Below are 105,909 nucleotides of genomic sequence, written 5' to 3' on the forward strand. Positions count from 1 at the left end.
CGATAATGTGCTACTGGAAAGCAGATACTTGAAGCTGAAATCACTGAAAGATTAGGAAATGACGGAATTAAGATGGTCTATCTGTATAGATGGCCATCCACTTTGCATTCCTTATATCCCCACTTGCTAGAGACTCTAAAAGGTGTGATTCCTGAAATCTTGAACTAAGCACTGAAAGCGAGTGGGCCATTTTAAATTTAATATTCCTGCTCCAGTTCCTTTCCTTCAAAATAGGGATAATCACACCATCACAGTCCAATTGAGTACTGAGAAGTTAATTAATATTTGCGAAGCATTCCAGTAGCATACTGATGAACAGCATGGCAACACCTACATGGAAGTTAATAACTCTGTTCAATGTGGTGTTTAAATGCATGTGGTGAATAATGCCCAGGGCAACACAGTAAAGGACGATTGAAAGCTGTGACATGATGCACATACTTTTGGGCAGAAATGAGAGACAACAGATTCATGACCCTTAGACAACCTTAATCTAGATTATTTTCCAAATTCTGAGGAACCCCCACCATGGCACCTTAATATTAAACTACGTTTTATAATACATATATTAACCTATCATACAGGTACATGAATAGATGGTAGGAAGCACCACTTGGGAGTGCAGCTCATGGGATGTGAGGGTATGCACTAGCTGTTCTGCATGTGCGTATTCGCTACACGCTGACAATACCACGCGTGCGGCAGGTCTTTCTGCAGTGCTTGTCCCTCAGCCACCAAACACCTAGACCCCCTCCTCCGCTGTCTCCTGCTGTAGGGTCTCTTCTGGTTGTCTGTGCAACTTTCAGCTGCAGGCAATCAGGTGCTACCGGCAGGATGAGCTCTGTGAGGCCGAGGGAGGCAGGGCCGCCGTGGCCCGGCAGGCAGCAGCGTGGCCCCCGCTGCGCCCATGACATGGCGCCCGCGCCGGCCCGCCCCGCGCTGCAGTGCCCGGGCCCGCCAGAACCGGGCTGCCCGGGCCTGAGTCACCGCCGCCGCCCTCGCAGCCGCCATCGGTCGGGCACCGCCCGGCACACCAGCAGCGCCCCGGCTGCCAGGCTGAATAAGATAGAACATGAAAGGCAAAGTAACAGGCGTTGCCGCGCCCGGGGCTGCGGGGAATCTCGCTTAACCCTTCTCTGCCTGTGCCAGCAGCCGGCCCCGGCCCCCTTGGGCTCAGGGCGAGGCCTGCTCCCTCCCCATGCCAGCAGGCCGCCGTGCCAGCCCGGCTGCTCCTCTGTCAGTGAGGCCAGGGTGTGAGCGACGGGCCATGGTGGGGAGCAGGGAGACGGAGGGACTGGGGTGCTACACCCTGAGATGCCCTTCGGCCACCTCGCCCCCCGGCAGAGGGAGGCCGTGGGCCCTGCGCCCCCAGGCGCTCCTGCTGCCATGCTGCCACTGCCCAGTTAGCCAGGCCAAACCGCAGGCAGAGCAGACCCTAGAGTCCCTGCCGAGCCCACTCCTCCTTCCCAAGGTGGCTGCTGGGCTGCGCGGCGCCTGGGCCAAGGAGGCGACAGGGTCTGCGCCCCGTCGCCAGTGCTGGGCCGCGCTCCCCGGCCTGCTCCGCGAGCCAGGCCCGAGCTGGTCTGACAGGCTCAGCGCAGACGGAAGGGGAGAGGCAGCCTGCGGCTCAGGAATGTGCAGCCCTTATCTCTCGCTCCCCTGCAATCCTGGGGAGGGAACAACTCTCCAGAGTTTGCCTTTCTCTCGCTCTTACTCACCCTCTGCCCTGGGTGGAGCTTGAGTCTCGCTGGCTAGGAGGTGCCTGTGAATCAGGCAGCACGTCCAGGGGAGCGGAGAGCCGAGAGCACGACCCACCACCTGCCCTGGCTCACCTGGGAAGGTAGGAGAAGTGCAGGCACCCCCTGGGGTACGTGAGTGGCCACATGGGGCAGCAGGCAGGGGCTGGGGAGGCCTTGTCCTGACCCCTCTGCACAGGTCTGGGCGCTCGGGATCTGGGGCTGGGACTCTGCAAGCGGTCTGGGACAGGAGATGGCGAGATGGCTGCTGCTGCAAGGGGGAAAAGCTCTGGCAGCAGGAGCTGCCAGCCATGCCTTGACTGCCCTGGTGTGACAGGGTGAGTCCCAGGAGGAGATGGCAGAGGCAAGGGCGGAGGGAGCATGTCATAGCAGAGATGGCAGGCATCGTGGCTGGCGAGGGAAGAGACCTGTCAGCCTTCAGGTAGCCTGAGCAGAACCGCTCAGTGAGCACTTCACCAAACCTGTGTCCATGTCCTTTGAAAAAGCCCCGAGGAGTGGCTATTTCCTAACTTATCCCTGTCCTTGGGAGGAGATCAGACAGCCTGACTCTGCATCCCAAGTTAGAGTCGGAGCTGGCCTTCTCCTTGAGTAGGAAACACTGTAGGGACATCTGCTCAGGAGGTTGGGACAAAGAGGACTTCACTGGTGGTAGGGCTGGAAAGGCCAAGGCATGAGGTAGGCAAGGAGACAGGAAACAGCTACTGAGGCCCACTGCTCGTTTACTTGCATTGACCTCGCTCCACATGCATGGGTGTGTAGTTGCCTGCTGACATGGCCTGCAAGCAGCGACACAGACATTCGTGTGCGTACATGCAAAAGCACAGACAGATGCGCATGGACACATGCATGCACAGGCACACACGCATATACTCACTACCTTTTTTCCACAGATATGAGCCTGTCTGATAGAGCTTAGGTTTTCTATGTGCACAGAGAGGAAGGGGAAGGTCTTGTGTTCCTGGCACTCTAAATTGATTAAGGTCAATGGAGTTCAACTGTGGCTTTTGCCTGGCCCGAGGACCAAGCTTCTCAATTTTCTGAAACAGTTAGAGGGAGAGGAGGTGCTTGGAGAGGAACAGCAGTATTTACAGTGACATTCTTCTGCTGAAAACATTTAATTCATGAAAGCTGCAATAAGCTCAGCTGTGATAGAGGCCAAAGATAAATGAGTAACTGCTTTAAGCAACAAACTAGCTCCAAAGCAGAGTAGTGACAAATACAGTGCAGAACACTGGTGGCCCCAGATTTCTTGGCATAGCCTACAATAATATGTGTATTCATTGGACAAGGAGTAAAATAGCAAGCAGACAGAAAAACCATAGCATGCCTTCACCATGTTACAGGTCTACAGGACTTCAGGGTGGGGGAAGAAAGATTTTTTTCCCGTGTGCTCCCCTTTATCTGAGGGGCTTTAGAAAATTGTATTTGAGAGACCAAGAGCTGTATTTGCTGTCACCTGGCAGGGGAAATGGTGATATTCGGTGGGGAACAAAAGTTACAATAACTGTGTGGTTGTAGAGAAAATCGCATATCAAAGTAAAAAATGAAAATGCCACGCACCGCAGTCTGGTCTGATTGTGCCAGGGCATTGTCATGGCTCAGGACAGAGGCATCTATGTTCTCTACCTCATTTTTCACGTAGTCACAACTTTCTAAGCAACTAAAATCCACGTCAAAATCTTGCAGGATTGGACTTCTTTGTATTTTATGGGTAAATGGAACACTTTTCAACTGCTTATCAGACCCCATTTGGCAGGATTATCATAGCCCTAATGAAGGAGTTCCATGAGTGGCTTTCTACAATGTAATTGGGGATGGGGGCGGAGGGTAAAAGGCCAAGGGCAGCACGCAGTGGGGAATTTCCTTCTGCAAACTATACCTTACATTGGTGGACCTTTTCTTGCAGTTCTCTTATGGACTTCCTTATACCTCCTCTTTAGTAGATATAAATCCAATGAAGGGGATTGATTGAAATAGGGTAAGCTTTGCATGAGTGTTGTTATCTCTTTAGGTAATCTGCTTTCTGTAGAGGCCCCTTTTGCATGCAGAATCTAATTTCCCCAGTTTTCAGTGTGCAGAAAGTAACTAGCTGTAAACATCAGGTTTTGCCCTAGTGGCTGTCTGCCTCCTGGATTTGCGCATGCCACTGCATACTCTTTATTGCATAAGACAGTTAGGATTGACATGCTGTCTCAACAACCACTTCAAAAGGAAAATTACGACATGTAATTTTTCTGCTACTTTTCTCTTCCTCTGGCCTGTAGGTAGATCCCTGGACATTCTAAATATCTGGGTAATTTCCTGATTCTCCAGCAAATAACATTTTGCGGGATCCTTTGCACTGACTAAAAAGCAGACGTAAGTGGGAGTCCAGCAGGGGTTCTGATGTGCTGACTAGGCTCCCAGTTCTGCTCTGCTGCATGCCTATAGTATTCAGTACATTCACTGCTCCCCTTGGACCCTGAAAGAGTTTATTATACCAGTCCATAGGGTTAGCTGGCAAATGCACGTAATATGGAAGATAAAATGGTAATCTGTTGGATGCTCAGTGATTGACGTGATTACATGAATTCAAGTAATTTCTCATCTGATGACCATGACTTCAGATAGAATGAAACTCCTAGACTACAGCAGGCAGATATATCCTTTTTTTAAATGATGGCTGTGATTCGTGCAAAACCATCTAGAGTGAAGAATGGGACAGCCTTCACTCAGATGCTCTAACTTAGGGTGATCAGTAGAGGCTGATCAGATGACCAGAAGAGAAGGCTTTGGGTTGTTTATGTGACATTTTAACAGGAAAAACCAATTGCAATATTTTCATCTTTCAAACAGAAATTTTAATGGTAATCCAGGAAGGTTTTGAGCCTAGATCCAGTTCAAGAACAGAGAGCACAGACTGGAGCAGAAAGTACAGAAAGGAAGATTGAAAGGGGAAAAGTAATTGCCATGAGGACTTAGCAGACACAGTTGTGGCTGAGAAAGAGTCTAATTCAGAATAGCGCCCACATCTCACCAGACTGTTCTGGGGAACATGTCTGAGCCTTACTTAGAACAGCATCTAATAGGAAGGTATTTGAGTCTCCAGTGTGGTCCAGCATCCTTTGCCGTAGCTCTTGTAGAATCTCCATGGCAATGTATTATGGCTGATCAGGAAATTCTGGGGTATGCTTGAGAGCTAAAAGTGCTACATACATAACTGTGAGACTGGCAAGTAAGAGGCCTTAAATTGAGAGATCTTCTGTCAGTAGCAGTTAAATCCTTAATAGAGAAAACTAGCACCTGTAGGATAGGTTCTGGAAAAGACGAGCACAGCTGTCATAATTAATATAGGTTATTCAGCCTGCTGCAGCAAGCAGGATTAGAAAGCAGTTGCAGGCCCTCTATCACACAAAGCAGAGTTTAAAAGCCCACCTTAAACCCTCATACAGCATTTTCTTGAGAGCAACCCACATTTCCCATCCCACATTTTCCATGTCTTATCCTCATAATGTCTATCCAAGTAGTTTTACCTTAGGCATTACTGTTGTCTCCTAAAGTCGACACTTCCAGAATATTAGCAAGCTGTTCTCATACCAACTTTTCTACTTGATCAAATGTAATTTTTTTAAATCGTTAGTTTCCAACCTTTGGTCATTCCAGAAATTTTGGAAACCTGAAAATTTTTCACAGCCCACCATAAAGAAATGTAAGGGATATTGAAACTGAACCACAGGAAGTTCCATCTGAACCTGAGAAAAAACTTCTGTCACTGTGAGGGTGACAGAGCTTTGGAACAGGTTGCCCAGAGAGGTAGTGGAGTCTCCTTCGCTGGAGATATTCAAAACCCGTCTGGATGTGATCCTGGGCAATATGCTCTAGGTGACCCTGCTTGAGCAGGGAGGTTGGACTAGATGATCTCCAGAGGTCCCTTCCAACCTAAACGATTCTGTGATTCTGTGATTCTGTGATATTGACCTGTGGCTCATTCCCTCCTTCCTGCTGGACCACAGATTGGAAATCGCTGCTTTACGTTTTTCTCCAGGGCTTACCTTTTTCTGCTTCTCTTTCTGACTGTCAAACCACTTTGATTCATTTCTTCACTAGGAGTTTGGCAGACCCACACACGTTCACAGCACGGAGGGCTTTTGGGGCTGTGTGTGGAGTACAGCAGGCTAAGTTAATTCTTCTGTCTGCTGCCTTTCTCTTCTTGCTGGTATCCAGGGCAACGAAAAGACAAAATGCTTAAGCCCAGCAAATTGTGCGTATACTAGCATATGAGCATGGGGTCTCAGGCAGAGATCATATCTGACTATCCCTTTCCGGGGAGGGGGGGTTTTTACAACCATTGCTGCCTCTCAGGCAGTTCCCTCTGCTGATGCATATAGCACTGTGAAGGCCTCAGTTTTTGGGAGTGTCTTGAAGCAGAGAAGCAGGTCCAGCCAGGGAAGTGATCAGTTGAGAGAGGCAGGCTGGGAACTCGCTGTGCCAGCAAAACACGTAACAACAAGCACCGCAGTCAGCATTGGGCAGGAAGATAGAGCCAGCCTGAGGTGCTGAGACATCAGCAGGGGCTGACATCAAGCAGCAGCAGATGAGAGAGGAAGGAAGCATTGATCTCGTTTACCTTTTGCTTAGTCTGGAGAAATATAGTCCATCAACTTGAAGAAAGATCACACTTGATTCACACCTGGGACAGAGGAGACTTAAGAGAAACGCAGGCCCTATTTTTTTAAATCTATAGGGCTTTGTGGGAACATGAAAATCATCCAGTCAGCATGGCTTAGACTAGAATTTCATGTAACTCTTTCTAAAAAAAAACAAAACAGTTAAGCTCCACTGAAATGGAGCATAATATGAAAAGGCAGCAAATGATGCACAATCGAACAGGTCCCTAATTTATTCTGAAATCTGCTCTTATTGTTAGTCTAGAGATAGAGGGAGAATTTTTACATCTAGAGTCATCTGTCAGTTACTTTGCTTTGCTCCACCTAGATAAAAAAATTCCTAACAATTGAACATTTTTATGCGCACAGATATTTGTAGATGGTGATCACATCGCCTCTTACTCTTTTTAGCATTAAGAGAGCAACGGTCTCTGGTCTGATAGCTTTTGTCGACCACAAAACTGAATGCTTGAGATAAGTATCCAACCTAATAAAGTCACTCTCAATTACACCAATGTGAACAGAACCAGGCCTCAAGCCAAGCCAAAGGGAAATTTCCTTGGGAGACTCCCTGCTCAAAAAAAGCTCTTGGTAATTGCACAGTGATAGCTTCATGCTCTTTTCTCTCCTGTTTCTCCCCTGCCAACCTTTTTTTGCCTGAGTAGAGGAGTGATTGCGTTAGTAGTCCTTGTACAGAGGCACACTGGCACAGTAGCAGCCAACCCAGTTTCTTTGGGAAAGCCCAAGCAGATGGGTGAGGGAGGCCTTCACTGCTGAGAGGTTGAATCCCGCTTTTCATCAGCCCAGTATATCAGCCTTCGTCTCCTACTTGTTAAGTTTTCAACAAGCTCCTTCGTGCTCTCCTTTATCCACTGCCCCTAAGCATGGGAGGAGTTACTCATAAACAGCTACAAAGCCTGCCTTCTTATTGTTCTTCTTCAGCTTCCCCCTGAACAAAAACAGCTGTCTCATATTAGCATGCTAACAAATAACTTCTAAGAAGCAAATGTACTGAATGCTTGTTTCTTTATACAGCCCTCCCTATACCTGTGTTCACTGTTGTCCCTTATATTATACTTAGAGGACAGATTTCTTGGGGAGGAACTAAATTTTGTAGTTTTGGCTTGTTCATTTCCTAATACGATAAGATTCTGATTTATGTCTGGTGCTTTTGGTACTTACAAATTTATGAGCCTGATTTCATGAAATGATTGTTTAGGATAGCAGAGAACTGCATGAAATGACACATAATTCTAACCGCCTTCTAGGAGAAGTGGAGAGAGGGCACGGTGAATCAATATTTTTTTTTGCCCTCTAGGAAATGCCAATTCTGAATGACTGCAAAATCAGAGGGATAGTAAATGCGAAATACTGTAGCACTTGTATGGCAGAGATGTGAGCCAGTGTGGTAACTGATCTGAAATGGTAAATGAAGGGTGGTCTGGAATCCCTGAAAAAATAGGCTCACAAATGTTTGTCTTGTTCTATGTGCTGCTCTTCATGGTAGAGCATGATATGCCTTATCAGACCTACTCTCTCTCTGCCTAATGCCAGTTACTTCAGCTGTATTTCAGGTGATATTTCTCTTATGCTTCTCATTATGTTGGGAAACTCTATCAAAAATTTGTTCTTCACATCTCCCTTTAGAAGGTAGTTGTAGTACAGTGCCTATAGTCCGCTTAATTGCACAACTGATCATATGCACAATGCTAAATTTGCACATCTCCCAGTTGTTCCTTTTCACCCCTCAGCTCATTTTTCTCTTTCATTCATTCAGCATTTCTAATGCAGCCTTCATTATGAGACCTCAATTTAATAATTGCTGGTACCTCATCTGACACAATGGTATCATGACTCTTGATTAGAGTCTCTTACTGTAACTGTAACCAAACCAGCAAGGCTGCTTGCCTGTAGCCTAACTCTCAGGTTTCAGCAAAATTAATTGGTTGTCACTGGGGACAGTTCAGTGACAGCAGGGCTAAAAGCAAAAAACAAAGCATAGTAACGCTATCTTGTAAATCAGCAAGATGCTCATTGTTCCATAGTAATCAAAAAGCAAATCTAATATTAGGAAAGGAATCGAGTATAAAACATTATACTACTGTATATTAATCCGTGTTTCACCTTCATCTTGCAGTTCCAGCCCCACCATCTCGAAATAGGATATAGTAGGAGTGAAACAAATTCAGAGGCGAGAATAAGAGTAGAGGATCATCAAAGACATAGAACAGTTTCCATATAAGAAACAACAGAGGCGGATAGGGTCCTCCGTCTAGAAAAGAGATAATTGAACGGAGATTTGACAGGGATGTATAAAATCAGTGGCATGATGAGGATCAATAGATATTGATTCTTCTATCCAAAGCAAAAAATAGGGAACAAGTGGTAGATTCAAAAGAAAAGGAGAATGCGCTTCCTCTACTGTATAGCTGAGCTGTGGAGCTCCTTGCCTCTAGATGCTGTGAATGCTGTACTGAAATTTTATGTGGGTTTAGGGAAACTCTGGATGAGTTCATGAAACCAAAATCCACTGAAGCTATCTACACTTCTAAAACCATACCTGGCTCAGGAAGTTCTTGAGCCTCAAGTACCTAAAAATTGGGTTAGAGAACCTGGTGAAGCATCATAACTACTTAGCCTGTTGCTGTATGTTTTCCACATCATCTCCTCTCAGTCCCTGGTGGAGACAGGATTCTGGGCTCGATGGAACTTTGATCTGACCCGGTACAGCTGATTTCATATTCTGATCTCTTTTGGTCATACCATTTCAGAAACATACAGCAAAGAGAGGTTTCAGACACAGTTAATGAGAATGAAGCCTGGAGAAACAGAGAATTTTGGGACCCTTTAAAGACACCAGAAAGCAAACACTTAAATTGATAGGTGTAAATGGCAGGTGGAGCACAAAGATCTTGAGAGGGGCTTTTCCATTATAGTTATTTAGTACAGAAGATAATACACAGGAGTACAAAGGCTCCTGTAGTATACAGTAGGGAATGGAATTGGGAAAAACTATAATCTTTCTGGAGGATTTTGATCTAAATCAGCAGGGTTTATGTGAGGAAAAGCTGTATCAGTAATTTACACAGAGAAAACTGCTTGAAATTTGCTATTTTAAATGCAGTTTCAGATGAAGGCCATAGGTGCACACAAAAATGTTGTATGCTAAGGTGTGCTTAGAGTAACTATTTCTTAGCAACTGTATGTGTTTGCCCTTACTGCGTGGTTTCCCATGGTAAATGCAAGGTATTATCGTTCTCTGTTGTTGAAGAGGAAATTGCCTTTCATTTATGACAAGGGACGTGCAGGGCAGTTACTGTGGATCACTGTGTTTGTGTCCCTTAGCGTACTTTGCTAATTTGATCATGAATCCATCTCCTAATAGCCAGTTGTTAGCCGGATGAATATGTTAAAATCATGTTAGTGGCTAAAAGTGCATTACTTTCAAAAGGCCTTTGACAAGATCTCTCACAGAGTGTATTGAAAATAAGTAGTAATAATCATTTAAGTTATTAAATCCAGAGAGAACTGTAGGGAATTTTGGAAAAAAACTAACCAAGCGACCTGAAAGACAAGCATAATGCAAATGAAACTGTGTGCTGCCAGCGCAAAGTAATTTACGCAAAGGAAAATACTGGCCTACTTGTATGCCTTCTGAGATTCGAGTAAATACTATACAAATCAGGGGAAAAAGGGATCTGGGTGAAGTTGCAGACTATATTGGCGTTGCTGCAGGGGGTCAAAAAGGAGACAAGATGCTCTAACCTTAAGAATAATGTAGTTAAGAGTTTGGAAAAATAATGCTTATTGTGTAATTCAGAAGTGTGCACTCGTCTCTCGCATCATGTGCAATAATGTGCAACATCATCTTGATGTTGATATTGCAGAATTACAAATGTAACAGGGAAGCTGACTTAAAAACAAAGGCACAATAGTATTTATTAGCCACAGTCGGAAAATGCTCAGGAAGAGAAACTGAAAAGATTGGTATTGTCACAGTAAGATTGAAAAGATGATTGATATTGTCACAGTAGGGACAAGATGAACAAGGGACATGATAAAACAAGGAATACAGTAAATTGAGATGTTCTGATTTTCTCAATAGAAGAACAAGACATACAATTCATAGACAACATGAAAAATGATAAAATAGCTGCTTCTACTCAGTAGCTACTTAGACCACTTAATTCTTTTACAGAAGTTATGTGATGCCAAAATAAATCCTCACTAGCCTGCGAGAAAGTAGATATGCGTGTGGTTAAAAAGCCTATTCAGCATCCTTATAATAAGAATTAGATAATTTGGGGAGTTAAGCCAGAAGAGATCGTTAGATAATCTAAGCTGACTATTATTTAAAAGAGACTATAGCATTTAACTCTGCTTTTTTCCTGTGCTAAAAAGACACTCAGTCTTGATAGGAAAGCATCACATTTCCCTCAGAAAATTGTTCTAGTATTTAATTTCCCCAACTGTAAAATAGTTAGCCATATTATCCATCTGAGTTTTAAATGGAAGCCACACTTCTTATTCTTGTGCCAGTCATCTTGTTTCTGCAAAAATACGGTGAAAGTATTGAACGCTTTTTATCAATTAAAAAAAAAGCAGCAGGTGGTATCTTACTTATATTGATTACTCTTAAGTATAAAAAATTGTTATGGTATGCAAAAGACTGCAGGGAAGAATGGCTGGCTGGCATGGTTGAGGGCAGTATTGAGATCAGATTTGTTTGAAGAGTATCAGGAAGAAAATAAATCCTAGCAAAATCTAGAATGGGGGGGGGGGGGGGGCGTTTCTAGATAGAGAAAGACCACTCCTAACAACACAGAAAAGGTAGAATTTGCCATAATAGTACACATCATGTTAGGCAACAATATACAGGATGAAATCATGGTTTTACAGCCTAAAAATGTCAGGAAGATAGATCTTGTCAAACCACACCAGCCTTCTTTGGCCCGATCATAGTTTTGGCTAGTGAAGGTGTAGGTATGTTTACTATAGTAAGCCTTGGCTTCTCCAAATCATCTAAATTACTGCTTTCTGCAATGTGGTTAAAAACCATACATTATGCCAAACTAACAGTCTTACATTAGTAGTTAATGACCTAGCATCAATTATTGAAGAGAAGCTATTAATAATGTTCATTTTAATCAGACTTACCAGCAGTTGAATCTTTGTCCAGTGCTGCTTAGTATTTTGATAAAATATTTAGGCAACTGTTAATTAGTCGGATAAAGTTCACAGATAACATAAAGTTTGATGCAGGAGTAAATAATGCAACGTTACAATCTGATGAATTGTATTTTAATACAGTCAGATAGAAAACTGTACAGAAATCATGAATGAAGGTTGCAATTACAGATCGGACGAGTCAGTCGTTTTACCATGATATGCAGCGTGAGATAAGGCCACTAGTAGTATACTGTTTCTCCTTTTGGTATCGTGATGTGAAGATGAATTAAATTACCAGAGAAAGTTCAGAGAATTCCTAAGTGAATGCCACAAACATTGTCCAGGGACAAGAAACAAGCCGTACAAACAGAAAAATCCATTCAGTTTATCATAGAGGAAGCTAAGAAGAGATTTACACTGTGCTTGAACACACAAAATATCTGATTGTTTTTTGTTCCTGTTTGGCTAATAGAGCTGGCTAATTATAACACAGCTAATACCTGAAGTTAAAGTAAATTGGCTTTGCAATAAGATGCATTTTCACTGCAGTAAGATAAATGAACATTGAAATAGCTTACTAGGAAAATAGTTGACTCACAGCTGTCTGGTGTTTTAAAACAAAATGCAACTTTCTAAAATATATGCTTAAATATAGTTACTGGGAGAAATGCTATCGTCTGTGTGTACAAGGTGCTGGAGTGTTCAGGCTGAAAGATTTACTGGCTCTTTTTTGCCCTTTGTATCTGCTCTTCCCTTCCTTGCTATACTCTATCAGTCAGATCTTGTGTTGAGTAGGATTGCCTGCTGCATGCTAATCATGCCTATTGCTCTTCCATCTATGTAGTAAAATAACAATGATAATCAAATCTCATATTGTAGGACATGTCTGAAGGAGTCAGGAAGTGGCTTTCCTCGTTGCACAACTGGATAAATGTAGTTAGGACTTTTAATCTTCCTTTGACCCAGATGACCAAAGCTGCAAGTAGAATGGGATAGTGAACTGCTGAGAAGCAACAGTTAAGGCAGATATTCAATGGCTTAGCATATTCTATTCAATGCTAAGTTAATGTTTTGTAGTATTAAAGCAGATGATTTAATAGCCTCCCGAGGTACACTCACTCTTTTAAAAAGCAGTTGTGATATAGACTGGATAACAGTTCAGAATTAAAATAGGCACTTTAAATAATTTAAAAACTTTTGTTTCAAAAATAGTTTTGTTTTTAGCAGATTTCCACAAAGTACAGTGTTATCTTTTACCTCACTATTTTAATCAAAGAAGTAAGAACACGTATGATAAAGCTTTTAAATACTTGATTATTGGGAAGGTCAATTAAGATAAAAGATAGGGCAGGCATAAAAAAGTACCTTGGGTCACTTGATAAACTGGGTGCATCACAATTAGTTATTACACTTAGTAACAAAATCCATTTCATACCTACAAAAGGAGATGGTATCCCAGCGTTGTTTCAGAAAGTAATGGGTGTTAGAGCAGTCAATGAGTTGAAGTGCAATGCCATAGTAATATCCATAGATGTGCAAACAGGATTAGGGAGGCAGTTTTGTCTCAAATACAGCATTGGTAAGAAAACCATCAGAATCTTCTGTTCAGCTGTGCTGGCTGTGTTTTAAGATGGGCCTTGAACAGAGTACAAAAAAAGTTATCAAAGCAATTTGATGGCTTGCAAAACATTGTACAGAGATGGTGGGATTCACCATCCCTAATGTAAGTGTCTACTTTAGTGTAGGACAAATTACTCACTTGACTGTGCTGACTAGATTTTGGTGGTTGTAATAGGAACCAGACGTTCATGAGAGTGTCTGTACTGGAGATGTCTAAAGTTATGTGCAACTGATCTGCCCTACTATGGAAGCCATGTTTCAAAGTACAATGAAAATTTAAAAAAAAAAAAAAAACTCCTCCAATTTCTTTACTTTATGTACCGTCAAAGGAGTGAAATTCTGGAACCACCTCCCGGGCAGGTTCTGGTATAAGATCTTTAAAGTTTCAAGGCAGATCTTGATAGAAGGGAATGTATGACAGGATAAAGGTAATCTTGGAGTTAAAAGTTGAAGATTGAGCACTGAAGCTTTGGACGTGTTAGTGTCGCCAGGATGAAGGACTGAGGGAAAACTTGGCCAAATATAAGTGTCTGTGTTAGAAGATGACTCTCATCCCATCCTCATCTCTATTGATTTTATTTACTTGTTCTCAATCAACTAATGAGGGGAACACAGGGCAATTATTTTGCATGTAGATGTTTTAGACACCTGCATTTAGTCAGTGAATCTTACTCTTGAGGAGCAATCCAGTTCCTAAACTTAGGTCGCTAGTGTCATTTTAGGTGCCTTAGGGTAATGCAAACATGGCAGATGTGGCACAAGCCCTATGAAAGACTCACATTGTTCTGGACCAGCAGCTGGAGGCCAGGCAAGATACCTTAGGGTATCCCAAATGACACTAAACACCTGCATGTAGACACCTGAATTGCTCCCCTATGGTTTATTTGCACTTCACTTACATTTAATTTATCCAAGGCTTCAGGGCTAGGTGCTGGAAGAGGTTAGAAGAAACTTTCCCCTTGCTATCTAATTTGGCTGCTGGGGTTTTTCTTTCATCTTCCTCTGAAACAACACAATTGGACAGCTCTAGTGATAGGATGATTAGTGGCATATGCTAGCATGCTTAGTGGTCTTAGAGAATGTCTCGGGTCCCTTATTGGTGTGTTCTGTTCATAAATTCAGGCTTAAAACAATTGCTGGATTTGAGGACAGGAAAGAAGTTTTTCCCAGGTCATACTGGCAGGGTCTAATGGGATTCCTCTGCTTTCTTGTACAATATAGGGGTAGTGCTCTTCTTGGGATGCTTTTCCTGAAGTTGCAGCTGTCAAAGGTGTGAAGGACTTTGGTGATGAGCTTGATCTTTCCTGTTTCCTTCTGGTAGTACAGTGTAGGTTTTATGGCTTTGGGGCTTTTGTACAAAAGGTCTTGACTTTTTTTTTTTTTTCCAGTACTTGTCATGTGAATGGAAGGAGAGGTGTTTGGTGGATACTTTTGAACTGAACATATGTCACATGGTTGCTCACAATTGCAGAAGCTGGAATAGATGATTTATATGGGCTCTTCTCCTCCTGTAGTCCTATGAGATTCAGTTCCTGAATCATAACTGGAGTACAGAATATCTCATTACCCTTTATAAAGAACTTCAAGATGTGTGGTGGTGCCACACATTATTCTTTTCTAGCGTCTTCATTTTTCACCAGATTCCCCATAGCTTGTATCATTAAAATTTGTAAACTGTGACTAGCAAATAAAATAAATTATTCATTAAATTAAATTTTAAAACCTGTAAATAAATAAACTTCTCTGTCAAAAGCAGTTGCAGGCTTCCATAGCCATGTGGTATATTCTTAGTCTGTGACTCAGTTTCTTTGACTGGTGTAGTAGTTCACATATCCACAAACCATGGTCTGTCTTTTTCTGGGGTGAATGAAAGCTGCAAAAAAGCAGACTTGTAAGTAAATTTCAAGAAAGGAGGCAACCCCCTCTTGCAGTTGTTCTTCTGTCGTAGATGCCACCGTAATCTTGCAGGAAAATCCAGACATCATGCAAAATACCAATAAATAATAAATCTTCTGTCACTGGATTCAGGAGATCTGACAAGGTGTTCAGTGAACTCCCAATAAAGGAGCCAAGGCATAGAAACAAAGAATTACCATCTAATTTAGGGAGAGCCTTTGCCGCTGAGCTCTCGAAGGAAGTAAGGGTCCACATAGGTTATCCATTTCACAGAGCTCTCTCCCAAACTTTGCTTCTTCTGCCAACTATTTCCTTCATTTTGCTCTTACCAGGCCTCCTACATGACAACTACCACAGGTTTAAGAGAGAATAACAAACTATTTATACTTAGCTACCCTTACCTGGCACTCCAGATTCTGAATGCCCTACAGAAGCAAATAGCAGAATACCCAATTCTGGAGTCAAACAGTAACAAGGCAGTGCTGCATATTTGGTAATAAATTGAGTCTTCGAATCTAAGGCATGCGAATGTACTCCGCAACATCTAGCTTTGCAGTGATAACTGACACATATTGAATGGATCAAAACTGGTTAGCATAGATGTAAAGAGATAGTAGTGTTAAAAAATTACATTGTAGAAACTTCCATGTGACAAACAAATTATTAGCCATAAATGGTATGTTAGATTTTTCAGCTAATTTGTAGCGGAATTAGTCATCAAATGGTGGGTTATTTGACCTAGAACTAGAGACACAGCCTTGTACTCTGCAGCTTAACATCAAATTTGAACTAGTATCTCTGAGTTTTGCCAGTTTCAAATAACTATTCCCAGGAGTTGTGACTTAGCGGAAAAAACAACTAATACATTAACTAAATGCAGAAATAATCTAGATGATAAACTCCGCAAGATGAACAGTAGTAGAGGTGTACTTGCAAAGATTGCAAGTGAATGGAATCCAAAAGCTTAGGTGACTCCCTTACATCACAGTGAATTGGTATTCCTAGCAGCGTTTCTGCCCAGCAGCTACCTTGATTGCTTTTGCAAAGTTTTACTTATTCATTGACCTGAGATGTGCTCACACTCTTACCACAGTGACAGAAGATAATATTTGAGGTTGCAGCTAGCTTCTCCCCTTCTGCTTAAATTGACAGTCAGGGAAGTAGTCTGAAAGACTACTGAAAGAGCCTCAATCATTTTGCGCATCTCTTGTTGTGCAAGCATGGAATATGTTCATTGTATGTAGCAGCACATGAGGAGCTAGAGGGAGATTACTGGGATCGTGCCAATGCTAAGTATACTTGGGATTTTTCTTCACAGGAATTTCCCCAACTTTTTCGGGTTAAAAGTGGCATAATGCAAATAGACCTAAGACCAGTAGGACCAGATCATACAAGCAGCCATATCAGTGATGCAGATCGAGAAAAAGCAGCATTCTTCAATGCAAGCTGAGAATTAATCAACCTATTATGTCCTTGCTGCAGATCAGGGAATTAAAGAATGCCAACCAATTCTGCAGCATGAAGAAAACACACAGAACACATCACCTTACTCATTATTTAAACATTTTACTAGCTGTATAAATACTAACAGCTACTGCCTTTGTAGAAAGCACTCTAGATCAGTACCTTTAAGGAAAACTGCACTATAGAATAAAGCTGACCATTGTAGGACACCTCCCTGTTTCCATAAACAAAACCCTGACCTTATAGTGTCCTTTTGGGATAGGAAATCAGCTACCCATGCGTTTGCCTGAAGCATCAGATAACAGATCTTGGTTTTCTGGAGCTTTTTCTCCTAAGATCCAGGAACTTCAGCCTCTTCAGCTCTTTAGCTGGAGTCAAGGGCTAAAGTACTCTTTCATTACAGGTACACACACAACCATGTGCTCTTGAGACCTTTTTATAGTCCTCAGACTTTAAATCCGTATCAGTAGACCATCAGTTTTCCATCTTGTGCAAACATGAAGCACAGACACTTGTTCTGTTTCTGACTTACCGAGCAGATCTATCACAAGTGCAACATGACCATATCTTTCTGAATGCATTCCAAATAATTCTGAAGAATTGCCCCAGTGCTTTCACTCCCCAGAATCCTATTCAGTAAGTTATTTTTCTCCAAAGTGGTGCAGAATATTTAAGAGATTTTTTAAAATGAAGGTCCTACTTAGTTATATGTAAGCCGTTTCTATCCAGGATTCTATGAGGAGAAGTATGTGCATACCCTTAAAGCCCAGTGCGTGCACAGTGAGCCCAGTGTGTATAGGTAGTGTTGAAATCGCTGCTCGTGCTTACACATACTACCCATGCAGCCACAACATGTCCTGACATATCAGCCTCATTGCATAGGCACAGACTTTCTGTGTAGCACTACTGCTGTTAATCTGGCACTACCGGGGGCACCAAACTTCTGTGCACACACCGTAAGGTTCATCTATGTGTGCAGAGCAAGCTGCCAACCCAGGCTTACAACTGCTGCTCCAAACAAGTTGTCAGACAATCCAGAAAAAAGTCAGAAATCTTCGGATCCTTCCTGAACTTCATCAGGGGATCTATTCAGGGAAATCAAACTAAATGAAAGCTATACATTAAACGTGAGCAAACTCCAGAATTTCCTCACACATAGTCTCAGGGTAATGTAGGGACTTCTTGGGGGAAAAAAGGATGCATTTTTGCAGCTTTCCTGCATGGCCTTGGGAACAGCATAAAGGTCAAACACACTAGTGGTAGGTGTTCTTAAATGTGTTGTGCCCACTTGTTTTTATGGCCGTGCAATTCGTCAGTTAATTATGCTTACGGTTGCTGGAACATTTCTAATTCTCATTTCACAGTTCTCAAATTCGTGTATCTATTGTGGAAGAATTTAAAACCACCTGAGGGAGAATTCTGCTCCTTAAAATTGAGGAGGCTCAGTCACTAGAGCCTTGCCTGAGCAAATAGAGGAACGGCACATTCGGCAGGCTTCAGGTTCTTGCTAGGTGGTGCTAGGCGTCTTGCATTTGATGATGCTTTCTCAGCATGAACTAAGAAAAATGAGCTGGCTGAAATAAGACACAGCATCTCCTTTCTTAGTTCTCTCCTTGTGAGCCAAAGAGGGTGACGGTGCAGATTTTTTAACCTTATTCATCAGCCACAGGACTGTTCATGCTCCCATGTTTAGTGCAATCCAGTTCAGGTGTTTGCTGTAGCCCTTGCGATCTGTTTTCACAGGTAAAGGTGACGTCTGGAGACCAGTTTTCCCCGCCCTGGCCCTGGCCTCTCTTGCTGCTCCCAGGGTTGCCAGGTTTGGCCTCACAGGCTGAGCCTTGGCTCCCTGCGGTCGGTAACGATCTCTATGCTGATTCTTCAGAGGCTGGATTCCTCACAGCACAGTGTTAGGTGGGGGATAGTCAGGGCTGAGCAGCGAGAAGGCCGATGGCCCACTAAAAGTCCCACGCTAGGTGCTGACAAACCTGCTTCCTGCCTGCCCTGTGGCCATGTCACACCCTGGTTCAGCCTGCGCAAAGCCCAGAGGAGCAGTCACCCCGTGTGTTTCACAGCTCAGGCTGACACTCCTTAATGCGCACACAGCAAAATGATACCCTCCAACACAGACACATGGAGGCAACGCCCTCCAGAGAGACTGTTTTTATTCAGGCAGCACAGTCAAGTGCAAATGCCTCAGTGTTACATGAGAAGCACAAGTCCCCTTTCCAGACATCCCTCACAGACCAGTGTCCCTCCGGGGACTGTTCCTCTTCACCTATGATCACTATACTCAGGCAAAGAGTCTTCCAGCTCTGTATTTGTTTCCTGCTTGTGGCCAGTGGCTTAGGAAAAAGGATGAGGAATATTTTACCTTTTCATCGTATTTGTTTCTTCACTGATAATAGTTTTCCTGCTTATTCATTAATATATTGACTACCACAAATCCTTAGGGAACATCAGTGACTCCCCCTATTGTAAAAACTACCCACTTACCCCTCCCTTGTTTCCTGGTCTACCTTTCCAGCCACGCATTTTTGGACAATGGAAAAGTGTTCTGGGTAAGTATTGCTGCATGCCAGTCCTGTTCATACAGGCTTTCTTGAGCGCTTGCTGTTGGCCACTCTCACAGATATGATAGAGGCCTAGGCAAACTTTGGAGCTGACCAGTATGGCCATTCTCAAGTTCTTTCCTCATATGCTTACCTTGTCTTATGATCAGCTAGTTTGTGCAAAAAGCTTTGGGGAAGAGCTTGTTGAAATCTTTTTGTTGTTGCTTATAAGTAACATCAAATATACACTATAAATGAGATCACTCTTAATTAGGTACTCTCTGATTCCTTCAGTGCACAGTGAGAGCTTCACAGGACATGGCTTCCCTCTACAAAAGCCATACTGACTGTTCTACAGTGATCTGTTCTGCTCCCTTTCAGCCTAAAAGGCCGCCTTGCATCCAGTCTGCAGGACAGAGAGTGCTGTGTATTCAAGTTTGAATACATGCATACTATGAATCCATGCACTCCTTTCACATAAAACCTTCAGAGGAATAACACTTGAGACCAGCAGTATACAGCCATTTTGTACCTGAGCCTCACTTGAGAAAACCGGCAATATTTCTTCTCTCCTTGGAGCCATCTTTCTGAACTCTTTCTCCTCCTCCCTGACCGCAGCCATGGCACTGCTGACGTCCTCTTTGCCCCAGGCACCACTACTACTTGCCTCCATTACCTCCTCCTCAGCCCTGTGGAGCTATCTAGCTATTTTTTGACTCCTTGTAAAATTTTAATATCTAAAACATCCTGTAGCAAGCAGTGTTAAGTACAACTGAGAAAAGGCATTTCCCGGTGTTCGATTTGAACCTACTACCTGCTAGGTTCATTTGATGGCCTTTTAGTTCTTGTATTGGAGGAGAAAATGGACAACTGTTCCCTGGCCGTGTTTTATAGACTTCTTCAGGCTAAAGAGTCATAGTTCAGATTTATAGTAGTCCTTTTGAGATGTAAGGAACCAGACTTTCATATTCGCAACATGTTCAGGTTGTGAGTTCTGCCTGAATTTATGCAGTGGTATAATTTTCTCTATTCCTTCCCTAATAATGCTTACCATTAGCTGACATTTTTTTCTTTAAAGCTCCATCTTCTCAGTCTTGATTTATAATAGTTTCAATATAATTATATTAATGTAATATAAAATTAAGGTTGTTTGCTCACTTTATTTTTATCTGCATTAAATTCCATCTGCCATTTTTAACTGTCCAGTTGGTATTATAAAGTTATTCTGCTTCTTCTCCTCTCCCCGCTTTTTCTTGTAGTTGGTTCTCACCTTTACTGTTCTGAGCAAGCCAGCCTTATCAGTAGTTTGCCACTTGCATGACCATTCATCCCATTTACAGGACGTATCTGAATATGTTGAACAACACAGGCTCGAGCGCAGCCTGTGGGACTCCTGTGAAGCTGTGGGACTCTATGGGGCATGGTAAAGATTACATCAAGCATGAAATTCCAGTGGGATTTTGTGGCTAAGAACTTTGTTCTAGTAAAGTAGAGAATGTGAGATAAGAGAAAAAAATTGGGGATGCTAGTATATAAAGTATTAATGAGCTCATTACTTCAATGTTGTGTCCTGTTTCTGTAATATCACTTCAGGAAGACTGTTAAACCAGGAAAGGTCTCAGAAAATATCCAAGAATGACTTGAACTCTGGCAGCATTTCCTGAAAATGAAAGGCTAGAGACACTTACAGAATAGTTAACAGGTACAAAGGTGACTTAAGCACACCAAAAATGAAGGTATATACTGGACTGCTCTTTTTTCTAAGATGAAAAAAAAAAACAGAATGAGAATTAGCAGTGGGAAGACAAAGCTAGACAATTCAGACTACAAATAAGAAACATATGTAAACTGCAAAGACAATCATGCATTGCAACACTTCACACAGGGACCTGTTGGATTCAGCTGCTATCTTTATATTAAGGCCATATTTTTTTCTGTTGTCTGATGCAGCTCTACCAGGAGTTATAGTTTGAAAGTGGAGTAACTTGTAATATTCTGTGAGCTGTGTTATACAGATATTCAGAAGGGGAAGTCCACTAAGGCTTCATCTCCAAACTATTTTGGCTTTATTCTTAAAGTGATAAATGAGAGCCTGCAGTATGGGCCTGCAGTCTCTTTTCTTCCTCTCACATCCCTCACAATCGCTTTTATTTTGGGAGCAGAAGTCTCCTATGCGTTGGATGGCAATGACAGTAGCAGCCACTTCCACCCTCTACTCAGACTCTCTATTGAGGAAATTTTGTGTGAGTGGTCATGAGAGCATGCCATCCTCTTGTTTTGACTATAAGGAAGCCTGTGTTGGCATGTCAGTGACAGAGCCTCAGGAAAAGTGTGTCTGAGCATTGACATTAATTGAGGGCCAGGAGCCAAAAAGCTTTGAAGCTCTTCACAGGTCAGGTATATATTAGTACTTGAGTTGTATCTGTGTCATGATAAGCTTTTCTTCCAAAAACTGTGGTTAAAATCACTTTTGTCTTTAGACTTAAACAATAGGTTCACTACAGGTAAGTAATCTTAAAATAGTGAATATAAGCCCCTTCACTACAGAATTTTTCTAACTTTAATCATCAGGAAACTGAAGAAGCAGTCACAGAATCACAGAATCGTTTAGGTTGGAAGGGACCTCTGGAGATCATCTAGTCCAACCTCCCTGCTCAAGCAGGGTCACCTAGAGCATATTGCCCAGGATCACATCCAGACGGGTTTTGAATATCTCCAGGGAAGGAGACTCCACTACCTCTCTGGGCAACCTGTTCCAATGCTCTGTCACCCTCACAGTGAAGAAGGTTTTTCTCAGGTTTAGGTGGAACTTCCTGTGGTTCAGTTTCTGCCTGTTGCCCCGTTTCTGCCAGTCACGGCCCTTGTCTTTAGACCTTCACGGATCTCAGCAGTTTTTCACTTGTGTGTCTTCTGACCATACTACGGCAGCAAGATACTTTATACTTGCTTGTATTCTAGTCTTACCCTTGCTTCTAGTCATATGCTGAGGTGATTATAACACTCAGCTCTTTAAGGATTCAGTAGATGCATTTGTACACATGCATGTGCTTTCTGGTTTACTACCATATTACACACAGTAAATAACTTATATAGCATGTAGAAATGAGTTCTAATGCAGTCCAGCTAACAGCCAGCAGCATTATACTTCATTTTAAAAAAAACTGTAGCTTTAAAACAAAAAATAAATTTAAGCTTGGCAATCTGTAGCCTAAAAGAGAAAGTTGAGCATTCTGTTAAATGCATAATCCTCATTCATCACTATATTGCCCAATTTGATTCATTCCTTATTTTGCCTGAAAACACTTAACTATGTTAGAGTAATGTTCTGAGTGTTTGCCATCTTTGCCTAATCAAGACTCCCCGTCCATTAGGAATGAATTCTCTCCACCATTACTCTGCACCCTTTGAATCTCTTCCCTTTTGATGTTGCCATCGTGATCCCAACCCTCACAATTTATGAGGATGGATGTGTCGCTGGAGTGAGACTGCTGGCCTGACTGTTGCTGTTGTCGTTACTTTTTATTGGTTTTTTTGCAGCTCTCCACTGCCTCATGGCTCGTCGGTCTCAAAGCTCCTCTCAGGGGGACAACCCCCTCGACCCCAACTATCTGCCACCACATTACAAGGAGTATTACCGCTTGGCTCTGGATGTGCTTACTGAGGAAGGCAAAGAAAGTTACCAACGCTTCCTGGCAGAGGAAGCAGCCCCTGATTTTCTTTGCAACTCAGAGGTGGATCACATCATACAGAATCTGCAGAAACCCCAGTATGCCAATCAGGAAAGTAACACAGACACCACAGGTGACAATGACATGGATGGATCCTCTGGGACATACTGGCCCATGAACTCAGACCTTGCTGTTCCTGAGCTTGACCTGGGCTGGCCAATGGTCTTTGGGTTCAGGGGAACTGAAGTGACAACTCTTGTGCAACCACCGCCGCCGGACAATCCAAGCATTAAGGAGGAGGCTCGCAGAATGATTCGAGCAGCTCAACAGGTGAGATAGTAAAGAGCCAGACTGGATCAGAGATAAACATGTGCATGTGTGTGAGAGATGAATCAGGATGCATCAGGCCCTCTGCTCATTCCCATAACTTCTGCTCCCAGGATCTGATGGCGAGGAAGGATGTTTTTTAAGTTACCTTTTATGGCATCAAAGCTAGCCTCTGCTGTCTGAACCTGTGCAGAATCGTGTAAGGCAATGCTAAAATATACGAAATGTTCACAGACTGGTTGAGGCTGGAAAGGAGATCATCTGGTCCTGCTCAAAGTAGGGTCAACTACAGCAGGCTACTCAGGGCCTGTCCTTGAATATCTCCAAGGATGGAGGCTCCACAACCTTTCTGGCAACCTGTGCCAGTGTTCAATTACCCTTAAAGTAAAAAAGTTTCTTCTTATGTTTAAGCAGAATTTCCTGTATGACAATTTATGTGCATTGCCTCTTGTCTTTTCACTGAGCACCACTGAGAAGAGTCTTGTTCTGTTTTCTTTACTCCCTGCCATCAGATATTTATACGCATTGATAAGAGAAGAGTGGGGAAGGACATGGAAATCCTGTAGAGGTTTGAAGTTACTTCCCATTTAACAGCATATAGAAATAGCTATATACTGGCTGACTGAATGCTAGCCAGGAAGTTATCTAAAAATGGCGCGTGTGTGTCAGAGGGTGAGGGCCTGTGATGGCCAAGCAGCTCAATACAACCTCCCTGTGTGGTTCTGCAACCAAAAAATGCCTGCTATGATTATTGGATTAATTAGCAAGGGGACGTTCAACAGCAGCGAGGGGTTTCCCCTCACTTGTCACCCTCCTCTATGGAATATACACATAAGATAGGAATTCTTTTTCCAGTTCTGGGGCCCACAATGTTAAAAAAAAAAAAAAAAAAGACATTGAACTGGAGACAGTGCAGCACTTCGGCTTCGGAATGTCAAGTGCTGGGGAACATGCACAGTCAGGATATAAGCCAGCACAGACTAGTGATGACCTTGTTCTTTTCCTAGGTGGTAGCCATAGTGATGGACATCTTCACTGATGTGGATTTGCTGTTTGAGGTGTTGGATGCTGCTGCTCGCAGAGTCCCTGTGTACATCTTGCTGGATGAAATGAACTCTCAGCTTTTCCTCGATACAGCTGCTAAATGCAGAGTCAATCTTAACTATGTGGAGGTGAGCAAACAGAAGAACTCCCCTATCCTGGCTTCCTATCCTTAGAGGGGTATTACTTGGGACACAGAGGTCTGCCATTATATAGTAAAAAACTGAGAAAATGGGAAGCTGGGCTAGAGCCTAGAAATATAGGAGTATGAGGGAAGCCAGGAGAGCTGGCACAACAATACAGTGGTGAAGGCTGAGGACATGCTAATTAGGGGTTTGTCTACCCATTGGGAAGGCAGGCAGAATAGCTAGTGCTGAAGTATAAAAATGGTGGGTAGGGAAGGAAATTAAAGGAGCAAGGGAAAGAACTAGGGGCAGGAGAAGGGAAATAACAGCATCCAGTTGAGTCAGTGCCTTATCTGGTTTGCAGTTCCTAAGGGTGAGGACAGTTTCTGGCCCAACCTACTACTGCCGCACAGGGATGTCCTTCAAAGGCCATGTGAAAGAGAAATTCCTCTTGGTGGACTGCATGGTGGTGCTGAGTGGCAACTACAGGTGAGAAGCTCTGCAGCTTTACATTTCCCTATTTCAGTGAGAGGCTGGTTGTTGGGTAAAGCAGTGTTTCAGCTTTCCAAATGAACATCAGTGACAAAGATTTTCTCACTGAAGGATAGTGAACAGCAATTATAAAGAAAATATGCCATTTTGCAACTGAGGTAGATATACCAATTGAACCTGAAGCCCAAATACCCAAAGCTGAGCTTGTTTAACATCAAAGGTATAAATGATCTGTACAAAAGATAAAATTATTATAATGTATTTTAAAAATCCAATGCAATGCTAGGCAATAGCATTGTCAAGGTTAACAAGTCCAAAAAACTTACATGCAGTCTGGCACAAGTTATGTAACTGAATATATTTTGGGGAAATTTTAAACCTGATTCAAAAAAACATGTCACCAGTCCTCCCCAACAACAAATGAACCCTAACCCAACCACCTCCTCCAAAGTAAAATAGTTAAAGAGACTAAGGAGTAGACACTTAAATTTCAAGAGCTAGTCACTAACATGGAATTACCGATGCCTTCTTTGTTAATGAATATACTATACCCATGTTATGCCTGAGTATATATGCTATTGTATCCCCTTCCCTATTGCTAGAGGGAAGCATATCTTACACCCTTCTTCATAACCAAAATCTACTCCAAATATACTCTGCCAACATTCCCCCCACTGCAGCCTCCATAAAAAACACCCCGCCCCCCCAAGCAAACAAACAGACTCAAATAATATCACATAGGAAGGCAAACTTAGACCTTTACTACGCTATTAGGAACCTTTTGTAGACCAGTCTGAAGGTACTCACATACAGTTTAGCCATAGCTGTGTTTGTGCTGACATCACTCTTTGGCCTAAAGGTCTCATTCCTCTTCCCTATGCCTCAATCAGCCCTTTTAGTTTTGATGTAGAAGCTGGACCTTCCATTTCCATTTGAATTAATTTTCTTGAACATGTGAACAGTTAGAAACAGTATTCTGAGGCTTTTACAATAACATTTAACATTTCCCTAGTTTGAGAATATCTGTCCTGATAAATCATAGGCACACAGTTCAATGCTGTACTATACTGCTGGTGTTCTGTAATCATTTTATGCTTGCCTCATCTTTCTAGAGTTTCTGTTTGTTTGTTTTTTGCCACTTCAGGCTGTTTTTTTTTTTTCCCTGTCTTCAAAATTTCATTCTTGCTACATAGTGTATCATCAGTATGAAAGATTATCAGAATCCTGTGCTTCTGCAGCAACAGCACATGCTCACTTTTTGTGCCAGTGTCACTACTGAAAAGATGAGTTCAGCCCTGTATCTAATCCTTCAAGAACTTCACTAGTTGCCTTCCTTCAGCTAGCTACTTTCTGCACAGTTACTCTCCTGTTTAGCCGTGCCTTTGCCAGTCTTACAAGACTTCTAGTACTACCCATGGGGGAACCCATTTTTAGCAACTAATTTCTACTGTGTTTGGAACTTATATCTCCTCACCTTCAGAGCGAGGAAAAAAAAAAAACAGACAACCCACATAAGTGGGTTGGTCTTATGTGAGCTATTTTTGTAAATAAGTTTTGCTTTATCCTATATTTCCACTTAAACACTGCATCTTTCAGTAGTCTTTTTTATGGGTCCCAAAGTGTTAGCAGAAGCAGACTGAATCTCTCATGGAACTGACCTACAATTTACCACACATGGATAATTGAGATTTAACAGCAAAGGAATGTTAAAATCATCTCATTGAGGAAGTTAGCTGTGGTGTACAGGACTGTCTCAACAAAAACATATTAAAGAAAATTAGGTCAAATTAACCAGAAATACAAGTTTAAAGTGAAGATGCTAAATCGTATTAAGTGCTTCTGCGAACAGTTATATCCAAAGTTAAAATGGCTTCACTTTACTCATAAAGTAAATTAAATTATATGTAAATAAAGATGTAATTTGATTTAACTAGCCCACTTCAAGTGATTAAATAGATTAATTTTTCTGAATATCATCATGTAGATCTGGAAGAATGGGGCCAGGCATATGGTCCCTTAGATTCATGTTGTTCTGCATAGCTCTGGATGGGTATACTATTTCAAAATAAACTGTATTATAAATTTGAAATGTTACAATCATTGAACCATAAAATAATTCAGCTTGGAAGGTACCTCTGGAGGTCATCTAGTCCAAACCCTCCCTTGCTCCAAGTGGCGCCATCTTCCAAATTACTTCAGGTTGCTCAGGTCCATGGGTTGTGACATGCTCAGGTCCAGTTGGGTTGTGACTGCCTCCAAGGACATGGACTCCACAACCTCTCTGGGCAGCTGCTCCAATGTTTGATTGCCCTCATTGTAAAGATTGTTTTTTTTTTTTTTTTTTAATAATTCATCCATATTTCTCTTGCCATAATTGTGTCTGTTGTCTTGCATCATTCTGCTGTGTACCTCCAAGAACAGGGTGGCTCCATTTTTACTTATAACAACCCTTTCAGTTGCTGAGGACAACAATTAGCTTGTTGCCCTCCCGCCTGCACCCATCACACCTCCCTTAGTATGCTTTTCTTCAGGCTGAACAAACCCAGCTCTTTCAGCTTCTCCTTCTACCTAACATACTTCATCCTGTTAACCATTACAGTGGCCCTCTGCTGAACTTGCTCGTTTGTCAACAGATTTCTTGTATTGGGAAGCCTAAAACTGGACTCAGTACTCCAGCTGCAGTGTCAGAAGGGCAGACTAGAGGGGAATAATCACTTTCATTCATCTGTTGGCTACATCTTTCACTAATGTATCTCTGTACATGGTTTAGCCTTCACTGTTGCTGTCTTTCCTCAACTTGTTACAAGTCATTTTCTGCCAAGCTGTTTTCTCATTGTCCTCAGCCTATACTGGTGTATGGGTTATTCAATCCCAGGTGCGGGATTCTGCATTTGCTTTTGCTGAACTTCATACAGTTCTTGTTACCCATTTCTCCAGCCTGTTGAGACACCTATGAATGACAGCCCTGCCTTCCAGCATACCAACTGTGCTATCCTCTCCCCGCCCCCAAACTCTCATGCTGGTGTCATCTGCGAGCTTGCTGAGGATGGATGCCCCCCCCCCCCAACCTTGTCCAGGACCGTAATGAGGATCTTAAACAGTAGTGCCCACAGCCCTGACCCCTGAAAAACACCACTTATAATCAAACTACTGACCACTATCATTTGATCCTGACAGCCAAGGCAGTTTTCTGTTTATGGTGTGGCCCACCCATGCTATCTATAGTGCTCCAATTTAGCTACACAGAGATACTATGTAGAGGCCCTGTGGAAACGCCTGCTAAAGTCAAGGAAAACAACATCCACTGCTCTCCCCTTGTCCACACAGCCAGCCATCTCATCATAGGAGGCAATCACAGTGGGTCAGGCACAATTTACCTTGGGTAAAATCTCTGCTGGCTGTTCCCAATCGTCTTTGTGTCCTTCTTGTGCCTGGAAATGGCTTCCAGGAGGATTTGCTCCATAATCTTCCCTAAGACTGAGGTAAGGATGACTGGCTGTACTTCTCTACTTGCTTCTTTTTGCCCTTCTTGAAGATGGACATGACATTTTAATTATAAAAACAATTACAACACAAAGTTATTGCAGGAAGATTTACTTCACATGAATGATAAGGATTATCATCCTTGGCCTCAGTTCTCTCTCTTTGTCTACTGTTACTAGTGACTGGCTTATTTAGAACATGGGTCATTTATTGCTCTGTAAAATCCTCTGCAAAGCAATGATGCCCAATAAATCCTTAACTATTAGGCTTGTGATCACCAGTGTGTAATGAATGGCTGCCTGAGTAGTACATAATATCAGGACAATTTTCTTCAGGCAAGCAAATGGTTTAACATGAACTGGTACTGCTGAGTTACTTGATGCTAACACTATCATTGCTTCTGTTTCTCTTTATAGTTTTATGTGGTCTTTTGAGAAGATTCACAGAAGCATTGCACACATCTTCCAGGGGGAGCTGGTGTCCAGCTTCGATGAAGAATTCCGAATTTTGTTTGCACAGTCAGAACCTCTTGTTCCTCCAGCCAATGTATTGGCAAAGGCAGAGAACCCATTTGCCATGGCTTCTTTTGGCAATAACATGCCTTTCTTTCCAAAAAAAGCACCCCTGCTGTTCCAGAGAGAGGACAATCTTTTTCCCTCCTTTATGGACAGAGTTGATCCAGACAGGTACTTCCTGTCAAATTTCAGGCGGGATGACATGCTGCGCCATACTGTGGAGGGGTCAGCCATGCGAATGTATAAAAAGGTAGAAATGGAGAATTCTCAGATGGACCCTGTCAGGGGTTTTCTCCGCTCCAAGCAGTTAGAGTTGGATGCTTTTAAGAGACACAGTTTTGCAGAAGGAACATTTGAAAATTTTGCTTCTTCCAAACAGTATGCCAGGCAGATGTTCATGAACAATCTGGATGAATTTAAAATCCAGTCTAGTCATTTTCAAAAGGATCAGTTCTACCAGTACCAGTTTGAACATCCCCATGGCAGGCCTCAGGGACTGTTTGAGAGAATACGAGGTGGTAGGCCAGGATTCAATGAACTGGAAGATTATGGAGAGGGACCAAGATACCCTGAACTTGAATCCAATTTTCCACAGGAGGGTTTCCCCTTAAGGCTAGATTACGTACCTTCAAATTCTTCCAGGGAAGTGAGACATGGATCTGATCAGCTGAACCCTGCAGGCAATGGCCCAATGGGAATGATGTTAAGAAGGCAAAACATAGGACAGAAATTCATTTGCCAGACATCTCCTACACAGAAGCAAAGCCTGGAACAACGCCTGTTTTTACAAGACAAAGAAGAGGACCCAGATCAAGACAAGAATACCCAGGAAAACAGAACAGGGTTACGTGACTGGAGGATTTCCTCATACCTTAGTGCATACCAGTCTGAACCAGAAGAAGGTCTCCCAATGCCCATGGAATCGGAGGCATACAATGATGTTCTTGGGGATACCCTCACAAAGCACTCCAGTGACCTCATCCCAGTGTTCAAACCCCCTATGTCATTCAATAACAAGTCACTAGGAATTGAAAGTGCCAAGGAGTTTGCAGATCCTGAGAGAGCAGGTGAAGAAACCTCTATAATGAAACAGGATGCCTTTAGGTCCAGAATAAATCCCTTGATCCAGAGGAGCTCAAGACTCAGGTCCTCTCTGATTTTTAGTGCTGCCAAGTTGGATCAGCCAAACACAACAATAGAAAAGGTTCATATGATCCAAAAGGAACAAATGTCCAGTGAGTTGACAAAAGACAATGAAACTATAAAGACAGCTGCCTCATCCAAAGTGGCAGAACTCTTAGAGAAGTACAAAGCTGTGGGCAAAGACACAGAGCGAGCGACAGTCAGTCACACCAAAGCTATTTCCAGTTTTCTCCAGGAAGAATCACAGAACACAGAGAAGAAATGTACCAAATCTGTGCAATATAAGATTCTAGAGAGTAGGGTACTAGACTCCAAAGACTCCTGCAGTACTTACAAAGTACATGGAGAGCCTGACAGACCATTTGGAATGGCTTCATCAACCCTCCAGCTTACTGACCCATTGAGTAAAGACCCCCTAGCCCATATTAGCACTAAAGTAGACAAATTATCATCTCGGTTTTACCCTATAGAGAATAAACCTACTCTTCCAGAGAAGGAGAGTCTCATATTTGTAGGGGACACTCAGAAACTGAATCTTCCAGAGAAGAAGGAAAGAGTGACATTCAAAGAAGACACTCAAAAATCAGCTAATACAGAACTCAAGAAACCACAGATTAGGACAAGTACCACATCAGTTCTTGAAAACTTATCTAAAAGACAAGGATCAGACAGCTCTCTCAATAAGTCTGAGGAAGAATGTTCAAAACAGGAACAGAATCCAATGGAATTTTTCAGAAAAGGGTCATTACGGCTGAAGCAGCTTTTGAACCCAAAAGGTGAAAAGAAATTGGAGGAGGAACCCATTTCTGAGAGTGGAAAGTCTGACAAACAGCCTGTGGTTCTCAAACGATCTTCCATAGGGGACTGTCAGGAAACGATGGAGGAAGAAAAAACCCATAAATTTGCAACACCACTTCCTCCCAAAAGCAGCCAGCCAACTCAGGGGAGATTTCCTTCATCCACAGCTAACATCCTGTACAGCAGCAACCTCCGTGATGATACCAAGGTGATCCTGGAACAAATTTCTGCAAACAGTCAGAAGAACAGAGCTGAACTGGCCAAGCAACTACCATCCACTAGCAATCCTGATCTTTCTAAGTCAACTACAAGCTTGGAAAGGAAAGGTGAGAAGGAGAAAAGCTGTAACATCCACAGATCTGAGAGTTTTGGGAGCCAGAAACGAACTCTTCAGCGGCAACCATCAGAGGATCGAGACACCCTTCTGAAAAAAATGGAGAATATGCGGAAGGAAAAGCGAGTCTACAGTAGATTTGAGGTCTTCTGCAAAAAGGATGATCATACAAGTCAGAGTGAAGAGGAATACGACACGGATGCCAAAGACAAGAAGATGGGAAAATTCATGCCCAAAATCCTGGGGACCTTCAAGGTCAAAAAATGATCATAGAAATACTATTTAATTCCATATAATCACTGACTGTCAAAAGAGAATGAGGAGGTAAAACGTTTATGATGTATATAAGCACCATAGGCGATACTCTCCGAGTTACTGAGTGGAAATACGTTCATCATTAGCTTCCTGTGGAACAATTTGCCAAAGTCATGTGGTATCTGGCAATCTCATTGCAGTATGTTTCAAATAAAAATATTAAATTGCCAAAATGCTTAAAAGAAGTAGAGTAGAGTCTCTTTATCTTCTGCTCAGGGAACTTTTTCAGCTGACAACACAGTTCCACTATCAGTAGGGACAGAAGTGAAAACAGAAAATTCAGTACTTGGGTTTGAGCCAGGAAAAAAATAAAAAATAGTTGTAGATACAGATATATTAATTGCAAAAGTGTTTTGTTTTGTTTTGTTTTTAAAAACAACAACTGTTTCTCAGGTGCAAACAATTTTTCTTCATATCTAGTACCAGAAGGCACATCTTTGAAAGCATGCAGGAGAAAAAAACATTGCTCAGAAAGAAGTGCTTTTTCCTTATCTATGGTTATGGCCTTGTCCATTAATAATGCCCAGCTTTCATATTTATAATTTTATAAATCTATTGGGTATGCTTTGTTACTGTTTTGTTTCCTTATTTATGATCAGAAGTACTATTACTTTAGAGGGTGAGCTGAGAGAAGCAGCGGGAAGGCCATAAAAGAGGAAATTTACATGCTATGCAGGGAGAAAGATGTATATCTAGGTCTGCACTTCAGCTAAGCTGAGTTAGTATGGAGTTTATTTAAGCCTATATACTGCTGTCTTGGACAGGCAGCAACTTACTTGATGATGAAAGTCCGCTATGAGTTTTTTTTGGTTGGTTGGTTGGTTGTTTTTTTTTGCTGGTGTTCTAGGACAGTAACCAAGTAGTTATGAATATTGTGATGTATTAAACAAACACAGTAATTTACTATAGTGCTGAAAAAGACTCAGTTTTCACACACACACCCCTCATGACATGAAGAGCTCAAAAGTGATCTGAATTCTCCTTATGAAATTGAGCCCATGTTCATGAAAAAGAAGTTGATACCACAAAGGACAGACCAGTAAATACGCAGCTTAAGGAGGCAGGACCAGAAGTGAGTGGGCACAGATTTACTAGCATATGTGTACTTTCTTTGTCTCTGATTCCAATCAATTTTAACACTTGAAAAGAGAAACTCATCTCACTGAAATGTAGCAATATCTTCCATTAAAAAAAAACAGAGGAGAATTAGAGTTTGTATATCCAGTTCTACACCATTAAAATTATTTTCTGCATTCATAAACAAATTAGATTTACTAACAGCACTGCAGACATCTCAGTAAGGATCGTGTCCACACTGTATCTCCAGAAAGCTTATACGCAAGCAAAATTCAAACAGTGAAAGCACAAAAATGATATCAGATATATACAGGCCAGATCTTCAGATGATGTACGCTGATATCCTTTCAGGCATTTCAGCAGTACCACTCGAAGCTGAGTAACACCATTTCAGGATACCACTCATGGTCTGTTAAACACACAAATTTATATATGAATGCTGTATGCATCCTTATTTCCTTTGCTCTTAGCAAAGTACTGAATCAGATAGCATTATAAGTCCCAAAATGAAGTGTAATAATCAAAACAGTGTTCACTGTTAGATGATACAGATAAAGCTGATCCTATGCTAGAGAGGAAGATGGGCTCGCTCTCTCTCTCTATAGGTATATATACATACACATACATATAAGGTCCTGAGAACCCTTCTTGCCTTATTTTCCTGTAATTTATATTCACATCATTCATTATGCCCCCAGCCTTCCAGAATCATTCTGTAGCAGACGTGCTGGAAATTTAATTGTTTCTATAGTCACGGATTACATTAGCATTTTAGAATTTTGCTCTATTTGTTTAGACTTTTATCTTGCTCAGCATAGTGTGTTCAGTGTAAAAGTGTGTTCCTGACTAGAACTAGAATGACTCATCTATTTAGTGGGATTTTGCTTACCAGATGTTGTCGGTGCATACAGATATTGTAGAATAACTAATTCACTTATAGTAATAACAAAAGCCATTTTAAGAATAAAAAATTAGTGTTACAGCCCATCACTTCTCAGTCTGAGATTAGGTTCAAAGAAGATCTTAGACCTTGCATTGCATCATCAAACTGCTAGACACTACGCATTTAGTGGAAGTCGCAGCCCTAAATTAAGCAGTTAGGCTCCCTTTTCAGCGAATAAGAACTGACACCTTAGACTCACAAGAGCCGACAGACTGCAGAGGGAGTTGCCTACGCAGCATGTTCACTCAAGTCATTGGTATTTCCTACATCTATCTAGACTTATACCTGACATGGACAGGAAATGCCTGCTTTATGAATAGGCCAGAGTAAACCAGGACCTTCATGTGAAGTACATTCCTAGGTCCCTAGTATTACCAGACCTAGGTGACTACACCTGGTGCCAGAAGCGAATGCACTACTTACTTCACTAGTCTTTAGGTACTAAAAAATAGAATGGAAATTACATCAATGGCAGTGGTACTCACATGTTCAAGTTCAGTGCCTGAATCTCCTGTGTAAATATAGTTCCAAAGTTCAGCAACAGCAATCATTATGATAGGTGAAGTAAAATTTCAGGGACAGAGACTCCTTATAAGAGTTTTGGAGTTAAAAAGGAGAATCTATCAAAAATTAGCATTAAAGCAGGAAAATAGTTTTGAATTTTACTGTAGTCCCACTGTTACCTGAAAACAACTTCACAATGTTTCAGCAACAGAATCGCTTGGAACATTGTTTCTGAAAGGAAAAAAAATTATCGTATTATTAATTGAACAAGATATCCCTTGAATTTTTCTCCCATTCACACACAGCAAACATTTAATAAAAGACAAGGATTTTCCACAGTGCAATATAGAGTTTATTATTACAATACTTAAAAAATACATTCATACATGGTAGGTAAAGTGTTAAATAGTGTAGTAGAACCCACCCATTACTTACAATGCTTTTTTTACTTGATTTTAATGAAGATAAGCCCCCATCAATTCTATTAATTTACCCCAAAAGAGTCATACAGAAGTTAGTGGAAAATAAAGTGAAGAGCTTTAAGATTATCTGTGAAGAGTTTAGCCTTTCTGGTCTTCAGAGAACAGTTTATCAGTTACCTGTTCTGCTCAAAAAAAAAAAAAAAAAAAAAAGATTCAGGCAGTGTACCTTAAGCTTGTAAAGAAGTCTGAATATGTCTAAAGACAGTCAAACATCAGAATATTGCAGCTATAATTTTTTGCAATAATACAAATGAGGAATACGAACTGAGAGTATTCACTGTTCCCATGGGGTGTTAGCAAACAGTGCTGTGCCCATGTCTGGGAAGACTGGGAGGCGAAGGGATCAGACTGTCTTCTCTGTTGCTTCGCTCAGAGGAAAGTGATACACTGTTCCATGCGATGAATAAAGTGAAGTAAATAAAAATCTCTTCAGCTGGGGTAACTGTCAAATGCCTCTTATATTTTACTTTTATTTGCTGTTACCAGCAGAGCTAGGGGACTGATGAGACGAGCTGTACTTCACTTGGTTAGAGCTTTTACAGATTCACTATTCAGGCTGCTGCGAGGAATTTGATATAGGAAGACTTTGCAATGCAGATTTACATATGGTTCCATAGGCCTGAGAGTAACTGCCCATTGATGCTTTCGGGTCACCAGCAGCTCCCATATTTGCAGTAATCTGGAACATCTTTTTACTGGACTTCAGAAGGGGACGAATATCTTTGCTGTGAAACTGAGCATTTCTTGGATTCTGTACGAGAAAAAAGCCAAGACAGTTCAGGAACTCTTAACAGCTTTCTAAAATACTGATAAGGAACACAGAATTTGCTTGAGCTGAGGGGTAGGACAGATCATGAATATTAAATAAATTAAAAAAAAACTAGACTGTTCTGTAGGATCAAGAGTAGGGTGGTGAGAATGAGGTGAGGGAAAAGGGCTTTAGAATGAGTATATTGAAAATGAGATTAGGGGCACTGGGGCAAGATATGAGAAATTAATCCTACACTGAAGCAAAGATCCAATGGCCTATTTGGCTAGTATCTTGTTTTCAACAGTTGTGAATGTGTTAAATGTACAAAAGAGAGGTCGTCATCATCATTGCCCAGTATACTCCCCTGGCTTCTGCCAATCTAATGGGATGATGACTTTCCAAATTGGAACCTGCATACAGATACTGTGTTTAACAGCCCCACTGGGGACAAGTTAATAATATATTAAGTAGATGAGAGCAGACTGGAACCTGCAGTTCAAAAGGAAAGGTGCTTCACTGCAGCTTCTACTTTGTGAGCCTCTATTAGTTAACTGAAAGGCAAGAGATTCTACTCATTACTGTGGCACTGGCTGCTGTCACCCTAACGATTATAGGAAAGTCTTTCCTGGCCAAATGGCTGTGAATAACAGCTTCATGAGCCTGAATGGATAGTCAAAACGCAGACTAAATGCTGAGCAAGCTGCAATCGAAGGACCTTTCAGCTCCTGCTGAGGCAGAATGAGAAAGATAGACAAGTCAAGGTTCACTTAACATAAGATCAGCTACACTGCTGATAACCATTTACCACAATATCCTGTCTCTGACATTGGTCAGTATTAGCCTCTCAGGAAACAAATCTAAAGCACAGGCCACGTGTAAAGCTATCCTCTCCCTATTATGCTCTTTTAGTAAAGGAAAGTTGATTATAAGTACCTGGAGAGTCTTGAAGATGCATTGTTCATATATGCAGCTGCACATGCAGCTGCTAGTCCAAGGAAAGAGTATCTCACAGCCCCTTCAGCATTCCATGCTACAGTTGTGGAATAAATGGTTCCTCTCATTTTCAAAACATTTCTAACGGGATTCCAAGGCAGAAGGGAAAACAGATGGATTGCAGATGTGCATGGGGACATACTTTGAAGAATTTTCAGTTACTGGTAATCATCTCTCCTTTTACGAACTATTCGTATGTATATTCACATCAATTACAACAGAAAGAAGAGATTTAGTAGGAACAGGCTTGACCCTTAAGAAAAAGCATCTGCAACTAGACTGAAATGGTTCAGATCATCCAGAGCCGTGTTCAGGGAAATAATCTGCTTTAAGATAGATGTGCTATTGCACACTGACCTAAAGCATGAGATTCCACCCGACTCTTGTTTGGTAGTGATATCTGTTAGAATTTTTATGGGAGGTCCCTTGATACAATGATGCTCAGCATACATTTTGAATGGTTTGGAGCCTGAGCACACAAACATTCAAGGATTCTTTTGTGGGGATCTCAAAGTCCCATGACAAATGGCAAGCAATTTTTACTGTGACAAAGAAGGGAATTCTTGGTGTCTCCTTCATCTTCTTCCTCTACCAAAAGCTCCCCCTGATTACCCTGCGTTGGGTAGACTCGCTTTGAGCGAGTTAGCAGACAACTAGCCCAGAGGGGAAAAAAAGGGGGGGGGGAGGCAAGGAAGTCACTGAAGACCCCAATGAGTGCAAGAACTTGCACAAGGAAGGGTGGCCAGGAAGAGCGAAGAGGGAGGAGCAGAGAGGACACAAATTAAAACTCCACTGTTCAGCATCAGCAATCCATTAGGTTGGTTCCAGAGGTAGCATGAATTCTGCAGCTAAGCCTAGAATGAGCCAACAGTCTGAAACTGGTTAAAAAATAATTTGCTACCTACAAACTTTGGACAAGACATGTCATCATTGGAGAGAAATTAAAAGCAACTGATTTGTAATTCTGAAAGTCAAAGGGAGTCTTTGGAGCTGCCAATAATCTGAACAGTGCAATCATTTGAAATGGTGTTTGAGTTCTCACTTGTCCAAAGTGATAAAATTGAAGGTGGAATGAAGCTGAAAATTGACCTGTCCTCTAGAAAAACAGCAGAGAGTCCTATATCTCAGCACATTTCAAAAGAAGCTGTATTAAAAACTCGACATAGGAAAAAAGCTTAGGCAGAATAACTGCAGAGACGTTTTTATTTTTCTTTCTGATTGCACTCAGCTAATATATATGATCCATTGCAGCTAACCTTTGTGAAAAAATAATACTAATGAGGTAGAGGCCTAGATTTACAAAAGGCCTGTGTTACTACCTGTTCTTTAAAGCACCTCACTCCAGTATCTAAGTTCCAAAGTCATTCGTGGAACTCCTGCATAAACCTATAGGCACCAAAATACCCTTGCTGCTCAAATCACGAGTGGTAGAGTTTTTTGAAATACTAGGGTTAGAATCAAAAATCCAGGAGAAAGTTCATGTTTATGAACCCAGACTAGCTGAAGATGAGCATTAGGTATGTCAGAGACATGAGGTGTAAGCCACATCTGTGTCCTTGGCATTTTCTGGAGATTAGTTTAGACGGTCCTCCTCTCAACACTCTGCCTCATGCACAGAACTTAATTCAGAGTTGTGAATTGCATTAGCTGACAAAACATCTGAAATGTAGGAAATGTATCAAACACTGAAATATGCAAGTTCCTACATGAATCTACCCCATACTAGGGGCAAGTTATGGCCAGTTCTTTCCCTTGCTAGCAGAAACTCTACAGTTTGCACACTCTTCAGCTCTCTCAGAAAGGGAATACATTCTGTGCAAGCCCAACTGCCTTATCAAAGTACTATCTGACTGACACTACCTATAGGCAATGCAATCACAGTATGGTATCTTTGGCATTAGTAACTTTAACTGATAGAGATTTAGCAGTTTAGTCACTCTCAGAACAATATGAGCTGCCTTTCACGTAAGTATCTTTACCAAGTAGCAAGTTAAAGTATTTTTTATCTCATCTTGATCCCTGAAAAGGTAAGGCTTTTTTTTTTTTTTTTTGTAGGACTGCTACTCACATTATAAAGATTCTGTATAATAGGAGGTGGTCGAGCATTTGCATGTGTCCATGTGATTTGTCTACCCAGTTTCTGATTGTTGGAGGTTCTCTCCTGCTGAGAAGGTGAATGCTTCCTGACCACAGCACCAGAATTTCCATTACCTGTAGGAGAAATAACACGTAAAGAAGAGATAGGAGGAAAATCATGAGGACACAAAACACAGATTATACTGACTGAGGCAACGACAGAACATAAAAACTGAGCCAGCCCCTGCCACCTTGCTTCCTCTCACAGACTTGGACCACCTATAATAGGAAAAAATACTTAAGAATCAAATTAGAAAGCAGAAACAAACAAAACTAGTTAAAAGGGATATGGGAAAAGATAACAGCAACAGAAGAACAAACAAAGAGAAAAGAGAAAGGAACAGAGTCAAAACTGAAGCAGCAAAGAAATAACAGCAAAGAAATAAAGAGGATGTCATATACACAAAACTCATTCAATAGTGTCTTATTCTTCAAGTCATTTTCCTTCCACTCTTTCACTGTCTCATCCTGCCATGTAAACTCCCCTTATTTCTCTTTCCCTGTTCCATCTCCTTCCTCCTTTCTTCTCCTGCAATAATGCCTCATGGTGGATTACATCCCAGTATAGGAGGGTTGTACCTACTTTGAACAGCAGTGTGTGTTATGGGATTGTATATCACATTGATCTTTGATCTCTGACAAAAAGTTCTTGCTAAATCTTCACTCTGGTTGGATACTTCTGGCTGGATGCTAGTTGTAGTTCCAGCATGCATATGTGAATTTTTTAGAAGAGGAGATCTTGGTTCTCTCTGATCTTTCCTGGTAGGTAAAGTCACAGAACTGGAACGGGGAAGAAGTGGCCTCGATAGAGATTGACTTTGCTGAACGTTTTCTTTTGGTACTAGCTCCTTTAGATGGCTATTTACCTTCTTTTCAAGGATCATCTGCAGGAAGGAAAAGTTGATTAGACTTCAAACAGCTACAAGCAGAGCAGAGGAATAAAACAAAAACAAAGAGAAATATTTGCAAATAACTAATTTCACAGGATAGGTAACAATTACAAATTTAGAATTAATGTAGAGTCAGAAAGAAGACAGAAATAAAATTCTCAGTGGAAAGAAAGAACAGGCTAAAGAATTAAGAAAAAGGAGTACTTGGGTGTATAGGCAATGCCAATACATCCTGAGGGAGAACACCACTACATAAAATAGGCAATAGCCTTGGAAAAGACAAAAATCTGTATGCTAAAAGGTTAGCACAATGTTGTTTCTTACCATCCCTTTCTAGAATTCTGCCAAGTCTATTTCTAGATAACATTCAAGATAACATTCATTTCAATCACTCCATAATCTTTTCTCACCTACCTATACATGGCAATTATCTAGCATCAGAATCCTTGGCAAGCTTTTCAGGTTTTGGTGCAACCTGCTCTCACTTTCCTCTAATCACAGTCCTCTCCAGTTTGACACACTTATTCGACACATCACTTATTCAAAACTATTATTCAAAACGATTCGTTTCTTAGCCTTGTATCTAGGTTATCTGTGAGCAATCTATTGTCCTTTATATCTTTTCTACCTGTGCTCATTATCTGTCTACTTTACTCAGTTATCTGCTCAGGACTCCCAAAACCCTTTCACATTAAGTTTATTATAGTCCTGCTGAAGACTTAAAAGAAATTTTATAAATAGCTCCAACTTTTTTTAATTTAACTTTTTCTTTTTTTTTTTTATTTTAACTGCTATTAACAGAAGCAATAACATTGTTCCTCTCTCTCGGGGAAAGTGCACACATTTATCACTTCTCACTCTCGTATTTTCTGACTTCCAAGCATCCTTTTTGGTCTTCTCTTCCCACAACCAATCTTCTCAACTTCTTTTTAACTAGTTTCACTTTCCAGCCCCTGCTGATCTCACCATCTCCCAGCTCCTTTCCCTCATATTACAGCATTTATGTAATCTCATTCACCCAACACCCCCCCCTCGCAACAAAACCCCCCAGAAACAATTGCTCCCCCTGAAGGCTTGACTTACTTCCCTCTTTGCTGCTCTTCATGCTTCATTGTTAGAGCATTCAACTGAAGCTATTTTCTTACTACCGCATCAACACCATCATCCAAATCAGCCCAGTCTCCTGGGCAATTAGCTCTGACTTGTGTTTATCTTTGTTCTTTTCTCACCTCTGTAATCATTACTGAAATGTTAGCTTTAGTTGGTTCTGCTCTCTGCAGAAGTTCCTCTACTCTCTCTCACCTTTTCTTTCTCTGTTTTTTCAAGCAGATCTAATCTACTCATACTATTTCACTGATGACCTACCTCTCCAGTTCCACGTTTTTCTGTGTCAGTTTAAAATTAACATCAACATTTACTTTCTCACTCCATGATCCTTCTGCCTTGCCACCTGAAGTTTTCATTTTCCTTATTTTTTTTAAATTGGCTCTTTTCCCTATTACTTAAACTTACTAGGAAAGTTCAGCTTTTATTTTCCTTTTGATTTTATCCTATATATCAAACGGCATTTAAAATACTATCTTTCCTTTTTTCCTTTGCACAACTAAAGGTCTTACTTCAGCTTTTATTTCCTTGCTTGATTATTGTACCATTTCCAGTTTTTTCAAGTGCTACTATTTCCCTACATTAATGCATTCAAAATGTGGCTCCTAAAGAATCACTGTCCTTTATTATTATATTTGCACATCAGCTACACTTTAAATTTTTCACTTGCTCTTCCTCCTCTGTTAATTTTAATTGTTCTAGAATCTGATAACTCTGTGTACATGGTATTGCATGAATTGGCACTTGACTACTCTTTAGCACCAAACTCCAGTCTTTTACAGATATCACGCTTTACAGACTCTTCACAGTAGGAATGTAGATTTAAAGCTCTCTTTAAAAAGTTACGACAATATGGAACTGAATGATAAGAAATGCCAAAATGTAACTGTAAACATACATGGAAAGCCTAGGGAAAGACAAATAGAAGAAAGGGGCACAATTCAGTAAGTGTGTGCAAGAACAGAACATTTATCTAGAGGAGCAGGGTTTGGGGAAATAGGACAAGAGAAACTACCTCATATAATTTATTTCGATACTCTGCTACAGAGAGCTGGATATCATCATCTAAAGGAAGAATCACATCATAACCCAGAGAGGGCTCCCTGGCAGGACAGTGAAACCTAGGAAGAAGATAATACATAATATAACACACTAAGACTAGAAATAGCACCACAGATGAATACCATGTTAGAAAAGACTGTTCAATCACCTAACGTGACCTCTAGTCTAAACAGAGTTAGAGAGAATTAGGAATTAGCTTTGCCTTTTTTTCTACCATGTGCATAATGGAAGCGTGTGCCAAGAGCAGCTCTATCACGGCTCAAAAGGCAGCAGGGGAAACTGCATGTTGATACTACTCTCACCTTTTCACATAAGGATGCTGCAGTGCCTCCTCTGCTGTCAGCCTTTTATCGGGGTTAAATACCAAGAGTTTTTTCAGAAGATCCAAGGCATGTAGTGGAGTAGAGGATGGCAAAATCTCCTCAAATGTTACTCGCTGCCTAAAAGTCCAGAAACAATGGCATAAGTTCCCTATGTTTAATTCACAGTGAAGTCATGAATTACAATTCTGGGAATCGCATCAAGAGGACAACTAGCCCCAGAATTCACTCAAAGATAGCTTGCCATAATCCAGGAGCACTCCACCATACTCACAGAACTAACTCTCCCACGTTGTTGATTAGGTTTGGATGCTTGCCTCCTAGCCTTGGGAACCTACACAAAGTTTCTAATTTGGAAGTCTAGTCCTTCTCTTGTTTCAGACATAATCAAGACCTACCAGACAGAGCATGCCAGAACCTACTAGAGGAATAACCAATCTCTGGAATATTTCTTTTGACAACAAAAGAAGTCCAAACGCCTAACTTAGATGTTTCAATTAGACTGCTGAAGATCCCATGATCCATCCCTTAGAATACAGAAATATATATATATATATATATATATATATATATATATATATATATATATATATATGATACAGAAATATATATATTTCTGTATCATTTGCAATGAGAAGATGAAATTTAAAAATCCTTTTTTGCATTTTAAAATCCTAAAGATAATTTATTAACATAATGAACATGAGAAAACCTAATACATTTGAAAAACAGTTTTAAAACACTACCTTTAATCTTGATTTTAAATCATTTTCATGCCATGACAGCATTCTTTTAGTTTAGAAAAATGATCCAACATGCCATTTGAACTGAGTGGCTCAGAAAAAATTCTTTTCAGTTTTGAGCACAAAGATTTCACTTGTTCTTTTACCTAGCTAGAGCCATCTATCAGAATTTAACCATTCAAGTCTCATATTATCAGAGGAAAAAAAAAGGAAGATAACATCCAAAATGTAGGGCTGTCCAAAAAAAAAAAAAAAAAAAAGTTCATTTCAGGTAGGAATGAATGGAAAGTTCCAATTGCTGTCTTCCACTACTTAGAGGAGGGTTATAGAGAAGACAGAGCCAGACTCTTCTCAGAGGTGCATGGCAAAAAGACAAGAAGCATCATCTAAAAATTACAACAATGGAAATTCCTATTGGATACAAGAAAAAAAAAATCATAGTGAGAATCATTAAGCAGCTGGAATGAGGCTGTCAGCCTGTATAGCTTCAAGCATTAGACTCAAAACAACTCACAATAGGAAAATATTGTAATTTTGAGAAAATACACATAACAATAGCTTGGAACATAGGCAAACCTTATTGTTGTTCCCAGATTACAATCAGTCAGTGGTCTTCTCATCAGTGTTTCATTTTTTTATTTTTTAAAAAAAAACCTTACATCCCTTCCTTAGAGGTAGGTGAATACGCAGAGAGGAGGCATCATTTCCAGTGGTGAACACTGGAAGGTGAACGTCAGATGAACAGGTGACATTTCTCTCCATGTGACATAGTGGATTGCTGACTTCTGAGACATAGCTATGCAAGGCTTACCGGGAGCTCATGCGGTTGATAACTGAGGCCCTGTAATCTGACTGCATAGCCAAAATATCTGCAATAGAGAAAAGATACAGTTAACACCAACATTACGATTACTGGAACCATACAGCTTACGAAGGAAAGCGAATATTTGATTTTAACATAGGAAATTAGGATAACAAAACTCAGTGGGAGATCTTACGGAAGGAGGATGCAATATTGATTTACAAATGTTCTAAGCTGATTTTCTCAATTCCTATTCATCCTCATAGATTGCATATACTTACCCTCTTACACCCACATACTCAGAAGCACCAGGACATCTGAAGTCAAATGGTCTGGCCAGGATCACTTGTGTCTGATACAGTGATTAAGGGATATCAGCTTTCGAGTTCCTCATCCCATTCCTGGGGTTCTTCTTGCCTGGCGATGGTTAACTATTTTCTGCAAATATCTTTCACACTCTTTAAGAGTAACCAGTTGTTCTGGAATGGTCTTTTGCTTCAGAATCTTGCTTCTTTGGTGTCCATAAATCTTAGGCAAGATGCCTAAGATTGCTCATCGTTTGTTTTTCCTTGTTTGAAATAATGCTTTGACTATATGTCTGGTTTTACTTATTTGGCTAATAGAACAAGAAATTGTGTCTGTGTTATGCTGCAACTTTGCTGCCATGGTCCTGTGTTTAGGATGCAGGACCTTCTGCTAGAGTCATTTGTCCTGCTGTCTTATCAGAGTGCAAAATCAGGTCTGATTTTGACATAATCAACACATTCCTCAATTTTATTGCTGAGAACAGTAGCATTTTTTGTTACCAGTGCAGGGTGTTCTTCAACCCGTTTTGTTCTTTTTCCTGGTGTTTTCACACACACATTTCCATTCACATTTTATAAACACCAACCTGTTACAAATCTCTAATAAAGCATATAAATAAATGTAAACTAGAATAGAATTTTTCAAGACTGTGATGTCGTTAAATCAAAGGTGGTTATTTTTCCAAAAACTATTCATCAGCTCAGTTAGAACACATCAACATGTTACAAAAATTAATAAACTCTATGGATTGGAAGTCAGAAAAGATTATAATAATAATAATCCCTTGTGTATATTAAATATACGTACTCCAGTTTTCACTTCTGTGTTTAGATTACCAGACTAGAAAGTCCAATTTACTGTTACTATACAAGTCTCACTGAAGTATGATATTCTGTTTTAAGTTGTTATCCTCTTATAAAACTCAAAACATGTTTTGAAGGGCCTAGTTCTTATTTCCTCATCTAACCAAGCACAGTTCTATTTTCCTCTAATGCTAACATTTCACAGTTAAGTCTTTAATTTCCTTGGGAAGATGCAAGAATGATTCACAACCGATATCGATATCCTCTTCCCTGATGCAGCTGCACTGCTTCCCTTTCACTCTTTCACCACTTCTCTGAATACCTTCCTCCACAGAAGAGTCCTACCTTCTGCAGATGGGGCAGGAATGACTCTCAAGATCTGCTCTATTTGATTCACAGTTGATGTTCCAGGAAAAAGAGGCTTCCCAAGTAGCAGCTCCCCCAGAATACAGCCAATGCTCCACATGTCCACCCCTTTAGTATAGCTACAAATAAGAACAGAACAGTGTTAGAACCAGATCAAGCAAGTATCTTTCTGTACCTGATATTTTCATCCTCTATGTTAGTTCCTTTTCATAGGAAAGCAAGCTTGATCTACTGCTTGAACAAGAATCTTGCCAGGTTTTGACTACAAGGTGAACGAGATTAGGGAAATCATGAATCAGAACACTGCGTCCAGTCCTGGGCTCCCCAGTGCAAGAAAGAGATGGATTTACTGGAGCAAGACCAGCAAAGGGCCACAAAGATGATTAAGGGACCGGAGCATCTCTCATATGCGAAGAGGCTGAGAGCTGGGACTGTTTAGCCTGGAGAAGAGAAGGCTCCAGGTGAATCTTATCAATGTTTATAAATATCTGATGGGAGGCTATAAAGAGGACAAGGCCAGACTCTTCTCAGGGGTGCCCAGTGAGAGGACATGGGCACAAGAGGCAATGGGCACAAACTGAAACACAGAAAATTCCACTTGATCATAATAAAATACTTCTTTACTATAAGGGTGGTTGAACACTGCAACAGGTTGCCCAGAGAAGTTGTAGAGCTTCCATCCTTGGAGATATTAAAAACTCAACTGGACATGGTCCTGGGCAATCTGCTCTAGCTGACCCTTCTTGAGCAGGGGGGGTTGGATCAGATGATCTCCGGAGGTCCCTTCCAACCCCAACTACACTCTGAGTCTGTGAATGTGGCAAGAATAAAACAAAAAGGAGATTTGTCCTATTAGAAACCTGATCTAGGAAACCAGAAAAGCAAATATATTAAAGGTGAATATCCGGACAAGGTAATATATACTTTAGATATGACCAATAATGAAGATACAAGCTGCTGTGTGGAAGCAACTGCTGTGACTTTTCAGGGCATAATGTATCAGAAAGTAATTACAAATACTTAAGCAGAGTAAGTGGCAAACAGTGGGTATATGACAGTTTGCAAAATATCCACATTTCAGAATTGGGATTTTCACATATATTTATCTTCTTTTCTGATTTTGTGTACTGAAGTCAAAAGCAAGACTAAACCTAACCAACATGCAATTAGCTTAACATTTCATTATAGATTATTTCCTGAAGGTCTATCAAAAACAAATCTTAACTCAAATAACAGATTCTTCTAGTTACATTTAAAAAATTAACAGATTCAAGAAATGCAGTGAATATAACTTTTTTATTTTACTGTAGGCTCAAATATGCAGTCTACTTGAAATCATCACTGTAAAGCAGACTGTTATGAAACTTCTATTTTGAAAGTCACAGAGACTGTCAGTGGGATTTCAAAGTTGATCAGAAAGGGGTATATATACAATCTGAGAGGCAGGCAGGAGTGAAGTACAGCTCTCTTTTTAGCGCTGGCCAGTGTTAGGATGACATGACTACTGACTAGGGCCTTGCCTGAGGTTAAACTAACTGAAGATGACATGGGACCCTGCTGAACACGATGTGAGAAATTGCTGGATGTAAAAGTAGCAGTATAAGAAGCTAACCAAAGTTACATATAGCATTGTGAAGACTGGCTGGATTTCAGAGGTGGTTAAGGGAAAGTTATACAAGTAACAGTGGAACATTGCAGATAACTGAGGAGGATTTGGGGTATCTTTTTTGGGGGTCAGTGGGGAAGAACTAATTATGGATGAGTTGCTTATTTGGGAGGGGATGGGAGTGGTAAAGGGGAAAAAACAGGGAAGGGGAAAAAAAGAGAAGATGATGATGATATAAGGGGTAGCAAATAATGTGATCTGGTTTGTTTGGGGGTCCCTGTCAAGCAGCCCTGCATCCGATCACCATAGTTTGGAGCAGGACAAAAACCCTGCTGTTTCCACCATACACGTGTCTGACTTGCTTCCCCAGTCAGGAGAGACCTGGTGCATCTTGCCTGCCGTTGGTAAGGGAACACTGGAGGGTAACACCTAGCAACATCATCATCCCTCCCCAATCTCCTTTAAAAACTAATGAAATGCAGACTCCTGTATAACTGATGAAGTCATTTCAAAAGACATAGTTAAACAGGAAGAATCAATAATTATTCTACATTAGCCAGGACATAAAAGTGAGGCAGAGGAAATTCAGAAGAAGAAAGATTTTTCAGTGAAGTGAAATTTGTGACCTGGATGGAGATAATACATAAATACAGTCCAAAACATAGATTTGCAAGAAAAGGAGGAAATTTCTGGAACAGAAATCACTAAGAAAATGAAAGGTGAAAGCTGATTTGCCTAAGGCAGTGATCCTATCCTTTTTCCCACTAGCTAGATTTATGTCCCAACAGTACTTGCTTCAAGCTGTTTACGGACCCAAGATTGCATCTCCACATGGTCTACCTTTCTTCCTCTAACCCCGTCTCTCAGCGTACTCCTTTCTGGCCTCGTACACCCAATCTCTCCAAATAAGGACTCAAAACTGATGACTATTTTCTCCATGCTCTCCTGCATACTTCAGATTCCCTGTTCTGTGCTCCCACTCCCATCTATTCTGTTTTTCTACTACATACTGACCTACCTACCCTCATCTGGAAACACAAGATCTGATATTGCCTTAGGTGGACCAGGCATGCAAGCTACAAGCTAACACACCACATGGCAACAAGGTACCACATATTAATTGCTCTCCAGTAACTGCCCATGTACAGATTCTTACCTACCTGTAAGGTAAGTAGCTCACCACTTTCCTAAAGTAAGAAGCTTCAAATGTCCCGAAATATGACCAGATAAGAGCTCTTTCAAATAGAGAGCTGCTGAAGAGCAGCCGGCTTACATCAGCCAGACTCAAGAAGACATTTGGACGGAGGCTGACTGTGCACTCAAAATCGAGACATCCATGAAAAGTTCTGGAAGGCTAAATAACACCTCTAGCTACGGGATATGAACCTCTCTTCTAAGTTCTAATATTGGATCTAATATTACAGCGAGAGAACAATATGCTTCAATGAGTTTGTGCTGAGTGCACATGCATCATGTAACAGAACAGGAACATCAAATCACTTAACAATTATTCCACTTTCTGTTACCACTGCAGCAAGCAGAGAGAGAGCTGTATTATTCCAATTTAAACATTTAGAATGAAAGTGAAAAATTAGTAATTCCAGTTTCCCTCAGCTAGTTTTGTATCCCCCACATTTGAAATGGACAAAAATTATCTGCAGTGTCTTTCTTGCTATGTTAGCTGCTATGGCTGAGCCAAGCTTCCTTTCACTCTAGGTTTCTTCCCCTTGGCTTAGAAAGAAGAGCAGAAGATAAGAGTTCCTTAAGCAAGCAAGCAAACAAACATATAAGACAAAAAAAAACCCCACACAAACCAGAAACACACAAAAAATAATACAAAAGAGAAATATCAGCTACTACTGAGGATCCTCTTCGGGCAAAAGTATGACAGGTCCAAACTTTCAGCTCTGTCCCTAGAGAAAAGGGAAGAAGTGCTTGAAAAGGAGTAGGAGAATGAAGAGAAAACCTGCCTCCAGAGGTCCTTAAAGCAAAATTTGGAAAAGAGGACTGAGATACTCAAGAAAATGTTTTAAAGATGCAGATTTAATGGGAGAAAGAATAAGTTTGGTGGGAGAATGGATGACAAACATATAAGCTGGATGGACGTAAATGGACAATCTAAGAAGACAGGAAGGAATATAAGTGTAATGAGAGACTCTTCTGTTGCAGAACAGAATTTTAGATGCACGTTGAGAAGATAGCCTAGTGACATGACATTGCATCCGTTGACATCTAAACTAAAATGCTATAAGACTTCTCAGTCAGTAATTTTTCCAAATAGTGAAGAAACTATACAATCCCATCCTTTCTCTCATATCAAGCAGACTGTAGCCCAGTCTTACAGTTACCTCTGAGAGGAAAGTAAGATCTCAGGGGCTCGGTACCAGCGTGTTGCCACATATTCTGTCAGTGCTGGGTTGCCTTGGTCCTCGTTCATCTGGCACAGAGAACGGGCCAGCCCAAAATCACAAAGTTTAACGAAGCAGTCTGCATCCAGCAGGATATTTGAAGGCTGTATTGAACAAAGAAAAATTAATAAGCTCTTTACTCTCTGAATAGCAGAAGGTTACTATTAAGGTTCTTATACCAGCCTCATTCCTTCCACACTGTCTCATTACTGTTTAACAGAAAACTTGAGTGAAGGAGTGACCATCCGTTTCAAGGAAGATTAGTGACTGAACTGTACCTTCTGATCCCTGTGAATAACATTTCCTGAGTGGATGAATTTAGTGGCCTTCAAGAGTTGGTAGAGAATGTAACATTTGTGGATATCTTTCAACAAATTCCCCTTCTTAATCACTGCGTGTAAATCTGTCTCTGTAATACAGATCAGTAAAGGATTACAAGTTGTGAATATTAAGTCCCTCAAAGAAAGGCCACAAAGACTATTCCCAAAACTGTAATCTTTCAAGTGCATCCTAAACAGAAGTTAATACTTCAGTTACTGATAGTACTACGATCTCTCTGTATTATCAGTTCCACTTCTGAATTATAAACATACCTTTCAACCCTTGAGTCCTAGGTTAGCTGTTTCACATGGGCAGAGAAAAACATTTATGCTCCTTAACTCTGATCAAGAATGCACTAACTGCAAAACTGGAATAACACCCACTGTCTTATTCACATTCTGCATTATATATACCCATGTATACTTTGACCTATAGAACAATTACTGTAGTATGAGTTCTATTATTGCATAATTTGGTTATAATAAAAGTGCATATAGTCATCCCATGCAATTCTTATGTTTCTACGAGCCTTCTAATTTGTTTCTCCCTGCCCTCCTTCCACCTCCTCGGACAAACCAGTTCTCATAATTATTTTATTTCCCCTTAAGTTTCACACTGCTATTCCTATCTAATCACAACTGGCATAAATATAAAGACCTGTACTGCTCCTACCTATCTGTCTACCTCCATCGTTATTCAAGTTAGTCGTCAACACACTACTGTCAAGGTAGGGAACAAAGATAACCCGTAAGAGAGGATGAATTTAAATGGCTGATACAATGCTGAGTCTCACCCATGGACTCAAAGATGAGGTAGATATCCTTGTCATTCTGAGCTCGGATAACATCAAGCAGCTTGATGATATTTGGATGTTCTCCAAACTCCTGCGGAGGAGAGACCCAGATGTTGAAATCAAGAGCCTTGCTTGCGAACCAAATAAAGAACAATAGCTTATTTTATTTTGTATTGTGCTCTAAAGCAAACATTAAAACGTTATTTCCTTCATTATGCTTCTACAGAAATACAAAATAGGTTTTTTTTAAACTTGCTCTATAGTATGAAACTGCCCAGTTAATCTAAACAAATCTCTATTGTCTGAGACTTTAGTACTAAAAATCCCTCTATACCATGTACAAATAGAATCCAATCAACATTATGCACCTATACTTCGTAATGAGGACAAATAGTTATTGTGGCAGTGAAAATATGACAATAAAGGTGCCATCAACATTCATAATTGAAAAACTCACCAACACAATTCAGCTGGCCAACCAGAAAATGCCTATTTGAGGGTAAGCTGAAACACTCTATAGGTTGCATTGAACTGACTTTAATGGGAGATCTAACATCAGACAGCCAACATACACAGAGATACCTAAATACAGATATTCTAATCCGAAGGTGAATCCCACCCTCACATTAGGTGAATCCCACCCTCACATTTGCAGACTGATAATGCTGCCAAGAACATTTACTTCATATTCAGTCATAATGACTTTTATTTCCTATAGCTAACACTGTAAGCTAGAGACACTGTGAACACTTCACAGTACGCCATTTTCATGAACCATCCCGAGTAGAAAATTATGAATAGCTGCACCATGAAACCTATGCTGTTCCTAAAATATATAAATTAAATCAACATTATTTGTGCTAGTAACCCAGACTCCTTATCTATTTCCATCACAAATTCAGTTACAGTTTAATATGATTTTTAGTACTATCTCCAGAACAATCTTAGAATAGCATCATCCCCTTAGACTCTGAAGTCAACACAAAAATTGGTTATAATGTACATCTAGAAAAATGCACAAACTAACACACCCATCTGCAGCAGTGAAAATACACTACAAAGCTATATTGCAGAGCCAGGCCATCAAATATCCTTGTGCTTATTCTGAGGACAATGTTCACGATAACTATTTTAATAATCTAAAGAAATTTTCATCCAAAAGATAAACTTGAAGAACTTAATACTGAAGGAAAACCTCCACTGTCTCACACTGTCTTGCCCTGGAATTGATAACGGAAAGTTATGAAAAAGTTTCAATCAAAACTATAAAAACATCCTACCTTGAAAAAAATCTTGCCAGAGCCACTCCTATTTATCTTTGCTTAAAGATCCATACTCTCATTAAACTCGTTACCAAAATCACATCCTAAACTGTGGCCCAGAAGGCACCAAACAGATCTAGATTTACGCTGAGCAATAAACTTGCCAGCAGCAATATGACAAACATACTATATATCACCCAGAAGAAAACCATCAAAACGCCTGGATTCTACATACACGCTTCTCAAGTATAACGAACTTCATCCAGTGCATTTAATATCCTTATGGTAAATATACAGATGAAACTAAGCAATCACTACACACAGGAAGGAACTCTCACGGACATGCAATGTAAGACAAAATATCCGGTTATGTAAGAAAGAATATTTCTTATATAATCTTTCCATTTCTTATCTCTCAGTCCTGATCCTTGAGGAAGAGCTACAAAACACATTCGAAAAGAAGAGGTGGAAACCAAAATTCTTAAGTCTATTGAGCACCCAAAGCCATGAAAGTAATGTCTTAATGGCACATTACAACCTTCCCCCTCCCCCATGTCTTGTTCTTTCCTTTAGGAGGAACGTCTCTTTCTTCCCCCAAATCCACCTCCACCCACCTACTCCAAAAGTTCTACACTTTCAGAGATTATCTAACTTATAACTTAAATTAACTCGCCTCTAAGCAACTGTTCTCATAAGTTATTAGCTCTTAAGTCTGTTGCTTCTATTTCAGGCTTGAAGAATGATTTGAGAGACCAAAACCTCACATCTTTCTCACCTAAACTAATGGTCTTAGGAAATACCTCTTCCTATGAGCATCGTCTTGCTTGTGTCCTTAGATGATCATGGTTAGAACAGCATTACCACTATTCCAAAACATTAATGTTTCTACATGATAGCTCTATAGAGGAATGGATGGATGATTTTAATGCTGCTGCCACTGATACCGTAATTAGGCCTAGTCTGTGGTTAATAATATTAAAATAAGAGAAATCTTAAGTAATTCCATATAGAATTTCCCCCTTTAGTTATTCTTTAATTACTTAAAGTGGTCAAGTTTCTTCCTACATGAGAGAGGAAGAAAATTTTAGCATGTAAATCTCTTCCATCCCCTGTCCCCACCTCTGAATCACAGCATTCAAACTTCAAGGAAAAAATCTTTCCATCCATAAAGAAGGAAGAAGTGAAAGAGAATGCACATCCATATGCTGGTTATAGAGTAGGCACATTACTAAAAATGGCGAAAGAACAAGGCATGTCTGAAAGAAAATGTAAGTCCAACTCTCTGTTTAATTCAGGAGCTTTTGTGCAGTCAAGGAAAGATTGTTTGCCATGACAGACAGTGAAGAAAGGAAATGAAAAGAGATGGCAACACTGACTACTGCATTTTGAAAAAGAACAAGAAGGAAATATGTGAGTGACACCAGGGGTAATTAAAAATCAGAGAGGAGGGAGAAAAACGGACCTTACCTGCAGGAACATAATCTCTCGAAAAGTTCTCTAGAAATAAAGAGAAACATTTATTATCACAACAATAGAAGGACAGAAAATAATACGGACTTCCAATGGGGAGGGATACATCCATTCTAATCAATAAGGTAGAAGAAAATGTTATGTGGCAGACAGGCTAGAGAGTCATAAGCATGCTCTCAGTGCTTAGATGCCGTTGAATAACAACATAAGGGAGAATTAAATTGCACTGCCTATAAAGACACTTTCCCCTCAGTGACGTCAGTCAGTAGCTTATAGATGCTATGATACAGAGCCTGACATTTTGTCTTATTTTTATCCTAATATTATTGTAGACTATATTATTACACACAACTGTCAATAGCTAACATTTTTCAGGACATACAAGTCCTAAAAATACCTATGAACTCCCACCACGTCCTTCAGGACGTGTCAATACAATGATTTCTCACCTGAGCATCTGTTCTGTTCCTGAAAGCATCAAAAATCTTTTTAACAGCAACTGTTTCTCCTGTCCTGCGATCAATTGCTTTCCACACAATGCCATAAGCCTAGGGGAGGAAAAGAATAGATGAGCAGTATAACATCTTCAACTCAGTTCAGAGACAATCACTAACTACCTAGGAGACAGAAAAATTAGGCCAATGAACAATACTCATTGACTGAAAGATTAAGAACATCCATACTGTCTCAGACAAAGAGTCAACAAGGCCCAGAATTCTGGGTCCCAAAGCAGCCAATAGCAGAAGTATATGAATAGAGTAAATATATAATAATATTTCCCTTTAACACTTTCCTAGCCTCTACTAATTTCTGGCTGAGGACATACATGAGCCAGAGATGGTTTCAATGTCTTTTAAAAAGTCTCCATAGCTTTATCTTCTATTAACTTGCCCAGTTTCCTCTCAACAACACGTTGAAGCATCAGCAACATGCTGTTCCAAGAAGAACGTTTGCTTTTCTAAGAAAGAAATCCTAGCATGACATAGATCAAACTAGTAGGAGCCTCCTAATTCAGTGTTTTGATTTTGAGCAAAGGCATGAAATGCTGACCACAGTGATTCTACAACAACAGCAAGGTAGAAACTTATGGAATAGCTTCTGTTGGTTAAGAAATCATCTTAAACCTTGGAACCCATCACTTCCAGCAAACATCACCAACATACATACAGAGCAATAACAATAAATCTCATCTCCTGCATTTGTCACATTAGCACCTAAGCTCTGTGAATAAGGATGGATGATGCAGTAAAATTAAACAAGGCTCCATGAGCTTGATTTTTAAAAGTACTCAGCACCTATCTGAGATACGTTTACTCCAATTGCTTGCTCTGCCTGATGTGCAGCAAAGGTCTGGAACCCAAACTACAGGATCATAAATGTTCTTGGGAAGTTTCCCTCAACATCAATATCAGAGTATTTAAGTATTCAAATCACTCATTTTTCATAGTGGAGCTGTTTTACTTTGTACAGTTATTTAAACATTAACTGGGCAACAGAGTGAGAAATTACTCTGTTGTGCAGGGGTAAGGCATTTTCTAGAATGTGGACAGTTAAAATTCAGATTTGTTACCTAAAAATAACAAAATTGGAGTTGTTCCACAAGGGAGGTTGCACAATCACCATTTGCAAATATCACACTAGTTAACACATGCCTCTAGAATAGGAAAAACTCGGGTTAAGGTTCCTGTTCCCATAGTAGGCAATACACGATTTAATTGGAAAAAATTATGAACTATTTGAATGCCCGCACTGTAAAGGAACTGCTCATCTCTCTTGTTGCTGCCTGTCTTCCCTGCTCTATTTTTCGGGCAGTCTTCACCAGTTTCAGGGCCTTCAACTGTCTTTTAAAGGCTCTGGTGAGACCATTAGCTGTGGAACCTTGCCAATATATACAGAACTTTCTGCATGCAAGAGGCAGAAAACACAGATGTTTAGGAGACCGGCACCACCAAAGTTAAGAGCTTCACTAGTAGTTTTGATAATGTCAGTGATGCCTAGATGATGAACCTAAGGCCACTGATATCCTTTAAAGACCTGGATCTATGTGGTTATGCTTGTGAAACAGCCACCAATTAAAACCCTCAAACAATTTGGTATTCCAGATGAGAGAATAAAGTCGTTCTGTTCTAACACAGCATGTTAAAAGATGTAATATACTACATTTAGTCAAAGAAAGCAAGCTGGTAAGTAGTAACAGGATGGCAGCAAAAAGAGACAAACTTCGAATGAAATACAGCCATAAAAAAAGACTGGCATGATTTCAAAATTAGAAAAACAAACCATCATCTTCTAGCAGAAAGGAGAAAGCGTGCCTCTCACATATCCAGCTGGAATTGCACATGAAACACTTAACTATTGGTATCAACGCAACTAAGCAATGGCAAACAGCTGCCAGATCAAAGAAAAGTAGCTCATTAGGAAGAGCTTAGAAACTGAGGAGAAGAGCTGAGACGTGAACTTTGCCTCTTTAAAACTACATATAAAATACATATAAATACTTTATGAGGAAAAATTACATGATGTGGCACTATACTTGAAACAATGCGGTTACAGTAAACGTTAAAGAATCTGACTGACACAATCTGAGTCTCCTTTTGAAATTCAGACTCATTTTACTACAAAGTAGGTGTACATGAAAGGTCTAATACTGCTTTGTGTAGTAACACAAACATATAGCAGAAAACATGGAAGTGGGAAGGCTTCTCCACCAAATTATAGGAAAAAATAACAGAGAATTTAAAGGTCTTTTTCATTTTATGTGCTACAACATCACATTTACCTTCCTCTTTTTTTTTTTTTTTAATCGTGAAACAAGAACAAAAAACGCAAATAAAGCAATCAGGCTATGGTTTATGATTTTCTATCTCTCTCAGGCATAATGAGTAATCCAGGGCCCAGTTCTTCAACTTTTTGATAAACTCTCAGAGCTCTACTACTAGACGCGGCCCTGGTCAGAGCCCTGCACCCGGCCCGGGGCCGGGCCGGAACGGAAAGGGGCCGCCGGCCGCGGGGACGGCCCGAGGCTCCGCGCCGCGCCGCGCCGCGCCGCGCCGCGCGCCCCCGAGGACAGCCTGCTCCAGGCGACGGCACCCGCCGCGCTCCCGAGGCCCCCCGCCGCGCTCACCCCCTTGCCCAGGCGTCTCTTGATCTCGTACTTCTGGGACACGAGCGCCTCCACCTCCGGCACGCTCATGGCGGGCGGGCGGGCGGGCCGAGGCGGGAGGCGGCGCCCTCCGCGAGCAGACGAGCTCGACGCCCTCCCTGTTGATCTCCGCTGCTATGGAAACAGCCGGCGGCGCAAGGCGCATGCGCCGGTCACCTCCTGGCTGCGCAGGCGCAGGGCCTGCCTCAGGCCGTATGGGTGGGGCGGTTGCTGTGGTCGCCCCCTGCGAGGCCTGAGGTGCGGAGCAGGGCGCATCGGCCGCTCCTGCCCGTGCCTCCGCCTCCGCCTCCGCCGCGATCCACGTCTGTGGGCCTGGCCGCGATCCACGTCTGTGGGCCTGGCCGAGGGGGCGGCTGCTGCAGAAGCCCCGCGCCGCCGGCCGGCGCTCTCAGGCGGCCGCGGGCCGCGAACACGGTGTCGGGCGCGGCGGGCCGTGCGCCGGCGGGGTATAAGACTTTCCCGAGATATCAGGAGCTTTCATCTTACAGACTGTAAGGAAGCGTGCCAGTAGAGCTGGAGACCTCTAGCATTGCTACCTGCATCCGATATTATTCCAGATACACAGTAATTTTTTTCTATGTTTTTATCTAGCACCTTCTCATGTAAATGCCTACAGTGCGTGTCTTCCCTTTGGGTGGCATGCTCTGGGAGACACGATCTCCTGTAACATCCTCATTCATAAGCTGATGAAGTGTGGACTGGATAAGAGAACAGTGAAGTTGATTGAAAACTGATGACTGAACTGGGGTCTCAGCGTGTTGTGATCAGTTGCAGGAAGTCCAGCTGGAGGCCAGTGACTAGTGGTGTCCCCTAAGGTCCATACTGGGGCCAGTACTGATTAACCTCTTCAGTAGTGACCTGGATGATGGGACAGAGTACACCCTCAGCAGGTTTGCTGATGACACAAAACTGGCAGGAGTGGCTAATACATCAGATGGGTGTGCTGCCATTCAGAGGGACATCAACTGGCTGGAGAAATGGGCCAACAGGAATCTCATGAAGTTCATCAAAGGGATACACAAAGTCCTGCACCTGAGGAGGAATAACTGCATGCACCAATACAGGCTGGAGGCAGACCAGCTGGAAAGCAGCTTGGCAGAAGAGGACCTGGGGGTCCTGGTGGACAACCAGTTGACCACTGAGCCAGCAACATGTCCTCATGGCAAAAAAGGCCAACAGCATCCTGTGCTGCATTAGGAGGAGCGTTGCCAGCAGGTCAAGAGTCAAGAGTGCTCCTTCCCTTCTGCTCTGCAGTGGTGAGGCCACATCTGGAGCACTATGTCCAGTGCTGTGGTCCCCAGCACAAGAGAAATATGGACATACTGGAGTGTGTCCAGTGAAGGGTCATGAAGATGATTAAGGGCTTAGAGCATCTGACATACGAGGAGAGGCTGAGAGAACTGGGATTGTTTATCCTGGAGAAGAGAAAGCTCAGGAGGCCTTACCAATGTGTATAAATGCCTGATGGGAGGCAGTGAGGACAACAAAGCCAGACTCTTCTCCGTGGCACCCAGAGACTGGATGAGAGGCAATGGGCACAAGTTGATAATTGGGAAATTCTATTTAAGCATAAGAAAAAGCCTTTCTTACCATGACGGTGATCAAACACTGGAACAGGTTGCCCAGAGAGATTGTGAAGTCTCCATCCTTGGAGATACTCAAAACGCCACTGGACACGGTCCCGAGCTACCTCCTCTGATTGATCCTGCTTTGAGGTCCCTTCCAACCTCAACTATTCTATGGTTCTGTATAAAATATCCCTGTGTGAAGATCCAAACATGAAGGAAAGGTGACCTCTGGTGTTGGCATTGATGAGGTAATTGAAATTCAGAAGTGTTCAGCTTGGAAAGTGAATATACCTCTAGGCTATCAGAAACAGAACTGATTGCCAGTTGTTTCTGAAGTGAAACAGTAAAGCAAGCAAAAGAAAAAAAAAGTCAAATTTGATATGAGTATATTCGGTGAATATAGTTTATTGATAGTTCTGAGCAAAGGTTGAATATCTTGACTACATATATTAATTAAAGAATTCAGTTGCTTGCTTATTTATTTTACCTTCTTTGGAGACTAATCAAAGGTTAAATAAATTAAAGCCTTTGCCTTCTAGAAGTTTTGGAAAAATGAATGTTGCTGGAAGTAGGAGCTGGCCTACATCAGTTCAAATTATGGTATCCTTAGGTGTAATTTACAGTGAAAAGTAACAAAGGTTGCTTCACTAGGTCTAAGAATATAATTTGCAGGTGCAAAATTACTAATTGATGAAATATCAAAGTCTGTTCTCAAAGAGTGAAAATCTCATTTTATTTGGGGAAATGAAAGGATTGCAGTTTCAAAAGCTGCTTAATATAGATGTTGTGGTTACTTTTAAATGTGAGGTTACTTTTAAGATGTGTTTGGATTATGCTCTGAACACAAGCTATGTAAACCAAACCATTCAGCCACCCACAGAACATGTCAGCCATTCACCTTACTTCTGCATACTTTGTTACCTGACTAGTAGTAGCAACAGTTGACAGTTTGGCTATGTCTAGTGATAAATTGGTACAAGTGAGGAGTAGAGAAGTGTTTCTTCTAGGCTAATGAACACAACTGAAGGGGCTCTGAAAGCTGTAGGTTTGCCTATCTGCATCGTGTACCTCATGCTGGGGAAACCAACGACGCAGGCGTGCCATGTCCTGGCCGTACTGGTTCTCCTGAAGAAGCTGCTGCTGCTGCTCCCTTAGTTGTAGCTTGATTGCTTTAAGAATGTGTGAGCATTGGATGAGGTTGAGCAATTCCTGGCGCAGATGCCAGTTCTCTGCTCTTACTTGCTTGGTATGCTGAATCAGAGTTTGTACTGCTGCTTCTTCAGCTTTCTTGGTCAGAACCTGGATCTTCTGATGAGCCTCTACCTCACAAGCAGCCTTGGCCTGCAGAAATCTGCTCTTGATTTTGTGCATTTGTTCTGAATGCTGGATCTTTGTGACCAACAACTCCTTCTCCAGGTCCTTAATCTTGTTCATCTGTTCCAGCTGCAGGTCTTTGAAAGGCTGCAATTCTTCAACCTCCTTGTTCATAAGAGAATACTTTGTCTCCATATCCATGAGGTAGTTCCTTACCTCCTTCTCTTTTTCTGTATAGTGTGAGATTAGCTTCTCTTTCTGCTTCCAGATTTGAGAAATATCAGTGTGATTCTGGTCATTTAATGTTATTATCAAATTCTGGCACTTCTGGCTGTATTTTGTTATGTAGGAGAGGTAAGCATTGCTCTCTTCCTGATTCTGTTGAGCTTCCTTTTCTAGGATATCATTCTCCTGGAGGAAATGTTCCACTCTTCCCATATATGTATTCATATGTTCAGTAAGGGTTTTGTATTCCTTCTGCAAATACTGCTTCCTCTCTCTGACAAGTGTTTCTGCGGGGCTTCTTCCTTTGGATATTTCTCCATTCTTGGTTCTTAGTCCTTCCTTATTTTTTCCTGCGCCTATGGTGTCTTGTTTCAGCTTCTTTTTCTTGGATGGCATACTTCACACTGATGTATCAAATTCTGGCAAAATGTAACAGAATGAAAAATTAGGAATTCTAGGGGAGTATTCTGGTTACATGTATGAAGGTTACTTTTTTTTTTCCAGTCACGTCCTCTTGTTTTCAACTGCTTATAATTGGCTGCTAAAATGTCTGGCCTAAAATACTTCATGTCTCGCCTGTGTCTTGACTTGAAGCACACATATGCACGTATGTGTATGTGTATTTTTATAGTCACAGTTAACTGATAAGTAGTTTTGCTAATCTAAAAATATGTATGTTGTAAGATTTTTGTTGTTGCTGTTGTTTAATGTTGTACTCTTTCTGTAGTTTGGCGTATGGAGTCAAATTTCCCTGGGGAATTATTAGAGCTTTAAGTTGTGTACTGTCTCTCTGTAGGCAGTAGGTCTTGTGACTAGAACTTCAGCCAGACAATTGGTACTGAAGGCTGGATAGAGGCATGACTAAAATCCATAAATTTATGAAGTAAATTATAAAATATGGCTGCAAAATCATAGGGCTAGAAGCTATCTGAATTACTCTGTAGAGATTTATGTTATGGGAGAAGTTCCATTCCTCCATCAAAGTTAGTTAGACTCCTGTGTTTATATTTGGAGAGGCAGAATTCACAGCCACACCATTTTTCTGGAATGAGAAACTTAAGTCAGTATTGTCTTATGAAATGGGAGCAGAGAAGGAAATGTTGCTTCCAGTTTAAACCTAAGGCTTCAATGATTGATCAGGGTATTTAGTTACTTTGAAGGGTGACTATGTTCTTGTCCTTCCTTTGCCTGAGGTAACATGAACTGACATCTTCTTGGACATCATCTTAACTATTAGGCTATAATATAATTTGAGATACAACTCTTAGGTATTTAAATATTCATGCATGCAGAGAGAGTGAAAGAATGACTATAATGTTTCAATCCAAATACACTCACTTGAGTGAGGGGAGAGTTGTGTTCCAGTGCTCATTATTCTTAGATGTACACCCAGGTTGCCATGGCCAGAAAACAACATACCAGATTAGAGCCTAGAGTGAAGAAACACGTGTAGTGCAAATAATGGCAAGAATTATCGTGTTGTTAGAAAAAATGGCCACAGTAAGATGCACCTTTAGAGCATACAGTTTTTTTTCCAGAAGCGCCAAACATTTCGGAACAATTAATGCTCAAGCACAGTAGCAAGCAGGAAGCTGCACATGTCTGGAATGTATGTTTTTTTTCTTTAGTTTCAGAATGATGTTTCTGTTGATCTTGATGTCTGTATGCCAAAGGTTCACACGGTTAAGTATAACTAAGCACATCCTGAATCCGGGAAATAAGTTAGAAAACATGTTTTGTAATGTTTGTGAGCCACCAGGGAAAGATGATGGAATAATGGACAATGCCTTAAATAGCGCTTTTTAAAAGCCCTCTTCTGTACATATCAAATGATTAAAAGATAATTCATCACAGGTAACAATGTCTGGTAATTAGACATAATTTTTGTGGTGCGAATGAGGCAGGGAATTGCTGATATAACAGTAAGTGGTAATGTAATTAAATTTTAAGATATATTCAAATAGTGTAAACACTATGCCTACAATCCTAAATTAAGATGTTGCTAATTTTTTTGGAAGCAGACGTTTTAGCAGAGGTCTCATTTTTTTACATGCAACATTATGTACTGTAAGAAGAAAAGAGCAAGAGCGATAACATTTAGCACTAGTCACTAAAGTAGTTGAAGCCTTAGGCCACAGTCAAGGCCACCTGGAGCCTGTTTTTACAGAACAAGGAATATTGTCCCCATTGCTGATAAGCCTCACAAGAGGTAACCTAAAGAAACCCCTCCCAGCAACAGGGAGCGCCAATGGACCACTAGAAAATGAATAAGAGAAGCCACGAGATTGGTTAATAGGGATCAGACTATGGTGGGGGGAGTTTGCTTAAGGGGATGAAGAGAACCAAGAAGCTGTGGGCAGGATCCCTCCTTGGAGGCACCCAGCTTAAGCTGTACCTTTATAATGTGTAATAAACCTTTTTTTTTTTTGTTTTGAAAAATATTCGGTGTTTAATTGGGAAAGTAAGCGGAGGCCTAGGGTGGAGCCAAAACAGTTGGAGATGGCAACTGCATAATACCTGCTGTAAAAGGTGGCAACTGTGTAATTCTTGCAACAGTATTAAAGCTGGTGAGATAGCTGCAATATAAGAGGCATAGTTAGGTCCACAACAAATACTGAAGGAAGAGAAATGCATCAGTATTAATGACTTGCAGATTTAATTGTGAAAATAAGAGTGAATAGTACTTTGTGTGCTGAATTTTAAAACTACTTCTTCAAAGGAGGAACACGGCAATCAAGGATGTAATCACAGCTGGAGAGAAGTCTGGTAAGTCTAAGGTAGTTTTTAATGAACATTTGTAACATTAATGTAACATTTGTAACTAAAACTTGCTGTATCCTACTAAAACTGATGGCTCTCTTTTCAGAAAATGTCCAAAATTCAAGTAGATAGGTGACCAAAGCAGAATTAAGTATACAAAAGCTCTCATCGCAGTAATAACAGAACAGGTTCCAAGCTGGGAATACGGCAGCTGCATCAGAAATACAGTGCATATAGGGAGACATAAGAATCTGAGGGAGAAATCAGTGTAACTGTGTTTTGGGAAATGCACTTGAAGACTAGAAGGGTGTCAGGATGGAAGTAGTAGAAATGAGCTGATGCAAGGCATGGTAGGGTTTGGGGGGCGGGGGGAAAGACAATTGAAGAACTGTGTGAACGTTAGGGGAATGGCTAAATTTGCATGGAAAAAACAGGCTTTGCTAAAGTTGTTATCATACAAAATGTATTTTTTCAGAAAGCCACTGACCTTTCCTGCTCTTGTGGTCTTTTCAAGACAGCTTCTTCTGGCTTGCTCCTCCTGGCTTACAGGACAGCATTTGAAGATAGCTGAACGGTGATTTCTGAACAGTGGCGTTGTTTACAAGCTTTATGTGTCCATGGTGATGAAACACTGCAACCACAAGCAAAGCCCTGCAGCAAGATTCTTAGAACAATTTCAGTTCCCAGCTTGGTTGTGAGGCCAGACTGTGAGATGCTTTGTTACCTACCAAGTGATGAGCTGTCAGTTAAATAGAAAACTAAGTGCAGTTTGGCTTATAAGAAAAAGTTTTATAGAGGCCACTATATTTTGTGGGAAACAGCCTCAGCTAGCTATTAGGATTTGCTGAAGGAGAACATATGACTTAAGCCCTCGTCCTCCTTGGGAATTAGGTACCAATATCTATTAAAGCATTTCTAGTCCATATATTTGGAGTTTCTTTCCATGAGGTTGGCAAGCAGTCCCACATCCCACAAAATTAGGAAGGGGTGTATGTATGTTGGGGGGAGGAGGGGGAAGCCACACAGTGGGGTTCCATCTAGCACCAAAGCCACATGGGGGTCGGGGGTGGGGGGTGCGCACCAAAGTCATGCTGCAAGAAGGGCCTTGGGTGCCTCACAGTCACACTGCTGGGGCAGGTTCTCAGTTTGCATTTAAGGAGTTACCTGTTCATGTGTTTGGCTGGTAGTTTCCGTTACAAGGAAGCAGTCCATTAATTCACCTTTTAATGTAGTTTAATGCACTTAAGTTATTTTCAGAACAGATGAGATTAGCTGCAAGTCTGCACACTAACCAGTGTCTTGTTGCATTTCTCATGTTTTTTTATGTTCTGATACATGTGGACAAGAATAAACACATTAAAAAAAAAACCCTGATAGACTGAGATTGTATGCAAAAGGGAAAATTATTCACGGGCTGGAGAAAATGCTTTAAAATGAGGGAAAAGCAACTCAATCTCATTTCACAAAAAGACTGGGACATACAAACTCAATACGTAAAAATCTGCACTAAGAGAAAAGACTAAAGAATAAAGGGTATTCTAATTTTGCAGGAAACCACCTACAAATCAACAAAATCTCAAGGTGTAAAATTCAAATGAGAAAAAAAAATCATTTTCACACATTTTTACATGAAATGATTAACCACTGCAATAAACAGCCAAAGGAAGTAATGGATTCTCCATTATTCCTGTACTCAAGTTCACATTTCTTTCTAGAAAAATGTACTTCAGTCACAAATCACCAGATTTGATGAACAGATAAGCTAGTGAAATTCCATGCTTGTGCCACACAGAAGCAAAGTTTGACAATAGAACAGTCTCTTCTACCCTTATATACTCAAGGAAATAAAATTTCTCATGTATGATGATCAGCTTGTGAGTTTTATAAATGAGCTTATGGCATTTAGACATATCTTTCTTGTTCCAATGAATGGCAGATATATTAATGTGCTCTATACTGCTGAAAATAAAGCATGCAGAATAATGAGCATGGATATAGCTCCATCCATTTGGCACAATAAATGCGCTAATAAGGTCTTAGCGCTAGCCTTGAGGAACATGAAAAATACTGCTCCCAAATATTGAAAGCTGAAAGAGTGGTCAAATGAAAGAGACAGCAGCAATGGGCAGTTTCAGATCTGTCCACTGCCTAAATGTTACATCAAGAAACATATTCTCAATAACGTAACACTTTTATTAAAAAGTTTCTAAGCCAGGAAAAAGGACAGAAATATGATCTAAATATGATCTGAGTAGGAAAAAGTCACTCTAAGCATCTAGCTTCAGTGTTATACTTGTCGGGAGACAGTAATTTCCACCACGATCTGCTGATACCAGCAAAGCTATGTTAACATTGCTATGAGAAATTAAATTCTCCTGAAATTGTTCTAAGCTGGAACTGACAAGGAGGAGCCTTATTTCCACAAGGCTTTAACCTTTCTTGTTATGGAAACAGTTTGACCCTAGGTTCCCAAGGAGCAGAGACTCATGCAAGTATAACAGCAAAATTAATTATTTAATTAAATGACAGTACGACAGAGTAACAGCTCAAGCTGCGTGCCTCCGGGGAGAGACCCAGAACAAAAGAATTCTTAAGTAATTATACTTTTTACAGTCTTATTTCCCTGCCTGCCAGTGAAACTCTTCCAATCTTCTTTACTGAGTCAGTGGTCTCTTTCCCTCTAATTGGTTCACGTCTACATCCTGGGCTGGTTGCTAGACGGTTGCAATGTTCCTGCTCCACGGTACCTTATCTTATCTGAAGGTCAGCCATTACCTCTGTTCATTCTGGTCACTCTGTTCTGTATCCTCGAGGGCTGGTTCTAGCCGATTTTGCAGTTGCGCCATCAGCAATGTTCTTTGGGTTACAGTTCAGTCCTGCGGCCTGCAGGCTTCACCTGCTTTAGGCACTTCTGCTAAGCAGGAGTCAGACTTATGCTAAGCTGAAGCTGCTGGCTACAATTCCCTTCTCTAGCATCCCTCATATGGTGCTTACGTTCCTATACATATGTTCTTCCCAGGAGTAATCTTACTTTATTAAACAAATGCCTTTCTGAGCCAATACCAAACAACATGGTGGATTTTCTTCTAACACTAATGTAGCATCATAGGAGGCAGCTGAGAGCAGTTAATAAGCCAGTGTTCTAGACTTGCAAAGGCAGGAAGAAGTGGACTAGTTATTGAGCTTCCCTCGAGAGTGCAGAAGGTGGAAAAGCATCCTAGTGGGAGGTTGTGTGCTCTCTAACTATTCTGGAGGCTTTACCTTGTGATGCGTTTCTCTGGGTAGGCTGAAACACTCGTCACCCATAGCAGGTAGGGGCCAGGACCACCTTGTGCTGAGGGCTCAGCAGTACCAGAGAGGCGAGGGTGTCCCAGGGGTAGCTGTAGGTGCCTGGATTTCTCCTGCCCACCTCAAGGCATGGGTGTGGGGGAAAAAGGGTGGGGGGGTTTCAGGGGCCTGGCAGTACTCTGCACCGTGAGTGCACAGAGTAAGATCTGCCTGGAATGCATATTTGACTTTCCCCGTCTTTTTTTTTTTTTAACCTTGGCTTTAGGGCTGAGGTTTCTCCCCAAAGTAGGCTTGTATGTGTGCCTTCACTCATGTAGAGGCAGATGGCCTGGAGGCGTGGGGAGGCAGGCTGGCCCACGAGCAGGAGTTTTGTGTGGTGTCCTAGGCAGGATAGCTCCTTTGTACCTCGTGTGCCCAAGGGTGTCGGTAAGTGACAAGATGATAACAAGTGGCTGTCAGTGACAGAGCTGTTTTTTTGCCATTCCCCATACTAAAGAAAAATCAATTTCCAGATTGGCTTTCACATGTAGAGACCTTTCCTTAGGTCTAGTTGGGGTTTCACAATGCACCTGCAATAACATATGGTTGTTGTCAGAGACGTGTTAGACAAGTTGCCTGCAGAGAATATAGAAAAGGTGTTACCTTAATGCTGTGCTGATCAGAACTACGGAAGAGGAGGTGCAAGAGTGAGGTATCAGAGCCTTAAAACGGACTGGACGGGACAGGATTTACGGTCAGTTTGTGTACAGTGCACAAGTAGTGCAACCCCAGGATCACTGTACAGGTACTGTAATTGGGGAAACAGCACACTAACAAAAAAAAAAAAAGTTAAACCTTTGTGTGAAATAAAGGGTCCTTCCCATCAATCCTGAGTAAGAGGGTTGCATTTCTTATAGCAGCATATCCATAGCTATTCTGGTAGCAGCAGACCACCACAATGGGAGGTTCTGGAAAGGAGTCAGGAGCAGAGCTGGAACAATGCATGAGGCTCTTTTCCCTAGCCAGACAGAAGCGGCTGTAAGCACGCTTGCTATAAAACGATGAGGACGAGGCCCACCCCTGCTGGGGCCCTTGCCCTGGGCCCTGACTGCGGGCATCCGGTGCACTCCACCGCCCGAGGCCTGCTCCGCCTGCCCGCCGGGGCGCTGGGCCCCACACGGGCCGCCGGGACACGGGGTGCTCGTGGCGTCCCCACCACCGTCTCCTCCTGCAGGACAGAGGTACCTACCAGAGAGGGTACGAAAGGGTCGGGGGGCACAAACGGATGGGCCGAGGGCGCGGGGAGCTGCCGTCACCGGAAGGTGATGCCCCAGCGGGGCCGCGCACGCGCACTGCGGCGGGAGCTGCTCCCGGCTGCCCTCGGGCGGGGGCTGCCCGTACTGAGGCCAGCCGGGCCGCGCATGCGCACTGGCGGAATTGCTGTCCCGGGGTGACAAGCCAGTACACCAGCCAAGGCCGCACGCATACGCACTGAGGCGGACCAGCTCCTTGCTGCCCTCGGGCGGTGACACCCCACTACTGCAGCCGCTCAGCTCAGGCGGGCGCAGCAGCACCGCTCTACTCCCTGCTGCCCCCAAGTGACGACAAACAGTACTGCAGCCCGGTGATTAACGCAGGCACAGTGCTGCCCTCGGGTGGTGACACCCCAGTACTGCAGCCAGCCGAGGAACGACTGCGGACCGGTGCGGATCTGCGCAGAGCTGATCTCGGGCGAAGGAATTCCACCGCTGCAGCAGGACGGCTCAGCCCAGCGCAGCGCCGCCGCACTGCTCACGGCTGCCATAACCTGATTACAGATCAGAACTGCAGCCAGGCAGAAAACGCAGGAGCACTGCCCCCGACTCGCCCCATGAAGTCCTCGGGCGATGACAACGCAGTACCGCAGCCAGCGAGGGCGAACTGGGCTTCCCTGTGCTCCCTGCTGCCCTCGCGTGTCGACAGCGCAGTACTGCACCCAGGGAGCGAGCGCATGCGCGGTGATCCCGCCGTGCTCCCTGCTGCCCTCGGGTGTCGACAGCGCAGTACTGCAGCCAGGGAGCGAGCGCATGCGCGGTGCTCCCGCCGTGCTCCCTGCTGCCCTCGGGTGTCGACAGCGCAGTACTGCACCGAGGGAGCGAGCGCATGCGCGGTGCTCCCGCCGTGCTCCCTGCTGCCCTCGCGTGTCGACAGCGCAGTACTGCAGCCAGGGAGCGAGCGCATGCGCGTTGATCCCGCCGTGCTCCCTGCTGCCCTCGGGTGTCGACAGCGCAGTACTGCAGCCAGGGAGCGAGCGCATGCGCGTTGATCACGCCGTGCTCCCTGCTGCCCTCGCGTGTCGACAGCGCAGTACTGCACCGAGGGAGCGAGCGCATGCGCGTTGATCCCGCCGTGCTCCCTGCTGCCCTCGGGTGTCGACAGCGCAGTACTGCAGCCAGGGAGCGAGCGCATGCGCGGTGATCCCGCCGTGCTCCCTGCTGCTCTCGGGGGTCGACAGCGCAGTACTGCACCGAGGGAGCGAGCGCATGCGCGGTGATCCCGCCGTGCTCCCTGCTGCCCCCGGGGGTCGACAACGCAGTACTGCAGCCAGGGAGCGAGCGCATGCGCGGTGCTCCCGCCGTGCTCCCTGCTGCCCTCGGGTGTCGACAGCGCAGTACTGCACCGAGGGAGCGAGCGCATGCGCGGTGCTCCCGCCGTGCTCCCTGCTGCCCTCGGGTGTCGACAGCGCAGTACTGCAGCCAGGGAGCGAGCGCATGCGCGTTGATCCCGCCGTGCTCCCTGCTGCCCTCGGGTGTCGACAGCGCAGTACTGCAGCCAGGGAGCGAGCGCATGCGCGTTGATCCCGCCGTGCTCCCTGCTGCCCTCGCGTGTCGACAGCGCAGTACTGCACCGAGGGAGCGAGCGCATGCGCGGTGATCCCGCCGTGCTCCCTGCTGCCCTCGGGTGTCGACAGCGCAGTACTGCAGCCAGGGAGCGAGCGCATGCGCGGTGATCCCGCCGTGCTCCCTGCTGCTCTCGGGTGTCGACAGCGCAGTACTGCACCGAGGGAGCGAGCGCATGCGCGTTGATCCCGCCGTGCTCCCTGCTGCCCCCGGGGGTCGACAACGCAGTACTGCAGCCAGGGAGCGAGCGCATGCGCGGTGATCCCGCCGTGCTCCCTGCTGCCCTCGGGTGTCGACAGCGCAGTACTGCACCGAGGGAGCGAGCGCATGCGCGTTGATCCCGCCGTGCTCCCTGCTGCCCTCGGGTGTCGACAGCGCAGTACTGCAGCCAGGGAGCGAGCGCATGCGCGGTGCTCCCGCCGTGCTCCCTGCTGCCCTCGGGTGTCGACAGCGCAGTACTGCAGCCAGGGAGCGAGCGCATGCGCGGTGATCCCGCCGTGCTCCCTGCTGCCCTCGGGTGTCGACAGTGCAGTACTGCAGCCAGGGAGCGAGCGCATGCGCGGTGATCCCGCCGTGCTCCCTGCTGCCCTCGCGTGTCGACAGCGCAGTACTGCACCGAGGGAGCGAGCGCATGCGCGGTGATCCCGCCGTGCTCCCTGCTGCCCCCGGGGGTCGACAACGCAGTACTGCAGCCAGGGAGCGAGCGCATGCGCGGTGCTCCCGCCGTGCTCCCTGCTGCCCTCGGGTGTCGACAGCGCAGTACTGCACCGAGGGAGCGAGCGCATGCGCGTTGATCCCGCCGTGCTCCCTGCTGCCCTCGGGTGTCGACAGCGCAGTACTGCAGCCAGGGAGCGAGCGCATGCGCGGTGCTCCCGCCGTGCTCCCTGCTGCCCTCGGGTGTCGACAGCGCAGTACTGCACCGAGGGAGCGAGCGCATGCGCGGTGCTCCCGCCGTGCTCCCTGCTGCCCTCGCGTGTCGACAGCGCAGTACTGCACCGAGGGAGCGAGCGCATGCGCGGTGATCCCGCCGTGCTCCCTGCTGCCCTCGCGTGTCGACAGCGCAGTACTGCAGCCAGGGAGCGAGCGCATGCGCGGTGATCCCGCCGTGCTCCCTGCTGCCCTCGGGTGTCGACAGCGCAGTACTGCACCGAGGAAGCGAGCGCATGCGCGGTGCTCCCGCCGTGCTCCCTGCTGCCCTCGGGTGTCGACAGCGCAGTACTGCACCGAGGGAGCGAGCGCATGCGCGGTGATCCCGCCGTGCTCCCTGCTGCCCTCGGGTGTCGACAGCGCAGTACTGCAGCCAGGGAGCGAGCGCATGCGCGGTGCTCCCGCCGTGCTCCCTGCTGCCCTCGGGTGTCGACAGCGCAGTACTGCAGCCAGGGAGCGAGCGCATGCGCGGTGCTCCCGCCGTGCTCCCTGCTGCCCTCGGGTGTCGACAGCGCAGTACTGCAGCCAGGGAGCGAGCGCATGCGCGGTGATCCCGCCGTGCTCCCTGCTGCCCTCGCGTGTCGACAGCGCAGTACTGCACCGAGGGAGCGAGCGCATGCGCGGTGATCCCGCCGTGCTCCCTGCTGCCCTCGCGTGTCGACAGCGCAGTACTGCACCCAGGGAGCGAGCGCATGCGCGGTGATCCCGCCGTGCTCCCTGCTGCCCTCGGGTGTCGACAGCGCAGTACTGCAGCCAGGGAGCGAGCGCATGCGCGTTGACCCCGCCGTGCTCCCTGCTGCTCTCGGGTGTCGACAGTGCAGTACTGCTCCGAGGGAGCGAGCGCATGCGCGGTGATCCCGCCGTGCTCCCTGCTGCCCTCGCGTGTCGACAGCGCAGTACTGCAGCCAGGGAGCGACCGCATGCGCGGTGCTCCCGCCGTGCTCCCTGCTGCCCTCGGGTGTCGACAGCGCAGTACTGCACCGAGGGAGCGAGCGCATGCGCGGTGATCCCGCCGTGCTCCCTGCTGCCCTCGGGTGTCGACAGCGCAGTACTGCACCGAGGGAGCGAGCGCATGCGCGGTGATCCCGCCGTGCTCCCTGCTGCCCTCGGGTGTCGACAGCGCAGTACTGCAGCCAGGGAGCGAGCGCATGCGCGGTGATCCCGCCGTGCTCCCTGCTGCCCTCGCGTGTCGACAGCGCAGTACTGCAGCCAGGGAGCGAGCGCATGCGCGGTGATCCCGCCGTGCTCCCTGCTGCTCTCGGGTGTCGACAGCGCAGTACTGCAGCCAGGGAGCGAGCGCATGCGCGGTGATCCCGCCGTGCTCCCTGCTGCCCTCGCGTGTCGACAGCGCAGTACTGCAGCCAGGGAGCGGCCGCATGCGCGGTGCTCCCGCCGTGCTCCCTGCTGCCCTCGGGTGTCGACAGCGCAGTACTGCAGCCAGGGAGCGAGCGCATGCGCGGTGATCCCGCCGTGCTCCCTGCTGCCCTCGGGTGTCGACAGCGCAGTACTGCACCGAGGGAGCGAGCGCATGCGCGGTGATCCCGCCGTGCTCCCTGCTGCCCTCGCGTGTCGACAGCGCAGTACTGCAGCCAGGGAGCGAGCGCATGCGCGGTGATCCCGCCGTGCTCCCTGCTGCCCTCGGGTGTCGACAGCGCAGTACTGCAGCCAGGGAGCGAGCGCATGCGCGGTGATCCCGCCGTGCTCCCTGCTGCCCTCGCCTGTCGACAGCGCAGTACTGCAGCGAGGGAGCGAGCGCATGCGCGGTGATCCCGCCGTGCTCCCTGCTGCCCTCGGGTGTCGACAGCGCAGTACTGCAGCCAGGGAGCGAGCGCATGCGCGTTGATCCCGCCGTGCTCCCTGCTGCCCTCGGGTGTCGACAGCGCAGTACTGCACCGAGGAAGCGGCCGCATGCGCGGTGCTCCCGCCGTGCTCCCTGCTGCTCTCGGGTGTCGACAGTGCAGTACTGCAGCCAGGGAGCGAGCGCATGCGCGGTGCTCCCGCCGTGCTCCCTGCTGCCCTCGGGTGTCGACAGCGCAGTACTGCAGCCAGGGAGCGAGCGCATGCGCGGTGATCCCGCCGTGCTCCCTGCTGCCCTCGCGTGTCGACAGCGCAGTACTGCACCGAGGGAGCGAGCGCATGCGCGTTGATCCCGCCGTGCTCCCTGCTGCCCTCGGGTGTCGACAGCGCAGTACTGCAGCCAGGGAGCGAGCGCATGCGCGGTGATCCCGCCGTGCTCCCTGCTGCTCTCGGGGGTCGACAGCGCAGTACTGCACCGAGGGAGCGAGCGCATGCGCGGTGATCCCGCCGTGCTCCCTGCTGCCCCCGGGGGTCGACAACGCAGTACTGCAGCCAGGGAGCGAGCGCATGCGCGGTGCTCCCGCCGTGCTCCCTGCTGCCCTCGGGTGTCGACAGCGCAGTACTGCACCGAGGGAGCGAGCGCATGCGCGGTGCTCCCGCCGTGCTCCCTGCTGCCCTCGGGTGTCGACAGCGCAGTACTGCAGCCAGGGAGCGAGCGCATGCGCGTTGATCCCGCCGTGCTCCCTGCTGCCCTCGGGTGTCGACAGCGCAGTACTGCAGCCAGGGAGCGAGCGCATGCGCGTTGATCCCGCCGTGCTCCCTGCTGCCCTCGCGTGTCGACAGCGCAGTACTGCACCGAGGGAGCGAGCGCATGCGCGGTGATCCCGCCGTGCTCCCTGCTGCCCTCGGGTGTCGACAGCGCAGTACTGCAGCCAGGGAGCGAGCGCATGCGCGGTGATCCCGCCGTGCTCCCTGCTGCTCTCGGGTGTCGACAGCGCAGTACTGCACCGAGGGAGCGAGCGCATGCGCGTTGATCCCGCCGTGCTCCCTGCTGCCCCCGGGGGTCGACAACGCAGTACTGCAGCCAGGGAGCGAGCGCATGCGCGGTGATCCCGCCGTGCTCCCTGCTGCCCTCGGGTGTCGACAGCGCAGTACTGCACCGAGGGAGCGAGCGCATGCGCGTTGATCCCGCCGTGCTCCCTGCTGCCCTCGGGTGTCGACAGCGCAGTACTGCAGCCAGGGAGCGAGCGCATGCGCGGTGCTCCCGCCGTGCTCCCTGCTGCCCTCGGGTGTCGACAGCGCAGTACTGCAGCCAGGGAGCGAGCGCATGCGCGGTGATCCCGCCGTGCTCCCTGCTGCCCTCGGGTGTCGACAGTGCAGTACTGCAGCCAGGGAGCGAGCGCATGCGCGGTGATCCCGCCGTGCTCCCTGCTGCCCTCGCGTGTCGACAGCGCAGTACTGCACCGAGGGAGCGAGCGCATGCGCGGTGATCCCGCCGTGCTCCCTGCTGCCCCCGGGGGTCGACAACGCAGTACTGCAGCCAGGGAGCGAGCGCATGCGCGGTGCTCCCGCCGTGCTCCCTGCTGCCCTCGGGTGTCGACAGCGCAGTACTGCACCGAGGGAGCGAGCGCATGCGCGTTGATCCCGCCGTGCTCCCTGCTGCCCTCGGGTGTCGACAGCGCAGTACTGCAGCCAGGGAGCGAGCGCATGCGCGGTGCTCCCGCCGTGCTCCCTGCTGCCCTCGGGTGTCGACAGCGCAGTACTGCACCGAGGGAGCGAGCGCATGCGCGGTGATCCCGCCGTGCTCCCTGCTGCCCTCGCGTGTCGACAGCGCAGTACTGCACCGAGGGAGCGAGCGCATGCGCGGTGATCCCGCCGTGCTCCCTGCTGCCCTCGCGTGTCGACAGCGCAGTACTGCAGCCAGGGAGCGAGCGCATGCGCGGTGATCCCGCCGTGCTCCCTGCTGCCCTCGGGTGTCGACAGCGCAGTACTGCACCGAGGAAGCGAGCGCATGCGCGGTGCTCCCGCCGTGCTCCCTGCTGCCCTCGGGTGTCGACAGCGCAGTACTGCACCGAGGGAGCGAGCGCATGCGCGGTGCTCCCGCCGTGCTCCCTGCTGCCCTCGGGTGTCGACAGCGCAGTACTGCAGCCAGGGAGCGAGCGCATGCGCGGTGCTCCCGCCGTGCTCCCTGCTGCCCTCGGGTGTCGACAGCGCAGTACTGCAGCCAGGGAGCGAGCGCATGCGCGGTGCTCCCGCCGTGCTCCCTGCTGCCCTCGGGTGTCGACAGCGCAGTACTGCAGCCAGGGAGCGAGCGCATGCGCGGTGATCCCGCCGTGCTCCCTGCTGCCCTCGCGTGTCGACAGCGCAGTACTGCACCGAGGGAGCGAGCGCATGCGCGGTGATCCCGCCGTGCTCCCTGCTGCCCTCGCGTGTCGACAGCGCAGTACTGCACCCAGGGAGCGAGCGCATGCGCGGTGATCCCGCCGTGCTCCCTGCTGCCCTCGGGTGTCGACAGCGCAGTACTGCAGCCAGGGAGCGAGCGCATGCGCGTTGACCCCGCCGTGCTCCCTGCTGCTCTCGGGTGTCGACAGTGCAGTACTGCTCCGAGGGAGCGAGCGCATGCGCGGTGATCCCGCCGTGCTCCCTGCTGCCCTCGCGTGTCGACAGCGCAGTACTGCAGCCAGGGAGCGACCGCATGCGCGGTGCTCCCGCCGTGCTCCCTGCTGCCCTCGGGTGTCGACAGCGCAGTACTGCACCGAGGGAGCGAGCGCATGCGCGGTGATCCCGCCGTGCTCCCTGCTGCCCTCGGGTGTCGACAGCGCAGTACTGCACCGAGGGAGCGAGCGCATGCGCGGTGATCCCGCCGTGCTCCCTGCTGCCCTCGGGTGTCGACAGCGCAGTACTGCAGCCAGGGAGCGAGCGCATGCGCGGTGATCCCGCCGTGCTCCCTGCTGCCCTCGCGTGTCGACAGCGCAGTACTGCAGCCAGGGAGCGAGCGCATGCGCGGTGATCCCGCCGTGCTCCCTGCTGCTCTCGGGTGTCGACAGCGCAGTACTGCAGCCAGGGAGCGAGCGCATGCGCGGTGATCCCGCCGTGCTCCCTGCTGCCCTCGCGTGTCGACAGCGCAGTACTGCAGCCAGGGAGCGGCCGCATGCGCGGTGCTCCCGCCGTGCTCCCTGCTGCCCTCGGGTGTCGACAGCGCAGTACTGCAGCCAGGGAGCGAGCGCATGCGCGGTGATCCCGCCGTGCTCCCTGCTGCCCTCGGGTGTCGACAGCGCAGTACTGCACCGAGGGAGCGAGCGCATGCGCGGTGATCCCGCCGTGCTCCCTGCTGCCCTCGCGTGTCGACAGCGCAGTACTGCAGCCAGGGAGCGAGCGCATGCGCGGTGATCCCGCCGTGCTCCCTGCTGCCCTCGGGTGTCGACAGCGCAGTACTGCAGCCAGGGAGCGAGCGCATGCGCGGTGATCCCGCCGTGCTCCCTGCTGCCCTCGCCTGTCGACAGCGCAGTACTGCAGCGAGGGAGCGAGCGCATGCGCGGTGATCCCGCCGTGCTCCCTGCTGCCCTCGGGTGTCGACAGCGCAGTACTGCAGCCAGGGAGCGAGCGCATGCGCGTTGATCCCGCCGTGCTCCCTGCTGCCCTCGGGTGTCGACAGCGCAGTACTGCACCGAGGAAGCGGCCGCATGCGCGGTGCTCCCGCCGTGCTCCCTGCTGCTCTCGGGTGTCGACAGTGCAGTACTGCAGCCAGGGAGCGAGCGCATGCGCGGTGCTCCCGCCGTGCTCCCTGCTGCCCTCGGGTGTCGACAGCGCAGTACTGCAGCCAGGGAGCGAGCGCATGCGCGGTGATCCCGCCGTGCTCCCTGCTGCCCTCGGGTGTCGACAGCGCAGTACTGCAGCCAGGGAGCGAGCGCATGCGCGGTGCTCCCGCCGTGCTCCCTGCTGCCCTCGCGTGTCGACAGCGCAGTACTGCAGCCAGGGAGCGAGCGCATGCGCGGTGCTCCCGCCGTGCTCCCTGCTGCCCTCGCGTGTCGACAGCGCAGTACTGCACCGAGGGAGCGAGCGCATGCGCGGTGCTCCCGCCGTGCTCCCTGCTGCCCTCGCGTGTCGACAGCGCAGTACTGCAGCCAGGGAGCGAGCGCATGCGCGGTGATCCCGCCGTGCTCCCTGCTGCCCTCGGGTGTCGACAGCGCAGTACTGTAGCCAGGGAGCGAGCGCATGCGCGGTGATCCCGCCGTGCTCCCTGCTGCCCTCGCGTGTCGACAGCGCAGTACTGCAGCCAGGGAGCGAGCGCATGCGCGTTGATCCCGCCGTGCTCCCTGCTGCCCTCGCGTGTCGACAGCGCAGTACTGCAGCCAGGGAGCGAGCGCATGCGCGGTGCTCCCGCCGTGCTCCCTGCTGCCCTCGCGTGTCGACAGCGCAGTACTGCAGCCAGGGAGCGAGCGCATGCGCGGTGATCCCGCCGTGCTCCCTGCTGCCCTCGGGTGTCGACAGCGCAGTACTGCAGCCAGGGAGCGAGCGCATGCGCGGTGATCCCGCCGTGCTCCCTGCTGCCCTCGCCTGTCGACAGCGCAGTACTGCAGCCAGGGAGCGGCCGCATGCGCGGTGCTCCCGCCGTGCTCCCTGCTGCCCTCGGGTGTCGACAGCGCAGTACTGTAGCCAGGGAGCGAGCGCATGCGCGGTGATCCCGCCGTGCTCCCTGCTGCCCTCGCGTGTCGACAGCGCAGTACTGCACCGAGGGAGCGAGCGCATGCGCGTTGATCCCGCCGTGCTCCCTGCTGCCCTCGCGTGTCGACAGCGCAGTACTGCAGCCAGGGAGCGAGCGCATGCGCGTTGATCCCGCCGTGCTCCCTGCTGCCCTCGCGGGTCGACAGCGCAGTACTGCACCCAGGGAGCGAGCGCATGCGCGGTGATCCCGCCGTGCTCCCTGCTGCCCTCGCGTGTCGACAGCGCAGTACTGCACCGAGGGAGCGAGCGCATGCGCGGTGATCCCGCCGTGCTCCCTGCTGCCCTCGCGTGTCGACAGCGCAGTACTGCACCGAGGGAGCGAGCGCATGCGCGGTGATCCCGCCGTGCTCCCTGCTGCCCTCGGGTGTCGACAGCGCAGTACTGCAGCCAGGGAGCGAGCGCATGCGCGGTGCTCCCGCCGTGCTCCCTGCTGCCCTCGCGTGTCGACATCGCAGTACTGCAGCCAGGGAGCGAGCGCATGCGCGGTGCTCCCGCCGTGCTCCCTGCTGCCCTCGCGTGTCGACATCGCAGTACTGCAGCCAGGGAGCGAGCGCATGCGCGGTGCTCCCGCCGTGCTCCCTGCTGCCCTCGGGTGTCGACAGCGCAGTACTGCAGCCAGGGAGCGGCCGCATGCGCGGTGCTCCCGCCGTGCTCCCTGCTGCCCTCGCCTGTCGACAGCGCAGTACTGCAGCCAGGGAGCGGCCGCATGCGCGGTGCTCCCGCCGTGCTCCCTGCTGCCCTCGGGTGTCGACAGCGCAGTACTGTAGCCAGGGAGCGAGCGCATGCGCGGTGATCCCGCCGTGCTCCCTGCTGCCCTCGCGTGTCGACAGCGCAGTACTGTAGCCAGGGAGCGAGCGCATGCGCGTTGATCCCGCCGTGCTCCCTGCTGCCCTCGCGTGTCGACAGCGCAGTACTGCAGCCAGGGAGCGAGCGCATGCGCGTTGATCCCGCCGTGCTCCCTGCTGCCCTCGCGGGTCGACAGCGCAGTACTGCACCCAGGGAGCGAGCGCATGCGCGGTGATCCCGCCGTGCTCCCTGCTGCCCTCGGGTGTCGACAGCGCAGTACTGCAGCCAGGGAGCGAGCGCATGCGCGTTGATCCCGCCGTGCTCCCTGCTGCCCTCGCGTGTCGACAGCGCAGTACTGCACCGAGGGAGCGACCGCATGCGCGTTGATCCCGCCGTGCTCCCTGCTGCCCTCGCGTGTCGACAGCGCAGTACTGCACCGAGGGAGCGAGCGCATGCGCGGTGATCCCGCCGTGCTCCCTGCTGCCCTCGCGTGTCGACAGCGCAGTACTGCAGCCAGGGAGCGAGCGCATGCGCGGTGATCCCGCCGTGCTCCCTGCTGCCCTCGCGTGTCGACAGCGCAGTACTGCACCGAGGGAGCGAGCGCATGCGCGGTGATCCCGCCGTGCTCCCTGCTGCCCTCGGGTGTCGACAGCGCAGTACTGCACCGAGGGAGCGAGCGCATGCGCGGTGATCCCGCGTGCTCCCTGCTGCCCTCGGGTGTCGACAGCGCAGTACTGCACCCAGGGAGCGAGCGCATGCGCGGTGATCCCGCCGTGCTCCCTGCTGCCCTCGGGTGTCGACAGCGCAGTACTGCACCCAGGGAGCGAGCGCATGCGCGGTGCTCCCGCCGTGCTCCCTGCTGCCCTCGCGTGTCGACAGCGCTGTACTGCACCGAGGGAGCGAGCGCATGCGCGTTGATCCCGCCGTGCTCCCTGCTGCCCTCGGGTGTCGACAGCGCAGTACTGCACCCAGGGAGCGAGCGCATGCGCGGTGATCCCGCCGTGCTCCCTGCTGCCCTCGCGTGTCGACAGCGCAGTACTGCACCGAGGGAGCGAGCGCATGCGCGGTGATCCCGCCGTGCTCCCTGCTGCCCTCGCGTGTCGACAGCGCAGTACTGCAGCCAGGGAGCGAGCGCATGCGCGGTGATCCCGCCGTGCTCCCTGCTGCCCTCGCGTGTCGACAGCGCAGTACTGCACCGAGGGAGCGAGCGCATGCGCGGTGATCCCGCCGTGCTCCCTGCTGCCCTCGCGTGTCGACAGCGCAGTACTGCACCCAGGGAGCGAGCGCATGCGCGTTGATCCCGCCGTGCTCCCTGCTGCCCTCGCGTGTCGACAGCGCAGTACTGCACCCAGGGAGCGAGCGCATGCGCGGTGCTCCCGCCGTGCTCCCTGCTGCCCTCGCGTGTCGACAGCGCTGTACTGCAGCCAGGGAGCGACCGCATGCGCGGTGATCCCGCCGTGCTCCCTGCTGCCCTCGCCTGTCGACAGCGCAGTACTGCAGCCAGGGAGCGAGCGCATGCGCGGTGATCCCGCCGTGCTCCCTGCTGCCCTCGCGTGTCGACAGCGCAGTACTGCAGCCAGGGAGCGAGCGCATGCGCGGTGATCCCGCCGTGCTCCCTGCTGCCCTCGCCTGTCGACAGCGCAGTACTGCAGCCAGGGAGCGAGCGCATGCGCGGTGCTCCCGCCGTGCTCCCTGCTGCCCTCGCCTGTCGACAGCGCAGTACTGCACCGAGGGAGCGAGCGCATGCGCGGTGATCCCGCCGTGCTCCCTGCTGCCCTCGCGTGTCGACAGCGCAGTACTGCACCGAGGGAGCGAGCGCATGCGCGGTGATCCCGCCGTGCTCCCTGCTGCCCTCGCGTGTCGACGAACCAGTACTGCACCGGTAAGGCGCCCGCCTGCGCACTGGTTTCCCTGTGCTCACTGCTGCCCTCCGGTGTCGACACGCCAGTTCTGCAGCCGCCGCTGCCCTCGCCGGCATACGGAGAATACTGCAGCCAGCCGGCGCGCACCCGCGCAGTGCCGATCGCCGTGTTCGCCCCTACTCCGCCGTGTTTGGGTAACGGGTAAGCGAAGGGGCCGTGCTCCTCGCCCCTTCCCCGTGCTCACAGACCCGTAGCGCAGAGTGCTTTTCCGTCCTGGTGCTTCCTTCCTGTTGTCGCGGGGACGGGCAGTGCCGCCTCGGCGCTGCTCCGCGGTGCCCTCGCACCGGTGCAGCACCGGAGCCCGCTCGCTGATCCCCGCCGGGCTCTCGGGCACGGACCGAGCAGCCCCGGGGCGCCCGCCGCTGAGCGCGAGCCCCGCGGGGCCGCGGCGGGGGCGGCGGGCTGCAGTGCGCGTGCGGGAGCGGCCGGCTGCAGCCCCGCGCCGGGAGCACGCGGGGGCGCTCTTCCCCGCCTGGCCTCCCTCCGCTGCTCCCCTCCTCCCCCCCTCCCCTTCCCTCGCCTCCCTCCGCTCCCCTCCTCCCCCCTCCCCTCCCCTCCCGCTCGGGGTGGAGCCGGCGCATGCGCGGTGCTCGAGAGCCGGGCCCCCGGCGCTGCCGCGCCCCGTTCGCGGGCGGCGCATGCGCGGCGGCGGGGAGCAGCATGGCGGCGCGCGGGGACGGAGTTTTCGCTGGGGCGGTGGCAGGTGAGGGCCGAGGCCGCTCGGAGTCGAGGATGCGGGGACTTCGGTGAGGCGAGCGCGTCGCTTCGGGTGGCCGCGGGTGTCAGGCGGTCTCCTGTCCGCTGGGGCCGTCGCTGCGTGGAGGCGGAGGTGCGGGGCGAGGTTTGCGGAGGGGGCTCGGGCCTGGCGCCGCGCCGCGCCGGCAGCGCGGCCCAGGGTCTGCCGGGAGCGCGGGTTTGACCGTCCGTTTGCCGCGTGTCGCCCTCAGGGCCCCGGTTCCTCCCCGGCGCGGCCGGGGCGGGCGCTCGCCCCTGCGGAGGCGGCCGGGAGGAGCGGCGAGGCTGGCGGGCCCCGGAGCGGCGCTGGGCGGACGGCTCCCGCTGTGCAGGCCTGCCCGAGGGTGCTGGTAAGTCACCAGGAAGCTTAAAGCTACCGGACCAAACCGATTTAAGGTCACTTTGAGCCAGGTGCAGTTAGCGCAGCGCCGAGATCGTTTACTTGAGAGTCGTAGCTAGGGAAACGAGAAGGTGGACAGGGGAAAAGTACTCCCAGGCACCTGCACCCTGAGGCCTCCCCCAGCTGCGGGCCCAGACTGTGGGCCCCAGCCAACCCGGGCACCAACTGATGGAAACCCCCACTGAGCCTTGCTGAGTCCTCCCTCCTCTACAGCTGCCCCTAAATAGTGCCTTGGTTTTAATAATTTAAATTAATTTATTAATTTATGAATTAACAGATTAATTTGTAAAAGGTGTTCTAATACATATCGGGTGTGATCTGTGTCTCCCCCTTGACTCCTTCCCACTTTAGAGAAGAGGGAATTTACAGCGCTTCTTGCTGAAGAATGTTGATGGGTGGATGCACAGATGACAAAGGGATTTTTCTCTCTTTTCCTCACCACCGAGCCCTCTGTGTGTGCAAGAGGACTTTCTAAGTGTGGCTGGTCTGAGATAATAGTGCTGTGCACAATGCTTAAGGAGAATATTAACATAGAACTGCAGGCTAAGGGATAACCTAAAACACTAAAAGGCTCAGGAAAAAGCTAGGAGAACAGTGAGGGGCTATGGGAAGCCCCAGTGACGCTACAGAAAACAGCCTGGCTTTTAGGCACGTTCTCAGAGAAGGAGCAATGTCTTACTCCAGCCCATAGGCAATGGGTGCTATTAATTACCACCTGTAATTACCAAAAGTTCTGTAAAAGCAGAAGGGGCTAGAGATGATGCATAGCAGATTATGAACTATAAAGTTGAAACAACAATCTTCTCTTAAAATAGAAACACGTTAGTCCTAAGTAATAGATGAATGTAGCTTTGAGTAACGTGAAGAGAAGTGGTTAAGTCAGTCACCCTGAAAACCTTTGAGAAGTGGTCCAAAAATCTGGTACCCTCATGGCCTCATCAGTCTTTCGGGTTTGTTTGGTAGGGTGGCCCACTGAAGGGGGACACCTTGAAGAGAAGCAGCTAGACGTCATGATGCAGTTGTTCATTTTGGTCATCGCCTCTGAGGTAAGCATCCAAGTACAGGAGGGATAATCTAGGAGATGTATCAAAAAGGTAACAGGTTTGAAACAGAGGCAGGCAAATTAAGTGCTGTCATTCTTCCATGTAGTTAAAGACTGAGAGAATTGTTGGTTAAGCACGTGTATACAAGGGTTTGAGAAAGGATATTGAATGGTACAATAACAGTGAACCAGAATAAGGTTTCATGGAAGATGGCATAGGTGTGTATTAGGTGATGTGCCTGCCTGTCTAATAACCTAGCCCTAGTTGCTGTATGTTTTGTTACCAAACTGTTTACCCTGTAATGTATGATGCCAAGTGCTGTTATAGTACCTTTCCTTTAAGGAAAAGAAAAAAGAGAAAAAGAACATGGTAAAGAGAAAAAGAACATGCACAAATTTAAGCATTTCATTGAAGGTAAAATGCAAGTTTATCTGTTTGTTACAGAGATGGAAGTAACGATAGCAAATGCTGACAAAGAGAAAAGATGGACAAGCAGTTTTTTGTGATTAATACCTAATGGACTGGATGAAACAAGGAAGCAAAAATGGACCCTTAATATCACCAGAAACTGCTACAGAAGGAGGTGTTCCACCATGGGTAACTAAGGTAACTGTTATAACAAATAACAAATCCCTGTTATTTCTGTCTCCCGGGGGTGGCACTGAGGACTAAAGTAACCCATTCTTACCTTTTGGATATTGTTAACTGTATCTGCCTCAGTTTTGCTTTGGTTGTTATCTTATATCCGTATACAAAAAGGAAAAGATATAATACTTGTTAGAGTAATTGCCATGGCTGAAATTGAACAGACCAGGAAAACGTAAGCAAGCTGAAGTAATAAAATCAAATGGAACCAACTGAAAGCTGTCTCCATCTCCCCAAAAAGGAAACCCCATTCCTCCTGTTGAGGAAGGATCCCTAGGAATAGTGATCAGGATAACAGATCACCAACATATAACAGAAGGTCTGCACGTGTTACAAAAAGTATGCTGCATACATATTTCTTTGCATGTGACTTTATGTATCTATGAAGCATCATATTTTAAGAGCTACAAGACAGCAACTTATTATCTTAGGGGAATGATAGTCAAGTGACCAGAGTTCCCGAAGAGGAAGTGAGAGTGAGAGAGAAGTATCTGAATTGTAAAATTAAGAGGTGAATTTCAGGAAGGCTCAATTGGTGCAACCCCAGGTTCCTGATATGGCAATGGTATTTGGGGAAACAGGAATATAGTAGCTAGAAAAAAGGTTAAAGCCTTATGAAATTAAGACTCTTTCTTGTCAGTTCCAACTTTAGGGCAATTTTAGGAGGATTTAATTTCCTCCAGCAGTGTTAATATAACTTGCGTGGTATCAGCAGACCACGGTGGGAATTACGGGAAAGGAGTCAGGAATGGAGCTGGAACAAGGAACATGATGCTGCTTTCACTAAACTGAAAGAAGCGGCTGTAAAATCTCCTGCCCTCAAATTCCCAGGACAAGGCAAGCCTTTTTCAGTAAGGATTCCCACATCTACTGATTTCGTGGGAGCAGCGCTGCTGCAAAAGAGCAGTAGAGGGAAAGTGGGTGCCAGTGGCATCATCCTTACATCCCCTTTGAGGCCCGAACAGAAACTCTCTGGCTGTGAGAAAGACTGTTTAGAAGCAATCTGGGCTGTAACTGTCTTTGAGACTTTTACCTTTTATCAGCCCAGATGCAGCCCAATCTGCTCAATTCCCTCTAAACTAGCTCACGTCAGGGAAATAAATAGGCAGCAGAGTATCCTCTGTCTAAGTGGGACAGTGGGCACTGATCTTAACAAGGGGGGAGTTACAGTGCAAGTGTACCAAGAAGCAAATCATCTTCTGTGCATCTGAATTGAATGAGGGGTAGAGCGCGGTTGTGCCAAAAATGTGGACACAGAAGGCTTCTGAAAGATTAAGCTCTAGCGGCTACTTAGTCTAACTTCCCTTTCACAGCAACCCAAGTGTCCTCATGGCTTCCAAAAGGGGAGTTGGGGGAAGCGGTATTTGTGGCTTGCCTGTGCTCGTTTGCTTTGCTTGTGTGTATATTAGATCTGCTTTTGTGCATATAAATGGGTTTGTCTTATGATTTTCTGCAGAGCTCTGATTTTTTTTTTTGCTTTGCTTTATACTTTCGGAGGATGATGGATTTTACCGTGCCTCCATCAACAAGCGCTGGCTGACAAAGTTATAATGTCCCAGCGGAGACTCTTAGGCAAGACGGAGGAGTTCAGACACGCAGCCTGCCAGAAGAACGTCACCTGGGAGGGGTTGCTAGCCTTGAGCTATAGGCGCTGATGCATATGGCTCATTCTGGCAGACACGGAGGGGTTTTCTTTGGTGGCAGAAATTGTAGCTTGACTGTACACCCTATAGCGGCAGTATTTTTGTGTTTATAAATTGTGTTAATCTTAGGTATTCAGAACATCGGGGATCGACTACATGCTGCCATGAAGAACTACAGGCTACCGCTCTCAGACCTTTGTAAGTTACAGCGTGTCAAAAGCGGCCAGGAGAATCCAAATGCCAGTGGAAAGATTCTCTGCGTGGTCCTGCTGAAGAACTTCAGCTGTAGGAAGGTTGGCTGCATCCTCACTGGACTTGTGAGTAATAAGCCACAATTCATGGACCAGCCAAGGAGAGAGGGGAATAGTGGGCCCGTGGGTGCACCCTCGCTCTTGCAGACACAGACACTCTGGAGGTATAGGGATACAGGCAAGCAGGCCCACAAGTGGCCTCCACGTGCCTTTCGGTGTGGCTGCGGGTCTTCCACACAGCAGTGCCCAAGTGGACTTTGGGCCCAGCGGTACACAGAGAGCTCTGCAGCTCAGCAGGTGAGTGGAACTGGAGCGTGTTGAGGGCTGTTCCGGGCTGTCTGGATCCATCTGGTTCCACTCGCTGTCCCTCTGTCCAGCGCTCCATCTTTTTCTTTCTTTCCCCGTAGCTCTGTCTGATACCCTGTCCCTTTGTTTAGCTACTCAGTGCCCTGCCCAGTTCCCCATCCCTCTGGTACTCTTTGCATCCCTCTGTCAATATCTTCCTCCCTCCGACTGGCTCCCTATCGCTCTATCCAGCTCTCCATCATCCTTTTCCCCTCTCTGTCCCACTACCTGCCCGCTGTTCCTCTGTCCAGCTCCCCATCCCTCTGCTGCTCTTGTCTGTCTCTTTGTACCTTTCCAGCCTTCTGTCCCCCTCTCCAGCCTTCTCTTTCTATTTCTGTCCCTCTGTTCAGCTCCCCATCCATCTATTTGTCTCCCTATCCCTCTTTTCCCCTCTTCTATCTCATCTCTCTGTCTGACTTCCCCTCCCTCTTTTTTTTCTCTCCATCTTTCTGGTTGGCTCTTCATCCTTCTCACTCTCTTCCCATTGCTCTGACTGGCTCCCTTTCCCTCTCTTCCAGTCCCCGTTCCTCTGTCTGGTTCTCCACCCTTCTCTTTTGCTTCCCGTCCCTCTGTCTGCTTCCCCTTCCCTCCTTTCCTCTCTTTATTCTTCTGTCCACTTCTACATCCCTCTTTTTCTCTCTTCTGCTCCCTGGTCCTCTGTCCAGCCCTCCACCTGTCTGGCCCTCTGTCCTCTTTTTCTCTTCCTTTGTCCAGGGCCCTGACCCTGGGGCTAGGTCTCTATCCTTCTCTTTCTTTTTCCATCCGTCAGCCAAGCTCTCTATCCCTCTTTCCTTCTGTTCTGCTCCCTGTCCCTCTGTCCAGCTGAAGGTTCATCATTCCTTTGTGTTTTGTCTGGTGTGGAAGGTGTCAAGAGGCAATTGGTGCTCGGCAGAGACGATCAGTAGCAACCAGAGGGTCCCATCAATCTGCCTGGTTCAGGTCATGTCAGACACCTCTGCAGTGACTCTACGTGTGGGGGCACGGGGCTGTGGATGTGCAGTGGGGGAGCACTAATGGGCCATAGATGCTGTGGGGGATGTGGTAGACATTAGCATGTGGTAGAGATTAGCAGAGGCTCAGAGTACTCGGGTGTTAGGACAGGTGCAGGTAGGGCAGGGTGTGCTAGGGCAGTCTGGAGCTGCTGTTGTCCGTCTTACACGTCAGCGCAGTCTGCAGTTACTGTGTCTTGTCTGCCTGTGCGCAGACAGGGCTGCTGCGCGGTGCAGTTGGAGTCGTGATTGTGTCGCTGGCATTGAGCCCTGTTTTCTGACTTTATGCAAACTGTTGTCTTCCCTACATCAGCCTTACTCTGCTCCTCTTCCAGGAGCCTGTGCTCAGCTCTGCTTTCCAACACGCTGTCACGTCACAGGGATTTCCAGCACGGTCTGTCTAACTTGGGCCACATGCTAGGCAGCCTGAATGAGTGAAGCAAAATCCTTCTTCTGTCATTGTCCAGGCCAGAGTCAGTTTCCCATCAGCTCAGTCTCCAGAGTTTGGAGTTTTTGGAGGCCTTAGTTTTTATCCTGCCTTGGCTGGACAGTGCTTTCTGAGAGTGTCCGTCAGCGGCACAGTTTCCCTGAGGAGGACCATCTACCGAAGGCTGGAGGTGGCCGAGTGCCTGAGCGAGCCTGACTGTATGTGAGGGCTGCTGTGACATCCTTGCGATAAAACGGAGCCTGAGAGAGTGACTGGAGCAGTGTAGAGGGTCAGTCATAATTGTGGGAATAGTTACGGGCCTTGGACTAGGGAGTAGTTCTAGGAGGGCTGTGCAGTTGCCTGGCCTCTCAGTAACTGTTCTGGCTTCTTTGCAGGTGCTGAAGCATAGTCTGGCAGTCGAAGGAGCGGTGTCACAGCTGGGAGCTCTGCGGAGATCTGTGGCTGGCCATGAAGGTCGAGCTCTGACTTGCAGCGTGGACACAGCTAAGTCTTGGGGCTGCACTGTGTGTGTGCAGGGCTGGGAGGTGGAAGGTGGTTGTCCCCTAGGTGGTTGCTGGAGTCACTGGCTGTGGATGTTTGCCCATGGAGCTGAGGGGACCAAAAATATTAATTGTCTGTAATGGAGTTGAATAAGCGCTTGCAATGTTTCAGGTAGGTTCAGTGGAAGTGCAGCTTACTGCAGTCCTGTGGAGCGATTCTTGCATGTGCTCACATTTGAATGGTGGCTAAGACCAAGCTTATAAACAGCAACTGTAACATGATTCTGATGCATATCTTCCTGTTCTGCTGAACTTCTAAATGAAGGGGAAACTTCTTAAGCTGTGGGCAAAACTTGCACGCTCATGTGTACTTTGGTGTTTCTTGCTTAAAGCTGAGGGTTTGGAGTTTTTCACTTAAGGTTTATTGTTTAGTTTGTTGTTGAGGGTCTGTCACTCAGGGGCTATGGTTTATTACTTTATTTTGTGGGATTGTCTTTATCAGTCAGGGTTTACAGTTTGCTGACTTAGCGATCAGGGCGCAGGATTTAAAATCCAACCTCATCCGTAAATTTTAAAGCAACCACTTGGGTTCCAAGATTTGCAGTTTGTCACTTAGGGTTCAGGGTTTACGCCTTACTGATAAATGACAAGGGCTGAATCCTTAGATAATAAACTGTAAGCCCCGAAGCCTAAGCAGCAGGCTGCAAACCCTTCTTTGGGGTTCCTAACCTTCCCCTGTTCCCAGCGTTCAGCTTTGTGCACTGACCTGAGGTCTGGATTTGATAAGGCGCAGGCCCATCGCACTGAGAGTGGTGATGTGACAGGTGAGGTGAGAGCTGTGAAAGTGTCTTGCAGGGCTCTAGTCTGGGGTAGGGCAGTAGTGCAGACAGGCAGGATCAGAGATCAAAGATCCTCTCACCTGTCAGAGCTGAATCCTATCCCTGAAGGAAAAAGTAGAGGGGATAGGCTGTCAGCTACTCAGACGCCTGCCACCTCAAGGGCAGCAGCAGGAGCTGACCCTTCCCCAAAGGACCGACGAACGCTGGTGCAGAGATGACTCTTCAGGTGTCACAGGGTAAGGAGAAGCATGCTGGCACCGAGGTCCATGGCAGACTCTCTCCCAAGTGTTGCTTCTGTGCAGTAAAACAATAAACAGTTGCTTTACTCTTTGCACTCATGTCTGTGGTTCCTGCTGTTGCTTTGCCTGAAGATGATGCCCAGGGGAGGAGGTTACACATTGTGTCTGGGATTGGGAGCTGGTCCCCACATCCTTTGTACTTGGGGGTCCCTGCGGTTCCCAGGGACCCCAGTGCTGTTCACAGGGCTTGGGGTAACTTCCCTTGCATTGCCTTGACCCTTGGGGCTCTTGGTGGAGATTCCCATTATTCTGGGGGCAGCCAGGGCCCCCCCAGGGCTGTGTGAAGTCCCCAGACTGCCCTCAGATTTGCTTTCAGCACTCCGCAACGTCCCTCATGTGTCGGTGGCGGGGGCCTGTGTGCCTGGAGACAGAGTTTTCCTGGGGAAAGGGGGAGCCTGCAGGCACCTTGCTGTCAGCTGCATTGAGCCCTGTGACATGCCTTGTGGCCCCTTTAGTGTGCACAAAGGCCCTTCACTTGAATTTTGGTTTGCCCAAGAGCCCTGCATTTGCCCTTTGGTGGTCCTCAGGACAGCTCAATTCACGTTTTGGGTTGCTGGCAAGCCCTCTGTGTGCTTTTCCGCGTGCCCTGGGGCCCGATGTTTGTTTTGCAGCACACTGCAAAGTTCCTTGTCCAGGGATCCAGGACAAGGATCCCTGGAAAGATCCAGAGGATCTTTATCCCCTGTCCCAGAGTTTTCTGGGTGATTTTTGGTGTGCCCCAGGGTCCTGCCTTTGCCTTTTGGTGCCCCCAGAGTCACTCTGTTTGCTCTATCATCACCTGGTAATATTTTTTTTTTAACTTCTATTGCACCCAGAGGTCTCGATTTGTTCTCTTGTGCCCTGAATACTCCCTTTTCCTCTCTGTACAGCTCACGGCTCTCCCTTCAGCTTTTAGCAAGCACCTCTCAGGCGCTGGGGTGCCTCTGCTGCCCTGGCAGCCCCAGCTGTCCCTGATGGGGCTGAGGGTAATTCCCTTCCCCTGGTTCCTGAGGGCTGCAGCTGTGGGCCCTGGGGCTGGAACAAGCCCCAGGTGGGGCTGATGGCCACGGCAGGCATGCGCCGGGGCTGGGGCCGCAGTCGGGAGGAAGCTCGTGCAGGGGCCGGTCTGGGACAACGGAGCTGCCTCTGAGCACCGCCCGCCGGGACCGGCGCTGCGGCCGCACCGCGGAGGAGGTGAGCGGGGCCGGGGGGTGCGCGCGTCCCGGCAGACGGGAGCATCTCGGGCCAGCGGAAACTGCGCCGGGGATGGCGGTGCACCAGGGCGGTGGGGAAGAGCGGAGCACCGGGGCCACGGGGAGTGGTCAGGAAGGGGGTGCGCCGGGGCTGGGGGGGAGGTAAGAGGGGGGACCAGGGCTGTGATGGGGCGAGGAGGGGAGAAAAAAGGGGGGCGCCAGGGCGAGGGTGGAGCGAGGAAAGGGTTGCACCGGGGCTGGAGGAGGAAAGAAAAGGGGCGTCGGGGCTGCAGTGGTGCGGGGGGAGGGAGGACGGGGGGGCGTCGGGGCTGGCGGGGTTGGTTTATTGCGCGGTGGGAGTGGCGCGGGGGGTCCTGGGTCAGACCGGGACCGTGTCGGGGGGGGCGGGGGAAGGAGAGATCCCAGAGGAAGGCCTGGGAGAGTCGCAGTGGGGGCAGGGGCAGTGTCGGAGCTGACCCGGGGCCGGTCCGGCGGCGTCGGGGGAATCTCGGGCCGGGGTTGGGGATCGCGGGGCCGCGCTCCGGGCTCGGCGGCGTCCGGGTCTCGGGGGGCGGGGAAGGGGGTGGGACGGAAAGGAACGGAATCGCCGCAGGGCCAAACCTCACCGAGCGCTGAGGACCGCGGAATGCCGGGAGCAGTAGTCTTCCGGCACGGGGCTTCCGGGCGGCCATGTTGTTTTGCGGGCCATGCCGGGAGCAGTAGTCTTCCTGCACGAGGCTTCCGGGAGGCCATGTTGTTTCACCGTGCATGCCGGGAGCAGTAGTCTTCCGGCACGGGGCTTCCGGGAGGCCATGTTGTTTCGCCGTGCATGCCGGGAGCAGTAGTCTTCCGGCACGGAGCTTCCGGGAGGCCATGTTGTTTCGCGCGTTGTGCCGGGAGCAGTAGTCTTCCGGCACGGAGCTTCCGGGAGGCCATGTTGTTTCGCCGTGCATGCCGGGAGCAGTCGTCTTCCGGCACGGGGCTTCCGGGAGGCCATGTTGCTTTGCGCGGTGTGCCGGGAGCAGTAGTCTTCCGGCACGGGACTTCCGGGAGGCCATGTTGTTTCGCTCTGCCTGCCGGGAGTAGTAAACTTCCGGCACTGAGCTTCCGGGAGGCCATTTTGTTTCGCTCTGCCTGCCGGGAGCAGTCGTCTTCCGTCACGGGGCTTCCGGGCGGCCATGTTGTTTCACTCTGCATGCTGGGAGTAGTAAACTTCCGGCACTGAGCTTCCGGGCGGCCATGTTGCTTCGCTCTGCATGCCGGGAGGAGTAGTCTTCCAGCAGTAGCTTTCCCGGCGGCCATTTTAATCTGCAGGGCATGCTGGCATGTGTTACCTTCCCCTGCTGGGCTTTTGGGAGACCATCTTGTGTCTCTCGAGGTGGCAGGAGGTGCAGCTGTCAGCGGGTTTCCCACCCGCTGGCCACGTTGTGTTCTGTGGCATACCAGGAGCTGTAGTTCCAGGTGTCTGTGCCTTCTCAGCCCTGCAGCATTGGCCCAGTGTCGCTGTTCCTCACTGGACATTTGCTGCTCCCAGGAGAGTGTCCATGGGTCACCGAGGCAGTGGAATTTCCCTGTCTTTCCCTGGTACAGGGCAGGAAGTATTTTCCATCTCTGGTGTGCCCAGACAGGGTTCTCCCCAGGGCCTGGGGATGTCCCTATTGTCCCTGGGGAGGGCAGGGAGAGTGTGAGGGGCGGTGGGGGCTCCTGATAGTCATAGCTTTGTTCAGGCTTGGGGCCAGGTAGGCAGCAACAACTAGGAGGAGTGGTGGCGCTGGGAGGGAATGGTGCAAAGCTGTCCTGTTTTGCAGCACAAGGAAACGCAACCAGCACTGTTGCTGTCCAAGGACCCTAAAAGAGCCGGAGAGACCCTGGAACAGCCGCAGGCACCCCACAGCAGCCCCAGGGACTGTGTCACTGCCTCCCAAGGTCACTGTGTTCAGCTACCTTTAACTGGGTGGAAAGAGCCTCCAGGAGCCCTGGGCACAGCTGCAGAGAATCCCCAGTTGCCTCTACATATTTTCTTTACAAACATGGGATCTCTTGGATGCCTTGCTGCTGATTCTGTGTTGCTCAGTGCCTAGGTGTGCTATGTTCGCATCCACCCTCTGTGCTGCCCTCTGCTCTGTTAGAGCTGTTGGCCGGATCAAAAGGGGTGTGCAGCTAAGAGCTAGGCCAGGGTGTCTCAGCTGCCTGGTATAGGACAAATAGGAGGGGGAATGGGCAACAGGACATAAAAGTACATGTCGATGAGAAACAGGTGCTTTAGAGGACTAAGATGCAGGGGCAACTGACAGGAGTAGAAGTAGCAGGGGAAAACGGTGATGAGGAAGATGTGTTGTTAGAGGCAGTACAGCGGAGAAGAGAGGGGGGAAAAATGCTCCTATGACGAAATAAGAACTGTCCTGAAGAGATTTGCTTTTTGCCCTTCAGGTTATGACTCTGCATGACTTCCTGAGAACTGTTCTGAGCACATGGTGTTGTAGGTCAAGACTGCCTGGGCAGTGATCCTCAAGTTGTCTGCCAAGACTACACAACAGCTGACAGCTGCCTGCGGAATGAAAGCAAAGGCCTGCTTCTCAGAGGTAAGAGGCAGGGTCCAAGTGGAAGGATTATGGCAGGTGAGTTAATGTCCCAGGACCTTTAGTTTTCTGCCTCATCACCCCAGGACTCACCCGTTTGCTCCCTAGTTCCTTCAGGACCTATCCATTTGCCTTCAGGTGTGCTCCAAGAGACTCCATTTGTTCTCCTGTCCCCTCAGAAGTCTTTGCTGCTTTCTAGTTCCTGCATGATTACTCTGCCATTTAGAGTCTGTGGGTCTTCTGGTAGCATCAAGACTCCTATGTTTGTTCTTTTGTCCTATTAAGTCTCCTCTCTCTTTCTTCTGGGTCCCTCAAAACCCCTCCATTTGCCATTAGTGCATCCCAGAGCCTTTGGTTTTCCCTCTAGTCCTCTCAGGATGCCCCTGTTTGCCCTCTGAGCCCCTTAGGGCCCACCTCACTGTCTCTTAGTCCCATCAGCAGCCCTCTGATTGCCACACGCTCCCCTCAGGACACCTGTGTTTGCCTTGAGGGCACTCCAGAACCCTGGGCGCTCATGGCACCCTTTCAGTGTGCCCTGAAGCCTTCCTTTTCTATTGATTGCACCACAGAGTCCTCTCTATGCCCTATCCCTATGACCGTTCTGTGTGCCCTCTATCCCATCAGGTCCCCTTTCCTTCCAGTCCCCTCAAGACTCCTCCATCTTCCTTTCTTTTACCTCAGAGCTCTCTGTGTTCTCTAGTCTGATCAAAATCAATCCATGTGGCATGTAGCCTCAAAACTGCTGGCCTTCACTGTGTTCCAGCATTGCCTAAATGCCCCCAAATCCCACCTGAGCTCCTCCTTGGGAGTTCTGTTTCTCTCAGATCCCTTTCCGTTCTCCTTCTTTGCCTCTTAGTGCATACTATAGCCCTCCATTTCCTTGCAGCCTGCCTTATGCCTTCTCAATTATCTTCTACTCCCTTCAGAACCCCCATGTATGTTCTTCAAAGCACCCCAGAACCCTGTGTTCTCCTGTCGCGCTCCAGGGCCATTTGCAACCTAGTCCCATCAGAACCAGTCCTTTTCCATTTTGGGGTGCCCCAGTGCCCAGTGTGTGCTGTCTCTTCCCCTCAGGACCCCGGCATCTAATCCCCACAGAGTGCCTCCTTTGGCCCTTGGGCTCCCTAACAACCCCTTCCTGAGCCCTTGATTTGAACTGCAGACATCCTTCTGACATGCCATCCTAGAACCCAATGAATGCCCTCTAATCTTCTCAAGACTCTTCCATTTTCTAATCTAGTTACCTCAAAACTGCTCCCAAAGCCTTCACTGTGCCCTAGAGGCCTCTCTTTGATGTCTAGTCCCCCTAGGCCTGCTCCAATCCTCTCAGAAGCCCTCCATTGTGCACCAGAGGCTCTCTTGGGTGTGTAGAGTCCTTAGGAGCCCTCTAGTACCCTCAGAACCCCTCCTGAGGCCTTTGTAGTGCCCCAGAGCCCTCTTGGGGTCCAGTAGCTCTCTTAGGACCTAATTCCTTCAGTACCCCTCTTTTGGCCTGCGTTGTGCAGGAGCCCTCTGTTAGCCTTCTAGCTCTCAGGGGGACCACTCCAGTCCCATCAGAACCCCTCCTTTTGCCTTCATTGTGCCCCCTTGCTTTTTTTTTTTTTTTTTTTTTTCTTTCTAGCCCACTTACAACCTCCCTAGTCTACTCTAGGTGTCTCTTTTGGCCAAAATTGTGTCCCGGAGCCCTCTTTTAGCCCTCCAGATCCCTTAGGACCTCTCTTTTCCCCCTCAGGATCCTTTAGGACCTTTGTTCCCAGAGGCTTCCTTTGATCATATAACCCCCTTATGACCCTTCTAGTGAACTCGGTACCCATCTTTTGGCCTTTCCTGTGCCCCAGAGAGCTCTATTGGCCCTCTAGACCCACTAGAACCTTTCCAGTCACCCCTGAACCCCTCTAGAGGCCTTTATTATGCCACAGAGCTGTCTTTTGGCCCTCCTGACCCCTGAGTCTTTTTTTGGCAATGTTAGACCCCTGAGAATCCCTCTAGTGCACTCTGAATGACTCTTCCAAACTTCTTTCTGCCCCAGAACAGTCAGGCCCTTTGGACCCCTTAGGACCCCTGTAGTCCCCTTGGAACTGCCCTGTAGGATTTTGTTGTACCCCAGAGTTCTGTGTTAACCCTCTGGAGCCCTTAGCACCCCTCTAGGCTGCCCTACTCTCCACTTTGGCCTTGAATTTTGACCCACAGACCTCTGTTGGCCCTCTAGTCCCTTCAGAAACCTTCCAGAGGCATTTGTTACTCAGAACCAGTCCTCGGATGCTTGTTGTGCTCCAGAGCTGTCTTCTGGCCCTCCAGCACCTACAGGAGCCCGTTTATCTGCTCAGAACCCCTCCTCAGGTCTTCCTTGTTCCCTAGAGTCATTTTTCAGGGACATGGAGGCCCAAGCGGTCCTCTAGTGCGCTCTAGCCTACTCTTCCAACATTCTGTCAGCCCTAAAGCTGTATCTTGGCTCCTCAGGCCCCTTATCACCACTCCAGGGCACTCTGGACCACTCTTTGTGTCTTCCTTGCTGCCCAGAGCTGTCTGCCAGCCCTCCGCACCCCTCAGGAACTGTCTAGTTGCCTCTGAAGCCCTCCTGAGGTCACCCTTGTTCCCCAGGTTTTAATTTGTTGGCCATCGGGTCTCCTCAGCATCCCTCTAGTGTGTTCTGGGCTACTCTTTTGGCCTACCTTCTTCCCCGAGGCTGTATGTTGGCCCTCGAGACCCCTTAGGCCCCCTGGAGTCAACTCACAAGCCCTCTGGAGCCCTGGGTTGGCCCTCCAGTCCCCTCAGCAGCCCCCTCTTCTGCTCTGGAGCCCTCTTTAGGCCACCTTCTTTCCACCACAGACGTCTGCTGGCCCCCACAAACCCCTTGAAGGCCCCCTCCAGTGTGCTCTGGCCTACTCTTGCTGCCTCCTTTGGGCCCAAAGGTGTCTTTTGGACGTCCAGCCCCTTTAGCCTCCCTCTAGTCCCTTCAGAAGCCGTGGGGAGGCCTTGGTTTGACCCCTTTGGCCCTCCAGACCTCCTAGCAGCCCTTTAGTATGCTCAGGACACCACTTGAGCCCAACGCTGTGCCCCAGAGTCCTCTTCAGGCCCTCTAGACCCCTTGGTACAGTTCTTGTTCGCCTAGAGGCCCCCTCCTCAGCTCCTCCTCCTTCCCCAGAGTTGTCTTTTGGCTAGGCACACGCCCTGAGGGCTCCCTCTGGTGCCCTTGCGACTACTCTGGCAGGTCTCCCTGTGCCCCAGAGTCCTCTTCAGGCCCTCTAGACCCCTTGGGACAGTTCTTGTTCGCCTAGAGGCCCCCTCCTCAGCTCCTCCTCCTTCCCCAGAGTTGTCTTTTGGCTAGGCACACGCCTTGAGGGCTCCCTCTGGTGTCCTCGGCACTACTCTGGCAGGTTTCCCTGTGCCCCAGAGCTGTGTAGGTACCCCCCACAGCTCCTAGCACTGCTCTATCCACCTCAGAGCCCCTGGGGAGACCTTTGGGGTGCCCCAGAGCTGTCTTCGGGCCCCCCAGACCTCTTAGCAGTGCTCTATCCACCTCAGAGCCCCTGGGCAGACCTTTGGGGTGCCCCAGAGTAGTGTTTTGGCTCTCCGGACCCCTTAGGCACTGTCTAGGTGGCCCAGACCCCCTCCTCAGCTCCTCCTCCTTCCCTAGAGTGGGGTTTTGGGCCATGTAAACCCTTGTGGGCCCCCTCTGGTGCCCTCGGGACTACTCTTGCAGGTTTCCCTGTGCCCCAGAGCTGTGTAGGTGCCCCCCACAGCTCGTAGCACTGTTCTATCCACCTCAGAGCCCCTGGGCAGACCTTTGGGGTGCCCCAGAGCTGTCTTCGGGCCCCCCACAGCTCTTAGCACTGCTCTCAGAGCCCCTGGGGAGACCTTTGGGGTGCCCCACAGCACTCTTTTGGCCCTCCGGACCCCTTAGGCACTGTCTAGGTGGCCCACACCCCCTACTCAGCTCCACCTTCTTCCCCAGAGAGGTCTTTTGGCTAGACACGCGCCTTGAGGGCCCCCTCTGGTGCCCTCGCGACTACTCTGGCAGGTTTCCCTGTGCTCCAGAGCTGTCTTCGGGCCCCCCACAGCTCTTAGCACTGCTCTATCCACTTCAGTGCCCCTGGGGAGACCTTTGGGGTGTCCCAGAGCACTCCTTTGGCCCCCGAGACCCCTTAGGCACTGTCTAGGTGGCCCAGACCCCCACCTCAGCTCGTCCTTCTTCCCTAGAGAGGGGTTTTGGGCCATGTAAACCCTTGAGGGCCCCCTCTGGTGCCCTCGGCAATACTCTGGCAGGTTTCCCTGTGCCCCAGAGCTGTGTAGGTGCCCCCCACAGCTCGTAGCACTGCTCTATCCACCTCAGAGCCCCTGGGGAGACCTTTGGGGTTCCCCAAAGCACTCTTCCGGCCCCCCAGACCCGTTAGGCACTGTCTAGGTGGCCCAGACCCCCTCCTCAGCTCCTCCTCCTTCCCCAGACTTGTCTATTGGCTAGGCACATGCCTTGAGGGCCCCCTCTGGTGCCCTCGGGACTCTCTGGCAGGTTTCCCTGTGCCCCAGAGCTGTCTTTGGGCCCTCCACAGCTCTTAGCACTGCTCTCTCCACCTCAGTGCCCCTGGGCAGACCTTTGGGGTGCCCCAGAGCACTCTTTTGGCCCCTGAGACCCCTTAGGCACTGTGTAGGTGGCCCAGACCCCCTCCTCAGCTCCTCCTCCTTCCCTAGAGTGGGGTTTTGGGCCATGTAAACCCTTGAGGGCCCCCTCTGGTGCCCTTGCGACTACTCTGGCAGGTTTCCCTGTGCCCCAGAGCTGTCTTTGGGCCCCCCACAGCTCTTAGCACTGCTCTATCCACCTCAGAGCCCCTGGGCAGACCTTTGGGGTGCCCCAGAGCACTCTTTTGGCCCCCCAGACCCCTTAGGCACTGTCTAGGTGGCCCAGACCCCCTCCTCAGCTCCTCCTTCTTCCCCAGAGTGGTCTTTTGGGCCATGTAAACCCTTGAGGGCCCCCTCTGGTGCCTTCGTGACTACTCTGGCAGGTTTCCCTGTGCCCCAGAGCTGTCTTCGGGCCCCCCACAGCTCTTAGCACTGCTCTATCCACCTCAGAGCCCCTGGGCAGACCTTTGGGGTGCCCCAGAGCTGTCTTCCGGCCCTCCGGACCCCTTAGGCACTGTCTAGGTGGCCCAGACCCCCTCCTCAGCTCCTCCTCCTTCCCTAGAGTGGGGTTTTGGGCCATGTAAACCCTTGAGGGCCCCCTCTGGTGCCCTCGGGACTACTCTGGCAGGTTTCCCTGTGCCCCAGAGCTGTCTTCAGGCCCTCCACAGCTCTTAGCACTGCTCTCTGCACCTCAGAGCCCCTGGGCAGACCTTTGGGGTGCCCCAGAGCACTCTTTTGGCCCCTGAGACCCCTTAGGCACTGTCTAGGTGGCCCAGACCCCCTCCTCAGCTCCTCCTCCTTCCCTAGAGTGGGGTTTTGGGCCGTGTAAACCCTAGAGGGCCCCCTCTGGTGCCCTTGGGACTACTCTGGCAGCTTTCCCTCTGCCCCAGAGCTGCATCTTAGCTCCCTAGACCCCTAGGCACCGCTCTAGAGCACTCTGCACCACTCTTTGGCTCTTCCTTGCTGCCCAGAGCTGGCTCTTGCTCGTGCCGAGCCCTCAGGAACGGTCTAGGTGGCCCAGACCCCCTCCTCAGCTCCTCCTCCTTCCCCAGAGTTGTCTTTTGGCTAGGCACATGCCTTGAGGGCCCCCTCTGGTGCCCTTGCGACTACTCTGGCAGGTTTCCCTGTGCCCCAGAGCTGTCTTCGGGCCCCCCACAGCTCTTAGCACTGCTCTCTGCACCTCAGAGCCCCTGGGCAGACCTTTGGGGTGCCCCAGAGCACTCTTCCGGCCCCCCAGACCCCTTAGGCACTGTCTAGGTGGCCCAGACCCCCTCCTCAGCTCCTCCTCCTTCCCTAGAGTGGGGTTTTGGGTCATGTAAACCCTTGAGGGCCCCCTCTGGTGCCCTTGCGACTACTCTGGCAGGTTTCCCTGTGCCCCAGAGCTGTCTTTGGGCCCCCCACAGCTCTTAGCACTGCTCTATCCACCTCAGAGCCCCTGGGCAGACCTTTGGGGTGCCCCAGAGCACTCTTTTGGCCCCCCAGACCCCTTAGGCACTGTCTAGGTGGCCCAGACCCCCTCCTCAGCTCCTCCTTCTTCCCTAGAGTGGTCTTTTGGGCCATGTAAACCCTTGAGGGCCCCCTCTGGTGCCTTCGTGACTACTCTGGCAGGTTTCCCTGTGCCCCAGAGCTGTCTTCGGGCCCTCCACAGCTCTTAGCACTGCTCTCTCCACTTCAGTGCCCCTGGGCAGACCTTTGGGGTTCCCCAGAGCACTCTTTTGGCCCCCCATACCCCTTAGGCACTGTCTAGGTGGCCCAGACCCCCTCCTCAGCTCCTCCTCCTTCCACAGAGTTGTCTTTTGGCTAGGCACATGCCTTGAGGGCCCCCTCTGGTGCCCTCGGGACTACTCTGGCAGGTTTCCCTGTGCCCCAGAGCTGTCTTCGGGCCCCCCACAGCTCTTAGCACTGCTCTCTCCACCTCAGAGCCCCTGGGCAGACCTTTGGGGTGCCCCGGAGCACTCTTTTGGCCCCCCAGACCCCTTAGGCACTGTCTAGGTGGCCCAGACCCCCTCCTCAGCTCCTCCTCCTTCCCTAGAGTGGGGTTTTGGGCCATGTAAACCCTTGAGGGCCCCCTCTGGTGCCCTCGGGACTACTCTGGCAGGTTTCCCTGTGCCCCAGAGCTGTCTTCAGGCCCTCCACAGCTCTTAGCACTGCTCTCTGCACCTCAGAGCCCCTGGGCAGACCTTTGGGGTGCCCCAGAGCACTCTTTTGGCCCCTGAGACCCCTTAGGCACTGTCTAGGTGGCCCAGACCCCCTCCTCAGCTCCTCCTCCTTCCCTAGAGTGGGGTTTTGGGCCATGTAAACCCTAGAGGGCCCCCTCTGGTGCCCTTGGGACTACTCTGGCAGCTTTCCCTCTGCCCCAGAGCTGCATCTTAGCTCCCTAGGCCCCTTGGCACTGCTCTAGAGCACTCCGCACCACTCTTTGGCTCTTTGTTGCTGCCCGGAGCTGTCTTTTGGTTGTGCCGAGCCCTCTGAAACTGTCTAGCAGGCCCAGAATCCCTGCGGAGCTCCTCCTCCTTCACCAGAGTCTCTTTTTGGCTATGTAGAGCCTTTTGAAGCCCTCTCGTGTCTTCTGAACTACTCTTGCTGTAGTTGTTGTACCTCAGAGCAGTCTTGCGGCCCTCCAGACCCCTCTGGCACTGTGTAGGTGCTCCAGAACCCCTCTGCAGGTTCCTCGTGTTCCCCAGAGGCTTTTTTGTGGTTCGGTCCACCTGTCTAGTTCCCTCCGGACTACTCTGGAAGGTTTCCCTTTTGGGGCTCCCCAGAGCTCTTAGAACTCCTGTGTTCACATCAGGAGCCGTCTGGAGACCTTTTGGTTCCCAGAGCCATGTGGTAGTTCTTTGTCCCTGTTGACAGCCCTCTGTTCTTGCCTGGCCTTTCCTCTTTTATCTTTCCCTGCAAAAGTATATTGGCTTCCTGGGCCCCTTAGTACCTTTCTAGTGTGATATGCACTCCTTTTCCAGCCTTCCTAGTGCTACAGAGCTTTGTTTTGGACTTCCAGCTCATGTAGTCCCTCCCAAAGCCCTCTGGAGGCCTTTGTTGGATCATAGAGCCCTCATTTGGCCCTGCAGCTCTGCAGTCTGTTGTGGAACCCTCTTTTGGCTGTAATTGTGCTCTAGAAGTTTTTTGTGCTTGTTGCTCTTGTATTTGGGACCTCTCTTTGTCTTTCTTTGTTCCCCAGAGCTGTCTTCTGGCCCTCTAGACCCGTCTTGAGCCATGTAGTCACTTCTGAACTCCTCTTGAGGGCTTCCTTACACCTCAGACTCTCTTTTTGGCCATGTAGACCCCTTACAACCCCTGTAGTGTGCTCTGGAGTCTCTTTTTGGCTTTCCTCATTTCCCAGAGCTGTATCTTGATCCTCTAGACTGATTTAGGACCCCTGTAATGGCCTCAAAATGTTTCTGGAGTCTTTTGTCGCAACATGGAGCTCTGTGTTGGCCCTCCAGCCCTTTCAGCAGCTCTCAATTTTTCTCCCCTCCCCCCCCCGCCCACTTTTTTGGCCTTTTATCTTTCCCCCACAGAGCTCTGTTGGCCGTCTAGGCTTTTTAGCACCCCTCTAGTGAACTCTGGAGTTCTCTTTCAGCTTTACTTTTTTCCCAGAGCCGTCTTTTGGCTCTGTCAATCCTTTAAGATTGTTGTAGTGTCCTCAGAACTTTTCTGAACAGTGCTCTCTGTTCATCATCTAGTGGTCTTAGCAGCCTTGTTTTCCCTTGGACCCCTTGGGGAAACTCTAGTTATTCTCTACTGGGTTTTTTTTTTATTGCTCTCTAGTCTCCATTGGAAATGTGTAATCCAATCTGGAGTCCTCTGTAGAGCTTTGCTGTGTTGCATAGACTTCCATTGGTCCTGCAGACTTGTGAGGAGCCGCTTTATTTTATTCTGGATTATTCTTTGTTGTGCCCCAGAATGCTGCATTGGTCTTTCAGCCCTCTTAGCATCCCTGTTGTGCCCTCAGGAGCCATCCTGAGATCTCCTTGTGTCAGTTCTCCAGTTAGTGATACAGATATAGTATTCTCCTGGACAACTAGTCATTCCAGCCACTGACTTTTTTTCTCATCATTTTAGGTACTATAGAAGACCCATTCCTCTTAGGAAGTGCTCCTATTACAGCAGAGGGCTTGTTCCCAGAGTTCATTTTGATATCCTGGTTTGCCCTTCAGGAAATGTTGCCCTGCCAGAGCAGCTGTATTCTAGGCAGACCTGAACCCATTAGAGGACTATGGTATAGCATTCCCTTTGTAGGCGCTGTGGAATGTTGTAGTTTTTTTCCTAAGTATAACCAGAACTCATTTGTAGTTTTTAATATGAAGGCTTGTGCTAGTTAAGGTAAAAAGGAGTTTAATGACCTACCTCTTGATAATGTAGATACTATATGAAGTCTCAGTAAAAAACAGATGTTCTATTTCATAGAAGAGGTCTCTTTATCCCTTCTGTCCTCTCTGTTCTAGATGCTGAGTGGCAGAAGAATTGCTTCTGCCTAGCCCTATGTATTTATGGTTGCTGTTTGTTTGCCCCTCCCCTCCAAAGGGTTTCTGGGTAGGGCAGTGGGTGGGGCCTAGGGTTACATAAAGCGGGGGTCTCTTCCCTGAGTTCATTCTTCCTTTGATCTGCTGTGGGAGTGGTAGTTTGTAATGGGCTTAGCAAATAACAGCATTTGAGGATGTCCAACTATCCTGGAAGACCTATTTGTACGCTTGGAGATGCGAAGGCCATTGAACAATAGAAGAGCAATGAGACAGCTTGAGCTGGAGTTGTGGTTATGAGAGGAAAGTGTTTGTAGGAGATAGGGTTTTTCTTGGGTAGCATCTCGGTGTGGGTTGTTTGGGCTGAAAAAAGGCTTCTGAATATCCTGTTGTATCTTTTGTTGACGGTCACTGTTGTTTTCTGGTGTTTTTGAGTTTATTGTGGAAGGGATGCAGCTTCCTCACTGGGCTCTTCTGAGATGATGACAGTTGGGGAATTGTTTGTTGCTCTGCAGGACTGCAGAAAAGAAGAGACAGGAGGGGTTCAGGGAAAACATTTTTTCCTAGTTTTGTACCCTAGGTTTTTTTGCATTGGGTGCAGTTGTGGTGTGGTGAAGCCAAGTGCTGAGATGGAGGCTGAGCAGGTAAGAGGGGGAGCTGTTTGGGTCAGGGCTCTACTGTGCCGTGGGGCTGGTGCTGGGCTGCTTCTCAGTGATGTCTTTTGTTGTGCTTTTTCAGGTGCTGTGTGGGCCTTTTCTGGGATGGCTGAGGGTGTGAGCTGCAGTAGAAAGGTGTGTCCTTTGTTGTAGGGCTGTTGGGTGTTGCCTGGCAGAATAGTAACTGTGTTGCCTTTCCTAGGTGCCGCAGGTGTCCGCCCAGCCCCAATGTTGGAGTTTGTACAGGACGCAGGTGAGGGGAGGGACCGTGGTGTTTGGGAGGAGGGTGTCTTTGGTGAAGAGGCTGGAGGCATCTGGCGTGCAGGTGACCGCTTGTCTTGTGTTTTGGCAGGTGGTGAAGGTTTGTGACTGCAGGAAGAGCAGAACGGATGTGCCTGGCATCGAGGCTGGTTCTTGAGGATGGCGCAGCAGTGCCCGAGCTAAGTTGGGAGGGCCAAGGGTGTTGGTTTGTCTTGGGGTGTGTGTGTGTGCGTGTGCTGCCAGTCATTACAGTGTAGAGTCCTCCTGAGGATGAGTGCTGTGTGTGAGGCAGAGGGAGAGGGGGGTGTGCTAGGCCGGGCAGCTCCAGCCTGTATCTGTGTTGTTGTGTGCTGTGTTCGGTGTGTGTTGTAGGTGTCCTGTGTTTTGCTCAGGTGTCGATGTTGCTCTTGTGCTTTGTGCTCATGGAGCACGATGCAGACTTTGCAGGGCTAGCACGGTAGGCGTCTGCAGGTTTTTGGAGTGGCCTGAGCACTCAGTGTTGTGCGAAGGGTTTGCATCTCCTCCTGTGCCACCTGTGAAAAGGGGCGTTGTGTCGTGCCAGATTTGCATCGTAGCATCTGTGGCTGGCCTCGGGCGGCCGCGCTTCTTTGCCTCGGGCGGCCGCGCTTCTTTGCCTCGGGCGGCCGCGCTTCTTTGCCTCGGGCGGCCGCGCTTCTTTGCCTCGGGCGGCCGCGCTTCTTTGCCTCGGGCGGCCGCGCTTCTTTGCCTCGGGCGGCCGCGCTTCTTTGCCTCGGGCGGCCGCGCTTCTTTGCCTCGGGCGGCCGCGCTTCTTTCTGGCTGGCCTCTTGTCCAGTGATGGTCCTGGCTTTGCTGGCCCCTTTCCGTCACAGGCCATGGTGTTTGACTCTTTTGTGGGCTTTTCCTGAGCCTCGAAGCTGCGCGGTTGTGGTCTCATAGGGCTTTGTGCCCGGCAGGGTCTTATGTGTGAGAATTGTTCTTTGTGTCTAGGGCTTTCCGCTGTGTTTTTGTCTGCTGTTTGTGTGTGCATGTTTGTTTGGGGCTGGAGGTGCCTTGCCTGTGGATTATTAGCAATGGCAGCGTGCAGCGGCACAGGTGAAGGTGTGGGAGGAAAGGGTGGGTGCCGAAGGACTTTGGTTTTGTGGGCATGCCCTCAAGGTGTGGTGTTTTCTGTGTTTTTGCAGGCATTGCGTGAAGTTGTGGCGTAGAGAAGCTGAGTGCCGAGACGGAGGCTGAGCAGGTGTGAGGGGCAGCTTGTCATTGAGCGCTTTATTCTGTGACTGAGGGGTGTTGGGCTGGTTCTCGGTGATGTCTTCTGTTGTGCTTTTTTTCAGGTGCTGTGGGGGGGCCTTTTGCCAGAGGATTTGGGGTGAGTGGAACGGTGAGTTCTTTGTTGTAGGGCTATTGGGCGTTGCCTGGCAGAATAGTAATTGTGTTGTGTTGCCTTTCCCAGGTGCTGCGGGTGTCCGCCCGGCCACGATGTTGGAGTTTGGATGGGGCACAGGTAAGCAGAGGGACCGTGGTGTTTGGGAGGAGGGTGTTTTTGGAGGAAGAGGCTGGTGCTGCGTGGTGTGCGGGTGACAGCTTGTGCTCTGTTTTGGCAGGTGATGAGGATGAAGGTTTGTGACTGAAGGAAGATCAGAGAGGAGGTGCCTGGCATCGAGGCTGGCTGTTGAGGATGGACAGTGACGCACAGCAGTGCCCAAGCTAAGTGGAGGGGCCAAGGGTGTTGGCTTGTCCGGGGGGTAGGGGTGTGTGTGTGTTTGCTGACCATGAGTGTAGTGCTTTAGGATGATTGTTTTTGGTGAGGTCGAGGCTGTGGGGTTGTGCTTGGGGCCGGGCAGCTCCAGCCTGTGTCTGTGTTGTTGTGTGCTGTATGTTGTGTGTTGTAGGTGTCCTGTCTTTTGCTTAGGTCTTGCTGTTGCTCTTGTCCTTTGTGTTCCTGGAGCACAAAGGACGACTTTGCAGGGCTAGCACAGTAGTCATCTGTAGGCTTTGGGACTGGCCTCAGCGCTCAGTGTTGTGCAAAGGGATTGTATCTCCTCCTGTGCCACCCGTGAAAAGGGGCATTGTGTCGTGCCAGATTTGCAACACAGCTTCTTCGCCTCTTCTTCGGCGGCCGCGCTTCTTCGCCTCTTCTTCGGCGGCCGCGCTTCTTCGCCTCTTCTTCGGCGGCCGCGCTTCTTCGCCTTTGGGGCTCCCTTTCAGGGTTTTCTTCCCTGTGTGATCGTGGCCTTGGGTTTTTCTGGCCAGCCTCTTGTGCATCCACAGTCCTGGCTTTGCCGGCCCCTTTCTGTCACAGGCCATGGCATTTGAGTCTTTCCTGGGCTTCTCCTGAGCCTGAAAGCCACAGGGTTGTGGTGTTGTAGGGCTTTGTGGCCCGCAGGGTCTTATGCGTGAGAACTGTTTTTTGTGCCTAGGGCTTTCCTCTGTGTTTGTGTGTGCATGTTTGTTTGGAGCTGGAGGTGCCTTGCCTGTGGGTTTTAGCGATGGCAGCGTGCAGAGTGGAGTGGTGAAGGGGAGTGGAATGGGGATAGGTCTGCCTTTGGGTGCTGCAGTTTGTGTTGCTTTTGCAGATGCAGAGCAGTGTTCCAGGTACTTGAGGGAGATGGAGGAAGACCGAGATGTGCACTAAGGAGGTGAGCTTGTGAGTGCTGTTTGCAGGAGGGTGTCTTGGGCAGCGGTTCCCTGAACAATGTTTGTTTTGTGTTTGTAGGTGGGAAGCCGTGAGGCAAGTGGGTTGTTTGTGCCTAGGAGGAGCCCGGCCAGGTGAGTGTTGGTGTGAGAGATGGAGCAGAGCGTGGAGTGGGGCTGTTGTGTTGTTGGTGCTGTGCCTATTGCCCAGTGGTGTTCTGGTTTTGCAGGTGCGTGGCAGAGCTTGGCGTGGCCTCCTGTAGCATGACAGTGGGGAAGGGTGAGCAGCACAGGTAAAAGTGTGGGAGCGGTGGGTGGGTGTGGACGGGGTGCGGTTTTGCAAACATCCCCTCAAGGTGTGGTGTTTTCTCTGGTTCTGCCGGTGTAGGATGCAGTTGTGTCGCGGAGAAGCGGAGTGCTGAGGCGGAGGCTGAGCACGTAAGAGGGGGCAGCTTGTTGTTGAGAGCTTTATCATTTGGTTGGGTGGTGTCGGGCTGCCTCTCAGTAATGTCTTTTGTTGTGCTTTTTTCAGGTGCTGTGGGGGGTGTCTTCCCAGATGGCTGAGGATTTGAGGTGAGTGGCACGGTGTGCTGTTTGTAGTAGGGCTGTTGGGTGCTGCCTGGCGGAAGAGTGACTTTGTGTTGTTTTTCCCAGGTGCTGTGGGCGTCCTAGTGCTGGGCAGGATGTCTGAGTTTGGAAGGGACGTGTTTCAGGTGAGTGGAGGGACCGTGTTGTTTTGGAGGAGGGTGTTTTTTGGGGAAGAGGCTGGAGGTGTGTGGCATGCAGGTGATGGTTTGTGGTCTGTTTTGGCAGGTGGTGAGGGCGAAGGAAGGTCAGAGAGGAGGTGCCTGGCATCGAGGCTGGCTCTTGAGGATGGATGGTGATGCACGGCAGTGCCCAAGCTAAGTGGAGGGGGCCAAGGGTGTTGGTGTGTCTTGGGTGGTTTGGGTGTGTGGGTGTGTGTGTGTGTGTGTGTGTGCTGCCAGTCATTACAGTGTGGAGGCCTCCTGAGGGTGGGTGCTGTGTGTGAGGTAGAGGGAGAGGGGGGTGTGGTAGTCCGGGCAGCTCCAGCCTGTGTCTGTGTTGTTGTGTGCTGTGTTCTGTGTGTGTTGTAGGTGTCTTGTGTTTTGCTCAGGTGTTGATGTTGCTCTTGTTCTTTGTGCTCGTGGAGCATGGCACAGATGTTGCATCGGTAGCATGGTAGGCCTCCGGAGGCTTTTGAGTGGCCCGAGTGCTCAGCATTGTGCCAGTGGATCATATCTCCTTGTGTGCTGCCTGTGAGAAGGGCTGGTGTGTTGCACTGAATTAGCATCATAGCTGTCTGTGGCTGGCCATCTTTGTGGTGATGTTTGAGCGCGCGGCGGCCGCTCTTCGCTCGTCTTCTGCGGCGGCCGCTCTTCGCTCGTCTTCTGCGGCGGCCGCTCTTCGCTCGTCTTCTGCGGCGGCCGCTCTTCGCTCGTCTTCTGCGGCGGCCGCTCTTCGCTCGTCTTCTGCGGCGGCCGCTCTTCGCTCGTCTTCTGCGGCGGCCGCTCTTCGCTCGTCTTCTGCGGCATCCTTTCAGGGTTTTCTTGCCTGCATGGTCGCAGCCTTGGGTCCTTTTGGCCAGCCTCTTGTGCTTCCGTAGTCCTGGCTTTGCTGGCCCCTTGCTGTCAGAGCTTGTGGCATTTGACTCTTTCTTAGGCTTCTCCTGAGCCTCTGAGGTGCACGGTTGTGCTGTTGTAGGGCTTTGTGGCCAGCAGGGTCTTATGCATGGGAATCGTTCTTTGTGCCTAGGGCTTTGCTCTGTGTTTGTGTGTGCTGTTTGTGTGTGTGCATGTTTGTTTGGAGCTGGAGGTGCCTTGCCTGTGGGTTTTAGCGATGGCAGCGTGCAGAGTGGAGTGGTGATGGGGAGTGGAATGGGGATAGGTCTGCCTTTGGGTGCTGCAGTTTGTGTTGCTTTTGCAGATGCAGAGCAGTGTTCCAGGTACTTGAGGGAGATGGAGGAAGACCGAGATGTGTTCTAAGGAGGTGAGCTTGTGAGTGCTGTTTGCAGGAGGGTGTCTTGGGCAGCGGTTCCCTGAACAATGTTTGTTTTGTGTTTGTAGGTGGGAAGCCGTGAGGCAAGTGGGTTGCTTGTGCCTAGGAGGCGCCTGGCCAGGTGAGTGTTGGTCTGCGAGATGGAGCAGAGCATAGTGTGGGGTTGTTGGTGCTGTGCCTGTTGCCCAGTGCTGTTCTGGTTTTGCAGGTGCATGGCCGAGGTCAGTGTAGCCTCCTGTAGCCTGACAGTGGGGACAGGTGAGTGGTGCAGGTAAAGTTGTGGGAGCAAGGGGTGGGTGTGGATGGGCTGTGCTTTTGCAAACATCCCCTCAAGCTGTGGTATTGTCTCTGGTTCTGCAGGTGTAGGATGCAGTTGTGGCACGGAGGAGCCGAGTGCTGAGATGGAGGCAGAGGAGGTGAGAGGGGCAGCTTGTCGTTGAGAGCTTTATCATTTGGTTGGGTGGTGTCGGGCTGCCTCTCAGTAATGTCTTTTGTTGTGCTTTTTCAGGTGCTGTGGGGGGTGTCTTCCCAGATGGCTGAGGATTTGAGGTGAGTGGCATGGTGTGCTGTTTGTAGTAGGGCTGTTGGGTGCTGCCTGGCAGAAGAGTAACTTTGTGTTGTTTTTCCCAGGTGCTGTGGGCGTCCTAGTGCTGGGCAGGATGTCTGAGTTTGGAAGGGACGTGTTTCAGGTGAGTGGAGGGACCGTGTTGTTTTGGAGGAGGGTGTTTTTTGGGGAAGAGGCTGGAGCCGTGTGGCATGCAGGTGATGGCTTGTGCTCTGTTTTGGCAGGTGGTGAGGGCGAAGGTTTGTGAGTGAAGGAAGGTCAGAGAGGAGGTGCCTGGCATCGAGGCTGGCTCTTGAGGATGGACGGTGATGCACGGCAGTGCCCAAGCTAAGTGGAGAGGGCCAAGGGTGTTGGTGTGTCTTGGGCAGTGTGTGTGTGTGTGTGTGTGTGTGTGTGTGTGTGTGCTGCCAATTCGTGTTGTGTGGAGGCCTCCTGAGGGTGGGTGCTGTGTGTGAGGTAGAGGCAGAGGTGGGTGTGGTAGTCTGGGCAGCTCCAGCCTGTGTCTGTGTTGTTGTGTGCTGTGTTCTGTGTGTGTTGTAGGTGTCCTGTGTTTTGCTGAGGTCTTGATGTTGCTCTTGTCCTGTGTGATGGTGGAGCACGGTGTAAACTTTGCAGGGCTAGGGTGTTAGGCATCCGCAGGCTATTGAGTGGCCTGAGCGCTCAGCGTTGCGTCGAGGGATGGTGTCTCCTTGTGTGCCGCCCACCAAAAGGGTCGGTGTGTTGCGCTGAATTAGCATCGTAGCTGTCTGTGGCCGCTCATCTTTGTGGCGATACTGCTCGCCTTCCGTGGCCGTTCATCTTTGTGGCGATGCTCCTTGCCTTCTGCAGCCGCTCTTCCTCGCCTTCTGTGTCCGTTCATCTTTGCGGCGATGCTCTTCCTCGCCTTCTGTGGCCGTTCAGCTTTGGCGATGCTCTTCCTTGCCTTCCGTGGCCGCTCTTCCTTGCATTCTGTGGCCGTTCATCTTTGTGGCGATGCTCTTCCTTGCCTTCCACGGCTGCTCTTCCTCGCCTTCTGCAGCCATTCATCTTTGTGGCGA

At 48.3% G+C, this 105,909-nt stretch overlaps 3 protein-coding genes and 1 long non-coding RNA gene across 11 annotated transcripts; 1 reads left to right on the forward strand and 3 right to left on the reverse strand.

The window, feature by feature from the left end:
- Positions 1 to 1,593: 1,593 nt before the first annotated feature.
- FAM83H (family with sequence similarity 83 member H) lies at positions 1,594 to 31,911 on the forward strand. Its single transcript, XM_009671692.2, has 5 exons — positions 1,594 to 1,840; positions 22,639 to 23,099; positions 24,104 to 24,268; positions 24,627 to 24,751; positions 28,654 to 31,911. The coding sequence occupies exons 2-5, from the start codon at positions 22,653 to 22,655 to the stop codon at positions 31,292 to 31,294; spliced, it is 3,378 nt and encodes a 1,125-aa protein (XP_009669987.2). The 5' UTR covers positions 1,594 to 1,840; positions 22,639 to 22,652; the 3' UTR covers positions 31,295 to 31,911.
- A 2,284-nt stretch (positions 31,912 to 34,195) lies between these two features.
- MAPK15 (mitogen-activated protein kinase 15) lies at positions 34,196 to 55,882 on the reverse strand. 4 transcript variants are annotated; one of them, XM_068933731.1, is made up of 13 exons: positions 55,609 to 55,882; positions 52,934 to 53,032; positions 52,482 to 52,511; positions 49,753 to 49,843; positions 48,917 to 49,047; positions 48,579 to 48,742; positions 44,604 to 44,743; positions 43,159 to 43,216; positions 41,587 to 41,724; positions 41,238 to 41,343; positions 38,812 to 39,112; positions 38,161 to 38,303; positions 34,196 to 35,099 (listed from the first exon to the last, which is right to left on the reverse strand). In XM_068933731.1, the coding sequence occupies exons 1-13, from the start codon at positions 55,675 to 55,677 to the stop codon at positions 34,896 to 34,898; spliced, it is 1,674 nt and encodes a 557-aa protein (XP_068789832.1). In that variant the 5' UTR covers positions 55,678 to 55,882; the 3' UTR covers positions 34,196 to 34,895. The 4 variants fall into 4 exon arrangements, with proteins under 4 accessions (XP_068789832.1, XP_068789834.1, XP_068789835.1 ...); XM_068933733.1 differs by having other exon boundaries at positions 55,640 to 55,769; XM_068933734.1 differs by lacking the exon at positions 48,917 to 49,047 and having other exon boundaries at positions 55,609 to 55,757.
- A 1,718-nt stretch (positions 55,883 to 57,600) lies between these two features.
- CCDC166 (coiled-coil domain containing 166) lies at positions 57,601 to 66,160 on the reverse strand. Of its 5 annotated transcripts, XM_068933738.1 has the most exons (4): positions 66,031 to 66,124; positions 62,002 to 62,145; positions 60,093 to 60,184; positions 57,601 to 59,173 (listed from the first exon to the last, which is right to left on the reverse strand). In XM_068933738.1, the coding sequence occupies exon 4, from the start codon at positions 59,148 to 59,150 to the stop codon at positions 58,224 to 58,226; it is 927 nt and encodes a 308-aa protein (XP_068789839.1). In that variant the 5' UTR covers positions 59,151 to 59,173; positions 60,093 to 60,184; positions 62,002 to 62,145; positions 66,031 to 66,124; the 3' UTR covers positions 57,601 to 58,223. The 5 variants fall into 5 exon arrangements, with proteins under 5 accessions (XP_068789839.1, XP_068789840.1, XP_068789836.1 ...); XM_068933739.1 differs by lacking the exon at positions 62,002 to 62,145 and having other exon boundaries at positions 66,031 to 66,122; XM_068933735.1 differs by lacking the exon at positions 60,093 to 60,184 and having other exon boundaries at positions 66,031 to 66,122.
- A 17,217-nt stretch (positions 66,161 to 83,377) lies between these two features.
- Positions 83,378 to 87,675, reverse strand: LOC138066132 (uncharacterized). The gene is made up of 2 exons (XR_011139389.1): positions 87,583 to 87,675; positions 83,378 to 85,928 (listed from the first exon to the last, which is right to left on the reverse strand). It is a non-coding gene; the product is annotated as an uncharacterized lncRNA (long non-coding RNA).
- Between the last annotated feature and the right edge of the window lie 18,234 nt (positions 87,676 to 105,909).

The sequence above is a fragment of the Struthio camelus genome, chromosome 2 (assembly GCF_040807025.1).
Source record: "Struthio camelus isolate bStrCam1 chromosome 2, bStrCam1.hap1, whole genome shotgun sequence".
Lineage (NCBI taxonomy): Eukaryota > Metazoa > Chordata > Aves > Struthioniformes > Struthionidae > Struthio > Struthio camelus.

Coding starts and splice junctions, on each gene's coding strand:
- CCDC166 (XM_068933736.1), bottom strand. CDS start 59,150: ATGCCATCCAAGAAAAAGAAGCTGAAACAAGACACCATAGGCGCAGGA.
- FAM83H (XM_009671692.2), top strand. CDS start 22,653: ATGGCTCGTCGGTCTCAAAGCTCCTCTCAGGGGGACAACCCCCTCGAC. Junction 24,269..24,626: donor TCAATCTTAACTATGTGGAG/GTGAGCAAACAG, acceptor TCTGGTTTGCAG/TTCCTAAGGGTGAGGACAGT. Junction 24,752..28,653: donor GTGCTGAGTGGCAACTACAG/GTGAGAAGCTCT, acceptor TTCTCTTTATAG/TTTTATGTGGTCTTTTGAGA.
- MAPK15 (XM_068933731.1), bottom strand. CDS start 55,677: ATGAGCGTGCCGGAGGTGGAGGCGCTCGTGTCCCAGAAGTACGAGATC. Junction 49,844..52,481: donor GAGAGATTATGTTCCTGCAG/GTAAGGTCCGTT, acceptor TCTCCTCCGCAG/GAGTTTGGAGAACATCCAAA. Junction 41,725..43,158: donor ATCAACCGCATGAGCTCCCG/GTAAGCCTTGCA, acceptor CTGGACTTTTAG/GCAGCGAGTAACATTTGAGG.